The 128,745-nt window shown below is 35.8% G+C and overlaps 5 protein-coding genes across 5 annotated transcripts; 2 read left to right on the forward strand and 3 right to left on the reverse strand.

Moving 5' to 3' along the window:
* The first annotated feature begins 46,371 nt into the window (after positions 1-46,371).
* LOC143538149 (putative disease resistance protein At5g66900) lies at positions 46,372-53,996 on the forward strand. The gene is made up of 5 exons (XM_077031764.1): positions 46,372-47,005; positions 50,542-50,945; positions 51,054-51,415; positions 51,487-51,698; positions 53,161-53,996. Exons 1-5 carry the CDS (start codon positions 46,372-46,374, stop codon positions 53,994-53,996), a joined length of 2,448 nt encoding a protein of 815 aa, XP_076887879.1.
* Positions 53,997-72,705: 18,709 nt separating this feature from the next.
* LOC143538150 (glutamine synthetase cytosolic isozyme 1-1) lies at positions 72,706-77,090 on the reverse strand. The gene is made up of 12 exons (XM_077031765.1): positions 77,002-77,090; positions 76,369-76,408; positions 76,167-76,270; positions 76,007-76,055; positions 74,153-74,259; positions 73,971-74,058; positions 73,765-73,893; positions 73,598-73,672; positions 73,290-73,343; positions 73,193-73,230; positions 72,945-73,104; positions 72,706-72,866 (listed from the first exon to the last, which is right to left on the reverse strand). Exons 1-12 carry the CDS (start codon positions 77,073-77,075, stop codon positions 72,714-72,716), a joined length of 1,071 nt encoding a protein of 356 aa, XP_076887880.1. The 5' UTR covers positions 77,076-77,090; the 3' UTR covers positions 72,706-72,713.
* A 9,157-nt stretch (positions 77,091-86,247) lies between these two features.
* Positions 86,248-93,857, forward strand: LOC143538151 (putative disease resistance protein At5g66900). Its single transcript, XM_077031766.1, has 5 exons — positions 86,248-86,881; positions 90,403-90,806; positions 90,915-91,276; positions 91,348-91,559; positions 93,022-93,857. The coding sequence occupies exons 1-5, from the start codon at positions 86,248-86,250 to the stop codon at positions 93,855-93,857; spliced, it is 2,448 nt and encodes an 815-aa protein (XP_076887881.1).
* A 6,236-nt stretch (positions 93,858-100,093) lies between these two features.
* LOC143538152 (glutamine synthetase cytosolic isozyme 1-1) lies at positions 100,094-104,481 on the reverse strand. The gene is made up of 12 exons (XM_077031767.1): positions 104,393-104,481; positions 103,760-103,799; positions 103,558-103,661; positions 103,397-103,445; positions 101,541-101,647; positions 101,359-101,446; positions 101,153-101,281; positions 100,986-101,060; positions 100,678-100,731; positions 100,581-100,618; positions 100,333-100,492; positions 100,094-100,254 (listed from the first exon to the last, which is right to left on the reverse strand). Exons 1-12 carry the CDS (start codon positions 104,464-104,466, stop codon positions 100,102-100,104), a joined length of 1,071 nt encoding a protein of 356 aa, XP_076887882.1. The 5' UTR covers positions 104,467-104,481; the 3' UTR covers positions 100,094-100,101.
* An 11,677-nt stretch (positions 104,482-116,158) lies between these two features.
* Positions 116,159-120,543, reverse strand: LOC143538154 (glutamine synthetase cytosolic isozyme 1-1). The gene is made up of 12 exons (XM_077031768.1): positions 120,455-120,543; positions 119,822-119,861; positions 119,620-119,723; positions 119,460-119,508; positions 117,606-117,712; positions 117,424-117,511; positions 117,218-117,346; positions 117,051-117,125; positions 116,743-116,796; positions 116,646-116,683; positions 116,398-116,557; positions 116,159-116,319 (listed from the first exon to the last, which is right to left on the reverse strand). Exons 1-12 carry the CDS (start codon positions 120,526-120,528, stop codon positions 116,167-116,169), a joined length of 1,071 nt encoding a protein of 356 aa, XP_076887883.1. The 5' UTR covers positions 120,529-120,543; the 3' UTR covers positions 116,159-116,166.
* Between the last annotated feature and the right edge of the window lie 8,202 nt (positions 120,544-128,745).

Below are 128,745 nucleotides of genomic sequence, written 5' to 3' on the forward strand. Positions count from 1 at the left end.
TTGGGATAGCCTTGAGGGCAGAGGAGTCCCATGGAAATATATAGAGATGATTATGGATATGTATGCCAACACTACAACAAGTGTGTGTGCGCCCTTGGGGGATACCGACTTATTCCCGGTGGAGGTAGGCCTTCATCAGGGCTCAGCACTCAGCCCATTCCTTTTTGCAATAATCTTGGACGAGTTGTCAAAGTCAATTCAAGAGACAGTCCCTTGGTGCATGATGTTCGCAGATGATATTGTCTTAGTGGCTGAGAGAAAACAAGATCTGAACATGAGGCTAGAGGAGTGGCGAGCAGCTCTAGAAAATAAAGGTCTAAGGATTAGTCGCTCAAAGACCAAGTACCTCCATTGTAACTTTGGCGGGAGAAACGACGATGAGTAGATCCAGATCACCATCGAAGACCAAGTGGTTCCTCGGGTAACGAAGTTCAAATATCTAGGATCTTTTGTCCAGAGTGACGGAGAAATAGATAGTGACGTGGCCCACCGTGTCCAAGTTGGATGGAGTAAATGGAGGGCAGCTACAGGAGTTTTGTGCGACAAGAGATTCCCAAACTGGCTAAAGGGTAAATTTTATAGGGTCGCGGTTAGACCGGCAATGTGATATGGAACAGACTGCTAGGCCATCAAGAAGTCACATGCGCGTAAGCTAGAGGTAGCTGAAATGAGAATGCTAAGGTGGATGTGTGGCCACACACAATTAGACCGAATAAGAAATGATGTTGTCTGAGAGAGATTAGGGGTTGCTAACATTTTAGATAAGATAAGAGAAGGGATATTGAGATGGTTTGGGCATGTGAAGAGAAGAGAGAAGACGGCTCCTGTCCAATCTGTAGAAACTATTAGTATAGAGGGGAGGAGGGATAGAGGATGTCCCAAATTAACTTGGACCGAGAGGATTAGGCATGATTTGCTAGATTTGCACCTCTCCGAGGACATGGTTGAGGATAGGAATTCTTGGAGACGTAGGATTAAGGCTAAGGACTTTTAGGAGAAACGTAGAGTTTTGATTATAATTCTATCATAGGAGGTGTTTCTTTACCTTATTTCGAGTGAAAAGAGATATATTACTATAATACCCTTTCCTCAAATTAGTATTTATAGCACATATTTAGTATTCATTACTAATATCACTTTTATTATTGATCTATTTCTATATTTAGTACAACTATTATTACTATAACAGATTTAGTATTCATTACTAATATCACTATTATTACTGTAACACATATCTAGTATTGATCTTTCATTATAATATTATCACTATTATTACTAATATCACTATTACTACTATTATTGGTCTATTCATTACTATTATCACTATTATTTCTATAACACATATTTAGTATTCACTACTAATATCTCTATTCTTATTGATCTCATACATATGGTTTTCAAGCCGAGGGTCTCTCTGGAAGCAACCTCTCTATCTTTTGGGATGGAGGTACGGTTTGCCTACATCCCACCCTCCCCAGACCCTGCTAACAGCTTCGCTATTGGTGAGATTTATACTGGGTATGGTTGTTGTTGTTGTTTTTACATACATACATACTAGCAGAAACCCGCGTGATGCGGCAGCGGCGACAATTTATAATGCGGCACTCATTTTTAGTTAGTTGTCAATCATCTCCTGATATATTAGTTTTTTTTATTTGTAACATCGGTGCATGAGCCTTGCAAATTTCAACTAAAAATTAACAAACACAAATAAGAAATATCAATAATAAACATTTCAGCTATTCGTGCGTTAAACATGTTTCGTGTTAGAAGGCTAGGGAAGTTTAACTAACTAACTAATTACCATACTGATCTAGCAAGTTTACAAACAAACAAAATAACAAATCTCATGAGTTAACTACTTGTGTATTAAGATATGCTAATCATCATTCAAAATACACAAATAGAATGGCCATATCCATCATTCAATATCAATATGGCAGCCACATATTTACAAAATGTAAATTACACTTGACCCGTAATTGAGAACATATGTGTTGGGAATTACCGAGTCGACTTATGGTTATTGCGTGGAGCGACTTGGGATGCAAGAAACTGGTTATCTTGGCGTGCAAGTAATCAGGTTATTTATGGATAATTATTTTATGGAAAATCTATTTTAGGTTTAGATGAAGATAATTATCGTGTTGATTTTATTGTGTCCTAAATATATTCTAACGTGTTTAGGTTAGTCTATATGTACCGTGTTTAGGGTATGGGACAAATAGTATCAAATTTTTGAGTCAGATTTCTTGATCAATAAAGTTTGGGTGTTAGCCATATTGTTTGTGTCGATTTCGTTCTTTGATTACCATATTTGGTATCAGAGCATACGACGGGACCAGGCGGTACAACCGGTGAAGGTCTGATCGTGAGCAAAGGATCAGACATCGTGCAACAAATACCGATTGAAACCTGTGAACCAAAGGATTTCGAATCAAAGCACCAACAACCAGTCGATCAACGATCCTGTGATTTAAGAAAAGGAAAAAAAAGACTTATTGTCCACGAACAAGGGATTCCCAAGAAGATAAGTTATTGATTTAATTGTGTGAATTAAACTCTTCATATATTAAATCTTGAAAAAAAAAAGTCCGCTTCAGGGACTAACAAGAAGCCGTGTCCACTAGGCTGAAATTTGAGAAATCAACACCGGTGACCTACAAACGAGCCCGACGAAGGTCAATGATGGGCGATCAATCGGCCAAAGAAACGAACACGAACCCAAACTTGTTTCAATGTCCGAAACTAACAACAACGGATTACACGGTCTGGGCTATTCATATGCGGGTGCTGATGAATGTGCATGGCGTGTGGCAAACGACCGATCCGGGTAACGGCGAGGTAAAACAAAACAATATTGCGATCGCCTTGATCTTTTAATTAATCCCCGAAGCACAGATTCTACAAGTCGGTAATCTGCGCATGGCGAAAGAGATGTGGGAAGCGCTAAAGACCCGACATCTAGGTGCTGAACGGGTGAAGGAGGCGAAGCTCCAAACCATAACGTCAGAGTTCGACAGGTTGAAGATGAAAGAAACAGGGATAATTGATGAGTATGCAGCCATGTTATCGAGTTACTCGTCAAAAGCCGTTTTATTCATATTGTTGCGAGTTTTTCAAGACGTTTTATTCATACTGTTGCATCACTCGAGAAAGTTTTAGATTTAAAGATAGTTGGGTTTGATGATGTGGTGGGTCGATTAACAAACAATATTAATAAAACGTTTTGAAATACTCGATAGTAATCGAATTCCCATTAGCTACTTCTACGGTAAAAGGCTTAGACAACCTATCCCAAGGCTTATCAATAATGTATGCAAAGTCTAACGAAATAAAGCTCTTATCGGCACCAGTATTGAACAAAGCGGAAGCAGAATAATTATTAATAGAGAACGTACCATTCACCAAATCACTTGAGCTTTAGGCTTGATTCACATTCATCATGAAGGCACGACCATTCGGACCTTGAGGAGTAGGTGCAGCTTGATTGGTTGTAGGGGCTTGGATAGCAGGGACTTGAGCAGTAGCAGTGGGCGGAGCCATAAATTGCGGGACTTGAGGAGCATAGGTATGAGGTGCAAAGCTTTGAGGGATCGGGGGTTGGTATGTTTGCAAATTGATAAGCTTGGCTAGTGTAGAATGGTGCGGGAACCACTTGGGCTTGATGAGCATAATGCGGAGGAGGCATCACATGGGCTTGATTGGCACGGGCTATCAATGGGCAAATATTGCTAAGATGATTAGGATCTCCACAATGGTAGCAAGCACGGGTATTTGGAACACCAGCTTGAGCTTGGGGGTTATTAGCAGCTCGAGGAGCAGACGGTGCGGGTTGTTGAGGAGCAGCACGTGCATTTGGAGGTACACGGCAAGTGTTGGCAAGGTGCCCACAACGGTTACACGAGGTGCAAAGACGGCAAGTGGTGGATGCGGGATGATGACGATTACTGGTTGAGCACAGTGGGTGCGGTCCATTATAAGGCTTTTTGTTGGGTGCATTTTGGTTAGGGTCTTGGTTGTTGGGTTGGTTCACAACATAGTTTTGGTGATGAGTCTTTCGTTTTTGGTTGTTGTTGTTCTTCTGGTAACGGTTGGAGTTGTTGTTTTGGGCCGGCTTAGGATCGGCTTTGGCATCAGTAGAGGATTCGGCTTTATTTATATCAGCAGCAGGCTTGAAGTCGTTTTGGGATAGGGTACCATCAAGAAACGTGGTCATCAGTCAAGGAAGCAGCGAGGGTTATGGCTTCCTCCAATGTGAGAGGGTCTCTACTGACAACCGCGTCACGAAAAATCGTGGGTAGTCCACGGATATACTTGCGAATACCGCGGGCTAACGGGGTTACAAGATGTGGTACCACCGGGCTCAGTTCCTTGAATCGGTTCAAGTAAGTAGAGTTATCACCACCAATTTGCTTTAGCTCATAAAACTCCGCCTCGAGTCGTTGCAGTTCATGCTCGGGACAAAACTCTCTCTTCATAGCTTCCTTAAGCTCCTCCCAAGGCATGGGTAATGCTTCATCAACACCTTGGAGGTCCATGAATGTGGTCCACCAAGTGAGGGCATGTTCCTCGAAAACGCTTGAGGCAAAACGAGTCCGTTTGTCGTCCGGACACTCAAAGTGGATAAAGATGTTTCCATCCTCTCAAACCAGCGGAGGAGTTTGATAGCATTCTCCTCGTCAAGGTAAAGAGGAGGTTTGGCACTCGTGAAATTCTTGTAGTGGTAGTTGTTTGTAAGAGCAGCCGAAGTAGCAGATCCATTCGAGTTGATGTTTTGTAGTTGAGCCACCACCTCGGGCAAAGCAGCGGTGAGCTCTTTCGTGATGCGAGCAGCCAAACAGCGATCATGAGCAGCCGATGGACGATGGTTGCTACGGCGACGAAGTTGAGAAGACATTCTGCGTGGACCAAACATGAAATATGATAAGGATTGGGTAGTTGTGTAAACGAGTCAATGAAAGGAATGAGTAAACATGAATAATACGTGCTAGTGATCTGTCATGACTTGAGGGCAAGTCGCGATATAAAATAATGTGATTAACTTTGAGATAGTTAATTAATTAAAATATTTACGTCAAGTTTAAAGTGTAAAATGTTATTGGGTTGGGCTTTCATGGGCTTCCCATGGCAGCTCAAAACTCAAAATAAATAGCGAATTAAATCAAGTGAGTTGGCCTCCCATGAGCTTTTCATGGCAATTTGAATGGCCCAACTAAATCATAAAACTAAGCTTCGGGAATTGGGCCTCCCATGAGCATTCCATGGTAGTTTAAGTGACCCCAATTACATAACGGGACTTAATTATTGAGAATTGGGTTTCCCATGAGCGTTCCATGTCATTTTATTGGCCCAATTAGATAACGATTAACAAACAATTTGAGTTGGTCGTCCCATGAGCGTTACATGGCATTTTAACTGACCAAACTAATTAACGAATTATCAATTCAATGGAGCGGGTCTGCCCATGAGCGTTACATGGCATTTTAACTGACCCCACTAAATATCGAATAAACGAATAAAAAGAAAGTAGTCGGGATATCTCGTGAACCACCACGGTGATATTTCCAACCAAACAACGAATCAAAACGGGTTGTGAAATGAATAGTTGGAGCGCCCATGGATTGTCATGGATTTTTCACCCAACTAAACATTTAAAAATAATTAAAACGCAATTTTGGAAAGTTTCCGAATTTAGTCATGAATCACCGCGAATTCGGTTTATAAAAGGAATGCAACCGTTTGATCGATCGCGTTTGATTCGCTTAAGGTCCGGTTGTATGACATATTGTCTAGCTTGGCATAGGGGATCGAATACTGTGGTCAGGTTATCCTCCAGGTAAGGAATAACGTCTTACCTTGGGTTCTCGGAACCGTTTTGCCAAGGCCCGACTCACAGTTATCACATCCCTTACAGTTACTACTGAACATGTCATATCTCATGCCCTAAGGAGAGGGAGTAAAAACAAATCTTGGGAATTCTTAAGGAATTTCCCAAAAATGGAAAGTTAATCTACTAAGTTTTTTTTAAAGATTTTTAAGGATTTTTAAAGATTTGGAAAATATTTTTGAAAGTGAGGCATAGCCTCAGATTTGGTGTGTGCAATACTTATTAAAATAAAAGACATATTAAATATTTACTAAAAATAAAAGATTTAATAATAGATAATTACCTAAATTAAAAGATGTAGCTAACTAACTACCTTAAACGAAAAGATATGTTAAATAACTACCTAAAATAGCAGATATGATAAATAATTACCTAAATAAGCTACAAACAATTAAGGAGCAGTTAAATAGTTCTGATAGGCATGTATGGGGTTCCTAACATATGACTAGAACAATTTTTAACCACCTATCTTAAACCTTCGGCTCTGATACTAATCTATAACACCCCAACCTAAGGAGAAAATGCCGGGGTGTGAGCATGATTGCTCATAGCTTGAGGTAACTATCATACAATAATTGTGACAATATCTAATAATAAATTTTATTCCAATTAAAAAAACATCCAAATACAGCAAATAATTCCAAAACAATAATCCATGACAATAAAGGAAAGAATTCAAATAACTTAAATTAATTTTTGTTCTTGGATAAGCCTATGGTATCAACTAGCAATCCATGACTTCCATTCTTCAATTCAAATGATAACCTGCATATACGTAGAAAATACAATAGGTTTTGTCAACAAATATGTTGAGTGAGAAAGTCATTAATTTTGTAATAATATATAATATGAAAAGATAGCAAAACGTAAATAAAGTGGTAAATAAACCAAACCAATGAGCAAATAAAGTGTCAAGTGAACCATTGCCAAGCGAATCGGGCACCGGTTAAAACTAGACGGTCGTATGATCATACTATAATGGGAATATGGTGGACCTCTCCGAATGCGTAAATTAAACAAGTAATCAATTAGCATTTATGTCTAGCAATTCACACACAATATAACGTTTGCTAATGATTGAGATATGTATAATATGAAATACTATAAGTACGTATACGCCCCCAAAACGTTTGAAAATATGTGAAAACAGGGGAATGACAAAACTCACCTTAATAATAAGCGAGTTAGTTAAAATATTAAAGGATTAAATAGAAGTCTTCCAATTAACGCGCCGAACGAGAATATCCAACAGAACCTGAAACTTAGCAGTATGAAAGTATAAGTAAAAACGAACCTAACACCGCTGGAATCAATCCAAACGGATGAGTAGAACTCAAGTTATGTCAATTTTAACGTTTAAACGAGTCAAGTCTGACCAGAATCCGAACTTCGAGTCAGAAGTCGGGTTTTGGTCAGACCCCTTAAAATTTAATTATGGGAAGAAAAGTCTTCTGGACCGAACATTGAATCCGACCAGAAGTATGAGAAAACGAGAAGTCAAAGTTGTTGATTTTTTTACCCTTTATCGGGTTTTAAAGCAATTGACCAGTCACTACACTTGAATCTCAGAAGTTGATTGAAAGTTATCGACTAGAGAATGTTTATGAACAAAAACTCAGTTTACAACTTACCCGGAATGCGAACGAGCGACAAGATACAACGAGTCAAATGTCCTTAGTCTTGCAAAGTCAACCGTTTAATGAACGGTTCTTCAAAAAATCACCAAAAACTGAGAGAATCGAGAGGTGGCAGATGAAAGTGACGGCTGGAGGTTGATTTTTAGGGTTTGTGTAAAGATTTGTGGCAGGGTTTAAGGTTTGTTTATATAGAAAAAGCTATAACAAACTAATTATGGCCTTTTGGCCCGTTTAAGCAAGTAATCATGTATTTTATGAAAGAATCACTGATTTTAGCATAAAGATTGGGTCTTGATGATTAAGAAATGATCTAGGACATATGTTTCAGTTATAAAACATTTCCTTGGTCCTTACTTCTCTCGATTCATGCCCAAAATAACCGATTTTATGCCAAAACGAGTCAAGGAAACAATATTTTGCGAATAAACTGTCCAGCCACCCCAAGGCGCTGCACGACCGGCATAAGAGCCAACGTCACGCGGCGCTCCGGCGTCCTAGAGGTGACAAGTTTCACGGGTTAGCAGAATAGGTCCTTGTGTTTTGATTTTTGATCTATTAGGGAACTTCTCATGTTATAAATGAAGGATAACAAGATGTAAAACATGAAGGACTTTTAGGTGAACATTAGAAAACTATATTACTTATAATTGCATATTATTATTAAAAATTCGGATCCGAAATAAGTTCGTACAATGATGAAATGAAATAAACGGATACGATAAAAACCCAAAATGTTACAGGACAAGTAAAACATCGTTTAAAGATAGTGTGCGAGTGGAGGTGGGAATGGAAGTGTGGCCTGTGTGAGAAATAGAGAGAGTTTTGCCATTCCCGAGCACTATCTCATCTGGCCTGCCATATTTTGAGAGGTGGTGTAAATAAGACCGGTCATGTGTAGTATGATGAGACGCTCCAGTATCAAACATTAACGGTGATGTCGGTAGCTAGTTGCTCGACATCGAAGAGTTCACTGTTGGGTTCTGATGCGACCCCGATCCCGAAGAGTTCACAACAACATTATAATCTTGTAGAAACCGTTGAAGCTTCCGACAATCTTTTGTATCATGACCTGGAATGTTACAAAAGTGACAAAAAAATTTATTTCGGTTAGTTCGATAATTGTTAATTTGTCCACTGTTGTGTTGTTAAGACGAGCCACTGTTATAGTATTGAGATGGGGTGTTCCTTGGCCCAAATGAGTTGGGCCTATGTGAATTTCAGGCTGTAGAGGGAGACCATGAAAATGGCCTGGATCCTTGTCGCTGGGTGCTGTTGACAGTGGCAATTAGGGTTGCTAGTTTGGAGCTAGTAGCGATCTCTCGTGATCTACGAGTTTCTCATAGAAATCAGAGAAAGTGATCGGTGTGTCTCGAATCTTCAAGGTGGCAGAAATTTCTTTGTAATCGTCACCCAGGTGAGTGAGTATGTGAACGATGAGGTCATCGTCATCAATCGGCTTATGAGCCAAGGCTAATTCATTGGCTATAGCTTTCATCTCGTTGAGATATTCTGCAACAGGTTTGGTGCCTTTGCTGTTTGTAGCAAGTTTTGATCGAAGAGAGATGATTCGGGACCGCGAGACACCAGCATAGCTCTTGGTTAGGCGCGTGAAAAGCTGGTTAGAGGTCTCAACAGATGAGATGATTGGTACAATCGTATCCGAGCAACTTCCAAGAAGTGCCCCGAGAAGAATTTTGTCTTGGCGAAACCAGACACGGTAAGCAGGATTCAGGTTTCCTTCAAGTAATTTGGGTGGTGGTTCAGTTCTACCATCAACAAATTGTTCAAGTTCAAGACCCATGAGCATGGATAACACAGTTTTGCGCCATGAGGGAAAGTTGTTTGTAGTTAGTTTGATTGGAAAATGGGTGGGGGCTAAAAGCTCAATAATGGTGGAGGAAGACATAGTGTGTGTGGTTGTAAAGCTCAGAGGAGTTGGAAGGCTCTGATTACCATATGATAATTGTATATTTGATATATTGAATAATTACAAGTGACAAATACAAGATTAATATAGACACTACAATGAAAGGAAATAGGCTAATTCTATGGAGCTAAATTGACAAATTATAATCATTGCAATTGCAGTTATACACATTCTATATATGCATGTGGCTAATAATTAGGAAGCTGAGAATTAGGAATTGATGATACAAAATTCTTATGATTTGGTGACATTCCTTAAACATGTTTGGGTTTAATCGAAAGAGATTTGGGTCAAATATGGCCACGATCGTTTTTAAAACATTAAGTTCATTTTGTTTTAAGCAAACAAGTAATTAGTTTATTGGATTTTAAATGGTTCATGAGTTGAACTTTTTATTCTATATTTTATTAAAATTTGTTGTGCGTCATAGACTCATGATCCAAATTATTTGAGTATTTTCTGCCTAAGTTAGAAATTAATGCATGAATGAGCATCAAGTTTTATAGTATAAACACAAATATTTTATATACGTTTATTTTTTGTAATAGATTTTAATTTTGGAGTATCAATATCTAATAGGCTAAAAATACATATATCACCTCATGAATCTGTTTAGCAAGCATGTATAGGTTATACGATTTTTCAGGCATGCCTAATTTTTCAGAGTCGTGTGCACTTTTCAAGTCTACTTTAGTTTGATTCGCCAACCAATGAACACAACCCATTTAGCATTCATAATTACTAGGTCAATAAAAAAAAGGATTACGATCTTATAATAGCAGCAAGTTAAGAAAAAAAAGTTATATTATTTCCACAAAAGGTAATCCATTTGAATATATTGCCAAAATAGTGGGACATTTTGTAGATTAATTAACGTGCCCCTAGTAAGTAAGAATTTTTTACATTAAGATGATGCTACATATCCAAGAGCTCCAATCAAATTCAAGAGAGACTCAGAAGTTAATTTCTAGATGGTAGATGGACCGTGGGTGCAACCAACTTAAGCCACCAACCCTCATTTTTCCACAAAAGGGTTGAACCACTATAATGATAGTTACAAGCTAATTTAAAACTACATGATCACGTACCTATATATACCATCACACAATCATGGGCCTACTTCATATCATTACACGCATTAAAAGACTAAATGTTTAACTAAAAAATATCATGATTACTTCACAATCACCCCATTTCCCCTTCCAAAATCCCACTTATAAACATGAAGATGAAGAACCACTAGTTTTAACCGTTGGACCAGGACATTGTCGGGATCTAGATCATTGGCATAGTAGAAGGGAGTTTCTCAAGAGCTACCGGTTCTCCAAGGGGCGCCCGAGACTAAAGGAACAGATGACCAAGTGTGCCAGAAAGATCGGTCTAAGGGTTTACAAGTTGACCTTTTCATGGCCAAGTGTGTGCGTTTTAAGATGTTACGTGCCATTTCCATACATGAATGTAAGCCAAGATCGTATCCATGTTGACAATAATGTGTTTCTGTACCATGCATAACATGGACTTGTGCGTCGTAAATCTATCTTTGTAAATCGCTAGGTATTTCACACATAAACTTAAAAAATGTTACATTGTGTTACTATTTCAATGCACTGTCGCTTTAAAAGATATACTGATATAGTTGTAAACTATATTTTCAATTTTTCATTCAATGGCATTTTGGATTTTGATCAAACACGTTCTTAAGACGCAGCTTTGGTTTTTATATTTTTGATATCACAAGAACACTGAAATTGGAGGTTCATAGACTTAACCTTTACTCACCTCACACATAGAAATGATTAGAACCATCAAGTGGACCATTATTTATTCTACTGTTACCTACCTCAAATCTTATTTAGATTTGTGTATACTTACTGTTCGAGTCATGTTTATGAGTTGGTGGTTCGAACTTAATATAAGCTCAAAAATTATATACGAACCCATCAAGACATGAATCTGAAAATTATCCACGCATGGTGAACATGAACATAGTATATGCATACGCACTTGTTGCAAACAGTACTACAAAATAGGCCTTTAGTGACGCGCAAGGCGTGTCATTAAAGGGTATAGATGACATGCCAAGGCGCGTCAAGGAAGGTCATGCCATAAAAGGAAGATGACACCTATTTGTGTTTCGTCTGCTTATGGCACACTTACGACATACAATGTGTGTCAAGGAATCTCGTCACAAATGAAGATGACAAGCATTTGCGTGCTATGGTTTTAGATATTTTTAAAATTATATATATTTCTTTTATACATACCATTTTTCACATTAAATGACAATTGATAATTAATGCCTCATAACAATATATAGTAAAACAATACATTTCATAGCAAACTAACAAACATTACAAAGTTAACAATATTTTCTAAACTAATGCCTAGATAGAAAATTTAAACGGAAAATGAAGTTTGCTACAAAAGTCAATCATTCTTCACGAATTCCTTCAACATATACGGTTACCGCTTGACCAAATCTGGCCCGTAACCATTTACCTCATACTTAGGTTGCAAATCTACAGGTTTGTGTTGAACATTCCACCTTTAAGATTATCTTCAGCTATTACCCTCAACCTACAACATATAAAATAACCCCAGATAATACACTACAATAACGGCATCTTATATGTGTGTGTGTGGTATTACGTGTACGCGGCTGACTCGAAAGGAGTCGGATAGGGCTACAGAAATCAATACAATACAACGGCTCGGGCCTTAAGAACTTAACGGCATTTCTAATTGATTTCTAAAACGGAAAATAATACGAGAAGTAATAAAAGCAGCAGAATATATGACAAAAAGTAACCGATGATAATATTGATAAAAAATAAACAGAACCTGAAACTTGCGACTTGCACCTAATCGGAATAGAAGAAACTGTCCTTATTGGCTTTGTTTGACATTTAATCTTTATTGACATAATTCGTATAGTGGCAGTATAATAACTTCACAAACAAGAGAATATTGCAAAAACAAATCCCAACTTCACTACAATAATGATTGGCGACAGTAGGTTTAATGATGAGCTAATCACATAACTCAAATTGCAATGTATTACATAATTGGTAGTGGTGGCAGCAAGCTCACAAGCACACAAAAATAGCAAAACCAATAATAATAATAATAATAATAATAATAATAATAATAATAATAATAATAATAATAATAGTATAAAGCAGTAAAGAGGAACACGGGATTTACGTGGTTCAGTCACGGTGTGTAGCCTACGTCCACGGGAAACGAGCAGGGCCTCTTCTTTTATTGAGGTGCTAAAAAAAACACATGATACAAAATGGTTTATATAGGGAGTCAACTAGGGTTATTTTCTTTCTCCACAAGTTACAAGAAATAAAATAAGCGGGCCACTAAAGTTGAGTGGGTGTCTGGCCCATTCAACCCTTCAAGTCTTCAACTGCCCAACCCAAGACGGGCTGGGGCTACACCCGTACAGAACCCCAACAATCTCCCACTTGGAGCCTCGGAACGTCTTCACTTGCTCCACCTGTAAACCGAATAGCACCAGTAATCTTTAGTCTTGAATATATGCCATGTCTTCCACTTGTTCGTCGCCAACTCCTCAACACTATTCCTGGAGACCTACTGAAGCTACACAGAGCTTCAGTTTGTCCAAGGTCACAACCTTGGTAAACATATCCGTCGGAATCCTGTCTCCCCTAATGTTGTTCAACCGAATAGTCCCATCACTGACTAAACCCTGAATGAAATGATAACGCATATGAATGTGCTTTGTTTTACCATGATACAAAGGATTCTTGGCTAATTTCATAGCACTTTCATTATCACAATACAACGGATAATCTGTTTGTTCCCTGCCTAACTCCTTTAAGAAAGTCCTCAACCAAACAAGCCCCTTACTCTCTTCAGCAGCTGCCATATACTCAGCTTCTGTGGTTGAGAGTGCCACACTCTTCTGCAGTCTAGATTTCCAATAGATTGCAGTGTCCCCCATAGTAAACGCATATCCCGTAGTACTCTTATATTTCTCTTTGCACCCACCTAAGTCGGCATCTGAAAACCCTTTAAGAATTGCATCTTTACCTTTAAAGCATAAGGCCATCTTTGAAGATCCCTTTAGGTACTTTGATGTTTGGTTTATTTGTATATATTTTTGTTCATTAACTTAGTTGTTTTATGCGTTTAGATTAGGAACTTCGGTACTTCATACATGCTTATTATGTTTCAGGTCACAAGTACTTAATGCGCTTAATTTGGACCTACACGAGCACGGGATGAAGACCCGAGATGTCCAGCACGCGAATCGATGGAAGAAATTATTACTGTTGAGTAAAGCCACCCATCGTGTGTGGAAGAGATTTCATCACGCTACGCGATGCCATTAAAATAATCAGAAAACGTTGACTTTTGGTCCATCACGTAGCGCGATGGACCAGGGGAGGAGACCATCGCGCTACGCGATTGTCCCCACAGTCGTTAAAGTTAGGGTTTGTTTTTATATCTCGTTTTTGATGACCCTAGAGGCTATCATTGAGTTTCCAGGCAGTTTTTAAAGCAGCAAGGAGGAGAACCATTGATTCTTATCATCTCAAGGCCCCATACATGATCCAACCCATCATAATCGAAGCCCGAGAGATGCCGAGACGCGGCTAGATCATTCGAATCATACCCAGGATGTAGAGTATTGTATTTAATAGTTTTTCTCATGTGTTAAGACCGAATGATCTGTAACTATCTTTGATTAATCTATAAGTATTGATGTCTGGTATTATTGTGCACCCAGTCGGTTTAGGTTTATTTCGATCAGAACGATTAGTTTCCGGTTGCTATGATAATTGCTTATAGGATTCTTTTGAATAGTTTGAATATGATGAAGCATACGTTTGCCTTTAGTTGAGTCACACTAGCAGGAACCGTTTGATAACCAGTGCCGTGTGTTAGTGAGCGTGGATGCCTATGGTTTATCTAGTTAGTCAATCTGAGTTGATCATTGATAGTTAATATGTTAAGCGAACATGAGATGGCTGTTTATTTACTTACTTGAACCCTGGGTGTGATTTGTTCTTAGTAATTGCTTGAAAGTTGTTTACTTGTTTGATCAATATTAAAACTCAAATTGTTTGCTAGTGTGATCAGCACTATTAATTGAATTGTTTCATTGCATACTGACCACATACTCCTCGTGGTTCGACACCCTACTTACCCTAGCTTGCTTAGGTGATTAGGAACACTAATTTTAATACTAGCGACAGTCTAGCATCAAAATGGCGCCGTTGCCGGGGAGTTAGTGCGCTTAGTGTTTTTGTGATTAATTGATTTCTTTGGTTAATTTAGTTATTATTTTTGTTTTTAGCTTAGCTTATTTTATTTTTCCCATTTTACGCGGGGTGTGTTATTTGTGTAGGTAACAGGTTTATGCACACCCGCCATTCAGGAAGAGATTCTTCACTGATTTATGAGCCGAAAATCGAACGTATAGCTCGGCAGAACCGAGCTCAGATCAGAAATTCAGAAATGGAAGGTTAGAACCAGAATCAAAACCAAAACCCACCACCCAAAGCTTTCCAACCCAAACAGAATCCACCAAATATCCAAGCCCCAGCAAACAATAACCAGCCACCACCGATAAACACAAATCAACAACCATAAAATTCAGCCCGACAATCCAGAAACCGAAACCCTGACAGACCCGGGCCATCAGCCCCGAACATTACCCCACATCACCGACAGCCGATTATCCGAGATTTTGACCATGTTAGTATTCATACCAAAGATGAAGATGAGGGGGATTGGAATGAGTCAGATCAGGGACATGATGGTAGTAATGAGGATGACTGGAGAGTCAGACAGAACGATGGGTGGAAGTAGATGTTGGTTATGATGATGAGATTAAGGAATTGGTTAATTAGAGGGGTGGCGGTCGTAGACACCAAGGCAAGGGTAGAATGGGAATTGGCAGATTTCGGGAAGAAAGATGACAGGGAATACCAGTTTACAGAGGAGGTTTTGAGAATCCGAGAGCCTGACGAAGGAATTATGGGCCTCCGGTTCAGGGTGTTAACATTCGGTTCAGACCGGCTATTTCAGATGGTGCCTCACTGATTGTCCCAAAGGTTCACGTACAGGGACAACCGACATTCAAATCCCGTCCGTCCTACATTAACATAATTCCTTACTTTCATGGACTGGGATCTGAAGACCCGTGTTCACACTTGTCAGATTATTCATCTATTTGCGGATCTATCGGTGACGGTACATATGATCAGGATGAGGTTCGGTTTCGATTGTTCCAGTTTTCACTAAAAGACAAAGCCAAACACTGGTTCAATTCGCTACCGATGCACAGTATTGAGAACTGGGGTGAGATGCAGCAGGTTTTCCTTAACGAGTATTATTCACAGTCGAAGACCATCGAGGCCCGAATTGAGGTTCGACACTTTTCACAGTTACCAGATGAGTTGTTTCATGAGGCCTTTACTCGTTGTAAGGAAATGATTAGGAAGTGCCCTCACCATCAGATTGAGTTGTGGGAATTGGTTAAGTGTTTCGTTGATGGGTTGACTTATGAAGATAGAAAGCATTTGAAGGCTTCGTGTAATGGGAAGTTGTTGAATCAGCCTGAGGAGGATGATTGGGAATTTTTGGAGTTTATGTGTGAAGATTCCAAGTCAGAGCAGTTGCAGAACGAAGACGGAAACACGGGGTTACCAGATCAGTTAAATCAGCCTCGAGCGAGTCAGAAAGAATTGCAGAGCTGGAAAAAGAACTCGCATGTTATCGAAAAGAGAAAAAGAAAGAGGTTGGTAAGGTCGGGGAGAATTCCCGGTTTGTTCAGATTGTGGCGATTTGGGGCATAAGGTCAAAGATTGCCCCGGTTTAGATGATGATGACGAGTACCCTGATGAGGAGGAAGTCAGTTACGCGTACGGGGATTCCAAGGGCCAAGGATTCAATTCGAACACTTATCACATGGGCCTAAGGAATCAACTAAATTTCAGATACGAAAACGCGTTGAATCAGTCGAACCCGAACTTTCAGGGGTCCAGTCAGAACCGACAACAGAAAAGCTACTATCAGGGTGGTTCGAATAGTCAGAGTAACAGTCGGGGATATAACAGAGATGGTTACCGGGGTAACAGTTCGTCAGGTAATCAGAATCAGGACCAGCAGAAGGGTAGTTCGGGTAATACAGACGAGTCAGTTCATTCAAAACTCGATGCGTTGTTGAAGCTTATATCAGATAATTAGAAAGAAACGCATAAACAGTTCGAGTTGAGGGATAAGTCGTCAGAAGCAATGTCGAAACAGATTGGTCAGCTCGCAGCAGACATGACAAAGTTGTAGAAAAACGCGGGTCAGTTACCGATTGATACCACAGTGAACCCGCAGCACTTCAGTTCAAGTTCGAGTTCGAAGAAGCACTTCAATCAGGTAAGTATTTTAAGAAATGGGAAAAAGTATGATAATAACGTTGGGGTCCACCACCTCGGGTTGATGGGGATGGTGGAAGATATTGATGAGACAGTCGTCAGCGATGACGAACCAGAACCAGTTTTAACTGAAAATAAGAAAAATGAAATTAAAATAATTGAACCGGTTCTGAAGGATGGTAACAACAATTCTAAGGACATGGGGAAGGTTGAAACCGTCCCCTATTCCGATGCCTTGTTGTCGCCATCGAAGGCGAATGTGGCATCCAAACGGGGCCCATAGCAGGAAGAAATGTGGGAAACGTTTAGACATGTTAAAATTAACATTCCTCTTTTAGATGCCATAAAACAAGTTCCTGCCTATGCAAAGTACTTGAAAGATTTTTGCACACAGAAACGAAACTGAAAGATCTCTAAACAGATTGATTTAACAGATAATGTGAGTGCAATTCTTTCTGGTGCTCTTCCACCTAAGTTGCAAGATCCGAGAACGCCCATTATATCCATTTAGGTGGGTGATGTTAAAATGACACGGGCACTCCTAGATCTTGGAGCTAGCATTAGCATCCTCCCGGGAAGTCTGTACGATCAGTATGACTTTGGTCCGCTTCGGGCAGCCGTGACCACGGTTGTTCTCGCGGACCAGACACCGAAACTCCCCCTGGGAATGTTACACGACGTGATCGTCAAGATGGAAGATTTTTACTTTCCAATCGACTTTTTGGTTCTCGATTATGTTTCGGGTGAGAGAACCAAACAGCCCACGGTTATCCTCGGTAGGCCATTTTTGGCCAACGTAAATGCCAAAATCGATTGTTGAACCGGTAAGCTTAGACTTAATGCTTTCACACATGTAAATAATTCTCCGGTTGATGATGAATGCTTTATGGCGGACATTATTGAAGAGTGTATTCCGTTATACGACTCGGTCGTGGACACGGATGGCACAGCGGAGACGTGCTTTATGTTTAACAGGTTACAGGTGGAAACTGATAAGTAGCTAGAAGAGGAGGAGAAAAAACTGGAGGTTGCAGCTTTACGGGGAGATAGACCCCCATGGTCGGTTCAGGTGGAACCGCTTCCCGAGAAAATCGATACCGGGCTGAAACCGTCTTCACAGGAAGCACTGAAAGTTGAGCTGAAGGAGCTACTAAAGCTTCTGAAATACGCGTTTTTGGGTAAGAATGATACATTGCCTGTCATTATAGCTTCTAACTTGTCTTTGGAACAGGAATATGCTTTACTGAAAGTGCTGGTTGCGAATAAGGAGGCGATCGGGTGGACCATCGCGAATCTGAAAGGGATTAGTCCCTCAATTGTTATGCATAAAATTCTGACAGATCCGGATATGAAACCCGCGCATGATGCGCAGAGATGGTTGAACCCGAACATGCGGGAAGTCGTGAAGAAGGAGGTGCTGAAGTGGCTCGATGCTGGTATTATTTTTTCCATTCCAGACAATATGTGGGTGAGCCCGACTCAGACAGTTCCGAAGAAAGCGGGCATCCAAGTCGTCAAGGACGACTTAGGTAATGAGGTTGCCACCCGGCCGGTAACCGGGTGGCGTATTTGCATTGATTATCGAAAACTGAACGCTGCAACATCGAAAGATCACTTTCCGCTTTCGTTTATTGATCAGATTGTTGAAAAGCTACCATGTCAGAAATTTTATTGTTTTTTAGACAGTTATTCGGGTTATAACCAGATAGCTATTCATCCTGAAGATCAGGAAAATACCACGTTTACTTGCCCGTATGGTACTTTCGCGTTTAGGCGAATGGCATTCGGACTATGTAACGCCCCCGCCACCTTCCAAAGGTGTATGATAATTATCTTTTCAGATATGGTGGGGGAGTCTTTGGAAATCTTCATGGATGATTTCTCGATTTTCGGGACATCTTTTGAGTCTTGTTTAAATCAGCTCGAAAGAGTTTTGGAAAGATGTGTTGAAACGAACTTGGTTCTTAGTTGGAAGAAGAGCCATTTTATGGTCCTGGAAGGGATTGTATTGGGCCATGTTGTGTCGAGTCGTGGGATCGAGGTGGACCGAGCTAAGGATCAAGTTATTTCCGCTCTACCTCATCCCACGAATGTCAAGGGCATTAGATCATTTCTGGGGCATGCCGGGTTTTATAGGAGGTTTATTAAGGGTTTTTGTGACATCACCAAAACCTTATGTAATCTATTGTTAAAGGATGCCTTTTTGACTTTAATGACGAATGTGCTAAGGCCTTTGACATTCTGAAACAGAAATTAGTAGAAGCTTTGATTTTGCAATCACCCGATTGGAATTTGGCTTTTGAAATTATGTGTGATGCGAGTAATTACAAGGTCGGGGCTGTTTTGGGTCAACAGGTTGAAAAGAAACCTGTTTCCATATACTATGCGAGCAAAACCCTCTCGGATGCTCAGTTGAATTATACCACAACCGAGAAGGAATTGCTCGCAGTAGTGTATGCTTTAGATAAATTCCGTTATGCTGTCAGGTACCTCATGGATAAGAAGGAAGCGAAACTGTGGTTAATCAGATGGGTTTTGTTGTTGCAGGAATTTGATTTGGAAATCCGGGAGAAAAAGGGAACAGAAAATGTTCGTTGTAGATCACTTGTCCCGGATTGTGATAGAAGACGAAGACCAGGATGGGCCCATTAACGAGTCCTTCCCTGATGAACAGATTCTGACGATTTCCCAAAACCCTTGGTTTGCTCACATTGTCAATTTTAAAGTTGCATGTGATTTACCCGAGCATTGGCCAAGGAGAAAGAAGAAGCACTTGATGTCACAGGCGAAATAGTATATTTGGGATGACCCCGATCTATTCAAGATTGGAGCTGATCAGATGATTAGGCGATGCATACCCTAGAAGGATGTCAGATCGGTGTTGGAACACACGCATTCGTCTGCGTGTGGTGGTCATTTTAGCGGATAGAAAACCGCTATAAAAGTTTTGACTAGTGGCTTTTATTGGCCAACACTGTTTCGGGATGCTTACAAGTTCGCGCCGTGTTGTTTGAAGTGCCAACAAATCGGGAGTATTTCCAAGAGGGATGAGATGCCCTTGAAACCGATCCTAGTTATTGATATTTTTATGTTTGGGGGATCAATTTCATGGGCCCATTCCCGAACTCTTACGGTAATTTATACATCCTAGTGGCCGTCGACTATGTGACTAAATGGGTCGAGGCGATAGCCACTAGGACAAATGATCCCCTTGTAGTTTGTAATTTCGTTCAAAGCAACATATTTTCGAGGTTCGGAATCTCCGAACTATTATTAGTGACGGGGGTTCTCATTTTAAAAAATTTTAAATTTTGAAAGTTGCTTAAACGATACGGGGTGGATCATAAAATTGCAACTCCTTACCATCCACAAACGAGTGGACAAGTTGAGGTTTCAAATCGGCAGATTAAACAAATTTCATAGGAAACCGTTCGGACGGACCAAAAGGATTGGTCAACGAAGTTGACCGATGCCTTATGGGCCTACCGAACCACTTTTAAAACGCCGATTGGGACCACACCATATAGACTTGTGTATGGAAAGGGTTGCCATTTACCGGTTGAGATTGCACAACGTGCTTATTGGGCAACTAAGGAAGTTAATACCAGCTATCATGATGCAGGTAAAGCTAGGAAATTGGCATTGTGCGAGATCGAGGAGTTGCGGGACGAAGCGTACGAGTGTGTATTTGCTTACAAGGCGAAAATGAAGAAGGTTCATGATGCGAAGATTCGGTTGAAAAGCTTTTAGATTGATCAAAAAGTATAGTTATACAACACTATTATGAAGCTTTTCCCGGGTAAGTTGAATAGTAAGTGAACTAGCCCATTTGTGATTGTTGGAGTTGGTAATCATGGGCAGTTTGAGATTGACGATTTTGATGACCACATTCGACAAGTGGTAAATGGCTATAGGTTGAAGCCATATTTGGAGATGGAGGATATACACAAGATGGACAAGGAATCGATGAGTTTCATTGTGACCTCACCGGTTTATGAAGATAATAGAAGCATTCGAGGCATTGTTGAGCTGTACGCAATTCAGCGCTGACCGGTAGGCAACTCGGGGTTTGTAAGTGCGTTCCATTTTATTTTCTTTTTGTTGAGTCGTTGTTTGAATTTTGTCTCGAGTTGTGTGCAGCAAATCCCAAGTGTGGGGAGGTTTTGATGAAGTGCAAGTCATGGAAGTTCGGTAAGCATTTGGTTAATTTCACGTCTATCCAGGTACACATTGCAGATTCCGACTTCGGAAACGTGTTCAGGGTGATGTTGGGATATCGAAAAGTGACCAGTTCAGAAAATGTCCGACCCCAAAATCGGAAAAAACTTTCTGCCCACTAAGGACCAACGCGCTACGTGATGGTCCTTGAAAGCTCACCATCGCGCTACGCGATGGTGGCTTAGGCATCCCAAACGTCTGACGTCATCGCGTATCGCGATGACGCCAGACCAACCACCATCGCGCTACGCGATGGTGGCTAACTCTATTTTCCTCTGATTTGGGTCGCATAGCGCGACACCTTGGTTCATGACCCATCGTGCTACGCGATGGGTCCTGGATAATCCCAAAAAAATATTTTAAATAAATAAATAAATAATAATAATATCTATATAACATCACTGTTTCCCCCATCGCCTTCCCCCCTTCCTTCTTCTTCACTTCATCTCCCTTCCTCTCCCTCTCTCTCTTCATCACCGACGACCACCGCCACTCATTCACCATCTCCAACATCCATTCAACATCATTGTATCCGTTCATCGCTGTCACCATCTATCAACGTCACAACCCACCATCGCCGTTCGCCGCCACACCCCTAACATCATCTCATCACCACCATCATCACCATCCTCCTCCGTCGTCCTCAAATGCCATCTTCTCACCACCATACACCGTCCCTCCGTTCATCACCAACGTCACCATCCGTCATAATCATCGTCTTCTTTACCACCATTGTCTGCTATCACCCGACCACCATCACTACTCATTTTTAGTTTATTCTGACTCCGGGGTGAGTTTAATTTTAATAGATTGTTTCGGGTTTTCGGGATTCAAGTTATGTACGGTGGTTATTTCGGTTTACGAGTAGGCGATTCTTGAACCGTGTTTAAGTTAGACTATTAATTTGTTACGGGTTCGAGTTTGATTTCGTTAGGATTTCTAAGTTGACTGTGGTAGAGTTCGGGTTAGTGTTGGGTTGTATGTTGGTCTGGGTTGCTGGGATTTGGCGAGGGAGGATTTTGTCGGGTTGATTTTAAATATTGGTGTCGAGTCGGGTTTCATAATTATAAAAAAAAACTTTGTTAATATTTTGTTATTTTAATACATTTTAAAATTATAATATTATTTCAATATGGAAATTATAAACACTTAAGTTTAATATTTTAATATATATAATATCATATAATAATATTTTAATATTTTAATTAATAATAATAATATTAATAATATATTCTAATATATTAGTATAATTTAATATTTTAATAATACATAATAAACTATAATAATATTTTAATATTTTAATTAATAATAATAATAATAATGTATTTTAATATGTTAATATAAATTGATATCTTAATAATAATATATATAATATCAATTAATATATAATTTTAATAATATTTTAATATAATATAATAATATAATTTATTAATATTATAATAATATAAATGAATTTCGGAACCCGAACTGCCCAGCCTGTGAATCCTGATGTGCGCTCATGGTGTTGCACGTTTTTCTAGACAGTAGTCAATCTTGTTTGTGTATTTGTGTCAGTTGTGTCCGTTCGAGTCAGTTCGTGTTGTGTCGTGTTTCGGGACTTTTGAGCGTTATTCGAATTTAGGTTATCCGCCCGTAATCTCCATTCGGGCGGAGACACCAGGGTTTTTTTAGATGTAAATAGGATATCCCGAAGTTTTCTCGTTTGTCGTGTCATCTGTTGACATTCTATTCTTATCGTGCAGTATGGTAGAGATTCCTGGAGCTTTAGGCGTCGTCGTGGGGAGCAAGAGGCCGAGGCAGCGACCAGCAGGCGCGGGACGCCGAGGTCTTGTAGCAGTTCTGAGGGGAGTTCCAGATCCCCTGCAGCCCGTGGTGCGTCCACCACGGGTGATTAGGTATGATGGGGACGAGATCCCAATCACTCCTGATACGGTTCAGGAGTTGACCATGGGGGACGGCCTCCAGATCCCTCACGTTATTCTGCGATTCGCTCCTTTTTCGAAGGGGCAGATTTTGTATCGCCATTTCATGGCGATGCAGCTGCTCCGACATAGGACGATCGACTGGACACTGCTTAGTGTAGTGGGCCAGAAGGGGGCCGTCCGGGATATGCTGAGCGATCGGTAGGTCCAGGTCCTCACATGCGACTCGAAGCAGTACGTCGAGGTCACACGTGAGTTATTTTCTACTTTTCGACACGTACCCACCGATTTCTCTGAGCCCCATGTGGTGTCATTTGCCCTTGACCGGCGTACGCTCGAGATGTTCGTACCCCAGTTCGCCATGGCCACCGGCTATTACACCGTGGAGGAGGTGTTGACCCCAAAGTTCCTTACGAGCATCCAGGGTTATACTCTCCTATTGCAGACTGATCGGGAATTCTGGCTGACAGAGGCCCAGATTGGCCAGTTTTGGGCCATGATAGTGGACGGGGCCCACTCGAGCACCGTTGTCGAGTCATCCATCCGGGACCCCGTCCACTGCTACCTTCACCGAGTTGTTGCTTGCTCTCTCATTGGCCGTCATTCGGGCAAAGAGAAGTGCAGCAACACTGATCTTGTATGTTTGTTATCGATGATTGCTGGCCGGGAGGCCAATATCGTGACGCCGCTTCTCGCGTCGTTCTCTCGGAGCTGTGCATGACAGGGCGTGTCAGCCCCGTTTGGCTTTGGGCCCGTATATCACATGCATTGCAGAGCGCCTGGGGGTGTTCGACTACTACCCACGTGATTATTTTACCCCAGAGCCTGCTGCAAGCCCATATGCATTGGAGGACGCCCGGAAGGCTGGGATTTGTGAACTTTACGATCTAGCCGCTCTCGTCTCGGTCCAACTGGAACCTCAGGCACCACCACCTCCGGGGACAGATGCAGCTATTGCACTTCAGATGGGTATTCCTACGCATCAATAGCTCATCTATGCCCCCATATCATGAGAGGCAGCAGCCGCATCCTCTCCGCTAGCCACAGTAGCCACCGCAGCCTGTCACACTGGAGAGCATTCATCAGCAGCAGATTTAGATGCGGACCCATATGGCCCGCCAGGACGAGTATTTCAGTATTCTTTTTACTCATCTCCAAGTACCGATCCCAGCATCCTTACAGATACATCAGCAGGCTGAAGATCAGGCGGAGGCATCAGGTTCGGGTCCGGCAGCTGATCAGCCTGACCCAACAGGAGACGATTAGACGGCAGCAGACACCGGTTACTATTTTGGGTTGTTTTCCCTTTTATTTTGTTTTTATCAGCTGGCCTGTATAATATTATATTATATTTGGGAAAACATGTATGGGTAACCGGTTGGGTAACACTTGTATATATATCTTGTGATGTTTGTCTAATGTGTTTGATTTGTATATTTGTATATATTTATGTTGCTTTTGGAACTTTGTGGGTGTGTTCACTATAAACCCTCATGAGACCTCACTCATCCACCCGGGCTAGGGGGGGGTTAAAGGGCATGTTGCATACGCTAAATGCAACCGTGATTCCTACCAAAGTGAGTTAGGTCTTTTATTAATTTTTAATTTGTTAACAAATTTTTTTATGAAACTAACTAACTTGGCCGGTAATGATTCTTATAATATAACATTAATTCTCAAAAGACCTAAGTCTTATACTTGTGAGTGGTTGCTTATACATGTCTCGAGATTTGTGCAGACGTGGTTAGTCGGTATTGGTCAGTAGTGGAGACATGTGTCACGAGTATGTTGAGAGTTGTGGGCCGAGTTTAGCATTGCATTGTCATTATTATCAGGTGATTTCGGTTTCATAAACTATTTTGTTACTTTTATTTTAGTTTTTAGAAATGTAATTGTATAATTTGCTTAAGCCCATCACATATGTTCACCGAATTTTTAAGTTGTTAAATTGTCAGTTCAACCCATCCCCCAAATGTTCATTAATTGTTTTATTATTTTAACATTGAGGACAATGTCAACCTCAAGTGTGGGGATGGGGAAAAATTGACATTTTTTGCCTGGAAGTATCTCGAACAGTATTCAAAAACCTAAGTTATTAACTGTCACTTATTGCTATTAATGCCAAGTTAGAGGTTTATGGTCATGGTTGGTTTTTCAGCTTCTCGATAGTTTTCCCGACAAATGTTTTTAAAAATGAGGAAGTTGAAAATGAAATCGTTTAGGCGGGAATAACGAGTTAAGGGGATGGGTATACATGTTTCATATCGGCAGCCCTTATTTCCAGACATATTGTGAGATTAGTCCTTATACTTATTACACATATTATATAATATATATAAAACATGTCTTGTCATTATTTGTGGGAAACCTGTATGTTTTACAGAACTAGAACATGCTTGTCACATACTTATCGAGATCTTAATACCATCACCTGTATGGAGATTAGGACTTTAGAAAACCCGTTCCGTACATAATTCCCTACTAAATAAATTCCTTATCCGACATTATCCCTTAGGAGCCCGTTTGGACCATATTCCTTTTTCATTTTCTAAACTGAACATTACACACCATTTCAGTCTTGGCCTTTATTTTATTTTAACCCGTGTGATGAAATCCAGTTCGTTATCGAGTCATATATATATATTGAGTTGTACTTAGTCAGACGAGTTGTAAATTTGTGAAGCTCAATGTTGTAATTATCGGTTATTGATATTGATGTCTATATATATATATATATATGAATCAGCTAAAAGACAAAAAGAAGTTATCAGTTTAGTATTTCGGTTGTAAATAGCAGTTGAGTATGTAAATAGCAGTTGACTGTGTAATTAGTTTGTTTGTATTCGTGAGTCTGTATAATGGTTTGTTTAACTGGGTTTCATCTACCTGAGTCACTAAATATGCCTAATCCGCACCCAAACCTAAGCCTCAGTAAAACCCTTAGTCCGAGTCTTTATGCAACCGGTGGTTAATGGGTGGAGATAAGACTGACCTGCAAGCATATTAAGTTGTAACTCATATTAGGTATTTTGAGGTGTAACCTTCGTTACTTTTCAAACCCGAAAACCCGCTCCATTTCAAATTTTTCGGTTTTGTTTACTTTATATATATATATATATATATATATATCTTATAATATTACTATTTAGTTTTCATCGAATGTGTTTTATTTGACACCCATCAATGCTTATTATTCGTTAAACCGATCCGATTTATCATCTCAATGTATTCTTGATCATCGTCAGTTATTTATGTAATATTCTCGATTATTCTTCGTTCGGTTTCTATTCGTTTTAACCATGTAATGAAATTCCAAGGTTTAAAGTTTTATTAAGTTTAATCAATCTCCAAACTATTTGACAAATATCCAAGTTTTATAGCATAATTCATAGTCCGGGATCTAATGTGTAAATTATGTTAAAACCTTTTCGATCTTATAACGTTTCAACATATAAGGTTTATAATGTAAATATAATTTAATTTATGTTTTAAGATTACTTAAAAGTCCAGGGGTGAAATATGTACATACTTTAAATTATAATAATATAATATATAAATCAAAAACAATCTCACCCAACCCTCCCGTCCCATAAACCGTTTTCCCGGCCACCATCTTCCGGCGACCGTAAAAAGAATCCGGCAAACTTTAATCAACCATTAAGCATGCGTTTTAACTCAATTAAATTTCGTAACAACTTTAGATCAACCCGGCGACTATAAAACATCGGCAAACAACGCGTAATAGTGAGCAATTTGACTCCGTAATCACCGGTAACCGCCGGAATATATGTAAATCGCAATAATGATCAATAAACGCTTTACATTCCAATTCGGACTATAAAAAGGACCCCAATAACCGTCTAAACTTGCCTGCAACATTCTTTTTAATCATAACACTCTCTATACACACGAATTAATCCTTCAAATATCGTCCGGCCAAACCTTGGTTTTCCGTCAATTCCTAACAGCTACAGGTAAATCTTTTTATGGTTTTGAATCATTTTAAGCCACTAATCAAAACCCTAACTTAATTTTAACAAACATTGATTGGATTAATCAATGGGATTTCTAGGGTTTGTAGAACTTGGATGAACCTGTATTGTTATATATATATACTCAGTTTCTGTTTTATAACAACAAGACATCCAGCCTAGTGGTTAGTACTCTTGTTTGTTAGCCACCATACCCGGGTTGAAAACCGGTCTGTGCACTTTTTTTTGCCTTAATATTTTTTAACATTTATTCCTTATGTATAATCAACCTATTTAGCTACTAATAACAATAATAATAATAATAAATTAAATAAAATCATTTTTTTAAATTAAATAAAAATAGATATAATTTATATTTATCACTTTCCAACTAAAAACCAACTTTTCATTCTGTCAAGTTCGTTTAACAATTATATCTTTTTTTATCGTTCGTTAAACTTTATAATTCGTCAGCATATTTGTTTTAAATATACCGTTAACACCAAAATCTTGTAAAACGTTAATTAAGAAGCGTTAATAATCTATTTTGTAACGTTTAGAGTATTAAAACTCATTTCGCTAACACGTCAAATAAATTTCTAAACTTATAATTATTAATTCAAGCGAACCTTATAACCTTCACGTCGTCGTCAATAAAATAATAATATAATTTTCCGTTAAGATGTTAATCAAATAATAATAACCAAAATTTCGTTAAACTTTAATTCGTTAACTATGAATCACATCTTGTTAATCTTTATAATGCACTAACGATATAGTTTTCGGACAAAGCCGTTACTACCGACATTCCATAAAACGTTAACATTCTCATATTATAATTCTTTTTCGTTAACATAATTCAAGATAAATTTTTTTTCACCATTTAAAATTCGTGTCTTGTATTTATCGTAACTTTCATGTTAGCGTAGTAATAATGTTAAAATTATATTAAATCGTTAAACTCCATTAACACTTAAAAATATAAATATGCCACACATTGTGAATAATATATATTAAAATGATGCTTAAATCCCGTTAACCAAATGATTAACTCCTATTATCCCGTTAGTTAGTCGTTAATTATTCGTATTGATTTTATTTATAGTTCAAGAAGTTCAATCGTTTTGGATTATGTAACGTACTTTCGGTTGCTTCGAATTCATTATCATGCTTTTGGTTTTCATTGCAATGTTTATCTTCAGCTTCAAGGTGAGTTTCTCACAACCCCTTTTTAAACGTTTTCGTATTTTGGGGTGGCATATGTATTTATTATCAAACTTCAAGATTTACAATTTTGTTTACAAACTACAATTCATATCATGAACTTGTGTGCTTACTTGCTTATTTGTCATATACGTGGATTTCAAGTGGTTGCCTCAATAAGTATGATCATACGCCCCCCTTTGCACTCAGGTCCATTTGTATCAAGTGGAAACGGGACCTCATATCCGAGTACGTTGGTAGCCCCAACTGGAAAGGACTTCGTTTGTTCTTTACACTCAGGTCCATTGCATCGAGTGTAAAGAACCCTTACGTGCTCATTTCACAAGTTTCATGGAATTGTATGATTTTTACGTATTATATCAAACTGTGGGATTCTCACCAGCTATGTTCCTAGCTGACTTTATTTTATACATATGTTACTGGTGTAAAGATACGAGGATGAAAGTTAGAAGACACATAGCATGCCTAAAGGATATTCAAAGAACAACTTATCATTTGTTTATTTATTTGTTACAACTTGTATTATTTGATAAACTTGTGTTACATGAAGATTTAAATGAAATAATGTTATTATGGTCACCTAATAGTGTCACGTGTGTTTGAGCAATCTGTACGTCACACTCGGGCGTTTCCGCTTTAGCCGGGGTGTTACATGAGGGCAGAGACATATACTAGCACATCTTTTGCTAGTCCAGATATTAAACTGAGAGGAGTGTTGATAGTGTGAGGGGTATTAACATGTATGCCCTAACCGGAAACAAAGTACACTTGTTTGGGCGATTCTATAGTTTTATGGTAGCATAAAGTTTGGTTGTGGGTTGTCAATCTAGAAAGTGTCGGTCTAGGAAACTGGGTATGACCTTAAACCTTGCTAGTATTAATGGTGATAATTGATTGACCTATGATGGCGGTTAATGTCTGCTTTATAGTTTTGCTTGAGGGTAAGCAAAAGATAAGTGTGGGGATGTGATGCTCGGTTTATTTGTATATATTTTAGTTCATTAACTTAGTCGTTTTATGCGTTTAGATTAGGAACTTCGGTACTTCATACATGTTTATTGTGTTTCATGTCACATGTACTTAACGTGCTTAATTTGGACCTGCACAAGCATGGGATGAAGACCCGGGATGTCCAGCACACGAATCAAGGTAAGAAATTATTGTTGCTGAGTAAAGCCACCCATCGCGCTACGCGATGGGTGTGGAAGAGATTGCATCGCGCTCGCGATGCCATTAAAATAATCAGAAAACGTTGACTTTTGGTCCGTCACGTAGCGCGATGGACCAGGGGAGGAGACCATCGCGCTATGCGATGGTCCCCACAGTCATGAAAGTTAGGGTTTGTTTTTATATCTCATTTTTGACGACCCTAGAGGCTATCATTGAGTTTCCAGGCAGTTTTTAGAGAAGCAAGGAGGAGAACCATTGATTCCAATTATCTCAAGGCCCCATACATGATCCAACCCATCATAATAGAAGCCCGAGAGATGCCGACACGTGGCTAGATCCTTCTAATCATACTCGGGATGTAGAGTATTGTATTTAATAGTTTTTCTCATGTGTTAAGAATAAATGATTTGTAACTATCTTTGATTAATCTATAAGTATTGATGTCTGGTATTATTGTTCACTCAGTCTGTTTAGGTTTATTTCGATCAGAACGATTAGTTTACAAGTTGCTATGATAATTGCTTATAGGATTCTTTTGACTAGTTTGAATATGATGAAGCATACGTTTGCCCTTAGTTGAGTCACACTGGCAATGACCGTTTGATAACCAGTGCCGTGTGTTAGCGAGCATGGATGCCTAAGGTTTATCTAGTTTGTCAATCTGAGTTGATCATTGATACTTAATATGTTAAGTGAACATGAGATGGCTTTTTATTTACTTACTTTAACCCTTGGTGTGATTTGTTCTTAGTAATTGCTTGAAAGTTGTTTATTTGTTTGATCAATATTAAAACTCAAATCATTTACTAGTGTGATTAGAACTATTAATTGAACTACTTCATAATGTTAGGAATCAGTTTCACTGCACACTGACCACATACTCCTCGTGGTTTGACACCCTACTTACCCTAGCTTGCTTAGGTGATTAGGAACACTAATTTTAATACTTTTGACTAGATAGCGACAGTCTAGCATCATACCTAAGCAGCCACTTCCCTGCTTCCCAATGTGCTTTCCCTGGATTTGACATGAACCTGCTAATAACCCCTACTGCGTGAGCAATATCAGGTCTCGTGCACACCATTGCATACATAAGACTACCCACTGCAAATGCATAAGGAATCTGTGCCATTTTTTCCTTTTCTCCATTACTACTAGGAGATTGATCCTTAGAAAGTTTAATATGACTACCCATAGGTGTACTTCGAGTAACGGTTTTCTTATCGCCATGTTGAACTTCTCAAAATTTTCCAGATGTATTTCTCCTGAGATAAAGTTAGAGAACTGTCCTTCTTGTTTCTGGTGATACTCATGCCAAGAATTTGCTTGGCTGGACCTAAATCTTTCATTTCAAATTCTTCAAACACCTGTTGCTTCAACTTCTTAATATTTGACGTGTCTGAACCGGCAATCAGCATATCATCTACATACAGCAGCATAATGATATAGGAACTATCGAATTTCTTGAGATAGCAGCAGTAGTCCATCTCATATCTTTTGTATCCATTCATGCCCATAAAATCATCAAGCTTGATATACCACTGTCTGGGCGCCTGCTTCAATCCATAGAGACTCTTCTTTAACTTGCACATCATGTTTTCTTTGCCAGCTGTTTGAAACCCCTCTGGTTGTGCCATGTAGATATCCTCCACAAGGTCACCATGCAGAAAAGCTGTCTTCACATCCAGCTGCTCCATATGTAAGTTTTCTGCAGCCACAATTGTAAGCATCAGTCTGATTGTAGTAATTTTTACCATAGGAGAAATATCTCATTATGATTAACCATTTCACTACCAATCATGCTTTGTATCTCTTTGTATCATCACTTTCATCCTTGATCCTGATTACCCATCGGTTCTGAAGAGCTATCTTTCCAGCTGGAAGTGGTGTAAGAACCCAAGTCTTGTTCTTGCTCAGTGAATCCATCTCTTCTCTCATAGCTCGCTTCCACTAAGACGAGTTTTCAAACTCATTGATTCATAGTAACACCATGGTTCACCGTTCTCCGTCAGTAGAAGGTAATTAACAGAAGAGGAATATCTCTTAGGAGGTCTAATGGTTCTAGAAGACCTCCTAACCTCTAGACGAGGTGTAACTATTTCTTGTTCCAGTGGAGACTGTTCAGTATTAGACTCTGAACTTCCATTCAGATAAATCCTCAAATTAATCTGCATTTTCTTCCTTAATCTCTTCTGATGTTTCTGAACTCTGACTATCAACCTTCTCACTTGTATCTTCAAACTCTACATGTTCTTTATCAACTTCTTGTGTGAATGACTTTCTATCTTTGTAAAGTCGTGCTTCATTAAACATAGGATCACGAGCCCTGCATACTTTTCTGACCTCTAGATCCGAAAGCCTATAGCCCATCTTCATGTCACCATAACCTATAAAAGTACACTTCTTCGCCTTAGGGTTTAGCTTGTCCCTCTCGGTGTCTTTTATCCCAACGTAAGTATCACAACCGAACACTTTAAGATGTTTAAATGTAACCTTTTTTCCACTCCATACTTCCTCTCGAATTCTGAATCCAAGAGGAACTGACGGTCCTCTATTTATAAGATGTGTAGCAGTGTTGACTGCATCTGCCCAGAAGGTCTTTAGAAGCCCTGCATTTAACCTCATTTCCCTAGCTCTCTCATTCAGTGTCTTATTAATTCTTTCGGCTACTCCATTCTGCTGTGGCATACCAGGAACGGTATTAATCATCTTTATACCACTCTCAGCACAGTAATTAACGAATTCCCTGCTGATGTGCTCCCTGCCATTGTCAGACTTTAAACACTTCACTTGCAGATTCGTTTCCATCTCAATGGATGCCTTCCATTTCTTGAAAACCTCAAATACCTCGAACTTGTTTTTGAGAAAATAGACCCATAGCTTCCGTGTAGCATCATCAATGAAAGTGACATGGTAGTTGGAACCTCATAATGATGATACTAGTGTTGGTCGATACACATCAGTATGAACAAGCTCAAGCTACTCTGCTTTAGGTGTCTTTTCTGATCTTACAAAGGTGACCCGTTTCTTCTTGCCAAGCACACACGGTTCACAGAACCCCGTATCAAGTTCCACCTTTTTAAATTAGGGAACTTTCCTTTCTCTGCCAGTATCTTCAAACCTTTCTCACTCATGTGACCAAGTCGTTGATGCCACAAACATGATGGACTCGGTCCACTAGTCACTGAATTTACCTCTCCCGTTGAGATTTCTTCCATGTACAACGTACCCTTTTTCTTCCCACGGGCAATTACCAAGTTACCCTTTATGACCTTCCATTGCCCTCCTCCGAAAGTAACACCATAACCTTGATCGTCAAGCTGCCTAATAGAAATCAACATCTTCCTTAACCTAGGAATTATTCTGACATCTTTCAAAGTCCATGTAATACCTAAAGGAGTCTTCAATTCGATATCCCCCATCCCGGTAATATCTAGAGCCTCATCATTCGCCAAACGAACTTTGCCAAAGTTTCCTGTTCTAACATTCTTCAGGCTCTTTGTGCTTAGCGTAGCATGGAAAGACGCACCGGAGTCCATGATCCAAGACTCAAATGTGTTCTCAACACATCAGATTAGGGCTTCATCATCTGAAACTTCTTTTGTAGCAGCATTTACTTTCGAAGTAGAATTTACTTCCTTTTTCTATTGAGGTGCCAGAGGGTTAGTACACTGACTTCTGAAATGCCCATTCTCCTGGAAATTCTAGCAAGTAATATCTTTTCTTGGTCTAGACTTGCTTCTTTTTCTGGATTTTGATCTACCCCTGTTGCCTCCTCTATTCTTGCTTCGCCCTCTACCTTCAGCACTTAGCAAAGTGTTTGATGATTCTTCACTATTCCTTCTTCTAGAATCTTCATTCAAAATCAAGTCACGAACTTTGTTGAAAGTCAAAGCATCTAATCCAACTGAACTGATGACAGCAGTGATTGTTCCTAACCAACTGTCAGGTAATGAAGATAAAAGTAGGCAAGCTTGCAATTCATCATCAATCTGAACTTCACCGATAGTGAGAATTGAAGGTGTATATATGTTTGGTAATAGAACCTCCCTCTTTCATGCGTGTGTTAAAAAACTCTTGGATTAGGAACACCTTGTTTGCAGACGATGGTTTCTCATACATGTTTGACAACACCTCCATGATTCCACATGTTGTAGTTTCGTCTAAGATGTTGTAAGCCACGTTCATAGACAAGGCAAGCCTAATCGTTGACTTCGCCTTCTTGTCAATAGCTTTCCACTCATCTGAATTTTCTCAGGCGGTTCCTCCAAAGCCACATCCAAATCCTTCTGTATCAGCAAATCCGTGATTTTCATCTTCCACCATCCAAAGTTTTGTCCATCGAACTTCTCGATTTTCTTTTTACCCTCATCAGCCATAATACCGGAGATCAAAGAGTGAGAGCCAACACTGGCTCTGATACCACTTGTTAGATATTACGTGTACACGGCTGACCCGAAAGGAGTCGGATAGGCTTACAGACATCAATACAATATTAACGGTATTTCAAATTGATTTCTAAAACGAACAATAATACGACAAGTAATAAACGCATCGGAATATATGACAAAAAATAACCGATGATAATATTGATCCAAAAATAAACAGAACCTAAAACTTGCGACTTGCAGCTAATCGGAATAGAAGCAACTGTCCTTAATGGCTTTGTTTGACTTTTAATCTTGATCAATATAAGGCTGAGGGGTGTGGAGCGCGACAGGGGGCGCGTGAGCCCTTCCGCTCGCGCCCCGGGGCGCGAGCACCACACCACCGAGGCGCGAGAGGGGCGCGAGCGCGGAAAAAGAGGCAGGCGCAAGAGGGGTAGCGGCTGGGAATACGCGTGAAGGAGTCTTGGGTTGCGTAAATAGAGCCGTTGGGCTCATAATGTTTATTAAAAAAAAATTTTTTTTCTCTATATAAACCAATATCACATACCACACCCAAAACCAATATCACATACCACACCCAAAACCCAAAATCACCCCATCTTCGAAACCTTTTTTTAAAAACATGGCTGGAAATTGGTACCCAAACCTAGATTCATATTACAGTTACGAAGATTTATGGTCGGCACCGGACCAACCGATGTTTTATTCGGGGTCGCAACAATCATCCGGCTTTCAACCATCCAACATACAACCGTCTCCTTACTTTGTTGTTCCGGAGACACAAGAACCAGAAGGTGAAGCTGCGGGACAAAGAAGACGCGTCCACCGGAAAAAACAAGTTGCAACGGACGGGTCGGGTTCGGCTTCGACTGGAAGGACGAAACGGAAAACCACTCCGTGGTCATCGGATGAGAAGGAAGCCCTGTGTCGGGCTTGGATAGTCATTTCTGAGGATCGGCGTTGCGGTAATTGTTTTAACGTTTTTAAAAATGATTTTTAATAAAAAAGTTAAATAAAAAAGTTAAATGACTTACAAATTTATTTATGCATTTTGCAGCGGACTACCAAAAGAGCAAGGTCTTTTGGACAAAGGTTAGGGAGACGTTCTATTTGCTCGTTGGGAGTACAGAGCGGAACGCCGATATGATTTCGGGTCGGTGGACCGAAATCAGAAAATTTGTCGGCTTGTTTACTAATCTGTTCAGCAGGAACGCCGGTCGTATGAGACCAAGTGGCAGTGACGATTTGGCGGTTTATAATTTCACTGTCGAAGAGTGGAAGCAGGAGTGCCTGCGGAGGTATGGGAAGGTGAAGACGTGGGACGATGTAAAGGTGTGGGAGAGGTTGAGAAGGTGTTCTAAGTGGGTTGAGCTGGTGGCGCCGGACCTTGATGCGGAAGTAGGGCCGAAACGGACTAAAACTAGTTCGTCTGGAGCGTATAGCACTTCCGCCGGGTCGGATTGCCGGGTTGGATTCGACCTAAACGTTGCGGGGGAGGAAACGTCTTCACCGCCGAGGAGGCGGCCATTGGGAAGGGACGCCAGGGGGAAAAAACCGGCTGAGGGGGAAGCCGTAAACATCACCGATCTTGTTGAATCCCTCAATACATTCAACAAAACCATGAAGGTGGTCTCTAATGACAAAAAGGAAAAAAAAAAGAATGAGAGATTTGGACTTCCTTACAAGAGACTTCAGTAACCTAAATCCGGTCGACCAAATGCTGATGGAAAAACAAAAGGAACGTATCCGGAAGAGGTTGATCGAAGAAGACCAAGCCGAAGAATAAGAATAATGTTTTTTTTAGTACTTTAATTTTTTTTTAGATATTAATGTGTTTTTTTAATTAATGTGTGTTTTTTTAAATAATTTATGAGTTTTTTTAATAATACGTTTTTTTAATACATTTATAAAAAAATAAAAAAAAACCGCTCGCGCCCCCTCTCGCGCCCCTCCACACCAGGGCCCGGGGCGCGAGCACCACAACCAACACACATCTTATCAAGTTTCTCTCTCTGCCACACGTCACAATATTATTGGCTGGAGCCCCCACTCGCGCCCCCTCTCGCGCCCCCCCCCACACCCCTCAGCCTAATTCGTATGGTGGAAGCATGATAACTTCACAAACAAGAGAATATTGCAAACACAAATCCCAACTCACTATAATAATGATTGGCGGCAGTTGGTTTAATGATGAGCTAATCACAAAAATCAAATTGCTTAATATTAAATAATTGGTAGTGGTGGCAGCAAGCTCACGAACACACAAAAATAGCGAAACCAATAATAATAATAATAATAATAATAATAATAATATAAAGCAGTAAAGAGGAACACAGGGTGTACGTGGTTCGGTCACGGTGTGTAACCTACATCCACGGGCAATGAATAGGGTCTCTTCTTTTATTGAGGTGCCCCAAAAAATACATGATACAATATGGTTTATATAAGGAGCCAACTAGGGTTATTTTCTGTCTCCACAAGTTACAAGAAATAAAATAAACGGGCCACTAAAGTTGAGTGGGTGGCCGGCCCATTCAAACCTTCAAGTCTTCAACTGCCCAACCCAAGACGGGCCGAGGCTACACCCGTATAGAACCCAGCTATATATATATGTATATATATATGTATATATATATATATATATATATAGAGAGAGAGAATGAAAACCCATTTGACTTGTGAAAACCCTATTTAACATCATTTTTTTTCACACAATCTTGATTTTCATAAGCTCCTTTGTTAATCCACCATGTATCAACAACTTCAAACTATTTTTCATTTTCGCTGTTATCATTTAGAGAAAGATCATCTGCTGCAACTATATGAAAAATCAGACAAATCAATTTTTTTTATTTTTGAACAGGTAAGATATTATACAAGAACGTCTTATATATTTTTTTTACTAATTCTTTTAAACCTCCTTCGAAGTTAACTTCATATGCCTTTTCTTTTGAACTTTGTTTTTGATTGAATTTGGCTTCTCAAGACAACACCTATCAAATAGCCAGGTGTTTGATCCATGTTTTACCTTCCCTTTCTTTACCAATTCGTTGATTTCAGAGACAATTTTATCAAATTCCTCTAACTTTTTATTCATTTCTTCATTCCAATTCTGACATAAATATTCATGTTACAATTTATAATTATTTTGTTAATATAAATGTTTTATGTTACAATCTTACCTTTTCCTCGTTAGTAAACGATTCTTTAGACAGATATGCAGACAATCCAAATAACTGCGGTTGGGTAGTATAATAGTCTATTATTTCTTAAGTTGCTATCCCTACAGGCATTTGTAAATACAATGGTGAATTTGCCTCATAAGTATTATATTCTTGAAAAATATTATCATTTTTTTCACCACTATTCAATTCCGATTCAACTCTTTTTTTCTCATCATTTCTATCTTTATCCACTTCATCATCTGCAAGTTTTTCCACACTTTTATCAGTTCCATCTTTACCCACTTCATCACCTACATGTTTTTCCACATTAGCCATTTTAGTTCCATCTTTACCCACTTTACAATCTGCAGGTTTTTCTACACTTTTATCGGTTCCATATTTACCCACTTCATTGTTTGTTGGATCTTTACTCACTTTTTCATTGTTTCTTGCGTCTGCAATCTTATTACCAACTTCAGTGTGCAATATAACATTACCTTTTTCGATTGGTTCAACATTTGAAGCACCGGTTTTCCCTGTTTTAGGAGTATCAAAGATACAAATATTATAGCATGAATATTAATATAAATATATATACATATATATATATATATGTTTAAGTTCAGGAGAGAAATGAGATTACTGTGAGAAATGTGAGAAATTAATATGAACCACTAGTTTTATTTTAGGTTTTAAATGTTTAAAAATAAATGAAAAAAATATAAATGCAACAATAAATGCATTCTCTCTATTCAATTAATACAAGTAATATAATCATAATAAATCACTCTCTAATTATGGATACACATATTCTAGACGTGTATAGGTAATATGTTTTTCGTGTGTAGGTAATATATTTTCTTATTGTTAGAACAAGTGTTTGTTATATGTTTTTGTTTAGGTTGTATATTTTTTATTGACATTTCATGCTAACATATGTAAGATAGTTTTTTGTATTATTCATCACAATGTACCTACGTGTTGATTGATATTGATATATTGAATTGGAATAAATTGGTTTTAGATAAAAAAAAATTAATGTATGAATAAATTGTATTTGTGTAAGATAAAATTTTCGAGTGTAGGTTATACGTTTTCGTGTGTGTGTGTAGTTTATTGACGCTGAATTTTGTGTGTAGGTTATATGTTTTCTAATTATTAGAACAAGTGTAGGTTATATGTTTTTGTGTAGGTTGTGTACTTTTTTGTTGATATTTAATGCAAACATGTGTAAGATAGTTTTTTGTACTATTCATCATAATGTAACTACGTGTTGATGGATATTAATATATTGAGTTGGAAGAAATTGATTTCAGATAGAAAGAAATTTTAATGTATGAATAAATTGTACTTGTGTAGGACAAAAATTCAAGAGAGAAAAAATAAGTTACAAAAATAAATGAATTCTTATTATTTTTCAATTATAATAATTTGATTAGTTGGATTAATTGAATAGATAACTATTATATTTATTAGTTATATTAATTGAAGAGAGAGCATGCATTAATACTTTCCTTATTTATCTTTAAGTATTTCTCACATTTCTCACAGTAATCTCATTTATCTCCTAAACCATCCCCTATATATATATATAATATGTGTTAACACTATAAAGTAATAGCAACATAATTCTTTTTTGTCCTCCTTGGTACCATACAAGCTATCCATGTTAATAAGAGTTGTTTTTATGTAGCTAACTAGTGTTTTACCGGCGCAACGCGCCGGGCAAACTCGGACGGTAGTAAAACTCAAATGTTGTCAATCCCAGGCGTTGAATTTGTAAGTCTACGCGAATTCAGGTGATTTCGGTTACGTGCGTTATGGACGTAGCGTCGGTCGGTAAAACTCGGTATTTGTAAAACCTGGGCACGAGACGGTGAGTCTAAACAAATTTGGTCAGTTTCCGTCATGTTCGTTATGTTAACATAACTAAAAAAAGGGGTATACACAACACACCTAATTGAATTTAGCAAAAAAAAAAAAAAAAGAAGAAGCTAACAAACAATAACAACCATATCCCATTGCAAATATTTGAACTTGGGTGGCAAACCACATTAGACATAAGAACATCCCTACACAACCAACATGCTAGAAGTCAAGTTGTTTTTTAAATGGAAACTATCTATTATATACCAAAATAAAAGTTTATCAAAATAGAAACTTTGTGACACCAAACTTCTCTCTTATACTATATATATAATTACTGGTGTTCTGATGGGGTCCCCGGATGCTCCATGATGTTTCTGATAGTTGTGTGTGTATATAGGACCATTGAATTGTTCTTGTTTACTATTTTCTTTTATACCTTTCCAGTTCTTCTTTGTTTTTTTTTTCAAATTATGAATCATGTAACAGCATCAATTCATTTTTTCTATTTGTGAAAAATCATCAATTGAGTTTATGAACATCTGATTTGATTTACTGTTGTTGATTTTGTTATTATGCCAATGCATGTGTTGAACAAAACAAGAAAATTCATTTTAAACTCTTCATTATTCCCATTATGTGTTTTCATTCTATCCAACACATTTGAATAGTTATTCTTGAATAGTCAAACTGATTTTTGAACATATTTGTAGCAACATTTAACCCCGGTCTTGGTCTGTTCTTTTCTACAACTATGCTTCCACCCACTAGTATTCCGAAAACATCATAAACTACTTGTGGTGTTATCTTAACAATATGGTTCCCCATGTTTAATTCAATAAGCTCATGATCATAGTTCTTAACCAACCAATACCCCAAACGAGTTGGAATGGTGCTAATACTCATTGTTAACAATGATCCGAATCCCATTTCTTCTATCCATTTTATTTCCTTCTCGTTCATGACTTTGATTGCTTCTAAGATATTAGTGGGTGCACACCTCATCCAAAGTTTTGTATCCTTATACTCTTGAAATGGTTTTCTGATACATATTGTAGTAGGGTTTGATTTTTTGTCCCTTTTATTCAGTGTTTCAAAGTCTAAATCAGAATTTTCTAATTCAATTTGGATTTCTTTTTGTTTCTAATTAGCAGGTTGTTTGTTTTCCACTTTTTTCTTTTTAAACTTCAATGTCTTGAGTGGTGTTTCAAAGTCTGAACTTGAGTTTCTTTCTTCACCTTGTTTTCTTTTACGTTTCTTTTCCGCATGTTTAACCTCTTTAACTTTAATTTTATTTTTTTTTTTGTTTATGCTGGTCAATATATTTTTCCTTTTAGAACTCTTTGTTTCATCAGTTGTTTTACTTGTTGTATATTCGGTCCTTTTTTTTTTCTCAACGTCTATACAAACATATTACAACAACTTATAAGCATCAAACTAACATAAAGAATCAGCTTTTGCAAACAAGTCAAAATTACCCATATCCTCTAATATGATAGTCAAAACTAGAAATCTACCTTAACATGATCATGTCAAACAAACAAAAAATAAAAGCAACTTCTGCTAACAATCCTCAACTAATACGTTCTTTTAACAACAAATATACATATATGCTCAATTTCTCTATCCTAATACGTTCTAGTCAAGCAAACAAAAAATAAAAGCAGCTTATGCTAACGATCCTCAACTAATGCATTCTTTTAACAACAAAACTACATATATCTTCTTTTACATTCCAGTCTTCATAAACTCTATCCTAAAATGTACAGGTCAAACAAACAAAAAATAAAAGCAGATTATGCTAAAAATCCTCAACTAATACATTCTATTAACATCAAAACTACATATACGTTTAATTTCTCTATCCTAATAAGTTTTGTTCAAACAAACAAAAAATAAAAGCAGCTTCTGGTAACAATCCTCAAACAAATGCGTTCTGTTAACAACAAAGCTACATCAATTTTTTATTACTTTCCAGTCATCACCAAACATCTACCTTAAAACGTTCAGGTCAAACAAACAAAAACCAATCGGCTTCTACTAGCACTGTCGAGTCAAAATTACACATATCTCCTAATACGTTCAAGTCACAACACACATTTATCCTAATACGTTTAGGTCAACATACACATCTACCTAATACGTCCTGTTAGAAGCATCAAACATAAAAAAACAATCATGGAGTCAGATCAACATATCAAATTTTCTCTAATATGTTTAGTTACAAGCTCCATACACATACTAACAAGTTTATTTAAAAAATTCAATAATTACCTGATTTTTTGTTTTGTTTTGTTTTGTGTTCTGTCGTGGTTCTCTTTAGACCTTCGTTCTATATTAATCTTCATAATCAGCTTGTTTGAAGTAGGTTTTGAGTATGACTTTACATTGAACTCCATTTGTAAGCAATTGTGTTTTTGATTGTCGAATGAATGCAGTTTTTGGATTTTGGGAAGATGACTTAGTGGGGGAAGTTTAATTGAAGAATGGGTTTGGGTGAAGTTTAATTGAAGAATCTTATTTTAAATCGATGACGAAAATATCCTTTTGATAACCGATGTACTAGCAATTCCCGTTTAATTACAAATATACCATCGCATAATGATATGACGTTCTACAACCTCGCGCACCTAATGTACGATAGTCTATTAATGTACGTTAACCACCTCCTATGTGTGTGTGTCTGTGTGTGTACATATAGGGTTAGTTATTGTACGATAATTGCTTATTGTACATTAAGTATGCGAATTACACTCAAGGTATTTACAAATTATGCTCAAATACATAATTACGTACGAAAAAGTTTTTCATTGACAACAAGTGAAAAACTGATCGATTAACGATCCAGATCTGTTTGTTTAGATGAATTAATGATTAATTAACTTAGATGTGAAGCCCATTTAAACTATGTTATTTGATTAAATCCAATTAAAAAAATCATATTATTATTCATTATCCAACAATTTATTATGTTTAGTGTTTCCATCAATTTAGTCGCTATAAATCATTGAAATTTGATTTGATTCTATCATCACACTCAATTAAATTGTAGAAAAGAAACAAAAAAACCCATTTCGTCGTTCTCCAAATCTCTTATTCAATATTGTAATTATATAATATTTTTATGTTACTGTAATATACGAAAATTCGAAAACCTAAAAAAATTAAATATATAATTAATATGTCTGATATTCATGAATGGATAATAAGTATAACTGATCGAATTAAAATTTCGACTAACAAAATGTAATAAAATAATAAAATTATACATGTTGAACTGATATGTTTATTATTATAAAAGTTAACATCTTGTTAAACTGATAAAACGTTAATGACAAGTAATCGAACAGTTAGTGAACTCATCTCTTGTTTAAAAGTTGGAATCAACTAAAATGAATAACCAAACTAGGTGTAAACTTATTGAAGTTGGAGGGTGTTTTATGCCAAATCTTCAAAGTTGATATTTTGGTAACTTTCTCGACGTGAGTTGCCATATTTTCCGGCGAATAATCCTTGAATCAATCGTTGCCTCATTTAAATACACTTAAGCAATACATTCAACGAACAAGAACCCTAAAACGCGTTTCTTTCCATTGTATTCACCCAGCCGCCGCCGCCCTATAGTAACCGAAAATCGCAACGCCGTCACCGTTGAACACCACATCCTGCACCACCACCGCCCTGTTACCGCCCCTCCTCGCCGTCGCCCTCTGTGTTTCCGTAGTAAACCGAGGCTTCAACTATCGCCCCTGTTGCCACCGCCACCCTGTCAATCGCCGGAAACGCGCCGCCACCACCTGACGGACGTATCACCCGCCATCGTCACGCCATTCTCGTACGTGTTGTCCACTCCGACGTGCTTCGGTTCTGCTCGTTGGAAGTCCAAACAAAGTTCATCTCGGTTCAAGGTAACGGTTTTAAGTTCAATATTCGTTGGAACCTTGCTTTGCAACCTATGATTGTTATTTTTTTTAACCAAAAAATTTATATGGGTGGACTATCCAGGTCTGACCCAGATCCGGTCCATGTGTTCTGGTGTTGGACAGCCACATTAGTCTGATTTGAATGAACTTTTGGGGTGTATACATATGAATGAGGCATCACAGCTTACTCTTAAAATAGTTTTAATATGTAACTACTTATATTATGTTAAAGTATATCAAAGTTATGACAATTGGTTTCAATCAACTAAATTTGAAGATTTGATAAAAATTGAGATGTGACGTTTAATATGAATACATAAATTAACAATAATTTGAATTAATATGTGATTATTAACGAGGATTATAAATTTACAAACAGTGAACTTATTTTCAAATCTTGAAAACTAGAGAATATATGTAAATACCATAATATAATTTGTGTTACAATAATATTATAGGTCTCCGTGACGTTTAATTCAAGCTTACGGTTACCGCTTTTTCGCTTGTAAGGTACGGATTCTGTGGTATTTAAATTATAGCATAAATATTGTTAATTTTCATCGATCTCATAGTGTATGGGTTTCGTGGCCTTACACTGGTAGCGTCATATTATGTCCGTGTTTCGTAATATATCGTTTCTTGAGTTGTTAGTCGTATCATAGTTTTTGATCAATTGTTAGATTGTATGTTAAATTGATAACTGAAATGCATGCAATAGAATATATTTTATTGCGATCATTATTGCATGTTTCAAATAGACCATTGTACATTGACTTACTGTTATTGAGACATATTATATTGATATTGGCCATTGTTAGTGTCTTTTATTTGACCTCAATACCCGAGCATTTATCCACCTATGAGGACATAGGGCGTCAATCGAGGCACCTTTGCCATGCTCTATCTGTGGCGGAGCGATTAGTCCATAGCGTCTCTATTTTACTGTGTGATGAGAGCACTTACTGATTACGAAGAGACGTATGGATCGATCCTAGGTAAGTTGTTACTGGAGTGAGATGTTAGATGTGTGTGCCCACATTCCTATCTCACTTAATTATTGGTGCATTAGTCTGTAACTAATGTACATAGTGCACCGTTACCGCTACTGTTATTGTTACTGGCTCACATGGGTATTTCCATAAATAGATTGTTATTGTACTGACTCATAACTGATTGTTCAGCGTATTGTTACTGTTACCGACTTGCATACTTTATTGGTTTCTCTTTTGATCGTTCATCGCTTCGTATTTTTCTTCATCGTTATTGTTATTGCTATTGTTTCCTCCGTTATTGGGCAATTTTTGGCTCAGCCGTGTTTCTTTGCTTTGTGTTTTCTTGTATTTGTTACATGTACTCAAAGGAATCAGATGAATGTGTGATAAGACAGTAAAAGTAAAAGGCTAGAAGTAGGAAATCGAGAAACTTAATAAAATTTCTTTTGAGTAAAACAACTTTATTTGTGTCGTTTTGTCGAGAACTTTTAATTTAATGTTTTTGGACCATTGTGCGATTTTAAAAATTAGGGTTAAGACTTTAATGAAAACGTTTTTAATGTTTATAATAACCGTATCGAGTGACACGTCAGCCCTAACCGAACCGGGGTGTTATAGTTACTTTCTTCATTTGAAATAGGCAATTGTAAATGGAAATCACTTGATGGTAGAAAGTAGTGACCGAATAACCAAAGGGGAGCTGCATCAGTATACTAATAAATTAATAATCACGAAATTGCTAGATCTGAGGGGAAACAAAGAATGAAATTGAATAAATTAGTTTCTCAATTAGATTTAATCAAAATTAACTAGAGGTTCACATCTAAACTAGAGGTGCAATAGCCCTGTATTCATTTTCTTGGATGCCGTTTTTTAATAAAATTACATCATAAAAACAATCTTTTTTTATCTTTAAAACGAGTATAGTATTGATAAAAAAAACAGTTTATTGTGTTTTAGCATGGTAACTTTGAGGTGGAAAAACACATACATGTTTAGCACGATTGTGTTTTACATGTGGTCTGAAATCATTTCAAACCTCCAAAGATGGTTAGATTTGGTATCAACCAATGGTTTCAGATCCGGACCGGACATTGACCCGGACGTCTTATCGGGTCACGGGTCGGACCGACCCGGGAGGTCGGACCGGATATTGACCCGGATGACGTCATATATAATATAAATAAATAATTATATGTAGTATTTAATATGTTGAAAAGTAATAAAAGTTTAGATTTTATGTTAAATATTGTTTTTTATTGAACGGCATATATGTTAAATATGTAACAATTAAATAGTCCATTTAATATAAATAGTAGTCCTTTAATATAAATAGTAGTCCTGAAGTTACCATCAATTTTATGTTCTAACTTCTAAAATCCATACACCATGCTGAACGTCTTGAAGAGTTGTCAACTAATTGGGCAGGCCCTACTCATACACTATTTAGGCTTTATTGAAAAGCCCAACTTCACTAAGTAAAATATGTATTACCCTTTGCTTAGTAACCCTACCCCATCCATGTATTCTTCTTTCTTTACATCAGCTGCACCAGCCCCACCCCAACTTGCAGCCTCCATGTCTATCTATTGCGGCCGCCACCGATTGCCAAACTTGTTTTCCCCATCAAGTTCTTAATTCTTATAAACCTTCTTTTCTTCTGTATACGTGCGTACATCAACACAGAAACTTGGTAGGCCAGTGATTTCGAATAATCTAGTGTTAAATTTTACTTGGATTTTGGTTATTCTTTTGATTAAGTTTAAAAAAATAGAAAAAAAAAGGTTTTACCGGTTCACCCGCTGGGTCATCGGGTCCGGGCCGACCGCCACCCGCAAAGTCCGGCCGGCTTTTTAAAAACTGTCCAAATACCCTGACCCGGCCCGGTATAGGATCCGGGTCCCGGTCAGACCGGTCCGACCGGCCGGGCCGGACCGGGTTTCAAAACACTGGTATCAACAACTCGTTACGACACATTTAGACTCTAATTAACTCAATGAAATCAAATTAAACTCTCTGTTTCACAGCATGTTGAGCCTTGTTGAGTCGGCTCGTCGGAAATCAGATGTGTTGCTGAAGTGGCCGATATCGTATTTGGTTGGCAGGGGACGCTTGGGTCTTAAAATTGTTGTTCAAAGTCGATTGAGTGGTCAAAATCGAAGGTTGTGGAGAGGCGAGAGGTTGATTACCGGTCGTTGTCTAAGAATTTACATTTTTTAATGAACATAAAAAAGCGGTCTATTAGTCTTTGAGATGCAAGCCTAAAACAGTTAAAACAAACTATATGAGATTAATTTTTGTATTTTAAGACTTTTAATTTAAAATGAAATTTCTTGGATCCAAACATGAAAGTTTTAAAAAGGATCTAAGTACTTTCTCGGAAAAGGTCGCGAATTAAAAAAAACAAACAAACAAACGTGCATGACACACAAGGGCTCAAATGAGGACATATCTTACGCTTTATCCGTACGTAAGCTTCTTGAACGTAAGCTCTTACTCTTTTCCATAACTTTTCATCGATCAGAAATTTTTATTCAACCCGGACATACTATAAATACATGTTATACGCAGCAGCTAATATTAATTAACCAGTTTATAATTTCATCTCTTCAATCTCAAAGTTCACTTTTACGTAAAAACTTAATTTTCAGGGTTTCATTAATCATATCAATGGCGCCTATGGTAACCGAGACTGCTTTAGAGCTCGTATTTAACGAGTTACATAAAGCGGTTGTAGAGCAAAGTATGCAAAGTGGCCGAATCAAAACACTACTCGCGTGCCTCCAAAATACCTTAAAAAATATAGAACCAATTTTTTTTGATAGCCGAAGATTGAGCAAAGTGTTGGATCGTCCTGAGAAACAGATCACGATGTTCATCTCTCACCTGGAGAAAGGAAAAGCGCTCGTTTTCAAGTGCTCAACGATCAAATGTTGGAATGTTTACGAAATATTTATTCATTCATATAAGTTGAATCGACTTAACAATGAGCTCTTGAGGTTCTTCTCAATAGAAATCCAGGAGAATATGATGAGCACTAGCATGAGGAGTTTGATTGGGATCTATGATTTATCACACAAAATGAATCAAGTACTTTCAGCTGTTACTACTCATGCACGTGCTAATCCTAGTTTGTGCACTGTTCCACGGCTTCCACAACATATTGTTGGGTTCAATTCGCATCTTGTAGAGTTGAGGCGTAGGCTGCTCAATTATGACACCCAAGTGTTGGTGGTTTCTGGTCCTGGAGGTTGTGGAAAGACTACTTTAGCCAAGATGCTTTGCCATGACTATGAAATAAAAGGTACCAAAATATGTTTGATCCGTTGTTTATTTCTGCGTGGCGCTATATTCAGCTATAACGTACATGTGGGTATTGAATGTAGATAGTCGCAGCGAATCAAATAGTTTAAGGGTACATTTTGAAGTATAGTATGTCGTAAAACAATAATAGGGTTTGCAACAATCTGGTTTGAGGATAACACAAAGAATATATAAAGTAAATTAACTTTATATACAACAATGGATCAACAGATCTTGGCGCAAATGCAATACATTATTTATCTATCTAATATATATATATATATATATAGGGAGAGGATCAAGAGAAACCCACCTTTAGAGAGAAAACTAAAAAACTTTTAAAAAATTATTTTTAATTAAAAATAAAAAAGTATTTTCAAAATTCTGTTTTAGCCATTATTCTTATATTTCACTCGAAAAATATAAAAAAATAAAAAATAATAAAAAAAACCCGCTTTAATACACATACGTATTACTGTGCGATACCGTTGTATTACACATGTGTATTACTATGTATTTTTGAGTTTAATAGTGTTTTATTGCATATATTCAATATTTGTGTATTTTATATGTGTAGTAGTGTGTATTATATGGAAAAAAAATAATAATAAAATAAAAGTCGATTTGGTGCACATGTGCGTTAATGTTGTATTACACATACGCACTAATGTGTATTCGATGTGTGTATTAGTCTTATATTGTATATATACAATAGTGTGTATAAAATATGTGCAATAGTGTTGTATTCTATGCAATACAAACACTTTTGCATATATGCAATGCACACTATACCGACGAGGTTACCGAAAAGTTTTTTTTTTTTTTTTTTGAACCAATAACAACATATAAGAATAATGGGAAAAAGAAACTTCAAAAATTTTTTTTTTAAGTTAAAAATTGTTTTTTAGAAGTTTTTAGGAGTTTTTAAGTTTTCTCTTTAAGAGGATTTTTCACTAGAACCTACCCCTTATATATATATATATATATGCTAAGTATAAAATGAAAACCCACTTGAGTTATGAAAACCCTATGTAACATCTTTTTTTTTACATGTAATATATGTTGTACCATTTAATACAAAATATCGAAAAATCAAAAAAAAAATGTTTTGCTATTTTTTAACATTTTTTACTAATTTTTATATATCTATTCAAGAGAAAGAAAAAGTTATATTTATATTTACATTTTTTATTCACTTTAATTGCGGACCACAAGATTTAAAAATTAATTAAAAACATGTGATTGAGAATGAGTTTTTAGAGTTTTCACAACTCAAGTGGGTTTTCATTTTATACTTAGCCTATATATATATATATATATATAGGATCAGGATCATGTGAGAACTTTTTGGGAATTGAGAACTATGAGAACCATTTTGGACAAAAAAAACCCAAAAATAAAAAAAATCAAAAAACAAAAAAAAAACACAAAAATAAAAACCCAAAAATGAAAGTATACATATGTGTATAGGTATAATACGAATTAAAAAGAGAAAAAAAATTCTGTTTTTTTTAATGAAACCGGAATGAAATATAAGAATTTTGGTTTTTTTACTTTTTTAAAATTTCCTGTTTTGTTTGTTTTATAATTTTTTTAATATTTTTTAGAGGGTTTTTTTAGTGGTCCAAAATGGTTCTCAAAGTTCTCAATTTGCCAATGGTTCTCTTAGGATCCTTACCCTATATATATATATATATATATATATATATATATATATATTAGATAGATAAACAATGGATCAACAGATCTTGGAACAACTTTTTTTTAGAACGGCGACTTTCTTTTTATTTAGGCTACCGCACCCTCTAAATTTGGAGAGCCCCGATGCCCCACTCTGACCAGAGTATGTTGTCTTAACCGGGCCCACGCTGGCTTCAAAGTTTGGCTTGGGCGTTCCCCTGAGAAACCATACTGCCGACTGCCACTTGACATCCGTTGTGCCACCACAAGAGCAGAACTCTCTGGCGTAACACACGGTGGGACGAAAACTCGGTTGGGCTCAGGATTCAAACTGACAACCTTTGCACAAGACCTAGTTCAAATCCTTTATTACCAATATCCACCCAAATATGACACAAGTAGGATTCGAACTGTCGTATCCTTTGGCACCATTTAGGACAGTTATGATTGCAGCCAAATTAATGATATATATATATATACTAGTTTTTAAACCCGTGTATTACACGTGATTTATCAAACGATAAAAAGAAAAAAAGTCTTTTATTTCAATTGTGATTCTCAAAATACTTATCAATTAATTTAATGTAGACTTAAAGGAAAAACAAATGGGTTAACAAAAATTACTAAAATAGCATGGTTTTGGAAATGTCCGGAAATTTAAAAAATGTGCTAAAGTTGCGTAGTTGGTCAAACTTCAGGTATGAAAATGACACTAAGTTATAAAATTCACACTATGTTATAACCCGCTTGATAAAATGATTTTGACCCGTGACCCATGGATAGCTAGAATGAATGAGATGAGAGATTAGAAATTAGGAGAAATGTAGGCTTGACACATAAGCTTCCACATTTTATTTTATTAGAGCATCTCCAGTGCAGTACATCAGTTTTTGTTTCAAACCGCCAACTCAGTATGCCACATCAGATTTTAAACCAACCTAAAAAAACTTTTATTTCTTCTCCAGTGGTTATTACATAGTTTGTATTTCAAACCGCCAACTTATCACCTACTTTTCCCTTTATTTAATCTAAATCAATTTATATCTTTTATAATTAAATATTAATATTTCGTATATATCTTTTAATATTTATATCTTTTATATTAAAACAATTACTAGAAAAAACAACACTTTAAAATTAAACTTAAAACATACAACATTTTTTAAAAAAACACACCTAAAAAACATACTTGAACCTAAATAATAATTAAACTAGGCTATGACGTTTTCTTATCGTCTCACATAAAGGAGAAGAATGCATTATTTCTTCGTCGCTCGAGCTCATTGTTTGTGTAAAGGAATCTTAAACTAGTAAAGAGAAATTGGAGGCAGAGATTATTTGTTTGTGTGATATATGTGAATGAAGGTGTGTATAAAAAGAGCTAGTGATATAAATATTACATGCATATAAATAATAAATAAAAAATATGTGTGTGATTTATGTGAATTTAATCCAACGGATGTTTGCATAACTATTGCATACATATATATATATATGGTTGTAAATATGGTTGTTGAGGTTGTTGGTCACTTGGGCACACATTCAAAGCAATACGCCAGTCCTTGTTTTCAAATCATGTTCTAGCTTACAATTAACTCCAATTTTTTAAATCAATGGTTTGTAATTCAAAGCTCCTTCATGTGGGATTCCAATACACCCATTGGAGATGCCCTTGGTATTGTAAGATAAGATGCCCAATCTTAATAAACGTAATAATAATTCAAATATATATGTTTTAAGTATGATACATATAACAGAAATAATAATGATAAATTTGATTTAGTTTATATCTTCAACATTGAATTACATTCTTTAACGAGATTAAGTTCTTACTATACTCTATTTATATTTTGACAGACATGTTTGGTGAAAATATCGTTTATGTTACGGTCTCTAGACAATCCAGTCTTAAGATCATCATCCAAAAAATATTTGAACATCATGGCGAAAATCATTGTGAGTTTCATACCGATGAAGAAGCCAGGAATCAACTTGATAACCTTATAAAGCGAATGGGATCACAAAAAATGTTATTGGTCCTTGATGATGTGTGGTCGGAACTTGAGTTCGTTATTCAGGATCTTATGTTCCAGACACCTGGATACAAAGTTTTGGTCACATCAAGATTCATGTTTCCAAGGTTTAATTCTACATATGAGTTGGGTTTGTTGAACGATGAAGATGCACGAACTCTTCTTTGCCACTATGCATTTCCAAGTGACGGGATTCCCATTAATGTGACGGATGATCTTGTGAATAAGGTAGAGATTAAAAAATAAAAAAGAGAGCATCTTGAATTCTTATATTTGTATGATATTTATGTATATCATAATATCAATTTGTAACTTTGATTGTGCTTCCGGGTGTAGATTGTTAAATTCTGTAAGGGACTTCCATTGGCCCTTGCGGTAGTAGGTGCTTCGCTATGCGGACAACCTATGCTCAAATGGAAAACAACTCTCAATAAATGGTTAGAAAGTCAATCTATTCTGCAATCAAATAGCAACATTCTTCATAGTCTGAAGTCAAGTGTTGATGCACTGGATGAGTTGCCTATTGTTAAAGAATGTTTCTTGGATTTGGGATCCTTTCCTGAAGATGAGCGGATTTCAGCCATGCTTCTTAAGGATATGTGGGTGGAACTGTACAATCTTGACGACGAGGGAATGTATACATGTGAAACTCTTCTTGAACTCTCACTAAGAAATCTCATTAATCTTGTTTCAATAAGGTAAATGATTTCTTGCATTATATTAGATGTCATTTGTCCCTTGTTAAACCAATATTCATATTATTTTACAGGAAAGATGCTAGTGAACTCAACGGCTATTGTAATGAGCTTTATGTTACACAACATGATTTGCTAAGAGAATTAGCAATCTACCTGAGCACTCAAGAACCTGTTTCAGAAAGAAAACGGTTGTTCATAGAAATTCATAGGAATGAGTTTCCCACATGGTGGATTGCACAAATAGAACAACCTATCAACACTCGTATCTTATCTATTTCAACAGGTTTCATATCTCTCTTAACCTTTCGTCACACCCCACTTTTTCGGTCTAAAGTGACTAATTGATACGAACTTAGCTCCGGAAAAAATGGCATAACTTATGGGTTGTTCCTCTGCTTCCAAGGAGTTTAATGTGAAGTTTCTAATAAACTATTAAAAGAAAAACTTTAGGAACCAAATTTCTCCAATCGCGCCTATTCTACGCTTCTTTCTATTTTCTATAATTTCCTACTAATCACCTATTGTGCATGTTTAATTAAAAACACATGTCATCTTTAGATGGTGAATTGATAAACAAACAATGTGATCAAAACACATTTTTAACATTTTTTGAAATGCAAATAAGTCATGCATATATAAATCATTATAATTTCTATCTTAGCTTTTCATACACATATACTTATTCAACTTTCAATATACTCATGATCATGTACCTTACTGAAGTTCAGCGTCGACCTGCGCATTTAACAACTAACGTTTATTCTTATCACAAGGCCATAGGATGCAAGATACTTTGTTTTAGTGATAGTAGTACGTTATGTTATATAACACCCCTTGAGTTGGTGCTCACATAAATAAAATGTCGCCCAGAATTGATACTTGAATAAGAACAAATAAACAATAAGGTTTTCTTGATTACAAAGTACTTGGGATTAACCCAAAATTGTTTACATGATCAGATTTTATAGCCCCCGGCCGGAATCTCTAATCGACACGATGATTAGGCAGATCATCTCAACCATTTGGTAATACATATATATTACATTACTTGGTAGGCTACCAAGTTTATAATTTGACTCTTAGACCCCTAGACTTAATAATTACATGCATGCATAAAGGGACACTAAACATGAGTACTACTATATAATTACACAAATGACATAGACTACTTGTGATCCATCATGATTATATTCAACATACATGATTTCTTCTAATTAACCATCATTTATCTTACATATCATATAATGATATAAACAAACGGGTTCTAGTGTTTTGATGGCGAAACACACCCACTATGAACATGATTAAAGGATTTCTTGTGATAGAATCCTTGTTCTTCTCCGATTCAACTAAAGCAACTCAAGATCTTACTGTTTTTGTAATAAAAACACTAATCAGCAATTTACCGTCATGAACACTAAAGTAACCACTCTCAACTCTTTTAATGATCCCTGGAAGATATATAACATCTCAGAAAGTTTAGGATGTTTTTTAAATGCCTGAATAGCCAGCACAAGTGTGTTCATAGTATTAAAACATGCATGTTGCCATTAGTGTAAAGTGTGTAAACAATGCTACAAACGTGGCTGGCCTGTTGTTGTACCATGGGACCACACTCATACAGCCCATACGATACATCGGTCATATGATGTCATACGGCTCGTATGCTAGCCTGTATAATTGGGTATTACTCCTTTAATGCTTGAAAAAACAAGTAGAAATTTAATTGTAATATTAATCTGCAGATGAAGCGTTCGGCTCAAATTGGTATGATCTACAAGCACCTAAAGTTGAAGTACTTACATTAAATATAAGGAGTAAAAAATACACACTAGCCGAGTTCATTAGAAGAATGGTCCAATTGACGGTTTTAAGTATTACATGCTACAATGACTATCCTTCTCAGCTACACAATCTTTCGTTGATCAAGTGTCTATCCAACCTAAGAACAATCAGATTCGAACACGTTTTGGTTTCCTCTCTTTATCCAATCTTTGCATTGAGGAATTTAAGGAAACTTTCGTTTGTTATGTGTGAAATCGGCAATGCTTTGATGAGTTCTACAACTGAGGCGCCATACATACAATCAAATATCACCGATCTTGAAATTGATTTGTGTTATGATCTGACAGAACTACCATCAGAACTATGTAATCTTGTTCATCTACAGAAGCTCAGCATCACCAACTGCCAAGAGCTCGATGTTCTTCCGAAAGGGCTAGGGAGTTTGCTAAATCTTGAAATCTTGAGGCTTCATTGCTGCACAAAGCTGAAAGAATTACCAAAATCTATTGCAAGTTTACGCAATCTGAGGTTCATCGATATATCTGATAGTCTGAGTATAGCTTTACTGCCTGAAGAAATTGGTGAACTAGGTGGATTGAGAGTACTTAAAATGGATGGTTGTAGTGGGTTGCAAGAATTGCCGGTGGCTATTAGCAAATTGTCGCAGTTAGAAGAGGTGATATGTGACGAGGAGACGTCGTATCTGTGGATGGAGTATCAAAGCGATCTTTTTAACTTGAAGATAAATGTTGTTGAAGATGACAGGTTTGAAAGTTTTATGAAAATCGTTCAGTAAGCTCTATTGATCCAGCATTTGCCATTAACTCTATGAAGTATATTGAATAAATTGTTTGTATATTCTGTAATTATATGAAATTATATGTTATATATGTACATGTGGTTATTTATGTTAATATTTGAAGTCATTGTATAAATTATGTTCGTCGTTTTAAGAATATGTATGAAGTTTGTAAACTACTTACTAAGGTTTTTTTGTTTAATTAATACTCATCGTATCGGGGACTGTTGCAAATGAGAAGAAATAGCAGGCCATTTGCTTGCAGCAGCTGCAGCAATGTACAAAGGATAAGTTAGTTTTGTTAGCTATTTTGTTTACTACCATAGTTACAAAAGATCGATCACAGTTTTGGTGGTTCCCTGCGTACATAACAATGGTAATTTTACAAAAGAGTGGTGTCATGTGGTTATCACTTTGCTTTCTTGTTGCTCTCTTCTGCATCTGTTGAGTTAGTAATAAGGTATTTGGTTATTTGTAGTTTAAGTAAAGCTGAAACAGGACTGTACCTATCGGTTTGTGATCATGTGGTCTTTTTGGATGCATTGGTTTTGCAGCAGGTGTTACGGGTGACAGTGCGACATCGTCTTTTTAAACACAGCCGCAACAGGTGTTTGGGATTGAGTTTGAAAAATGTTTATTAGCTTATAAGTTTTTTCAAAAAGCCATTTTGAAAAGGTAGGATTTGGGGCTTTTGGAAAAATGCTTTTTAACATTTTCAAAAAACTAAAATAGGAAAGATTTTTGTGATTGCCAAACACATTTTAAACTATTGGCTTTTTGAAAACACCAATAAGCCAATAAACATTTTTCAAACTCAATCCCAGACGTGCCAAATAAGTACGAAGTCTAATGATCCCCATTTTAAAGAAGTCAAAGTTTGAGTTGAAAGTTTCGGTGGTGTTTGGGATTTCTTATGAAAACTCCTTATAACTTTTCAATAAGTTACAAAAGGATAACTTATTAAATTATCACTCTTACACCAAAAGTAAACTCAAACACCTTATTACTTTTTAATAAGTTAATAAGTTATAAGTAGGCTAAAATAACCAATCCCAATATGGACATTATCTTTACTCATCAAGTTACTTACATTAAGTTGAAAATTATTAGACAGAACCATTTAAATCCAAGGAGTAAAGTATTAAAATCGTCTCTAAGGTTTATTTAATTTTATGCGAATTTTGTTCAAAAGGTTTGTTTTTTGCAATTGAACTATTCAGACTTCCCAATCGTTGTCAATATCGTCCAAATTGCTAACTCTGTTAGTTTTTTTACGTTAACTCAGAGGCAAAATTGTATATATATATATATATATATATATATATATATTTAAAAAAATAATAGAATTCACTAACTAATAGATGGTACTCACCATCTTCCACTTCATCTTTTTCATCCTTACCCTGCCCTACCCACGCCTACCACAACCGTTGTAGAAACCCACCCACCATGACAGACCTTCATCTCCGGCAAACAACATCAAAACTGAGCTACAACATCTCCATAAAACTCATATTTTTTTTGACAGAATAGCAAAAGACGTCCTTTATGTTTGATCGTTTTTCAATGAACGTCCTTTAGTAAAAGAAATGACAGAAAACATCCTTTATGTTTAAAAACTGTAGGTTCCTGGACGGATCGTACACGGGATGTCGCTATCTGCGCAGGTGCGGAATCCCTGCGTAGCTAGATACGAGCGTAGAATACGTATAAATCAAACACACGAGCAATAACCGAAACACGTTATATTGATAACACGAACACGTGACACGAGGTCACTATTACAGACTGACTTGTAAACACGTAACTCGCTAACCCTCGAACTCACGAACTCTTGAACTTATGAACACCTACAAACTGTTACAGCGAACAGTTTATATAAGCACGACAACTTCGCCTCAGGCGAAGTTGTCCTTAACTTCGCTTGTTCAACAAGTTCGCCTGAGCAAACTTGTTGACAACTTCGCTTGTTTGACAAGTTCGCCTAAGCGAACTTGTTGACAACTTCGCACATACAAAAACATAAACATAATCATAAACATAATTACATTACAGACTCGATTACAAATGCTAGACTATGAACTACTGACACACATGTACCAACAGACTCCCCCTTGGCAGTAGCTTCATATCTTGATCTTCAAATCTTGAGTCTTGTAATCTTGCATCTCTACGTGTGCGCTCCCTCTCTAACACACACCGACACCACCTCTTGATATTTCCTAGCTTGATCCTTCCAAGCAGGAATGTAGAAGATCTTCTTCTCGTTGAGCATCTTCAGATCAGCCTGCGATAGATTAACAAGATGCATCGGGTCGTAAACCCTAAGCACTTCTTGTTCATCCACATTTTCCATTACCGCCTCCGCTGTCTCACAGTCCACGAACCACCATTTTAGATCTTTGAGCACGTCCTTGGGCATGAGCTTCATCGGTACTTCTTTAAGGCACCGGATCGGTTTATACTTCATTATCATCCAAGGCTTTCCATCAGCTCTCAGACCTCTATCCTTGTCTTCGACAAGTTTCCCCTTTTGTGGTCTCATCAGCTCAAACTTCTTCTCCTTAATACACTCCTTCCACACGATCTTCCCGATGATTCTAGCCATGTTGTCTTCACTTCGGTTTATCAATCCCAATCTGGCTAAATCTTTTACCTCACATTCAGGCAGTGTGTTTAAAGATCTCAACGTTCTCCTGAAGTACTGAATTCCATCGTATCTTTTGATCACGAAGAGCCGCAGCTGCTCATCATATATCCAGCAGATAATACCTTTCTTTGCTTCTGCGTATCCCTTAATATTGTAACTCTTTTTGAACCTTTTAGGGATCGCCGGCTTCTTCGTCTTTATGAACCAGTGAGCACAACCTTCTTTCCAATTCGGTTGTTCCTCCCATTCAGTATCTTCCTCAACAGTCTTATCACCCATCTCTGGCATCTCAACCTCCGGAATCTCGTGTTCCATGGAGTCATCTACAATTTCCCCTTCCTCTATCACATTCTCAACAGTAATTTGCTCACCGATCTTCTCAATCTCATCAACCGGCAGCACATCTTCTTCCAGCATAAAATCATCATCATCCTCATCCAGCTCTTTTAATGCGTCGATTACGTCTTCGACATCATCATCATCATCAACCGCTACCACCTCGTCACCAGCTGCACTTGTAGACTCCCCCTCAGCTGTGGAAGCCCCAAGAGCCTGAGAGGTTCTTGGTAGCTCACCACCTGCACCTTCCGGTGCATTGGGATCATCGTCTTGATCTTCTCTCCGTTTTGTCCTCAACTCATCTCCCCTACAAGTCTTCTCCCCCTGAGATGCCAAGAACTCTTTGAAGGCATCTATTACTTTCCCGTGCGCAACCAGGAGGGATGCTTGCAGGCGATTGGATTCCACTAGGCTTTGTATGGTCTTTGACTGTTCAGCTACAATCCGCTCTAGCGAAGCAATCCTTTCGGAGTCTGAAGTAGACGTTGGAGTCGGCGGGACATCAGCAGCAGAAGTGACCGCAGGTGGTACACTTGGTAACCCTGCAGTAGTAGTAACTGTGGACTCAACAAATCGTGCAACTACCACCGGTGGAGTAAGCGATTGGGGTGGTAGAGACACAACTGCTGGAGCCGACGTCTCGACGGCAGTAACCTGTGCTGTAGAAGGAATAAGAGACATACCAGACAAGGCAGGTGGAGCAAAACGTACCAGCCTTGAAGATTCTCCAGCTCCCGAACCCATACCTGTCCGTTCTCTTCTTGAACGCCTGAGCACTAGTTGAACTGCTTCTTCTTCATCAACTTCCTCATCATCATCGTCAACAGTTCTCGGCCTCTTTCCAGTCGTTCTCTCCCGAGACACCATTAGTCGTCTCGCTTCAGCAAATGTTTCGTCAAGATCGGAGTCAGCTACCGAAGTAACTGCTCTAGTAACCTCCATGACATGAGAACCTGAGACATCCATATCAAATAATCCATGGCCGCTAAAAGCAGCATCAAGATCTACTTCTTCAGTAGTAGGCACAGCAGGAGATGCAGCAGCTGGCACAGCAGCAGAGGCAACAGTAGATACAACAGGAGCAGCCGATACAGCCTGGGGTGCTGCCGCCTGATGTGGTCTTGGGTCTCTGAACTCGTCCCCACCAGCAGGAACATACTCCGGGTTGACAAGATACCCGAACAGTGGAGTATGCCTGGGACGCAGCTCAGGCTTGCTTCGTGCGCTAGAAGTGCGACACTGAGCAAAGATACGCTTCGTCACACATTCAACGTATCTAATTGGGCGTCTCTGAGGTAGCAACGGAGCCACATGATTGAGAATCATTTGTAAGAACCGAGGATACATAATAAATCGCTCGCGCGCCACAGCCCTCCTCTGACGATCAATCTCGTAAAATATCAGCTGACTAAACGAATATCTTCTGTTGTAAGTCAGGGCAGTCATGGCAGACTGCATCGTCGCGCCCATTCCATCAGTTCCTGCCTTCCTCCCAGACATGCACACGATCAAGACGTGCATTAGGAAGCGCCACTGATCTAGCAAAAATCCTTTTCTCCTCTGCGTGTCCCCCAACGGACCTGAATAACCCATCCTGAGATATGCCCCATCACGAAAAGGAGCGACGAACTCCGTTGGGTCATCCCTAGTTTCTTCTCCAAACTGCAAAGCCAACCGTATATATTCTGAAGAGAACTGCACAACGTGACCATTTACGGTTGCTCGCATCACCGGTGGATCAACCCGGCAATCATACTCTACCGACTGCCAAAAGTCTTCAATGTTAGGTAGTGATATAGGCAGGGTATTCGTGATCGCATGGAAGATCCTTGAGCGCAGGAGAAATGTGATTATCTCCCTGTAGTCCTCCACGCCACTTGCGTCTGGATCTAACATGATGTACTGGTTATGCGCTGGAAAGAACTGTCTTTGATCATTACCGTCATCACCACCAGTACCGCCAACAGCAGCCATATCTGCACTAAACAAACCAAGTTAGATAACTGTTAAGCAACTCACAAGTTTGCGTTATACCATGAGCGAAGTTGTGATTAAAACTGTATAGGCGAAATTAAAGGTGAGGCGAAGTTGGGAACAACTTCGCTTCATCTTTAAGTTCGTCTAATGTAACTGTTAAACAAATTGATTTAGGCGAAGTTGAAGATAACTTCGCCCTATCACAACATCGCCTCAGGCGAAGATAAGTGTTAGGCGAAATTAAGCTTCAGGCGAAGTTGTGGAAAACTTCGCCTCAAGCGAAATTAAGCCCCAGGCGAAGTTGTGGATAACTTCGCCTTAACCATAACTTCGCCTAAACCCTAACAGCGACTGTCCAGATTCCAACATCGGAATTCCGGTGTTGTCGGCTAAATCCGACGATCAAGAACATCAATACACATGATATTAAGGATGTGAAGTTGAAAAGGACGTCCATGCACACGTTAACACAAGTTTTTAAGATTTCGGTTTTAAAGGTCCGACGACCCGAGGGCTCGAACCGGGTAAAAACGATCAAGAAACGAACGAGTTTGTGAGAGATATCGACAACACATACCCTCAATGATAATAGAAACTATAATCAAAGATCGAAAACGAAGATAAAAATCAAGTTCGCCGGAGATCTCGCACAAGTTCGCCGGAGAAGTTTGAAAAATAATGATATTTTACTGTTTGAAAAGCCTTATATAGGGTCAGTGTTGGTCAGGCGAAGTTAAGAATAACTTCGCCAAGGCGAAGTTAAGCTCAAGTTCGCCTGATTCAACAACTTCGCCTATATTTTCAGAATCAACCCATTAAGTTTGAACATTTTGCAATTAACATCTGAAACTTCCAAAAAGAGTTAAACAAAAATGATCAAGTCTAAGTAACCAGATATAAAATAATACAACTACAAAAATAGAAAAACTTATAAAAATTTAACGAAATAAGGGATCAAATTTCAGTCTTGGTAGGGACAGCTATGTTTTAGAAAAGATCCTAACAGGAATCATACTAACTACGTGACTGTCACATAGATCCGTGTTTAGCTGTATTATGACATATAGAGACAGGTTGTAAGCAGGTAATATACTTAAGATGGTTTTCATCGTTTCTGTGATACGAGTTATGTTCAATTAATCCTTAAAATTTAAGTGGGCAACAACTCAGAAAAATTGATGCCTCCTATCTATCCTCAAAGCGTATTTGGCTTTCCCCAAGTCACCCCGAATTAACTTCGACCCATAGTGTCTGATTAACTTGTATGTATTCTTCTTCTGCTTCCCGTTCTTCATCTTGCTCTAAGATAGAGAAGTCTTGAATTTATGATCACTAATATGTTACAATAACTCAAATTTTTTTATTTTTTTTATTTTTATTTTTTTTTAACATAGACTTCAAAGTAGAATTTTACTGCAAGTCCCGAATCTGGATCACTGCAGTGTCTTGAAACGCTTTCTTCACGGGAATCAGAACACACATGGGCTCGTGTATGACTGGGTAATCGCTTTTCTGCCTATCATTCGAAAAGATATATATGAAGACACGCAAAACTCTTAAGGAGTTTCCACATAAAATCAAGTAAAATTAGTTTGTATCACATCTACTTTTACGCACCATAAAAAGTTACCATGACATACAATGATTGTCCTAAAGCCTTTTAAGCCTAATAACTTCACCAGCTAAGCACACACAATCAGTATATATATCATTTTCCAAGGTTAGATCAATTTTCTGTTAAACATAGCACATTTACTTCATACGAAGTAATAGACTTGAAAAGTAATTTCATTTCCCATTAAAATATTTTGACTTCAGTCACCCCGATCAAGTCAAAGTCTTCAGGTAAACGGCAATCCTGAAGATCCAATGGATCAACTGGACCGACCACATACAAGTATGTGTCCTTCTAACTATGTATGACCGACTAATTTTCAGCGACAGAAAGAAAACACATCATAACTGCCCCGGTCACTTTCAGTCATCTGGTTAATGGCGACCCTCATTTTCTAAGAAGAAACGAGGACCAAAACATATCCGTGGATATGTCCATCAAACGGAGGTAACCGACTAATTTTAAGCAATAGTGACGTTTTTTTTTTTTTTTTTTTTTAACATAAACAAAAAAATATGGTTACTCGGGATTGATCATCCCGTTCAGCTCAATTAGGTTTTGAAATCTGGATTTATCAAACGCTTTTGTAAATAAATCAGCGAAATTTTCGAGCGTATCAACTTTTTCGATCTTAATCAGTTTCTTCTCAGCACAATCCCGTATGAAATGATGACGAATGTCAATATGTTTGGTTTTACTATGTTTCACGGGATTGTTAATTACTGAGATGGCTGCAGTGTTATCAATTAAAATAGGAGTGAGTAAGAAATTCAGACCATAGTCGCGCAATTGTTGCTGAATCCACAAAACCTGTGAACAGCAGTTGGATGCTGCCATATATTCAGCTTCACATGTTGAGATTGCAACTGACGTCTGTTTCTTGCACTGCCAGGAAACTAATCTTCCACCGAGAAACTGACATCCTCCTGTAGTCGACTTCCGACTCTGATTGCACCCTCCATAATCAGAGTCAGTGTAAGCTACCAGTTCTACGTCTCCTCCCTTCGGGTACCACAACCCCAGCTTCGGCTTGCCCTTGAGATACCGTAGTATCCTCTTTGCACCTTTCAAGTGAGATTCTTTCGGATTTGCCTGAAAACGTGCACAAAGACAAACAGCAAACATTATATCAGGCCTAGAAGCAGTTAAATGCATTAATGAACCTATTATCGCCCGATACAGAGTTGGGTCCACATCTGCGTCACCATCTGATTCAGCGCCCAATTTGTGATTGACGCAGATTGGAGTGTCATATGGAGAACTGTCCTCCATCTTGAATCGCTTGAGCACATCATGAACGTACTTCGTCTGATGAATGAACATCCCGTCCTTCTTCTGATCAACCTGCAATCCTAGAAAGAAAGTTAGTTCACCCATAGCACTCATTTCGAACCTTTTCTTCATGACATCCTCAAAATCTTGACACATAGAGACTCTTGATGCAGCAAATATGATGTCATCCACGTAGACTTGAACTAGTAGGAAGTCGCTTCCTTCTCTCTTCACGAACAGTGTGCTGTCAATTAAACCCCTTTCAAAACCATTCTCGAGCAAGTAGTCCGATAACGTTGAATACCAGGCACGAGGTGCCTGATGTAATCCATATAGCGCCTTGCTCAACTTGTACACGTGATCTGGGAAATCTGGGTCAGGAAAACCCGGAGGTTGCTCAACATACACAACCTCATCCACTTTCCCATTGAGGAACGCACTCTTCACGTCCAACTGAAACACCTTCATCTTTTTAAACGCAGCAAACGCCAAAAACAATCTTATCGCTTCCAACCGTGCGACAGGAGCAAACACCTCATTGTAATCAATACCCTCTTGCTGATTAAAACCTTTAACAACCAGTCTTTCCTTGTTTCTAATGATAATCCCTTTTTCATCCTTCTTGCACTTAAACACCCATTTTGTGCCTATAGCATGCACATTCCTTGGTTTTTCAACCAAAGTCCAGACTTCCATCTTCTCGAATTGAGCCAACTCTTCTTGCATGGCCTCGACCCACGAGCTGTCCTTAAGAGCCATTTGATAATTTTTCGGTTCAATCTGGCTAATAAAGCAGGAGTACAAACATTCGTTCATTATACCCGTTTCTTTTATGCTTGTATAAACACAAGTGTGCTCATTCAAGCTACTTCTGGTTTGTACACTGGAGGACACATCACCTAGAATATTCTCCAAAGGGTGATCTCTGTGTATTCTCGTGGTCGGAACAGAACCGACATGCAAATTATCTTCCAAATTTGAAGAGATCTCATCAATGGTTGTTTCTGGCTGAGAGTGAAAAGGATTAATAAATTCATCTTCAGTCGAGGCAGTAGGGGTACCGATAGTGTTTGATGTGGAAGGTTGAGATTTCTCAATCAGCTGTCGTTGCAATAGATTCTCTTCCTCATCAAGTATCATCTTCGTCACAGCTCTTTCGTCTTCTTCAGAAATTTCCAAATCAGGTACGTTAAACGACTTAAAAAGCTTAACATAGTCGAAAAGCTCAGCAGGTCCATTGCTTGGTTTTGGCGATTGGTAACTAGTAATGTCGGTGTTACAAACCACCTCCACCTTGCAAGTCGACGTATTGAAGACCCGTCTATTGGGAGTCCCAACAACATAACCGACTAGGATTCCCTCATCGGCTACTTCACCAAATTTCGAATTAGTCTTCAGAATCAAACAAGGAGACCCGAATGGTTCAAGACCGCACAAGTTGGGCTTCCTTCCATGCATAAGCTCGTAACATGTTTTTCCAAGTCTCTTAACGGTTAACACCCTATTCAGAACATAGCAGGTTGTAGCAACTGCTTCAGCCCAGAACATCACAGGAAGCTTCGAGTCTGCCAGCATAGTTCTGGCTCCTTCAATTAACGTTCGGTTCTTCCTTTCAGCCACTCCATTCTGTTGCGGAGTATACGGAGCGCTGTATTGATGTTCAATTCCTTTCTGAAGACAGAAGATTTCCATTTCAAAGTTCTTGAACTCTGTCCCATTGTCACTTCTGATGTATTTATCTAATTTACTCATGACGTTCTCAACCTTAGTAATTAGATTCTTCACCATTTGGGCCGTCTCATCTTTAGATTTCAGAAAATATACCCACGAATATCGCGAGTAGTCATCAGTGATCACCAAGCAGTAAGAAGTACCTCCTAGACTTTTTACATTCACGGGACCGAAGAGATCCATATGAAGTAGTTCTAGAGTACCGGCAATTGAATTGATCTTCTTGGTGAGATGGGATTTCTTGTGTTGTTTTCCCTTCTTGCATGCTATGCATTTGTCTTCAAAGTTAAAACTTTTTAAGGGAACGCCCATCACAAGCCCATTCTTGACAATGAAGTTCATCTTCCGAAGATGAATGTGTCCCATTCTCCTGTGCCATAATTCTGATTCTGATTCGCTTGCTTTTGTCATTAAACAAGATTCTCCGGTGGCCATTTCAGTAGACCTCATATCCATCACATATGTATTCGTTTCACGTGGAGCTTTCATAACTATCCATTCGTCTGGTATCTGAAAACCAGGCTTTAATACGATCGCTTCGATCTTTGTGAAATGGACAGTGTAATCTTTATCACAAATCTGCGACACACTCAGCAAATTGTGCTTTAATTCCTCCACAAAATTCACATTCTCAAGTGTCATCCTTCCATTTGACACTGTTCCTCTACCAGTAATCCTTCCTCCGCTTTCACCAGCAAAACTAACTCTCGCTCCCTGAACAGGTTTTAAATCATGCAACAAGTGTTTGTTGCCCGTCATGTGCCGGGAACAGCCGCTATCTACAATCCAAAGACTGTGGGCAGCCCTGTTCAACTGTTCCTGCACAATAAAACAGAGAATTAGAATCTTGGGACCCAAGACCAATTGGTCTTGGATCGATACGTCCCGTACCCTGGCTTTCCAAAGTTAGCATCAGGATGATTCCTGTAAGTCCTGTTAGGAAATCTCCTTGAAGATTGAGTGTGATGCCTTCCAAACTTATGTGAATTGAAAGTGTTATATCTTGTGGTTTGGTTGAAAAACTGAGGTTTGTTTTTATGAAAACTTGAATTAGTTACATTTTGGCATTTTGATAAGTTCTCATTTTTCGCAGTATCAAATTGATGCTTATTCTCAGTTTTATTTGGCCTCACACCTCTGTATCTCGGTGTCAGAGGGCAATCTGCAACAAGGTGTCCTAATTTATTACATCTAAAGCAACACCTACTCTCCATTTTCTTTTCAAATGTTGGTTTGGATGTAGAGGCAGTGTTACCAGCCGTTCGTCTCACATAAGGTGGGACATACGGGTTGAGTGGAGTACACTTTTTAGAAGATTTATTTTTATCTCCACCGGTGGGTAACACTACCTTCTCTTTCGTCTTACCAGATTCGGACAACTTATCCGAATCCGATGAGACTGGACTCGTAACAGAAATATTTACACTAGAAACAGGCGAACTCGTTTCGCCATTACTAACAGTTGGTTCTTTAAATGTAACCTTGATGGGAACTGTCTGAGGAACTTCAAACTCAGCAGATTTCTGTACACTAGGGTTAAAAGTGTAATTATGGTTATACGGTGGTGGAACCTCGTGATAACCAATTCCTCCTCTCTTTGGAGAGGTACCTTGATCACTAACAAGGTGATCAAGAATAGCTGAGGAATTTCGGAACTGCTCGAGTTTTCGGTTCAGTTCCACCACTTTCACCTGGTGGTCAGCAATCTGCTTTTCACGTTCAGCAATAAGTTTAGTTTTTTCTTCTAAAACCTCATAGCTTAGGTCAATTACATCAATTTTTTCAGCAAGTTTAGTTTTTAAGCTTTTGATATCTTTTTCACATGCTTTTATTTTAACTTTAAAACTGTTTTCTCTTGCCTTAGTAAAATGATGATCTTCTTTAAGATTTTTAAATTCAGCATCTAAACGAACATACTGATCAGTTATGGTCGCAAGTTGCTCAGACAAATTCTCACATTTTGTACAAACAGGTTTAGGACTTACCTCGGAGGGTTGACCATCGTTATCTGCCATGAAAGCTTTCTCTTCACTAGTAGCTTTCTCTTCTCCAGTCATCTTCTCACAATCTTCATTTTCTACCTTTGCCATATTCGCCTGCTCACCAGTTTCATTCGCATGCAGGTTCCAGTTGTATTCACCGGCTTCTCTAGACAACATGGCATTGACTTCTCTACTAATCCCAGTAGGCTGTGCTGACCGGCCTTGACCCCGTTCAACTCTCTCGTTTCTGCATTCTTTAGCAAAGTGCCCATACTGTTGACAGTTATAGCACCTCACTTTAGACTTGTCGAATCCGGGCCTACCACCAACAAACTTTCTCCCCGTCTTATTCATGAAACGCTTGACTCGCCTCACTATCATGGCCATTTGCCATTGCAAATCCATCTCCTCCAGATCATCAGCATCGATCTGGTCATAATCCTCATCCAAAACAGCAGGGTCCACAATCTTCCCTTGTATGTAGTTCTCATATGAAGCAATAAAAGAAGCATAGACTGCAAACTGCTCTTCAGCAGATTTGACACTCATTGGCATCTTGGAATAGTTATTGCTTGAGGCACTAGGAGAGAAACTACTGTTGGATGTTTGAGGTTTCGAAGCACTTGAACCTCCAGCAGCAAAGCAAACATCACCGTTCATGTTCACTGAAACGTTTCCTTCATGAGACGAGTCAGAAACTGACTCCCCTTTTGAGTAATAAGCAGCTGATTCAGGCCTCGAACTTGAGCCTGAGTTAACTTTTGCACCATACATACCAGGGTCTTGTATCTGATCTGTTGGTGTTTCTTTTCGAACCATATTAAACTCATAAGTTCTGAGCTTGTTTACTGCCGTTTCCAAATCATAATTAGGAAAGTCTCTGTCTTCCCTCATAAGAACGGTGTACATTTCCCACTTCGGTGGGAGAGCATCGAGAAGCTTTTCAACGATCTCTTCTTCTCGGTAAGCAATCGAATAATTGTTAAGCTCTGTCATTAGATGATAGTATCTGGTGATAATATCATCCAGTGATTCGTTCTTCAAATATTTGAAAACGGAGAACTGGGTCTTTAAAAGTTTGATCTTTGATGCACGGATACCCACGTTCCCCTCGAATCTATTTTCAAGAGCATCCCAAAGCTCTCTCGCAGAAGTGTACTTTCGGAACGTATGGAGAACCTCTTGAGGAAGTGCCATTGTTATAGCAGCATGGGCCTTGCTCTCGGCCTCATACATTTTCTTTTCTTCGTCCTCCATTTTGCTATACTTCTTAACCACATCACGACCTTCGTATTGCATAGTTGGAGGGATATATCCATCCTGGATGCAAACCCACATTTTTGCATCCTGATATTTAATGTATTGGATGAATCTGTCCTTCCATGCCACGAAGTCAGTTCCTTTCATCAACCTCGGGGCCTTAGTGGCTGACCCCGCTTCTACTTCCATCTTGACTAAATCGGAGATGTTAATTGACGACATTTTTGCGAAAACCCGAAAACCCGAAAATTAAAAAAAATCTTCCAAACAGTACAGTAGGCGAAGTTAAGAATAATTTCGTTTGAAAGTTAACTTCGCTGGAAAGTGTAACTTCGCTAGGCCTTAAATTCGCTTGACTGGACGAAGTTAAGAATAACTTCGCTTAGGATGAGCGAACTTAGGAGGTAAGCGAACTTGGGAGGTAAGCGAAGTTGAGGATAACTTCGCTTAGGCGAACTTAGGAGGTAGGCGAAGTTGTGGTTAACTTCGCTTAATCCTTATATCTTCGCCGAAACCCTACTTCCAGTGACGGCAACTTCGCCTGAAGAACGGTAACTTCGCCCGATGTACAAGGAAACTGTTCAGATCTGATTTCGTCAATCTAGCAGTTTCCGATCGATGTTATGGCTTGCAAATGACTGTCAAACACGAGTAAAACACAATCCCAGTAAAAACACGTCCCACGAATAGGTCAAACGAGACGTTTTCTACACCCGCGTGAAATCCCGAACCTCACAATCGAGCCGATGGCTCTGATACCAATAGTAGGTTCCTGGACGGATCGTACACGGTATGTCGCTATCTGCGCAGGTGCGGAATCCCTGCGTAGCTAGATACGAGCGTAGAATACGTATAAATCAAACACACGAGCAATAACCGAAACACGTTATATTGATAACACGAACACGTGACACGAGGTCACTATTACAGACTGACTTGTAAACACGTAACTCGCTAACCCTCGAACTCACGAACTCTTGAACTTATGAACACCTACAAACTGTTACAGCGAACAGTTTATATAAGCACGACAACTTCGCCTCAGGCGAAGTTGTCCTTAACTTCGCTTGTTCAACAAGTTCGCCTGAGCGAACTTGTTGACAACTTCGCTTGTTTGACAAGTTCGCCTAAGCGAACTTGTTGACAACTTCGCACATACAAAAACATAAACATAATCATAAACATAATTACATTACAGACTCGATTACAAATGCTAGACTATGAACTACTGACACACATGTACTAACAAAAACATTATGTCTTTGGCCCTAACCTAGTTAACTTTTCTTGTTAAATCTGGTCACGTGCAAGACACATGAGGGTATTTTGGTCATGTGTAGAAAACATCATTTACGTTAAAAACTCTATCACATTACATCCTTTGCCCTAACCTAGTTAACTTTTCTTGTTAAATCATAGCTTTTGTTTTTACTTTTTAGGCTTGAAGCATGAATCTTGATTGAATGAGTGGCATGGAGTGAAAAATGCAGGCTGTAACCTGACTTGTTACGGTTGTGTGAGTTGAGTCATCAACCTCGCACCGAGTGGAACAGGCGGACCTACGTTAGTCGTACGGGGTCGGCCGACCCTTGTGAAAAAATCCTTTTTAGTATTATATATGTGTTAAAATTTTGATCGACCCCTGTAAAATTTTGACTCCGACCCTGTGAAACTAGTGAGAATGTAAGATGAAAAGAAATGATTGAATTTGGAGTTACCTGAAATTTTCCGGGTGTACGTGGAAGTTGCCGGAGGTGGGTGCAGGTTTATAGAAGAAGATGAAGGTTAATATTTAAAAATGAGTATTAAAATTTAGGAGGTGAAAAAGTAAGTATCTTGTACACTAAATGTCAGAAAGATATATCATCACTACTATTGTTAGTTGTTTACTTTTTCCATATTAAATAATGTAAATTGATAAACACACTTCTCTTTTCCTATGTTGTGTTGATAAACACACTAGCTGTTCTTTTATATTCTTTTACTTTGGCAAACGATATATATATATTTTCAATAGAAGAAGATAATAGTAAATTTTCATTCCTATGAAAAAAAATAATAATGGGCAATGAAAGTTAAGAAAGTGAAGACAAAAAAAGTGAATAGTGAGCTTTTTTACTAGCTTTATTAAGAAATAACAAGGAGAAGAAGACTGTGTTTCTAAGTTAAAGTGCATATAGTCACGACAAGAAGTAATATTTAGTTGTTTATATTATGTTTCATATATTTTTTTAATTATATGATATTTTGTTTAATTATCTTATTTTATATATGTCCCCGTCTGAATTGGCATGGCCGGATCACCAAACCGCACCGAAAAAATTTACATACCAATTTAGCCCGACTCGAATGGCCAAACCGGATTGAATTTTTTTTCAAACTGATTGTCTATTGAGTACCAACCAAAAGGTATTCCGACCCCTGTGAAAAAATTTTCTGGGTCCACCACTGTTACATATATACTGCCACTAACAATATACATTTTCAATATTTATTAAACACTACCCTATTCAATATCACACATAAAAAGACATTTAAAACTAAATACCAAAATATGAAACATATCATGATGGAGCCAAAATAAAAAAATAAATAAATAAAGCCCTGTTACAAATGTTTGCAGCTCAATTGATATAACTAAACCCGATACAAATGTTTGCAGCCCAATATATAAACCCGATACCATAGCTAAATAACCCACTCGCACTAAACACAAAATATGAGCCTGGTTCATCTATATAAATAAACAGGAATACCAAAAATATAACAAACACGATGGACGTACGAAACATCATGATAACATTTCTAGTCTAGCTATGCAGTATAATAATGTGATAACATAAATTGATAAAATAGTAATTTAAACTATTAGACGAGTTTGAATATAACATTAGATATTATTAATAATTAAATGAAGTAAATTATTAATTATTAAGACAATTACGCGTGTTCAAACGATTGAAGAAACAAAAGTAGATGAAAATTCTAAAAAAACAAGTTCCACTCAAAACCATTGAAAACCCCAAGTTATACAATAATTTTATTCATCAAAATATGGTTTTAGATATGTCAAAAAGAATACTCCAAAGAAAATCTTTTAAGCCTTACGATCACTATCCAAAAAGGAATAATCAACATTTATATAATCAACTTTTATTCACAATAACTTTCAAGGAAAACTAATTAATATTTTTATGATCATTACAATCCATATATATATAGAAACAACGATTACTTTAGTCTAATTATATTATGTGTTTGATCATGATTATGTGATGTTGCTTTCGTATCCATATACCCTAACACCATATAATAGAGCTAGTTTGAGACCCGTGTATTACATAGGGAATTAATAAAATTATAATATTTAAACATTAAGCAAAATACAATCAGTAACACAATTATCATATATTGTTAATACAATTACAACTTATATTAAAGTTATAGGAATTACAAAACAAACATTACGCAAGTGTTTTACAAATAAGAAAAAATTTTCTCGTACACTACATTTGTGGTTGGTTTTATTGGTCAGATTACCTTGTTTATCAAGAATCAGAATCTTTAGCACATACCTGCTTGTAACTCTTGACAAGGCGACATCTAGTTGTCCATGTGAGAACACGAGTTCTTTCAAGTACAAACCAACCCTAGATAATGATTGGCCTTTGCTTTTGTTTATGGTCATCGCAAAACATAATGCAAGGAGAAACTGTCGTCTTTGAAATTTATATGCTATTTTATTGTCTGTTGGAGTCAGTGGTAATCTATGGATCAAAACTGTATATCCAATGTTAGTTCTAGAAATAATTTTTGTTTCAACTACACGAGTACCTAAAGATATAATTTGTTGTCGAGTAACGTTACATAAGCCTTCTTTCTGGTTAAGGTTTCTAATGAGCATAATAGGAACACCAACTTTTAGCACAAGCTTGTGGTTTAGTAAGCCTTCTTTCTGGTTTAAATAAAATTTAAAATTTAGAAACTTTATAAATATTTCAGTTATATGTGTGTGTATAAAAACCTGAATTCCGAGATGGCTGCACAAATAAAAATCAAACTCGGTAGGATGGCAGATCTTTGAATCAACAACAGTGCCTATAGCGCAATTCCGATATGAAAAAAAGATAAATTAATTTTGCAACTAAATAAGAGAAAATGTAAATACTAACTTTTGAAAAGTAACATTGTACCGGGCGTTATATTTCCAATCCGGTCGACAGAATTACGATCAATAAATAACTGAAAGAAATTCATAAAATGTTGTGGAAATTTAGTTAATATCATTGCTACATTAGCTTCATGTGCAAACGTGTATAGATCATGCCAGTTAACTATCATAAAAGACAGATATCCAAACTCATAAAACATCATATCCGAAATCATATTATTCTTAAAATTTATCTACTTTTATTTTTGTCAAACTCATATAAACAAATGTCACAGAAACCGCTAGTGTCACCAGATTACATAGAAGATACTTACAAAATGTGAAACGACTACTATACCCTTTAAGGTCTTCAAATACCAAGCGCATGTAACAACATTAGCACATTATTTATATTATTATCATGCTCAAGATAACAAATCATACCATGACAAAAAAAAATTAAATGTTTAATCTTTACCTGTTATGAACAAAGCATGCTTTCTCATGAGTCATTAGAGAAAATCATAACAACCACTTTCAGCCTTCTTTTCTTTTTTGCACTTGTGTTAGTTTGAACAGCAGAGTGATATGCAGGTTTAATACCTCTTTATTTTAAAGCCATAACCTATAAACAAACAACTTATGTGTCAAAATTTGCGAATTTATCATTAAAGAAAAAGACAAAAGTGATAATACCAGATCTTAGCTTCAGAGAAATGAGCGGCTTACAACTATAGCAGTTTTATCAGAAATTAATGGAGAAACCTACCTAACATCAATGGAGTAATAGCAAATGTAAATAACCAAATAGAAAAAAGGAACCTTTATTGACCAGCATTATCCCAAATTTGAGTGTGCTTATAACTACAGGAGTATTGCTTGAAATTAACGGTGGCACCTAGTAGCTTAAATATATAAATAAATATCTATTCAGTTAGAAACTAATAAACATAACAAAATAACAGTTTTACATAATCTAAAACCTTAAAATCCTAATATGCTCCATTGAGTTAGATTTCGCCCCCGTTCACCTAATCTATATCTGACCTAAACTATGCAACAATTTAAAACTAATAAAACTTGCAAATTGATGGATCTAAAACAGGGAAGTGTAAAATTACCTAATAGTAAGGAACAATGGAAAACAGGAGACGGCGGTGGGGATGAACGGTCCTGTAGGTCTGAATCGATAGCAGCGGTGGGGATGAATGGCGGCGAACTAATAGCAGGGTTGGGAACATAGGGTTTGTTATTTGAGAGGGGTGTGTGTTGAATGAAAATAAATGGATTAATAATATATGGATCCGGAAATCATTGTGTGGGCGGGTTAACCCGAAATAAATACCACTTTATTGAATATGGGTTAAAAAAAGCGATAAGGGATAAAAACTTAATAAGTGACAAAATAAAGTAGTGTTTTATTTTATTAGAGCAGGAAGATTTTATTTGTCGGTCAAATATTTGATACCAGAAACACTTTTTGGCCCAACCCACAACCCTCCCATTCTTTGCCATCTTTATACGAATAAAATCATATAAATCAATCCTTCAACCTTATTATTAGAATACGCATGTCAACAATACACCCATGACCAAGGGAAAAATCCAGTAGTAGTTCACATAACACATGAAGTTGAAGTAGAAATTAATAAAAGGATTGTCCCCTAATATCATCAAGTAAATCAGTTCTCAAATCTTCCTCCAAAACAGGCTTCATAACTTTCATCATCCAAACTCATTATTTGTTCCACAGAATGGTGGTCTCAGCAATCATGGAGGTCACCACATACGGATCCATGTTAGACGAAGGCCTTCGGTCCTCAAAATACCCTTTGCCTTCTTTCTCCGTGTCACGCCCCACACGAATAGACGCGCCACGATTCGCAACACCCTACACAAACAATTAAAATACAATATCAAACAAACTATTGAAATTATATAATATAACTGTTTATGTGACATGGTGTACCCATATAAAGGTGTTGATGTCAGCGGTTTCATGACGCCCCGTAAGCCGACGCTCATTCCCGTCACCGTATGCTGCAATATGTTCTTTGTGCCTCAAACCCATCTTCTCAATAGCTTTCTTGATCACCTCATACCCGCCTTCTTCCCTCATGGACTTTGTGCTAAAAGATTATTGTTAATTGGTTACGAATTTATTATTAGAATAAACAGAGAAAACATGCTTTAAGTAAATCTAAAATACTGATTTACCTATAGTTTGTGTGCGCACCAGCACCGTTCCAGTCACCCTGTTCAAGATTTTACATCATTAGCATGGTTTAAATTAAAAAATTGAAACAAAACTGACCGGAATCGGCTTGGGGTCAAATGAAACCACCACTCCAGCAATCTCGGTTATCCTCTGAACAAAACAAAACCTCGATGTCAAGATTCTTAATCGAACTATGTATATCCTAACAAGGGTGATAGTTATGTGGCTACCAAATAACTAACTATAATAAATACCCTTAACTATCATTCAACTAACCTAATTAACAAATAAATAAACTTAGGATTTAATTAATAATACAATAAACTTAGGATAACAAAGGCTTGATTATTATTCCAACAAGGTAAGCATTAATAAAACGAAAACAAATAGTAGATTCACAATACCTCAAGAATGTAACGAGCCACCCAAAGTTCATCACCAGCAGAGATACCTACAGCCGGTCCAACTTGAAATTCCCACTATATAACAATCAAGTAGCTTTTTGTAATTTATAAGGTTGCGAATAGAAAATAAACAGTCGGGTCCGGGTCAAACATTTTAAAAGAATTACCTGTCCGGGCATAACTTCACCATTGATTCCACTAATGTTGATGCCAGCATAAAGACATGCCTTATAATGAGCGTCAACAATATCGCGACCAAAAGCTTTATCAGCACCAATACCACAATAATATGGCCCCTAAAATGAAATAATATTTATAGTTAAAACTTGATCATGCTATTTGCATTTATGAACAAGATGATTGATTTGATTACCTGTGGACCAGGGAAACCACCTTGAGGCCAACCAAGAGGCCAGTTGATATCTTTCTGCAACAAGGTGTATTCTTGCTCAATTCCATACCTATTATTAATAAGGAAAACATTGAATATTGAGTTCAATTACATTCTTTTAAAGTAAATTATTAAAAAAAAAAAAAGACACTTTTGGAAAGTACCATGGAACCTCCTTTTCGACGTCCGGGTGGCTGAAGATCTTAGCTGCAGCATACCTTTTGTTAGTCGGGATTGGCTCACCGGCTGGAGTGTAAGCATCACACATCACCTATAATAATAATACGTCAATTTTATTAATCTGGTACAGAGCTGCAATCACAAGGCACTTATAGTTTTGGACAGAACAGTTCAAACCCAAACCAAATTCACCACTTTTTAAAACCATCTGACCATCCGTTATGGCGCGTACCCACTTTGGTCGAAACTAAGGGTGTTCAAAAACCTTTAAGCTGTTACGAAAGCATTCTTCATGCTTGGGATTGAATTTGAAAATAGCTTATTGTCTTATTGGCTTTTTTAAAAAGCCATTTTGAAATATCAGGATTTGAGTTTTAGAAAACAGATTTTTGACCCTTCAAAAATCTAAAATAAAAAGGATTTTTGTAATGGTCAAAACACCTTTTAACTTATTAGCTTTTTGAAAAAACCAATAAGTCAATAAGGTGTTTCAAACTCAATCCCAAACATGCTTTATTATCACGGTTTAGTGTTTGTAACCAGCTTGAATAATAAAAACATAATTTTTTAATATATATAACTTTAAAATAATAATGTAACTTTTCCATGTATAGAAACTAAATAATTATAATAGGATGAATTAATGTTATCCTTCTCTTTTTCTTAATTAGTATATATTCATAACTTTTCATTTTAACTTCTTTTAAAATACAAATACAAATTATTCTTACTAGTCTATGTATTTTAGGAAATTATTTATATCTTATGAATCAGTAAGATATGTTATTATGTATATTATTAAATTTAACTTTTTGTTTTATTTTTTAATCATTCGTCTATCAGACGCGCTCTATCCTAGTGTGGTACTAATTAACCTATTTCATGCTTATTAAACTTTTTCTTATTTATAGTAAAACTTTTAATAATCAAAAAGTAAAGGTTTCCTTTTTAAGAGTTTCCATTTTTACAATTCTCCCTTTATTATCCTAGTGTGGTACTAATTTACCTTATTTCATGCTTATTAAACTTTTTTCTTATTTATAGTAAAACTTTTAATAATCAAAAACTAAAAGGTATACTTTTTAAGAGTTTCCATTTTTACAATTCCCCTTTATGAATAATAAAATCAAAAATACTTTGTTGATGAGAATCAAACTCACAACCTTATTTTTAAATGTGTGTGGCTTACCAACTCAACTAGAATGAATTGATGTTATCCTTCTCTCTATCTTAATTGGTATATATTCAGTTATTCACAACTTTCCATTTTAACTTCTTTTAAAATACAAATACAAATTGTTCTTACTAATCTATGTATTTTAGAAAATTATTTGTCTTATGAATCCGTAAGATATGTTATTATGTATATTATTAAATTTAACTTTTTTGTTTTATTTTTTAATTACCCGTCTATCAGACGGGCTCTATCCAAGTGTGGTACTAATTTACCATATTTCATGCTTATTAAACTTTTTCTTATTTATAGTAAAACTTTGAATAATCAAAAAGTAAAAGGTTTACTTTTTAAACCTAACATTTCCGTAAACTTTTGAAGCTAAAATGTTAGAACTCATGTTTAAAAAAGGAAAAGAAAAAAAAATCGTGGGCCCGGCCAACCCAACTATTCCGGCCGGGACGGTTTAGTTTTCCCAAAACTGTATCTACCGGCTTGGTTCAGAAATGCAATCCAAACCGTCCAATTTCCAGCCGCTAAGAACCCTAGTCGAACCCACCCCATTTTGACCCAACCCGGTAACGACCCGTTACCCCACCCGATCTGCCCGTTTTGCGTTGGTATAAAATATACAAATAATATATAGAAATTCTTGAAAATTTACCAATATGTTGTTGCCCCTTCTGAAGGGATCCTTGAAAATGGCTTGAGGGCTGTTTTATTCGTCAATCAAATCCACAATATTAGTCCAAAAAACAAAATTAAATATATTCTAACTTTTGGTGATTATTTAAATTTAAAGTTAAAATAAAAAGTGTACGCACTATAAAATAACTTCACTATCTTCCCCAGGTGCTTGCCCTGTGCTGGACCCATCAAAGTTCCACTTTGGTAGCTTCTTCGGATCATCCACCGGACCCGAAAGTGTCTAAAAAACACAAATAAATTGAGTTTAAATAAATGAATAAAGCTTAAATAAATCATTGGTTATAAATTATAATAACCATGAATGACAGATTTAATTACTCTTGCTTTGCTTCTAACATCCATGCCTGATCCACCAATCCTGTTTACACCAAAAGTCGCTAGTTATAATAAGATGTTAAATAACACAAGAAATTATTTTTTTTAACATAAAAAATTAATTGGGATTAAACATAAATTCTTTAGATTATATTTAATCCCTTAATATTATGATCTCAAAGATTATAAGACTAATTTAGTAAGCATAGTCTTGGATTCTTTGACTGGTTCCGTACACAAAAGTATTAATTTAACACTTTTCATTTTTTATTACAGGACCAAGAACAGAGGAGCTCAAGAACCAATGATTATTATTATTAATAGTTTTATAATTTTCAACTAGGGATCAGCAAATGTTGTTGTACCCCTCGTATCAGTATTTTCGGTACCAATTCGCTTTTTGCATTTTTCGGGATCAATACTCTCAACATCACCGGTACTAATCTGTCTTGATGTACCTTCAAATATCGTACTATAATAACTTTCGGTACCCATGCTGGTACCGGTAATAAGCTCATCCCGGTTTTCAGCACCCCAAATTACTTGGAAAACAAAACTATTAAGACAACTATGAAGCATGGTATGGTGATGAATTAATTAAAATTAAAATACATACAGTAGAGAAGAATAGAATACCATATGTACTCTGCAATGATTTTAGAGGTGGAATCAGTGAGGTTAAGGTTGACAAGATCAGAAAGCAAGGCCATGAAGACCAACCGAATGCAAGTAAGTTCGTTCGTTCTTGGGAGTTGGGTGGAGATAAAGAGGATTGATGATACTAAACTGATAATCAATATGGAGTTGCGAATTACAAGGAGGTTGGTCGTGCGTTTTTATAACCGGAGTTGGCTTTTTTTCTTTTCTTTTTTATTTAATGCTTTAAGAGCAAAGATATTGATAAAAACATTCCTCTTTAATGCTTATAATAATAGTTATCAATAGTTCTGACGGCATAGTGATAGGAAGGTTTGGGTTCTTTACTGGAAACTCAAGTTTGAAAATATTTTTAAAGAGCCACATGCCATGCAAGCTGTCACGTAAGCAACTTTTGACAACTAGGTTTGCCTTGTAAGCATCAAACTAACGGAGTTAACATTTCGTTAGTCGTGGACCATTGGAAACAAATACACCTTTAGTTGGGACCGCTACCAACCAAGTGCTAAGTTGGGACTGATATTTGCCAAATACAACTCATTCAATCCGAATGATCCCACCTCGTAAGTTTAATACCCGCAACTAGATCCTACGTTTTTGTTATTCGCCGATTAGAATCAACAAATTTTCAAAATCAAACAACAACAACCCGAAATTGTTCATGAAATATAAATAGCATCGTAAAAAAAGGAGAAGAAAAAAACAATGTTCACAATTATTCGCCAAACCACAAAGTGGACTCTGTAAGAAGAAACCATGTTCGAATCACATGATCGGTGATAATCAGTCATCTACATCTGGAAACGCATTGCTTAACATTTCTCAAAAGAATGGGACAAGGAATATAGTACCAACAAGAAGTTAACACCAAAATGGGGAGACATGAGGCAAAGGTAACGAAGTTTAACGTGATTTACAAACTTCTCAACAACTAAAGAAGTGGTTCCAATGCAACATCCAAGTTTTGTAATATTAAATAAATTAAAAGGAGTCTGATCGATGTTTTAATGAAAGTTAAAGATAATTAATGAGGGGCTAAATGTCATTATGAAAAGCTAAATACGAAACCCTAGTATATAAATAGCAGCCAACACCGCATAATAATTTCATCATCTTCACCAAACTTGGTGGTAAAATCACTCAACATGTTTGTTGACAAAACTCCATTTTCTACGCATATGCAGGTTGTTTGAAGTTGAAGTATGGATACTTAGAAAGACCATAGGGTTATATTGAAGACAAACTCAAATTTAATTGATTGTATATTTATTTATTTGAATGGTTTTGTTGTATTTGATTATTGTGTGTATTATTTGAATAAAATAATTAATTAGATATTGTCATTTATAATTATAATAGTATCTTCGAGCTATGAGCAATTGGATCACGCCCCGACATTTTCGCCTTAGGTTGGGGTGTGACACGTACCAAGTATATCACATAGTCAAGCCCTAACAACCCTATAAACCGGCTTAATGAGCAGAGACATGATGCTAAGCGTGTCGTGATATGCCTACCAAGTGACCACATTTGTATGGATCCAGACAAACATATATCTTGCCTAAACTTTAGGGATCAATAATCCCATCTAAACTGTTTGGCTTTGTTTAAATGACTCGATTAAATACTTTAAAAGAGTTGGGTGTGTTCACCTTTTTGAGTTCGGTCATTCTATAACTAATCTCTACCTCTCAATGATTATTTCAAACCTATAGTTCAAAATAATAGTTTAATCAATTATCTAGATTGTTGTACAATCTAGCTTCAGACACTCTATGTTTGGCTTTATAGTTTTAAACCTTGATAAAATATTTTTAATGTTTTAAATATTAATTTAGACTTTTAGTCGATAAAATCATTCCTTTTGATATTGACGTTTTTTTCATTAGAAGAAATGTTCAATCTTTTAAATTTTATGTTTCTATCTTTAGAAGAAATATTGTCAATTCAAAATCGTTTTATGTAAAACCTTTAGCTTTAAAACTTCAAGGTTAGACTATACATCTTACTAGGGTCAAACCTAGATGATGAATTTACTTAATCATCACCCCCACCTTAACGCGAATACTTTGGGTTATCAAATTTGGAAATGATCGGGCAACACTTTTACTACACGTCAGGTGTCAGGGAATGATATGTCAGGACCCAGAACAACGTCGCGACTCCAACTCGATGGCACAAACTTCGAGGGATCGGAATAACAACTTTGAATTGTTATGGCATGCTTTACGAAGCACGTGGCACGTTTATCTAAACACTTAGTGTAGTTCCAAGGTAATAGGAATGATATGGGATGTGTGAATTCTTCAATTATGCAACCATGTCTCGCCATTTATAGCTAACTTCCTAGTCCGCTAACGAACCGTCGGGGGTCCACAGCGGTCCATCCTGCCGCCATTTGATGCATCACCCGACACGCTTCAAACCCTTTAAGAAATAGATAACTTGACAGTCGCGATGAACCATTAGCGGCGCAGCCGACAGTTTGCCAACAAGAGACTCAATGCTACGTGTCACTCTCAGTTGATCCGACTTCGACATTACGCGAAGGACCGTTGGGGATTTCACGGTGGTCCGCTAGGAGTCAACTTGCACAATTTTCAAGTTTAGTCCCTGCATATTTATAGTTAAATTATTTTTTTCAAAGTTTTGAGAATGTTACACACAATATAAGTGGAGACATTTCTCGTGCCCCATTGTAATCGGGAACACTTCTATTACAATGTAAATGGAATACATTTCTAGTGTCGCAATGTAATTAGAGACATTTCTAGTGTCGCATTGTAAATTGGATAACATGTTTAAAGTCATGCTCTGATGGTTTGCTCCAAATCTCCTAACCAGGTTCCTGGGTTGAAACCCGGTCACCTGTTGCATCTTTGCTAATTTTGATAACCTAGCTAGCTTTGGCTTACAAAAAAAAAAGGTGAAAGATTTAATACAATAAGGGTTTATCAGCATCACGTCGTGACTTCTTACACCATCGATTTTAATAATGCGCGGTGACAAAATTGTAAATTTCTTCAATTCCATTTCCATCCTATTAACTATCTGCGTGAATCAGTTCGATTTAGTTTGTATTTTACGTTGATCTTTAACCTAAACTTTTGGATCGGAAGATGTTAAATCATGCCAATTTTGAACTGAACACAAATAGAAGATTCATGGCGTTAAATTGCCGAACTATGATCCAGAATTGATCAATAAAATCAATATAAATCTTGTACTAATCATCAATTGACCCTGATATCACATTCAATTTTGATTTGAACATGAAATGAGAGTAAAATAGCACAAGTGATTTGAATGTTAATTTTGTTCTGAACTTAATTTAATTTTGTTTTGAGAGTAATTTTAATCCGTTTAGGTCAGAAATGCAAAATAAGGTAACGGTTCGGCTAAAAACCTTAACAAAACTAGCGGTAACCGGGAGACAACCCAGCCTTTTATATTACTGCTTTATTTCATTTTTCTTTACACATATTAGTTTTTATTTGTGTTTTAACAAAAATAGTGAATCCTAAATGTGAGAGTTTTCATGACGTTTCAGTTGAGCCGGTTGGAGCACACAATTATTTTACATAAAAATTTCACAAATCTATAGACAATTAGACATTCGTATTTCATATTCATAAGCAAACATACGGCGGATATTAAAGATTCTAAAGTGTCAAAAACTTTATTAACTACCTTTCCCCATCCTCCACCGCAAACAATTATGGAAATAAACTTTATTAAATAGTGAACAATAATTCATGTTTCTTACGAGGCTTTGTGCTAAACCAATAAGGCATCTAATAAAGCTGTATAAATGAAAACAATTTACATTAGTTTCATAAAAAAAAATTGTAACATACAGAAGCATTTATTAATTTAGTATAGGGCTATAATCGAGCTGAGCCAATGTGAGCTCAGGCTCGATCTCGAACTTAAATGAGCCTGCTCAACTTCTGTTTGTTAACTTTATCAAGCTGAAAAATCAAACTTAAACATGGCTCGCTTAAAGCTCGAGTTAAGCTCGTTAATTTTTTTATTAATTTTTAAAATTTTATTTATTTATGTTTTTTTTACAGGTATTGGTATATAAAAGACGAGTATAACTTTTAACAACATTTTATATAAAATTTATAACTAAAGAATTTATACAATTTAGAGGTGAGACACTAAAAAACTTCAATTTTAAAAAAGAAGGTCTTGGGTTCAAGTCTCACTTATGACAAAATATAGAAGGTTTCAAGTTAGGCAAGTGAGTTTTCTCATATGTGTTGGGTTTCATCCTGAGGGTGGTCTTTGGTACTCGGAGAATGGAGATGAGCTGGTGATTCATTGGCTCGTCAGTGATCCAAATTAGCCGTTAAAAAAGAACTAGAGTATTTTCAACATTTTATGTTTTATTGTTATTTTTTTATATATAATGTTCTAAAGATCGAGTTGTATAATATATGTATTATTATTATTACTGTTTTCTTATCTAGTAGGCTATTATCATTATATATTAAAATTTAGGGTTTAATCTAAACAAGACAACGGGCTAGCTAACGAGTTTGAATCAAGACCGAGCCACGAGCCGAGCCAGCTCGTGTAAATTCAAGTTTTTTTCAAGTCACAAGCCACGAAATTTTTGAACAACCATATTTTCATATTTTAGTGTCAGTACTCAATAAAAATTGAAGTGGAAGTAGTATTATATATGGCATACATTCAAACAATCAAATAATATTTTCTAACTATTCTTTTCAGTAGATTTGATGCACAAATAGAAAAAAGAAAAAAAGATAAGCATGTGTATTCGATTATGAAAGGGAGAAGCAAGAGTTGAGAAAAAAATGGAAAAAGATTCGTGTACGGAAAAGGACGTCGGTATTGGAGGCGGTGACGTGTTGGTGTATCCACCGATTGAAAGAAGTCGATAATTTCTTCCATCTTTAATTTCCAATTATAATATAAGACGGCACCACAACCAAGGTTTATGATAAGATTCTTTTCTTCTCTTCAGAAAGCATGTGATCATTTTACCAATTTATATATAGAACCCGGTTCAAAATATATGATTGTGAGGTTTTTTAAGTCACTCTATGTAATTCATATTACATTTATACGAAATTACGAGAAGAAATCCATAAAATAGACAACGAACAATCGGATAAAAATGGTATTTTTGAAATCATTTTGGTACCCATAACCAGACACGTTCCGTGCTCTTCTAATAATCCACCAATTGTTCTGTTAAACTTTAGGACTTTTGTTTGAAGGGATTACCATTTTCAACCATTGACCAATCGAATTCCAAACTAACACGGCCTGTTGACATTCTTCGAACACATGGTTTAAAACCTCCATCGACTTTGAACAAAACAGATACAACATGAAAGGAACATCTAAGCCTTTTGAGCTTAGATTATGGGGCTGTTTGTTAGCTTCTTAATGGCCATTAAGAGGCTACCTCTTAATGGTTAAGAGGTAGGCTTAAGTCTGAATGATTAAAAGGTATAGAGGCTACCTCTTAACCATTAAGAGGCTATGAACCATTAAAAGGTAGCCTCTTAATAGCCATTAAGAGACTTGGAAGCCTATCCCGAAGCAAACGCCAACTCAAATATTCACCTTCACAAGGACAAATTTATATTATCTCATCAAGCAATGAGCTTCAAATAATTCCCTCCAATCGAGGTATGATCGAATACCTTTAACCATAAAAGCATCTCCACATTCCCAATCCCACATGTCCACAGAGTCTAATGAAACTGACGAAAGACAGTATATAAAGGCGTTGTATTGTTTGATCTCCACTCCCCCTGTCCAATTTCATCTCTAAAACGAATTGATCAATCTTTCATTTAACAAATAATCTTTTTTATCCTCCAAATTACAGAGTTTAGAAAATCAACCACACAAACACTATTGTCTCTGATCCAAATATCAATCTAGAACAAAAATATTGTTACATTTCCGTACCTTATTTCTAACTAGCTTATTTCTAACTAGGATTGTAACACTCGTCAACTTCCGGTTTAATGATTTAGCGCGTGTAAAGTATGTATAACTCTCGGGACTTAACCGACGTTTCTCGGAAGCCTTTACGTCATCCCAGTACGTTAAAGAACTTAACTTTTCCTTCCATTTTGCCTTACACTTCAATTTGGAGGGACTTGGATGTAACTATTTTTATTATATCATAAAACAAATTAACCTAACCCTAAAACCCTTTCTAGCGGCCGATCGGAAGAGAGACCCCCCCTGCTCGAAATTCTTCTGTCCAGCCAGCTTTGATCCGTAAAAACTTCAATTCCAGGTCGGTTTTATGATTCCCCATGTCTCTTACACGTTAATTGACCTTTGAATTACGCGTATTGATCGAAAAACGACTTGTTGTAGGCTAACCGGGTGGCTGTCCAATTGAGCTTTTCCGGGACTGATTTGAGTGAAGTTTTTGCATCAAAATCCTCCTAGGTATGTGTAGTACATCATACGTGAAAATCATATACATTGAAGGTGTTTAGGTCGGTCGATTGATTTTGATACGAAAACTAGGGTTTACCGGGTATAGAATTGGCAATTGTTGAGTTTGATGCGTTAATCGATTGAATGACCAACCGAATCAGTTTCCGTGGCCCTAGGGGAGTTTAAGAGCTGTGGGAAAATTATTTTTTTTGATACTCGGGGCTGATTTGGTTGGTGATTGGTCAATCGAGTCGGCGGTGCACGAATTATCGTTTAAACGTTAAATTGAGAGTTGTAAAAAGGAACCGTCAACCCTATCAACTCATGTGACATAATTATGATGTATGAAAAGGTTAAGATGGGAATTTGGTCCATTTGGGGCTGATTTGTTTGACAATTGGTTTTAAGATTTATTACGCGCGTATTCGACTCGATTTGATTACCGGCGGGTGAGTTGTGCAGCATGGTTAGCCCCAACCATGATCGAAGGGTGGGATTGATCGAATGTGTGATAAGACAGTAAAAGTAAAAGGCTAGAAGTAGGAAATCGAGGAACTTAATAAAATTTCTTTTGAGTAAAACAACTTTATTTGTGTCGTTTTGTCGAGAACTTTTAATTTAATGTTTTTGGACCATTGTGCGATTTTAAAAATTAGGGTTAAGACTTTAATGAAAACGTTTTTAATGTTTATAATAACCGTATCGAGTGACACGTCAGCCCTAACCGAACCGGGGTGTTATAGTTACTTTCTTCATTTGAAATAGGCAATTGTAAATGGAAATCACTCGATGGTAGAAAGTAGTGACCGAATAACCAAAGGGGAGCTGCATCAGTATACTAATAAATTAATAATCACGAAATTGCTAGATCTGAGGAGGGGAAACAAAGAATGAAATTGAATAAATTAGTTTCTCAATTAGATTTAATCAAAATTAACTAGAGGTTCACATCTAAACTAGAGGTGCAATAGCCCTGTATTCATTTTCTTGGATGCTGTTTTTTAATAAAATTACATCATAAAAACAATCTTTTTTTATCTTTAAAACGAGTATAGTATTGATAAAAAAAAACAGTTTATTGTGTTTTAGCATGGTAACTTTGAGGTGGAAAAACACATACATGTTTAGCACGATTGTGTTTTACATGTGGTCTGAAATCATTTCAAAACCTCCAAAGATGGTTAGATTTGGTATCAACCAATGTTTTCAGATCCGGACCAGACATCGATCCGGACGTCTTATCGGGTCACGGGTCGGAACGACCCGGGAGGTCGGACCGGATATTGACCCGGATGACGTCATATATAATATAAATAAATAAATATTTATATGTAGTATTTAATATGTTGAAAAGTAATAAAAGTTTAGATTTTATGTTAAATATTGTTTTTTATTGAACGGCATATATGTTAAATATGTAACAATTAAATAGTCCTTTAATATAAATAGTAGTCCTGAAGTTACCAACAATTTTATGTTCTAACTTCTAAAATCCATACACCATGCTGAACGTCTTGAAGAGTTGTCAACTAATTGGGCAGGCCCTACTCATACACTATTTAGGCTTAATTGAAAAGCCCAACTTCACTAAGTAAAATATGTATTACCCTTTGCTTAGTAACCCTACCCCATCCATGTATTCTTCTTTCTTTACATCAGCTGCACCAGCCCCACCCCAACTTGCAGCCTCCATGTCTATCTATTGCCGGCCGCCACCGACTGCCAAACTTGTTTTCCCCATCAAGTTCTTAATTCTTATAAACCTTCTTTTCTTCTGTATACGTGCGTACATCAACACAGAAACTTGGTAGGCCAGTGATTTCGAATAATCTAGTGTTAAATTTTACTCGGATTTTGGTTATTCTTTTGATTAAGTTTAAAAAAATAGAAAAAAAAAGGTTTTACCGGTTCACCCGCTGGGTCATCGGGTCCGGGCCGACCGCCACCCGCAAAGTCCGGCCGGCTTTTTAAAAACTGTCCAATTACCCTGACCCGGCCCGGTATAGGATCCGGGTCCCGGTCAGACCGGTCCGACCGGCCGGGCCGGACCGGGTTTCAAAACACTGGTATCAACAACTCGTTACGACACATTTAGACTCTAATTAACTCAATGAAATCAAATTAAACTCTCTGTTTCACAGCATGTTGAGCCTTGTTGAGTCGGCTCGTCGGAAATCAGATGTGTTGCTGAAGTGGCCGATATCGTATTTGGTTGGCAGGGGACGCTTGGGTCTTAAAATTGTTGTTCAAAGTCGATTGAGTGGTCAAAATCGAAGGTTGTGGAGAGGCGAGAGGTTGATTACCGGTCGTTGTCTAAGAATTTACATTTTTTAATGAACATAAAAAAGCGGTCTATTAGTCTTTGAGATGCAAGCCTAAAACAGTTAAAACAAACTATATGAGATTAATTTTTGTATTTTAAGACTTTTAATTTAAAATGAAATTTCTTGGATCCAAACATGAAAGTTTTAAAAAGGATCTAAGTACTTTCTCGGAAAAGGTCGCGAATTAAAAAAAACAAACAAACAAACGTGCATGACACACAAGGGCTCAAATGAGGACATATCTTACGCTTTATCCGTACGTAAGCTTCTTGAACGTAAGCTCTTACTCTTTTCCATAACTTTTCATCGATCAGAAATTTTTATTCAACCCGGACATACTATAAATACATGTTATACGCAGCAGCTAATATTAATTAACCAGTTTATAATTTCATCTCTTCAATCTCAAAGTTCACTTTTACGTAAAAACTTAATTTTCAGGGTTTCATTAATCATATCAATGGCGCCTATGGTAACCGAGACTGCTTTAGAGCTCGTATTTAACGAGTTACATAAAGCGGTTGTAGAGCAAAGTATGCAAAGTGGCCGAATCAAAACACTACTCGCGTGCCTCCAAAATACCTTAAAAAATATAGAACCAATTTTTTTTGATAGCCGAAGATTGAGCAAAGTGTTGGATCGTCCTGAGAAACAGATCACGATGTTCATCTCTCACCTGGAGAAAGGAAAAGCGCTCGTTTTCAAGTGCTCAACGATCAAATGTTGGAATGTTTACGAAATATTTATTCATTCATATAAGTTGAATCGACTTAACAATGAGCTCTTGAGGTTCTTCTCAATAGAAATCCAGGAGAATATGATGAGCACTAGCATGAGGAGTTTGATTGGGATCTATGATTTATCACACAAAATGAATCAAGTACTTTCAGCTGTTACTACTCATGCACGTGCTAATCCTAGTTTGTGCACTGTTCCACGGCTTCCACAACATATTGTTGGGTTCAATTCGCATCTTGTAGAGTTGAGGCGTAGGCTGCTCAATTATGACACCCAAGTGTTGGTGGTTTCTGGTCCTGGAGGTTGTGGAAAGACTACTTTAGCCAAGATGCTTTGCCATGACTATGAAATAAAAGGTACCAAAATATGTTTGATCCGTTGTTTATTTCTGCGTGGCGCTATATTCAGCTATAACGTACATGTGGGTATTGAATGTAGATAGTCGCAGCGAATCAAATAGTTTAAGGGTACATTTTGAAGTATAGTATGTCGTAAAACAATAATAGGGTTTGCAACAATCTGGTTTGAGGATAACACAAAGAATATATAAAGTAAATTAACTTTATATACAACAATGGATCAACAGATCTTGGCGCAAATGCAATACATTGTTTATCTATCTAATATATATATATATATATATAGGGAGAGGATCAAGAGAAACCCACCTTTAGAGAGAAAACTAAAAAACTTTTAAAAAAATATTTTTAATTAAAAATAAAAAAGTATTTTCAAAATTCTGTTTTAGCCATTATTCTTATATTTCACTCGAAAAATATAAAAAAATAAAAAATAATAAAAAAAACCCGCTTTAATACACATACGTATTACTGTGCGATACCGTTGTATTACACATGTGTATTACTATGTATTTTTGAGTTTAATAGTGTTTTATTGCATATATTCAATATTTGTGTATTTTATATGTGTAGTAGTGTGTATTATATGGAAAAAAAATAATAATAAAATAAAAGTCGATTTGGTGCACATGTGCGTTAATGTTGTATTACACATACGCACTAATGTGTATTCGATGTGTGTATTAGTCTTATATTGTATATATACAATAGTGTGTATCAAATATGTGCAATAGTGTTGTATTCTATGCAATACAAACACTTTTGCATATATGCAATGCACACTATACCGACGAGGTTACCGAAAAGTTTTTTTTTTTTTTTTTGAACCAATAACAACATATAAGAATAATGGGAAAAAGAAACTTCAAAAATTTTTTTTTTAAGTTAAAAATTGTTTTTTAGAAGTTTTTAGGAGTTTTTAAGTTTTCTCTTTAAGAGGATTTTTCACTAGAACCTACCCCTTATATATATATATATATGCTAAGTATAAAATGAAAACCCACTTGAGTTATGAAAACCCTATGTAACATCTTTTTTTTTACATGTAATATATGTTGTACCATTTAATACAAAATATCGAAAAATCAAAAAAAAAATGTTTTGCTATTTTTTAACATTTTTTACTAATTTTTATATATCTATTCAAGAGAAAGAAAAAGTTATATTTATATTTACATTTTTTATTCACTTTAATTGCGGACCACAAGATTTAAAAATTAATTAAAAACATGTGATTGAGAATGAGTTTTTAGAGTTTTCACAACTCAAGTGGGTTTTCATTTTATACTTAGCCTATATATATATATATATATATATATGATCAGGATCATGTGAGAACTTTTTGGGAATTGAGAACTATGAGAACCATTTTGGACAAAAAAAACCCAAAAATAAAAAAAATCAAAAAACAAAAAAAAAACACAAAAATAAAAACCCAAAAATGAAAGTATACATATGTGTATAGGTATAATACGAATTAAAAAGAGAAAAAAAATTCTGTTTTTTTTAATGAAACCGGAATGAAATATAAGAATTTTGGTTTTTTTACTTTTTTAAAATTTTCTGTTTTGTTTGTTTTATAATTTTTTTAATATTTTTTAGAGGGTTTTTTTAGTGGTCCAAAATGGTTCTCAAAGTTCTCAATTTGCCAATGGTTCTCTTAGAATCCTTACCCTATATATATATATATATATATATATTAGATAGATAAACAATGGATCAACAGATCTTGGAACAACTTTTTTTTAGAACGGCGACTTTCTTTTTATTTAGGCTACCGCACCCTCTAAATTTGGAGAGCCCCGATGCCCCACTCTGACCAGAGTATGTTGTCTTAACCGGGCCCACGCTGGCTTCAAAGTTTGGCTTGGGCGTTCCCCTGAGAAACCATACTGCCGACTGCCACTTGACATCCGTTGTGCCACCACAAGAGCAGAACTCTCTGGCGTAACACACGGTGGGACGAAAACCCGGTTGGGCTCAGGATTCAAACTGACAACCTTTGCACAAGACCTAGTTCAAATCCTTTATTACCAATATCCACCCAAATATGACACAAGTAGGATTCGAACTGTCGTATCCTTTGGCACCATTTAGGACAGTTATGATTGCAGCCAAATTAATGATATATATATATATACTAGTTTTTGAACCCGTGTATTACACGTGATTTATCAAACGATAAAAAGAAAAAAAGTCTTTTATTTCAATTGTGATTCTCAAAATACTTATCAATTAATTTAATGTAGACTTAAAGGAAAAACAAATGGGTTAACAAAAATTACTAAAATAGCATGGTTTTGGAAACGTCCGGAAATTTAAAAAATGTGCTAAAGTTGCGTAGTTGGTCAAACTTCAGGTATGAAAATGACACTAAGTTATAAAATTCACACTATGTTATAACCCGCTTGATAAAATGATTTTGACCCGTGACCCATGGATAGCTAGAATGAATGAGATGAGAGATTAGAAATTAGGAGAAATGTAGGCTTGACACATAAGCTTCCACATTTTATTTTATTAGAGCATCTCCAGTGCAGTACATCAGTTTTTGTTTCAAACCGCCAACTCAGCATGCCACATCAGATTTTAAACCAACCTAAAAAAACTTTTATTTCTTCTCCAGTGGTTATTACATAGTTTGTATTTCAAACCGCCAACTTATCACCTACTTTTCCCTTTATTTAATCTAAATCAATTTATATCTTTTATAATTAAATATTAATATTTCGTATATATCTTTTAATATTTATATCTTTTATATTAAAACAATTACTAGAAAAAACAACACTTTAAAATTAAACTTAAAACATACAACATTTTTTAAAAAAACACACCTAAAAAACATACTTGAACCTAAATAATAATTAAACTAGGCTATGACGTTTTCTTATCGTCTCACATAAAGGAGAAGAATGCATTATTTCTTCGTCGCTCGAGCTCATTGTTTGTGTAAAGGAATCTTAAACTAGTAAAGAGAAATTGGAGGCAAAGATTATTTGTTTGTGTGATATATGTGAATGAAGGTGTGTATAAAAAGAGCTAGTGATATAAATATTACATGCATATAAATAATAAATAAAAAATATGTGTGTGATTTATGTGAATTTAATCCAACGGATGTTTGCATAACTATTGCATACATATATATATATATGGTTGTAAATATGGTTGTTGAGGTTGTTGGTCACTTGGGCCCACATTCAAAGCAATACACCAGTCCTTGTTTTCAAATCATGTTCTAGCTTACAATTAACTCCAATTTTTTAAATCAATGGTTTGTAATTCAAAGCTCCTTCATGTGGGATTCCAATACATCCATTGGAGATGCCCTTGGTATTGTAAGATAAGATGCCCAATCTTAATAAACGTAATAATAATTCAAATATATATGTTTTAAGTATGATACATATAACAGAAATAATAATGATAAATTTGATTTAGTTTATATCTTCAACATTGAATTACATTCTTTAACGAGATTAAGTTCTTACTATACTCTATTTATATTTTGACAGACATGTTTGGTGAAAATATCGTTTATGTTACGGTCTCTAGACAATCCAGTCTTAAGATCATCATCCAAAAAATATTTGAACATCATGGCGAAAATCATTGTGAGTTTCATACCGATGAAGAAGCCAGGAATCAACTTGATAACCTTATAAAGCGAATGGGATCACAAAAAATGTTATTGGTCCTTGATGATGTGTGGTCGGAACTTGAGTTCGTTATTCAGGATCTTATGTTCCAGACACCTGGATACAAAGTTTTGGTCACATCAAGATTCATGTTTCCAAGGTTTAATTCTACATATGAGTTGGGTTTGTTGAACGATGAAGATGCACGAACTCTTCTTTGCCACTATGCATTTCCAAGTGACGGGATTCCCATTAATGTGACGGATGATCTTGTGAATAAGGTAGAGATTAAAAAATAAAAAAGAGAGCATCTTGAATTCTTATATTTGTATGATATTTATGTATATCATAATATCAATTTGTAACTTTGATTGTGCTTCCGGGTGTAGATTGTTAAATTCTGTAAGGGACTTCCATTGGCCCTTGCGGTAGTAGGTGCTTCGCTATGCGGACAACCTATGCTCAAATGGAAAACAACTCTCAATAAATGGTTAGAAAGTCAATCTATTCTGCAATCAAACAGCAACATTCTTCATAGTCTGAAGTCAAGTGTTGATGCACTGGATGAGTTGCCTATTGTTAAAGAATGTTTCTTGGATTTGGGATCCTTTCCTGAAGATGAGCGGATTTCAGCCATGGTTCTTAAGGATATGTGGGTGGAACTGTACAATCTTGACGACGAGGGAATGTATACATGTGAAACTCTTCTTGAACTCTCACTAAGAAATCTCATTAATCTTGTTTCAATAAGGTAAATGATTTCTTGCATTATATTAGATGTCATTTGTCCCTTGTTAAACCAATATTCATATTATTTTACAGGAAAGATGCTAGTGAACTCAACGGCTATTGTAATGAGCTTTATGTTACACAACATGATTTGCTAAGAGAATTAGCAATCTACCTGAGCACTCAAGAACCTGTTTCAGAAAGAAAACGGTTGTTCATAGAAATTCATAGGAATGAGTTTCCCACATGGTGGATTGCACAAATAGAACAACCTATCAACACTCGTATCTTATCTATTTCAACAGGTTTCATATCTCTCTTAACCTTTCGTCACACCCCACTTTTTCGGTCTAAAGTGACTAATTGATACGAACTTAGCTCCGGAAAAAATGGCATAACTTATGGGTTGTTCCTCTGCTTCCAAGGAGTTTAATGTGAAGTTTCTAATAAACTATTAAAAGAAAAACTTTAGGAACCAAATTTCTCCAATCGCGCCTATTCTACGCTTCTTTCTATTTTCTATAATTTCCTACTAATCACCTATTGTGCATGTTTAATTAAAAACACATGTCATCTTTAGATGGTGAATTGATAAACAAACAATGTGATCAAAACACATTTTTAACATTTTTTGAAATGCAAATAAGTCATGCATATATAAATCATTATAATTTCTATCTTAGCTTTTCATACACATATACTTATTCAACTTTCAATATACTCATGATCATGTACCTTACTGAAGTTCAGCGTCGACCTGCGCATTTAACAACTAACGTTTATTCTTATCACAAGGCCATAGGATGCAAGATACTTTGTTTTAGTGATAGTAGTACGTTATGTTATATAACACCCCTTGAGTTGGTGCTCACATAAATAAAATGTCGCCCAGAATTGATACTTGAATATGAACAAATAAACAATAAGGTTTTCTTGATTACAAAGTACTTGGGATTAACCCAAAATTGTTTACATGATCAGATTTTATAACCCCCGGCCGGAATCTCTAATCGACACGATGATTAGGCAGATCATCTCAACCATTTGGTAATACATATATATTACATTACTTGGTAGGCTACCAAGTTTATAATTTGACTCTTAGACCCCTAGACTTAATAATTACATGCATGCATAAAGGGACACTAAACATGAGTACTACTATATAATTACACAAATGACATAGACTACTTGTGATCCATCATGATTATATTCAACATACATGATTTCTTCTAATTAACCATCATTTATCTTACATATCATATAATGATATAAACAAACGGGTTCTAGTGTTTTGATGGCGAAACACACCCACTATGAACATGATTAAAGGATTTCTTGTGATAGAATCCTTGTTCTTCTCCGATTCAACTCAAGCAACTCAAGATCTTACTGTTTTTGTAATAAAAACACTAATCAGCAATTTACCGTCATGAACACTAAAGTAACCACTCTCAACTCTTTTAATGATCCCTGGAAGATATATAACATCTCAGAAAGTTTAGGATGTTTTTTAAATGCCTGAATAGCCAGCACAAGTGTGTTCATAGTATTAAAACATGCATGTTGCCATTAGTGTAAAGTGTGTAAACAATGCTACAAACGTGGCTGGCCTGTTGTTGTACCATGGGACCACACTCATACAGCCCATACGATACATCGGTCATATGATGTCATACGGCTCGTATGCTAGCCTGTATAATTGGGTATTACTCCTTTAATGCTTGAAAAAACAAGTAGAAATTTAATTGTAATATTAATCTGCAGATGAAGCGTTCGGCTCAAATTGGTATGATCTACAAGCACCTAAAGTTGAAGTACTTACATTAAATATAAGGAGTAAAAAATACACACTAGCCGAGTTCATTAGAAGAATGGTCCAATTGACGGTTTTAAGTATTACATGCTACAATGACTATCCTTCTCAGCTACACAATCTTTCGTTGATCAAGTGTCTATCCAACCTAAGAACAATCAGATTCGAACACGTTTTGGTTTCCTCTCTTTATCCAATCTTTGCATTGAGGAATTTAAGGAAACTTTCGTTTGTTATGTGTGAAATCGGCAATGCTTTGATGAGTTCTACAACTGAGGCGCCATACATACAATCAAATATCACCGATCTTGAAATTGATTTGTGTTATGATCTGACAGAACTACCATCAGAACTATGTAATCTTGTTCATCTACAGAAGCTCAGCATCACCAACTGCCAAGAGCTCGATGTTCTTCCGAAAGGGCTAGGGAGTTTGCTAAATCTTGAAATCTTGAGGCTTCATTGCTGCACAAAGCTGAAAGAATTACCAAAATCTATTGCAAGTTTACGCAATCTGAGGTTCATCGATATATCTGATTGTCTGAGTATAGCTTTACTGCCTGAAGAAATTGGTGAACTAGGTGGATTGAGAGTACTTAAAATGGATGGTTGTAGTGGGTTGCAAGAATTGCCGGTGGCTATTAGCAAATTGTCGCAGTTAGAAGAGGTGATATGTGACGAGGAGACGTCGTATCTGTGGATGGAGTATCAAAGCGATCTTTTTAACTTGAAGATAAATGTTGTTGAAGATGACAGGTTTGAAAGTTTTATGAAAATCGTTCAGTAAGCTCTATTGATCCAGCATTTGCCATTAACTCTATGAAGTATATTGAATAAATTGTTTGTATATTCTGTAATTATATGAAATTATATGTTATATATGTACATGTGGTTATTTATGTTAATATTTGAAGTCATTGTATAAATTATGTTCGTCGTTTTAAGAATATGTATGAAGTTTGTAAACTACTTACTAAGGTTTTTTTGTTTAATTAATACTCATCGTATCGGGGACTGTTGCAAATGAGAAGAAATAGCAGGCCATTTGCTTGCAGCAGCTGCAGCAATGTACAAAGGATAAGTTAGTTTTGTTAGCTATTTTGTTTACTACCATAGTTACAAAAGATCGATCACAGTTTTGGTGGTTCCCTGCGTACATAACAATGGTAATTTTACAAAAGAGTGGTGTCATGTGGTTATCACTTTGCTTTCTTGTTGCTCTCTTCTGCATCTGTTGAGTTAGTAATAAGGTATTTGGTTATTTGTAGTTTAAGTAAAGCTGAAACAGGACTGTACCTATCGGTTTGTGATCATGTGGTCTTTTTGGATGCATTGGTTTTGCAGCAGGTGTTACGGGTGACAGTGCGACATCGTCTTTTTAAACACAGCCGCAACAGGTGTATGGGATTGAGTTTGAAAAATGTTTATTAGCTTATAAGCTTTTTCAAAAAGCCATTTTGAAAAGGTAGGATTTGGGGCTTTTGGAAAAATGCTTTTTAACCTTTTCAAAAAACTAAAATAGGAAAGATTTTTGTGATTGCCAAACACATTTTAAACTATTGGCTTTTTGAAAACACCAATAAGCCAATAAACATTTTTCAAACTCAATCCCAGACGTGCCAAATAAGTACGAAGTCTAATGATCCCCATTTTAAAGAAGTCAAAGTTTGAGTTGAAAGTTTCGGTGGTGTTTGGGATTTCTTATGAAAACTCCTTATAACTTTTCAATAAGTTACAAAAGTATAACTTATTAAATTATCACTCTTACACCAAAAGTAAACTCAAACACCTTATTACTTTTTAATAAGTTAATAAGTTATAAGTAGGCTAAAATAACCAATCCCAATATGGACATTATCTTTACTCATCAAGTTACTTACATTAAGTTGAAAATTATTAGACAGAACCATTTAAATCCAAGGAGTAAAGTATTAAAATCGTCTCTAAGGTTTATTTAATTTTGCGAATTTTGTTCAAAAGGTTTGTTTTTTGCAATTGAACTATTCAGACTTCCCAATCGTTGTCAATATCGTCCAAATTGCTAACTCTGTTAGTTTTTTTACGTTAACTCAGAGGCAAAATTGTATATATATATATATATATTTAAAAAAATAATAGAATTCACTAACTAATAGATGGTACTCACCATCTTCCACTTCATCTTTTTCATCCTTACCCTGCCCCACCCACGCCTACCACAACCGTTGTAGAAACCCACCCACCATGACAGACCTTTATCTCCGGCAAACAACATCAAAACTGAGCTACAACATCTCCATAAAACTCATATTTTTTTTGACAGAATAGCAAAAGACGTCCTTTATGTTTGATCGTTTTTCAATGAACGTCCTTTAGTAAAAGAAATGACAGAAAACGTCCTTTATGTTTAAAAACATTATGTCTTTGGCCCTAACCTAGTTAACTTTTCTTGTTAAATCTGGTCATGTGCAAGACACATGAGGGTATTTTGGTCATGTGTAGAAAACATCATTTACGTTAAAAACTCTATCACGTTACGTCCTTTGCCCTAACCTAGTTAACTTTTCTTGTTAAATCATAGCTTTTGTTTTTACTTTTTAGGCTTGAAGCATGAATCTTGATTGAATGAGTGGCATGGAGTGAAAAATGCAGGCTGTAACCTGACTTGTTACGGTTGTGTGAGTTGAGTCATCAACCTCGCATCGAGTGGAACAGGCGGACCTACGTTAGTCGTACGGGGTCGGCCGACCCTTGTGAAAAAATCCTTTTTAGTATTATATATGTGTTAAAATTTTGATCGACCCCTGTAAAATTTTGACTCCGACCCTATGAAACTAGTGAGAATGTAAGATGAAAAGAAATGATTGAATTTGGAGTTACCTGAAATTTTCCGGGTGTACGTGGAAGTTGCCGGAGGTGGGTGCAGGTTTATAGAAGAAGATGAAGGTTAATATTTAAAAATGAGTATTAAAATTTAGGAGGTGAAAAAGTAAGTATCTTGTACACTAAATGTCAGAAAGATATATCATCACTACTATTGTTAGTTGTTTACTTTTTCCATATTAAATAATGTAAATTGATAAACACACTTCTCTTTTCCTATGTTGTGTTGATAAACACACTAGCTGTTCTTTTATATTCTTTTACTTTGGCAAACGATATATATATATTTTCTTTAGAAGAAGATAATAGTAAATTTCCATTCCTATGAAAAAAAATAATAATGGGCAATGAAAGTTAAGAAAGTGAAGACAAAAAAAGTGAATAGTGAGCTTTTTTACTAGCTTTATTAAGAAATAACAAGGAGAAGAAGACTGTGTTTCTAAGTTAAAGTGCATATAGTCAAGACAAGAAGTAATATTTAGTTGTTTATATTATGTTTCATATATTTTTTTAATTATATGATATTTTGTTTAATTATCTTATTTTATATATGTCCCCGTCTGAATTGGCATGGCCGGATCACCAAACCGCACCGAAAAAATTTACATACCAATTTAGCCCGACTCGAATGGCCAAACCGGATTGAATTTTTTTTCAAACTGATTGTCTATTGAGTACCAACCAAAAGGTATTCCGACCCCTGTGAAAAAATTTTCTGGGTCCACCACTGTTACATATATACTGCCACTAACAATATACATTTTCAATATTTATTAAACACTACCCTATTCAATATCACACATAAAAAGACATTTAAAACTAAATACCAAAATATGAAACATATCATGATGGAGCCAAAATAAAAAAATAAATAAATAAAGCCCTGTTACAAATGTTTGCAGCTCAATTGATATAACTAAACCCGATACAAATGTTTGCAGCCCAATATATAAACCCGATACCATAGCTAAATAACCCACTCGCACTAAACACAAAATATGAGCCTGGTTCATCTATATAAATAAACAGGAATACCAAAAATATAACAAACACGATGGACGTACGAAACATCATGATAACATTTCTAGTCTAGCTATGCAGTATAATAATGTGATAACATAAATTGATAAAATAGTAATTTAAACTATTAGACGAGTTTGAATATAACATTAGATATTATTAATAATTAAATGAAGTAAATTATTAATTATTAAGACAATTACGCGTGTTCAAACGATTGAAGAAACAAAAGTAGATGAAAATTCTAAAAAAACAAGTTCCACTCAAAACCATTGAAAACCCCAAGTTATACAATAATTTTATTCATCAAAATATGGTTTTAGATATGTCAAAAAGAATACTCCAAAGAAAATCTTTTAAGCCTTACGATCACTATCCAAAAAGGAATAATCAACATTTATATAATCAACTTTTATTCACAATAACTTTCAAGGAAAACTAATTAATATTTTTATGATCATTACAATCCATATATATATAGAAACAACGATTACTTTAGTCTAATTATATTCTGTGTTTGATCATGATTATGTGATGTTACTTTCGTATCCATATACCCTAACACCATATAATAGAGCTAGTTTGAGACCCGTGTATTACATAGGGAATTAATAAAATTATAATATTTAAACATTAAGCAAAATACAATCAGTAACACAATTATCATATATTGTTAATACAATTACAACTTATATTAAAGTTATAGGAATTACAAAACAAACATTACGCAAGTGTTTTACAAATAAGAAAAAATTTTCTTGTACACTACATTTGTGGTTGGTTTTATTGGTCAGATTACCTTGTTTATCAAGAATCGAAAAATCTTTAGCACATACCTGCTTGTAACTCTTGACAAGGCGACATCTAGTTGTCCATGTGAGAACACGAGTTCTTTCAAGTACAAACCAACCCTAGATAATGATTGGCCTTTGCTTTTGTTTATGGTCATCGCAAAACATAATGCAAGGAGAAACTGTCGTCTTTGAAATTTATATGCTATTTTATTGTCTGTTGAAGTCAGTGGTAATCTATGGATCAAAACTGTATATCCAATGTTAGTTCTAGAAATAATTTTTGTTTCAACTACACGAGTACCTAAAGATATAATTTGTTGTCGAGTAACGTTACATAAGCCTTCTTTCTGGTTAAGGTTTCTAATGAGCATAATAGGAACACCAACTTTTAGCACAAGCTTGTGGTTTAGTAAGCCTTCTTTCTGGTTTAAATAAAATTTAAAATTTAGAAACTTTATAAATATTTCAGTTATATGTGTGTGTATAAAAACCTGAATTCCGAGATGGCTGCACAAATAAAAATCAAACTCGGTAGGATGGCAGATCTTTGAATCAACAACAGTGCCTATAGCGCAATTCCGATATGAAAAAAAGATAAATTAATTTTGCAACTAAATAAGAGAAAATGTAAATACTAACTTTTGAAAAGTAACATTGTACCGGGCGTTATATTTCCAATCCGGTCGACAGAATTACGATCAATAAATAACTGAAAGAAATTCATAAAATGTTGTGGAAATTTAGTTAATATCATTGCTACATTAGCTTCATGTGCAAACGTGTATAGATCATGCCAGTTAACTATCATAAAAGACAGATATCCAAACTCATAAAACATCATATCCGAAATCATATTATTCTTAAAATTTATCTACTTTTATTTTTGTCAAACTCATATAAACAAATGTCACAGAAACCGCTAGTGTCACCAGATTACATAGAAGATACTTACAAAATGTGAAACGACTACTATACCCTTTAAGGTCTTCAAATACCAAGCGCATGTAACAACATTAGCACATTATTTATATTATTATCATGCTCAAGATAACAAATCATACCATGACAAAAAAAAATTAAATGTTTAATCTTTACCTGTTATGAACAAAGCATGCTTTCTCATGAGTCATTAGAGAAAATCATAACAACCACTTTCAGCCTTCTTTTCTTTTTTGCACTTGTGTTAGTTTGAACAGCAGAGTGATATGCAGGTTTAATACCTCTTTATTTTAAAGCCATAACCTATAAACAAACAACTTATGTGTCAAAATTTGCGAATTTATCATTAAAGAAAAAGACAAAAGTGATAATACCAGATCTTAGCTTCAGAGAAATGAGCGGCTTACAACTATAGCAGTTTTATCAGAAATTAATGGAGAAACCTACCTAACATCAATGGAGTAATAGCAAATGTAAATAACCAAATAGAAAAAAGGAACCTTTATTGACCAGCATTATCCCAAATTTGAGTGTGCTTATAACTACAGGAGTATTGCTTGAAATTAACGGTGGCACCTAGTAGCTTAAATATATAAATAAATATCTATTCAGTTAGAAACTAATAAACATAACAAAATAACAGTTTTACATAATCTAAAACCTTAAAATCCTAATATGCTCCATTGAGTTAGATTTCGCCCCCGTTCACCTAATCTATATCTGACCTAAACTATGCAACAATTTAAAACTAATAAAACTTGCAAATTGATGGATCTAAAACAGGGAAGTGTAAAATTACCTAATAGTAAGGAACAATGGAAAACAGGAGACGGCGGTGGGGATGAACGGTCCTGTAGGTCTGAATCGATAGCAGCGGTGGGGATGAATGGCGGCGAACTAATAGCAGGGTTGGGAACATAGGGTTTGTTATTTGAGAGGGGTGTGTGTTGAATGAAAATAAATGGATTAATAATATATGGATCCGGAAATCATTGTGTGGGCGGGTTAACCCGAAATAAATACCACTTTATTGAATATGGGTTAAAAAAAGCGATAAGGGATAAAAACTTAATAAGTGACAAAATAAAGTAGTGTTTTATTTTATTAGAGCAGGAAGATTTTATTTGTCGGTCAAATATTTGATACCAGAAACACTTTTTGGCCCAACCCACAACCCTCCCATTCTTTGCCATCTTTATACGAATAAAATCATATAAATCAATCCTTCAACCTTATTATTAGAATACGCATGTCAACAATACACCCATGACCAAGGGAAAAATCCAGTAGTAGTTCACATAACACATGAAGTTGAAGTAGAAATTAATAAAAGGATTGTCCCCTAATATCATCAAGTAAATCAGTTCTCAAATCTTCCTCCAAAACAGGCTTCATAACTTTCATCATCCAAACTCATTATTTGTTCCACAGAATGGTGGTCTCAGCAATCATGGAGGTCACCACATACGGATCCATGTTAGACGAAGGCCTTCGGTCCTCAAAATACCCTTTGCCTTCTTTCTCCGTGTCACGCCCCACACGAATAGACGCGCCACGATTCGCAACACCCTACACAAACAATTAAAATACAATATCAAACAAACTATTGAAATTATATAATATAACTGTTTATGTGACATGGTGTACCCATATAAAGGTGTTGATGTCAGCGGTTTCATGACGCCCCGTAAGCCGACGCTCATTCCCGTCACCGTATGCTGCAATATGTTCTTTGTGCCTCAAACCCATCTTCTCAATAGCTTTCTTGATCACCTCATACCCGCCTTCTTCCCTCATGGACTTTGTGCTAAAAGATTATTGTTAATTGGTTACGAATTTATTATTAGAATAAACAGAGAAAACATGCTTTAAGTAAATCTAAAATACTGATTTACCTATAGTTTGTGTGCGCACCAGCACCGTTCCAGTCACCCTGTTCAAGATTTTACATCATTAGCATGGTTTAAATTAAAAAATTGAAACAAAACTGACCGGAATCGGCTTGGGGTCAAATGAAACCACCACTCCAGCAATCTCGGTTATCCTCTGAACAAAACAAAACCTCGATGTCAAGATTCTTAATCGAACTATGTATATCCTAACAAGGGTGATAGTTATGTGGCTACCAAATAACTAACTATAATAAATACCCTTAACTATCATTCAACTAACCTAATTAACAAATAAATAAACTTAGGATTTAATTAATAATACAATAAACTTAGGATAACAAAGGCTTGATTATTATTCCAACAAGGTAAGCATTAATAAAACGAAAACAAATAGTAGATTCACAATACCTCAAGAATGTAACGAGCCACCCAAAGTTCATCACCAGCAGAGATACCTACAGCCGGTCCAACTTGAAATTCCCACTATATAACAATCAAGTAGCTTTTTGTAATTTATAAGGTTGCGAATAGAAAATAAACAGTCGGGTCCGGGTCAAACATTTTAAAAGAATTACCTGTCCGGGCATAACTTCACCATTGATTCCACTAATGTTGATGCCAGCATAAAGACATGCCTTATAATGAGCGTCAACAATATCGCGACCAAAAGCTTTATCAGCACCAATACCACAATAATATGGCCCCTAAAATGAAATAATATTTATAGTTAAAACTTGATCATGCTATTTGCATTTATGAACAAGATGATTGATTTGATTACCTGTGGACCAGGGAAACCACCTTGAGGCCAACCAAGAGGCCAGTTGATATCTTTCTGCAACAAGGTGTATTCTTGCTCAATTCCATACCTATTATTAATAAGGAAAACATTGAATATTGAGTTCAATTACATTCTTTTAAAGTAAATTATTAAAAAAAAAAAAAGACACTTTTGGAAAGTACCATGGAACCTCCTTTTCGACGTCCGGGTGGCTGAAGATCTTAGCTGCAGCATACCTTTTGTTAGTCGGGATTGGCTCACCGGCTGGAGTGTAAGCATCACACATCACCTATAATAATAATACGTCAATTTTATTAATCTGGTACAGAGCTGCAATCACAAGGCACTTATAGTTTTGGACAGAACAGTTCAAACCCAAACCAAATTCACCACTTTTTAAAACCATCTGACCATCCGTTATGGCGCGTACCCACTTTGGTCGAAACTAAGGGTGTTCAAAAACCTTTAAGCTGTTACGAAAGCATTCTTCATGCTTGGGATTGAATTTGAAAATAGCTTATTGTCTTATTGGCTTTTTTAAAAAGCCATTTTGAAATATCAGGATTTGAGTTTTAGAAAACAGATTTTTGACCCTTCAAAAATCTAAAATAAAAAGGATTTTTGTAATGGTCAAAACACCTTTTAACTTATTAGCTTTTTGAAAAAACCAATAAGTCAATAAGGTGTTTCAAACTCAATCCGAAACATGCTTTATTATCACGGTTTAGTGTTTGTAACCAGCTTGAATAATAAAAACATAATTTTTTTTATATATATAACTTTAAAATAATAATGTAACTTTTCCATGTATAGAAACTAAATAATTATAATAGGATGAATTGATGTTATTCTTCTCTTTTTCTTAATTAGTATATATTCATAACTTTTCATTTTAACTTCTTTTAAAATACAAATACAAATTATTCTTACTAGTCTATGTATTTTAGGAAATTATTTATATCTTATGAATCAGTAAGATATGTTATTACGTATATTATTAAATTTAACTTTTTTGTTTTATTTTTTAATCATTCGTCTATCAGACGCGCTCTATCCTAGTGTGGTACTAATTAACCTATTTCATGCTTATTAAACTTTTTCTTATTTATAGTAAAACTTTTAATAATCAAAAAGTAAAGGTTTACTTTTTAAGAGTTTCCATTTTTACAATTTCTCCCTTTATTATCCTAGTGTGGTACTAATTTACCTTATTTCATGCTTATTAAACTTTTTTCTTATTTATAGTAAAACTTTTAATAATCAAAAACTAAAAGGTATACTTTTTAAGAGTTTCCATTTTTACAATTCCCCTTTATGAATAATAAAATCAAAAATACTTTGTTGATGGGAATCAAACTCACAAACTTATTTTTAAATGTGAGTGGCTTACCAACTAAACTAGGATGAATTGATGTTATCCTTCTCTCTATCTTAATTGGTATATATTCAGTTATTCACAACTTTCCATTTTAACTTCTTTTAAAATACAAATACAAATTGTTCTTACTAATCTATATATTTTAGAAAATTATTTGTCTTATGAATCCGTAAGATATGTTATTATGTATATTATTAAATTTAACTTTTTTGTTTTATTTTTTAATCACCCGTCTATCAGACGGGCTCTATCCAAGTGTGGTACTAATTTACCATATTTCATGCTTATTAAACTTTTTCTTATTTATAGTAAAACTTTGAATAATCAAAAAGTAAAAGGTTACTTTTTAAACCTAACATTTCCGTAAACTTTTGAAGCTAAAATGTTAGAACTCATGTTTAAAAAAGGAAAAGAAAAAAAAATCGTGGGCCCGGCCAACCCAATTATTCCGGCCGGGACGGTTTAGTTTTCCCAAAACTGTATCTACCGGCTTGGTTCAGAAATGCAATCCAAACCGTCCAATTTCCAGCCGCTAAGAACCCTAGTCGAACCCACCCCATTTTGACCCAACCCGGTAACGACCCGTTACCCCACCCGATCTGCCCGTTTTGCGTTGGTATAAAATATACAAATAATATATAGAAATTCTTGAAAATTTACCAATATGTTGTTGCCCCTTCTGAAGGGATCCTTGAAAATGGCTTGAGGGCTGTTTTATTCGTCAATCAAATCCACAATATTAGTCCAAAAAACAAAATTAAATTAAATTCTAACTTTTGGTGATTATTTAAATTTAAAGTTAAAATAAAAAGTGTACGCACTATAAAATAACTTCACTATCTTCCCCAGGTGCTTGCCCTGTGCTGGACCCATCAAAGTTCCACTTTGGTAGCTTCTTCGGATCATCCACCGGACCCGAAAGTGTCTAAAAAACACAAATAAATTGAGTTTAAATAAATGAATAAAGCTTAAATAAATCATTGGTTATAAATTATAATAACCATGAATGACAGATTTAATTACTCTTGCTTTGCTTCTAACATCCATGCCTGATCCACCAATCCTGTTTACACCAAAAGTCGCTAGTTATAATAAGATGTTAAATAACACAAGAAATTATTTTTTTTAACATAAAAAATTAATTGGGATTAAACATAAATTCTTTAGATTATATTTAATCCCTTAATATTATGATCTCAAAGATTATAAGACTAATTTAGTAAGCATAGTCTTGGATTCTTTGACTGGTTCCGTACACAAAAGTATTAATTTAACACTTTTCATTTTTTATTACAGGACCAAGAACAGAGGAGCTCAAGAACCAATGATTATTATTATTAATAGTTTTATAATTTTCAACTAGGGATCAGCAAATGTTGTTGTACCCCTCGTATCAGTATTTTCGGTACCAATTCGCTTTTTGCATTTTTCGGGATCAATACTCTCAACATCACCGGTACTAATCTGTCTTGATGTACCTTCAAATATCGTACTATAATAACTTTCGGTACCCATGCTGGTACCGGTAATAAGCTCATCCCGGTTTTCAGCACCCCAAATTACTTGGAAAACAAAACTATTAAGACAACTATGAAGCATGGTATGGTGATGAATTAATTAAAATTAAAATACATACAGTAGAGAAGAATAGAATACCATATGTACTCTGCAATGATTTTAGAGGTGGAATCAGTGAGGTTAAGGTTGACAAGATCAGAAAGCAAGGCCATGAAGACCAACCGAATGCAAGTAAGTTCGTTCGTTCTTGGGAGTTGGGTGGAGATAAAGAGGATTGATGATACTAAACTGATAATCAATATGGAGTTGCGAATTACAAGGAGGTTGGTCGTGCGTTTTTATAACCGGAGTTGGCTTTTTTTCTTTTCTTTTTTATTTAATGCTTTAAGAGCAAAGATATTGATAAAAACATTCCTCTTTAATGCTTATAATAATAGTTATCAATAGTTCTGACGGCATAGTGATAGGAAGGTTTGGGTTCTTTACTGGAAACTCAAGTTTGAAAATATTTTTAAAGAGCCACATGCCATGCAAGCTGTCACGTAAGCAACTTTTGACAACTAGGTTTGCCTTGTAAGCATCAAACTAACGGAGTTAACATTTCGTTAGTCGTGGACCATTGGAAACAAATACACCTTTAGTTGGGACCGCTACCAACCAAGTGCTAAGTTGGGACTGATATTTGCCAAATACAACTCATTCAATCCGAATGATCCCACCTCGTAAGTTTAATACCCGCAACTAGATCCTACGTTTTTGTTATTCGCCGATTAGAATCAACAAATTTTCAAAATCAAACAACAACAACCCGAAATTGTTCATGAAATATAAATAGCATCGTAAAAAAAGGAGAAGAAAAAAACAATGTTCACAATTATTCGCCAAACCACAAAGTGGACTCTGTAAGAAGAAACCATGTTCGAATCACATGATCGGTGATAATCAGTCATCTACATCTGGAAACGCATTGCTTAACATTTCTCAAAAGAATGGGACAAGGAATATAGTACCAACAAGAAGTTAACACCAAAATGGGGAGACATGAGGCAAAGGTAACGAAGTTTAACGTGATTTACAAACTTCTCAACAACTAAAGAAGTGGTTCCAATGCAACATCCAAGTTTTGTAATATTAAATAAATTAAAAGGAGTCTGATCGATGTTTTAATGAAAGTTAAAGATAATTAATGAGGGGCTAAATGTCATTATGAAAAGCTAAATACGAAACCCTAGTATATAAATAGCAGCCAACACCGCATAATAATTTCATCATCTTCACCAAACTTGGTGGTAAAATCACTCAACATGTTTGTTGACAAAACTCCATTTTCTACGCATATGCAGGTTGCTTGAAGTTGAAGTATGGATACTTAGAAAGACCATAGGGTTATATTGAAGACAAACTCAAATTTAATTGATTGTATATTTATTTATTTGAATGGTTTTGTTGTATTTGATTATTGTGTGTATTATTTGAATAAAATAATTAATTAGATATTGTCATTTATAATTATAATAGTATCTTCGAGCTATGAGCAATTGGATCACGCCCCGACATTTTCGCCTTAGGTTGGGGTGTGACACGTACCAAGTATATCACATAGTCAAGCCCTAACAACCCTATAAACCGGCTTAATGAGCAGAGACATGATGCTAAGCGTGTCGTGATATGCCTACCAAGTGACCACATTTGTATGGATCCAGACAAACATATATCTTGCCTAAACTTTAGGGATCAATAATCCCATCTAAACTGTTTGGCTTTGTTTAAATGACTCGATTAAATACTTTAAAAGAGTTGGGTGTGTTCACCTTTTTGAGTTCGGTCATTCTATAACTAATCTCTACCTCTCAATGATTATTTCAAACCTATAGTTCAAAATAATAGTTTAATCAATTATCTAGATTGTTGTACAATCTAGCTTCAGACACTCTATGTTTGGCTTTATAGTTTTAAACCTTGATAAAATATTTTTAATGTTTTAAATATTAATTTAGACTTTTAGTCGATAAAATCATTCCTTTTGATATTGACGTTTTTTTCATTAGAAGAAATGTTCAATCTTTTAAATTTTATGTTTCTATCTTTAGAAGAAATATTGTCAATTCAAAATCGTTTTATGTAAAACCTTTAGCTTTAAAACTTCAAGGTTAGACTATACATCTTACTAGGGTCAAACCTAGATGATGAATTTACTTAATCATCACCCCCACCTTAACGCGAATACTTTGGGTTATCAAATTTGGAAATGATCGGGCAACACTTTTACTACACGTCAGGTGTCAGGGAATGATATGTCAGGACCCAGAACAACGTCGCGACTCCAACTCGATGGCACAAACTTCGAGGGATCGGAATAACAACTTTGAATTGTTATGGCATGCTTTACGAAGCACGTGGCACGTTTATCTAAACACTTAGTGTAGTTCCAAGGTAATAGGAATGATATGGGATGTGTGAATTCTTCAATTATGCAACCATGTCTCGCCATTTATAGCTAACTTCCTAGTCCGCTAACGAACCGTCGGGGGTCCACAGCGGTCCATCCTGCCGCCATTTGATGCATCACCCGACACGCTTCAAACCCTTTAAGAAATAGATAACTTGACAGTCGCGATGAACCATTAGCGGCGCAGCCGACAGTTTGCCAACAAGAGACTCAATGCTACGTGTCACTCTCAGTTGATCCGACTTCGACATTACGCGAAGGACCGTTGGGGATTTCACGGTGGTCCGCTAGGAGTCAACTTGCACAATTTTCAAGTTTAGTCCCTGCATATTTATAGTTTAATTATTTTTTTCAAAGTTTTGAGAATGTTACACACAATATAAGTGGAGACATTTCTCGTGCCCCATTGTAATCGGGAACACTTCTATTACAATGTAAATGGAATACATTTCTAGTGTCGCAATGTAATTAGAGACATTTCTAGTGTCGCATTGTAAATTGGATAACATGTTTAAAGTCATGCTCTGATGGTTTGCTCCAAATCTCCTAACCAGGTTCCTGGGTTGAAACCCGGTCACCTGTTGCATCTTTGCTAATTTTGATAACCTAGCTAGCTTTGGCTTACAAAAAAAAAGGTGAAAGATTTAATACAATAAGGGTTTATCAGCATCACGTCGTGACTTCTTACACCATCGATTTTAATAATGCGCGGTGACAAAATTGTAAATTTCTTCAATTCCATTTCCATCCTATTAACTATCTGCGTGAATCAGTTCGATTTAGTTTGCATTTTACGTTGATCTTTAACCTAAACTTTTGGATCGGAAGATGTTAAATCATGCCAATTTTGAACTGAACACAAATAGAAGATTCATGGCGTTAAATTGCCGAACTATGATCCAGAATTGATCAATAAAATCAATATAAATCTTGTACTAATCATCAATTGACCCTGATATCACATTCAATTTTGATTTGAACATGAAATGAGAGTAAAATAGCACAAGTGATTTGAATGTTAATTTTGTTCTGAACTTAATTTAATTTTGTTTTGAGAGTAATTTTAATCCGTTTAGGTCAGAAATGCAAAATAAGGTAACGGTTCGGCTAAAAACCTTAACAAAACTAGCGGTAACCGGGAGACAACCCAGCCTTTTATATTACTGCTTTATTTCATTTTTCTTTACACATATTAGTTTTTATTTGTGTTTTAACAAAAATAGTGAATCCTAAATGTGAGAGTTTTCATGACGTTTCAGTTGAGCCGGTTGGAGCACACAATTATTTTACATAAAAATTTCACAAATCTATAGACAATTAGACATTCGTATTTCATATTCATAAGCAAACATACGGCGGATATTAAAGATTCTAAAGTGTCAAAAACTTTATTAACTACCTTTCCCCATCCTCCACCGCAAACAATTATGGAAATAAACTTTATTAAATAGTGAACAATAATTCATGTTTCTTACGAGGCTTTGTGCTAAACCAATAAGGCATCTAATAAAGCTGTATAAATGAAAACAATTTACATTAGTTTCATAAAAAAAAATTGTAACATACAGAAGCATTTATTAATTTAGTATAGGGCTATAATCGAGCTGAGCCAATGTGAGCTCAGGCTCGATCTCGAACTTAAATGAGCCTGCTCAACTTCTGTTTGTTAACTTTATCAAGCTGAAAAATCAAACTTAAACATGGCTCGCTTAAAGCTCGAGTTAAGCTCGTTAATTTTTTTATTAATTTTTAAAATTTTATTTATTTATGTTTTTTTACAGGTATTGGTATATAAAAGACGAGTATAACTTTTAACAACATTTTATATAAAATTTATAACTAAAGAATTTATACAATTTTGAGGTGAGACACTAAAAAACTTCAATTTTAAAAAAGAAGGTCTTGGGTTCAAGTCTCACTTATGACAAAATATAGAAGGTTTCAAGTTAGGCAAGTGAGTTTTCTCATATGTGTTGGGTTTCATCCTGAGGGTGGTCTTTGGTACTCGGAGAATGGAGATGAGCTGGTGATTCATTGGCTCGTCAGTGATCCAAATTAGCCGTTAAAAAAGAACTAGAGTATTTTCAACATTTTATGTTTTATTGTTATTTTTTTATATATAATGTTCTAAAGATCGAGTTGTATAATATATGTATTATTATTATTACTGTTTTCTTATCTAGTAGGCTATTATCATTATATATTAAAATTTAGGGTTTAATCTAAACAAGACAACGGGCTAGCTAACGAGTTTGAATCAAGACCGAGCCACGAGCCGAGCCAGCTCGTGTAAATTCAAGTTTTTTTCAAGTCACAAGCCACGAAATTTTTGAACAACCATATTTTCATATTTTAGTGTCAGTACTCAATAAAAATTGAAGTGGAAGTAGTATTATATATGGCAAATTGGTATGATCTACAAGCACCTAAAGTTGAAGTACTTACATTAAATATAAGGAGTAAAAAATACACACTAGCCGAGTTCATTAGAAGAATGGTCCAATTGACGGTTTTAAGTATTACATGCTACAATGACTATCCTTCTCAGCTACACAATCTTTCGTTGATCAAGTGTCTATCCAACCTAAGAACAATCAGATTCGAACACGTTTTGGTTTCCTCTCTTTATCCAATCTTTGCATTGAGGAATTTAAGGAAACTTTCGTTTGTTATGTGTGAAATCGGCAATGCTTTGATGAGTTCTACAACTGAGGCGCCATACATACAATCAAATATCACCGATCTTGAAATTGATTTGTGTTATGATCTGACAGAACTACCATCAGAACTATGTAATCTTGTTCATCTACAGAAGCTCAGCATCACCAACTGCCAAGAGCTCGATGTTCTTCCGAAAGGGCTAGGGAGTTTGCTAAATCTTGAAATCTTGAGGCTTCATTGCTGCACAAAGCTGAAAGAATTACCAAAATCTATTGCAAGTTTACGCAATCTGAGGTTCATCGATATATCTGATTGTCTGAGTATAGCTTTACTGCCTGAAGAAATTGGTGAACTAGGTGGATTGAGAGTACTTAAAATGGATGGTTGTAGTGGGTTGCAAGAATTGCCGGTGGCTATTAGCAAATTGTCGCAGTTAGAAGAGGTGATATGTGACGAGGAGACGTCGTATCTGTGGATGGAGTATCAAAGCGATCTTTTTAACTTGAAGATAAATGTTGTTGAAGATGACAGGTTTGAAAGTTTTATGAAAATCGTTCAGTAAGCTCTATTGATCCAGCATTTGCCATTAACTCTATGAAGTATATTGAATAAATTGTTTGTATATTCTGTAATTATATGAAATTATATGTTATATATGTACATGTGGTTATTTATGTTAATATTTGAAGTCATTGTATAAATTATGTTCGTCGTTTTAAGAATATGTATGAAGTTTGTAAACTACTTACTAAGGTTTTTTTGTTTAATTAATACTCATCGTATCGGGGACTGTTGCAAATGAGAAGAAATAGCAGGCCATTTGCTTGCAGCAGCTGCAGCAATGTACAAAGGATAAGTTAGTTTTGTTAGCTATTTTGTTTACTACCATAGTTACAAAAGATCGATCACAGTTTTGGTGGTTCCCTGCGTACATAACAATGGTAATTTTACAAAAGAGTGGTGTCATGTGGTTATCACTTTGCTTTCTTGTTGCTCTCTTCTGCATCTGTTGAGTTAGTAATAAGGTATTTGGTTATTTGTAGTTTAAGTAAAGCTGAAACAGGACTGTACCTATCGGTTTGTGATCATGTGGTCTTTTTGGATGCATTGGTTTTGCAGCAGGTGTTACGGGTGACAGTGCGACATCGTCTTTTTAAACACAGCCGCAACAGGTGTTTGGGATTGAGTTTGAAAAATGTTTATTAGCTTATAAGCTTTTTCAAAAAGCCATTTTGAAAAGGTAGGATTTGGGGCTTTTGGAAAAATGCTTTTTAACCTTTTCAAAAAACTAAAATAGGAAAGATTTTTGTGATTGCCAAACACATTTTAAACTATTGGCTTTTTGAAAACACCAATAAGCCAATAAACATTTTTCAAACTCAATCCCAGACGTGCCAAATAAGTACGAAGTCTAATGATCCCCATTTTAAAGAAGTCAAAGTTTGAGTTGAAAGTTTCGGTGGTGTTTGGGATTTCTTATGAAAACTCCTTATAACTTTTCAATAAGTTACAAAAGTATAACTTATTAAATTATCACTCTTACACCAAAAGTAAACTCAAACACCTTATTACTTTTTAATAAGTTAATAAGTTATAAGTAGGCTAAAATAACCAATCCCAATATGGACATTATCTTTACTCATCAAGTTACTTACATTAAGTTGAAAATTATTAGACAGAACCATTTAAATCCAAGGAGTAAAGTATTAAAATCGTCTCTAAGGTTTATTTAATTTTGCGAATTTTGTTCAAAAGGTTTGTTTTTTGCAATTGAACTATTCAGACTTCCCAATCGTTGTCAATATCGTCCAAATTGCTAACTCTGTTAGTTTTTTTACGTTAACTCAGAGGCAAAATTGTATATATATATATATATTTAAAAAAATAATAGAATTCACTAACTAATAGATGGTACTCACCATCTTCCACTTCATCTTTTTCATCCTTACCCTGCCCCACCCACGCCTACCACAACCGTTGTAGAAACCCACCCACCATGACAGACCTTTATCTCCGGCAAACAACATCAAAACTGAGCTACAACATCTCCATAAAACTCATATTTTTTTTGACAGAATAGCAAAAGATGTCCTTTATGTTTGATCGTTTTTCAATGAACGTCCTTTAGTAAAAGAAATGACAGAAAACGTCCTTTATGTTTAAAAACATTATGTCTTTGGCCCTAACCTAGTTAACTTTTCTTGTTAAATCTGGTCACGTGCAAGACACATGAGGGTATTTTGGTCATGTGTAGAAAACATCATTTACGTTAAAAACTCTATCACATTACGTCCTTTGCCCTAACCTAGTTAACTTTTCTTGTTAAATCATAGCTTTTGTTTTTACTTTTTAGGCTTGAAGCATGAATCTTGATTGAATGAGTGGCATGGAGTGAAAAATGCAGGCTGTAACCTGACTTGTTACGGTTGTGTGAGTTGAGTCATCAACCTCGCACCGAGTGGAACAGGCGGACCTACGTTAGTCGTACGGGGTCGGCCGACCCTTGTGAAAAAATCCTTTTTAGTATTATATATGTGTTAAAATTTTGATCGACCCCTGTAAAATTTTGACTCCGACCCTATGAAACTAGTGAGAATGTAAGATGAAAAGAAATGATTGAATTTGGAGTTACCTGAAATTTTCCGGGTGTACGTGGAAGTTGCCGGAGGTGGGTGCAGGTTTATAGAAGAAGATGAAGGTTAATATTTAAAAATGAGTATTAAAATTTAGGAGGTGAAAAAGTAAGTATCTTGTACACTAAATGTCAGAAAGATATATCATCACTACTATTGTTAGTTGTTTACTTTTTCCATATTAAATAATGTAAATTGATAAACACACTTCTCTTTTCCTATGTTGTGTTGATAAACACACTAGCTGTTCTTTTATATTCTTTTACTTTGGCAAACGATATATATATATTTTCTTTAGAAGAAGATAATAGTAAATTTCCATTCCTATGAAAAAAAATAATAATGGGCAATGAAAGTTAAGAAAGTGAAGACAAAAAAAGTGAATAGTGAGCTTTTTTACTAGCTTTATTAAGAAATAACAAGGAGAAGAAGACTGTGTTTCTAAGTTAAAGTGCATATAGTCACGACAAGAAGTAATATTTAGTTGTTTATATTATGTTTCATATATTTTTTTAATTATATGATATTTTGTTTAATTATCTTATTTTATATATGTCCCCGTCTGAATTGGCATGGCCGGATCACCAAACCGCACCGAAAAAATTTACATACCAATTTAGCCCGACTCGAATGGCCAAACCGGATTGAATTTTTTTTCAAACTGATTGTCTATTGAGTACCAACCAAAAGGTATTCCGACCCCTGTGAAAAAATTTTCTGGGTCCACCACTGTTACATATATACTGCCACTAACAATATACATTTTCAATATTTATTAAACACTACCCTATTCAATATCACACATAAAAAGACATTTAAAACTAAATACCAAAATATGAAACATATCATGATGGAGCCAAAATAAAAAAATAAATAAATAAAGCCCTGTTACAAATGTTTGCAGCTCAATTGATATAACTAAACCCGATACAAATGTTTGCAGCCCAATATATAAACCCGATACCATAGCTAAATAACCCACTCGCACTAAACACAAAATATGAGCCTGGTTCATCTATATAAATAAACAGGAATACCAAAAATATAACAAACACGATGGACGTACGAAACATCATGATAACATTTCTAGTCTAGCTATGCAGTATAATAATGTGATAACATAAATTGATAAAATAGTAATTTAAACTATTAGACGAGTTTGAATATAACATTAGATATTATTAATAATTAAATGAAGTAAATTATTAATTATTAAGACAATTACGCGTGTTCAAACGATTGAAGAAACAAAAGTAGATGAAAATTCTAAAAAAACAAGTTCCACTCAAAACCATTGAAAACCCCAAGTTATACAATAATTTTATTCATCAAAATATGGTTTTAGATATGTCAAAAAGAATACTCCAAAGAAAATCTTTTAAGCCTTACGATCACTATCCAAAAAGGAATAATCAACATTTATATAATCAACTTTTATTCACAATAACTTTCAAGGAAAACTAATTAATATTTTTATGATCATTACAATCCATATATATATAGAAACAACGATTACTTTAGTCTAATTATATTATGTGTTTGATCATGATTATGTGATGTTGCTTTCGTATCCATATACCCTAACACCATATAATAGAGCTAGTTTGAGACCCGTGTATTACATAGGGAATTAATAAAATTATAATATTTAAACATTAAGCAAAATACAATCAGTAACACAATTATCATATATTGTTAATACAATTACAACTTATATTAAAGTTATAGGAATTACAAAACAAACATTACGCAAGTGTTTTACAAATAAGAAAAAATTTTCTCGTACACTACATTTGTGGTTGGTTTTATTGGTCAGATTACCTTGTTTATCAAGAATCAGAATCTTTAGCACATACCTGCTTGTAACTCTTGACAAGGCGACATCTAGTTGTCCATGTGAGAACACGAGTTCTTTCAAGTACAAACCAACCCTAGATAATGATTGGCCTTTGCTTTTGTTTATGGTCATCGCAAAACATAATGCAAGGAGAAACTGTCGTCTTTGAAATTTATATGCTATTTTATTGTCTGTTGGAGTCAGTGGTAATCTATGGATCAAAACTGTATATCCAATGTTAGTTCTAGAAATAATTTTTGTTTCAACTACACGAGTACCTAAAGATATAATTTGTTGTCGAGTAACGTTACATAAGCCTTCTTTCTGGTTAAGGTTTCTAATGAGCATAATAGGAACACCAACTTTTAGCACAAGCTTGTGGTTTAGTAAGCCTTCTTTCTGGTTTAAATAAAATTTAAAATTTAGAAACTTTATAAATATTTCAGTTATATGTGTGTGTATAAAAACCTGAATTCCGAGATGGCTGCACAAATAAAAATCAAACTCGGTAGGATGGCAGATCTTTGAATCAACAACAGTGCCTATAGCGCAATTCCGATATGAAAAAAAGATAAATTAATTTTGCAACTAAATAAGAGAAAATGTAAATACTAACTTTTGAAAAGTAACATTGTACCGGGCGTTATATTTCCAATCCGGTCGACAGAATTACGATCAATAAATAACTGAAAGAAATTCATAAAATGTTGTGGAAATTTAGTTAATATCATTGCTACATTAGCTTCATGTGCAAACGTGTATAGATCATGCCAGTTAACTATCATAAAAGACAGATATCCAAACTCATAAAACATCATATCCGAAATCATATTATTCTTAAAATTTATCTACTTTTATTTTTGTCAAACTCATATAAACAAATGTCACAGAAACCGCTAGTGTCACCAGATTACATAGAAGATACTTACAAAATGTGAAACGACTACTATACCCTTTAAGGTCTTCAAATACCAAGCGCATGTAACAACATTAGCACATTATTTATATTATTATCATGCTCAAGATAACAAATCATACCATGACAAAAAAAAATTAAATGTTTAATCTTTACCTGTTATGAACAAAGCATGCTTTCTCATGAGTCATTAGAGAAAATCATAACAACCACTTTCAGCCTTCTTTTCTTTTTTGCACTTGTGTTAGTTTGAACAGCAGAGTGATATGCAGGTTTAATACCTCTTTATTTTAAAGCCATAACCTATAAACAAACAACTTATGTGTCAAAATTTGCGAATTTATCATTAAAGAAAAAGACAAAAGTGATAATACCAGATCTTAGCTTCAGAGAAATGAGCGGCTTACAACTATAGCAGTTTTATCAGAAATTAATGGAGAAACCTACCTAACATCAATGGAGTAATAGCAAATGTAAATAACCAAATAGAAAAAAGGAACCTTTATTGACCAGCATTATCCCAAATTTGAGTGTGCTTATAACTACAGGAGTATTGCTTGAAATTAACGGTGGCACCTAGTAGCTTAAATATATAAATAAATATCTATTCAGTTAGAAACTAATAAACATAACAAAATAACAGTTTTACATAATCTAAAACCTTAAAATCCTAATATGCTCCATTGAGTTAGATTTCGCCCCCGTTCACCTAATCTATATCTGACCTAAACTATGCAACAATTTAAAACTAATAAAACTTGCAAATTGATGGATCTAAAACAGGGAAGTGTAAAATTACCTAATAGTAAGGAACAATGGAAAACAGGAGACGGCGGTGGGGATGAACGGTCCTGTAGGTCTGAATCGATAGCAGCGGTGGGGATGAATGGCGGCGAACTAATAGCAGGGTTGGGAACATAGGGTTTGTTATTTGAGAGGGGTGTGTGTTGAATGAAAATAAATGGATTAATAATATATGGATCCGGAAATCATTGTGTGGGCGGGTTAACCCGAAATAAATACCACTTTATTGAATATGGGTTAAAAAAAGCGATAAGGGATAAAAACTTAATAAGTGACAAAATAAAGTAGTGTTTTATTTTATTAGAGCAGGAAGATTTTATTTGTCGGTCAAATATTTGATACCAGAAACACTTTTTGGCCCAACCCACAACCCTCCCATTCTTTGCCATCTTTATACGAATAAAATCATATAAATCAATCCTTCAACCTTATTATTAGAATACGCATGTCAACAATACACCCATGACCAAGGGAAAAATCCAGTAGTAGTTCACATAACACATGAAGTTGAAGTAGAAATTAATAAAAGGATTGTCCCCTAATATCATCAAGTAAATCAGTTCTCAAATCTTCCTCCAAAACAGGCTTCATAACTTTCATCATCCAAACTCATTATTTGTTCCACAGAATGGTGGTCTCAGCAATCATGGAGGTCACCACATACGGATCCATGTTAGACGAAGGCCTTCGGTCCTCAAAATACCCTTTGCCTTCTTTCTCCGTGTCACGCCCCACACGAATAGACGCGCCACGATTCGCAACACCCTACACAAACAATTAAAATACAATATCAAACAAACTATTGAAATTATATAATATAACTGTTTATGTGACATGGTGTACCCATATAAAGGTGTTGATGTCAGCGGTTTCATGACGCCCCGTAAGCCGACGCTCATTCCCGTCACCGTATGCTGCAATATGTTCTTTGTGCCTCAAACCCATCTTCTCAATAGCTTTCTTGATCACCTCATACCCGCCTTCTTCCCTCATGGACTTTGTGCTAAAAGATTATTGTTAATTGGTTACGAATTTATTATTAGAATAAACAGAGAAAACATGCTTTAAGTAAATCTAAAATACTGATTTACCTATAGTTTGTGTGCGCACCAGCACCGTTCCAGTCACCCTGTTCAAGATTTTACATCATTAGCATGGTTTAAATTAAAAAATTGAAACAAAACTGACCGGAATCGGCTTGGGGTCAAATGAAACCACCACTCCAGCAATCTCGGTTATCCTCTGAACAAAACAAAACCTCGATGTCAAGATTCTTAATCGAACTATGTATATCCTAACAAGGGTGATAGTTATGTGGCTACCAAATAACTAACTATAATAAATACCCTTAACTATCATTCAACTAACCTAATTAACAAATAAATAAACTTAGGATTTAATTAATAATACAATAAACTTAGGATAACAAAGGCTTGATTATTATTCCAACAAGGTAAGCATTAATAAAACGAAAACAAATAGTAGATTCACAATACCTCAAGAATGTAACGAGCCACCCAAAGTTCATCACCAGCAGAGATACCTACAGCCGGTCCAACTTGAAATTCCCACTATATAACAATCAAGTAGCTTTTTGTAATTTATAAGGTTGCGAATAGAAAATAAACAGTCGGGTCCGGGTCAAACATTTTAAAAGAATTACCTGTCCGGGCATAACTTCACCATTGATTCCACTAATGTTGATGCCAGCATAAAGACATGCCTTATAATGAGCGTCAACAATATCGCGACCAAAAGCTTTATCAGCACCAATACCACAATAATATGGCCCCTAAAATGAAATAATATTTATAGTTAAAACTTGATCATGCTATTTGCATTTATGAACAAGATGATTGATTTGATTACCTGTGGACCAGGGAAACCACCTTGAGGCCAACCAAGAGGCCAGTTGATATCTTTCTGCAACAAGGTGTATTCTTGCTCAATTCCATACCTATTATTAATAAGGAAAACATTGAATATTGAGTTCAATTACATTCTTTTAAAGTAAATTATTAAAAAAAAAAAAAGACACTTTTGGAAAGTACCATGGAACCTCCTTTTCGACGTCCGGGTGGCTGAAGATCTTAGCTGCAGCATACCTTTTGTTAGTCGGGATTGGCTCACCGGCTGGAGTGTAAGCATCACACATCACCTATAATAATAATACGTCAATTTTATTAATCTGGTACAGAGCTGCAATCACAAGGCACTTATAGTTTTGGACAGAACAGTTCAAACCCAAACCAAATTCACCACTTTTTAAAACCATCTGACCATCCGTTATGGCGCGTACCCACTTTGGTCGAAACTAAGGGTGTTCAAAAACCTTTAAGCTGTTACGAAAGCATTCTTCATGCTTGGGATTGAATTTGAAAATAGCTTATTGTCTTATTGGCTTTTTTAAAAAGCCATTTTGAAATATCAGGATTTGAGTTTTAGAAAACAGATTTTTGACCCTTCAAAAATCTAAAATAAAAAGGATTTTTGTAATGGTCAAAACACCTTTTAACTTATTAGCTTTTTGAAAAAACCAATAAGTCAATAAGGTGTTTCAAACTCAATCCCAAACATGCTTTATTATCACGGTTTAGTGTTTGTAACCAGCTTGAATAATAAAAACATAATTTTTTAATATATATAACTTTAAAATAATAATGTAACTTTTCCATGTATAGAAACTAAATAATTATAATAGGATGAATTAATGTTATCCTTCTCTTTTTCTTAATTAGTATATATTCATAACTTTTCATTTTAACTTCTTTTAAAATACAAATACAAATTATTCTTACTAGTCTATGTATTTTAGGAAATTATTTATATCTTATGAATCAGTAAGATATGTTATTATGTATATTATTAAATTTAACTTTTTGTTTTATTTTTTAATCATTCGTCTATCAGACGCGCTCTATCCTAGTGTGGTACTAATTAACCTATTTCATGCTTATTAAACTTTTTCTTATTTATAGTAAAACTTTTAATAATCAAAAAGTAAAGGTTTCCTTTTTAAGAGTTTCCATTTTTACAATTCTCCCTTTATTATCCTAGTGTGGTACTAATTTACCTTATTTCATGCTTATTAAACTTTTTTCTTATTTATAGTAAAACTTTTAATAATCAAAAACTAAAAGGTATACTTTTTAAGAGTTTCCATTTTTACAATTCCCCTTTATGAATAATAAAATCAAAAATACTTTGTTGATGAGAATCAAACTCACAACCTTATTTTTAAATGTGTGTGGCTTACCAACTCAACTAGAATGAATTGATGTTATCCTTCTCTCTATCTTAATTGGTATATATTCAGTTATTCACAACTTTCCATTTTAACTTCTTTTAAAATACAAATACAAATTGTTCTTACTAATCTATGTATTTTAGAAAATTATTTGTCTTATGAATCCGTAAGATATGTTATTATGTATATTATTAAATTTAACTTTTTTGTTTTATTTTTTAATTACCCGTCTATCAGACGGGCTCTATCCAAGTGTGGTACTAATTTACCATATTTCATGCTTATTAAACTTTTTCTTATTTATAGTAAAACTTTGAATAATCAAAAAGTAAAAGGTTTACTTTTTAAACCTAACATTTCCGTAAACTTTTGAAGCTAAAATGTTAGAACTCATGTTTAAAAAAGGAAAAGAAAAAAAAATCGTGGGCCCGGCCAACCCAACTATTCCGGCCGGGACGGTTTAGTTTTCCCAAAACTGTATCTACCGGCTTGGTTCAGAAATGCAATCCAAACCGTCCAATTTCCAGCCGCTAAGAACCCTAGTCGAACCCACCCCATTTTGACCCAACCCGGTAACGACCCGTTACCCCACCCGATCTGCCCGTTTTGCGTTGGTATAAAATATACAAATAATATATAGAAATTCTTGAAAATTTACCAATATGTTGTTGCCCCTTCTGAAGGGATCCTTGAAAATGGCTTGAGGGCTGTTTTATTCGTCAATCAAATCCACAATATTAGTCCAAAAAACAAAATTAAATATATTCTAACTTTTGGTGATTATTTAAATTTAAAGTTAAAATAAAAAGTGTACGCACTATAAAATAACTTCACTATCTTCCCCAGGTGCTTGCCCTGTGCTGGACCCATCAAAGTTCCACTTTGGTAGCTTCTTCGGATCATCCACCGGACCCGAAAGTGTCTAAAAAACACAAATAAATTGAGTTTAAATAAATGAATAAAGCTTAAATAAATCATTGGTTATAAATTATAATAACCATGAATGACAGATTTAATTACTCTTGCTTTGCTTCTAACATCCATGCCTGATCCACCAATCCTGTTTACACCAAAAGTCGCTAGTTATAATAAGATGTTAAATAACACAAGAAATTATTTTTTTTAACATAAAAAATTAATTGGGATTAAACATAAATTCTTTAGATTATATTTAATCCCTTAATATTATGATCTCAAAGATTATAAGACTAATTTAGTAAGCATAGTCTTGGATTCTTTGACTGGTTCCGTACACAAAAGTATTAATTTAACACTTTTCATTTTTTATTACAGGACCAAGAACAGAGGAGCTCAAGAACCAATGATTATTATTATTAATAGTTTTATAATTTTCAACTAGGGATCAGCAAATGTTGTTGTACCCCTCGTATCAGTATTTTCGGTACCAATTCGCTTTTTGCATTTTTCGGGATCAATACTCTCAACATCACCGGTACTAATCTGTCTTGATGTACCTTCAAATATCGTACTATAATAACTTTCGGTACCCATGCTGGTACCGGTAATAAGCTCATCCCGGTTTTCAGCACCCCAAATTACTTGGAAAACAAAACTATTAAGACAACTATGAAGCATGGTATGGTGATGAATTAATTAAAATTAAAATACATACAGTAGAGAAGAATAGAATACCATATGTACTCTGCAATGATTTTAGAGGTGGAATCAGTGAGGTTAAGGTTGACAAGATCAGAAAGCAAGGCCATGAAGACCAACCGAATGCAAGTAAGTTCGTTCGTTCTTGGGAGTTGGGTGGAGATAAAGAGGATTGATGATACTAAACTGATAATCAATATGGAGTTGCGAATTACAAGGAGGTTGGTCGTGCGTTTTTATAACCGGAGTTGGCTTTTTTTCTTTTCTTTTTTATTTAATGCTTTAAGAGCAAAGATATTGATAAAAACATTCCTCTTTAATGCTTATAATAATAGTTATCAATAGTTCTGACGGCATAGTGATAGGAAGGTTTGGGTTCTTTACTGGAAACTCAAGTTTGAAAATATTTTTAAAGAGCCACATGCCATGCAAGCTGTCACGTAAGCAACTTTTGACAACTAGGTTTGCCTTGTAAGCATCAAACTAACGGAGTTAACATTTCGTTAGTCGTGGACCATTGGAAACAAATACACCTTTAGTTGGGACCGCTACCAACCAAGTGCTAAGTTGGGACTGATATTTGCCAAATACAACTCATTCAATCCGAATGATCCCACCTCGTAAGTTTAATACCCGCAACTAGATCCTACGTTTTTGTTATTCGCCGATTAGAATCAACAAATTTTCAAAATCAAACAACAACAACCCGAAATTGTTCATGAAATATAAATAGCATCGTAAAAAAAGGAGAAGAAAAAAACAATGTTCACAATTATTCGCCAAACCACAAAGTGGACTCTGTAAGAAGAAACCATGTTCGAATCACATGATCGGTGATAATCAGTCATCTACATCTGGAAACGCATTGCTTAACATTTCTCAAAAGAATGGGACAAGGAATATAGTACCAACAAGAAGTTAACACCAAAATGGGGAGACATGAGGCAAAGGTAACGAAGTTTAACGTGATTTACAAACTTCTCAACAACTAAAGAAGTGGTTCCAATGCAACATCCAAGTTTTGTAATATTAAATAAATTAAAAGGAGTCTGATCGATGTTTTAATGAAAGTTAAAGATAATTAATGAGGGGCTAAATGTCATTATGAAAAGCTAAATACGAAACCCTAGTATATAAATAGCAGCCAACACCGCATAATAATTTCATCATCTTCACCAAACTTGGTGGTAAAATCACTCAACATGTTTGTTGACAAAACTCCATTTTCTACGCATATGCAGGTTGCTTGAAGTTGAAGTATGGATACTTAGAAAGACCATAGGGTTATATTGAAGACAAACTCAAATTTAATTGATTGTATATTTATTTATTTGAATGGTTTTGTTGTATTTGATTATTGTGTGTATTATTTGAATAAAATAATTAATTAGATATTGTCATTTATAATTATAATAGTATCTTCGAGCTATGAGCAATTGGATCACGCCCCGACATTTTCGCCTTAGGTTGGGGTGTGACACGTACCAAGTATATCACATAGTCAAGCCCTAACAACCCTATAAACCGGCTTAATGAGCAGAGACATGATGCTAAGCGTGTCGTGATATGCCTACCAAGTGACCACATTTGTATGGATCCAGACAAACATATATCTTGCCTAAACTTTAGGGATCAATAATCCCATCTAAACTGTTTGGCTTTGTTTAAATGACTCGATTAAATACTTTAAAAGAGTTGGGTGTGTTCACCTTTTTGAGTTCGGTCATTCTATAACTAATCTCTACCTCTCAATGATTATTTCAAACCTATAGTTCAAAATAATAGTTTAATCAATTATCTAGATTGTTGTACAATCTAGCTTCAGACACTCTATGTTTGGCTTTATAGTTTTAAACCTTGATAAAATATTTTTAATGTTTTAAATATTAATTTAGACTTTTAGTCGATAAAATCATTCCTTTTGATATTGACGTTTTTTTCATTAGAAGAAATGTTCAATCTTTTAAATTTTATGTTTCTATCTTTAGAAGAAATATTGTCAATTCAAAATCGTTTTATGTAAAACCTTTAGCTTTAAAACTTCAAGGTTAGACTATACATCTTACTAGGGTCAAACCTAGATGATGAATTTACTTAATCATCACCCCCACCTTAACGCGAATACTTTGGGTTATCAAATTTGGAAATGATCGGGCAACACTTTTACTACACGTCAGGTGTCAGGGAATGATATGTCAGGACCCAGAACAACGTCGCGACTCCAACTCGATGGCACAAACTTCGAGGGATCGGAATAACAACTTTGAATTGTTATGGCATGCTTTACGAAGCACGTGGCACGTTTATCTAAACACTTAGTGTAGTTCCAAGGTAATAGGAATGATATGGGATGTGTGAATTCTTCAATTATGCAACCATGTCTCGCCATTTATAGCTAACTTCCTAGTCCGCTAACGAACCGTCGGGGGTCCACAGCGGTCCATCCTGCCGCCATTTGATGCATCACCCGACACGCTTCAAACCCTTTAAGAAATAGATAACTTGACAGTCGCGATGAACCATTAGCGGCGCAGCCGACAGTTTGCCAACAAGAGACTCAATGCTACGTGTCACTCTCAGTTGATCCGACTTCGACATTACGCGAAGGACCGTTGGGGATTTCACGGTGGTCCGCTAGGAGTCAACTTGCACAATTTTCAAGTTTAGTCCCTGCATATTTATAGTTAAATTATTTTTTTCAAAGTTTTGAGAATGTTACACACAATATAAGTGGAGACATTTCTCGTGCCCCATTGTAATCGGGAACACTTCTATTACAATGTAAATGGAATACATTTCTAGTGTCGCAATGTAATTAGAGACATTTCTAGTGTCGCATTGTAAATTGGATAACATGTTTAAAGTCATGCTCTGATGGTTTGCTCCAAATCTCCTAACCAGGTTCCTGGGTTGAAACCCGGTCACCTGTTGCATCTTTGCTAATTTTGATAACCTAGCTAGCTTTGGCTTACAAAAAAAAAAGGTGAAAGATTTAATACAATAAGGGTTTATCAGCATCACGTCGTGACTTCTTACACCATCGATTTTAATAATGCGCGGTGACAAAATTGTAAATTTCTTCAATTCCATTTCCATCCTATTAACTATCTGCGTGAATCAGTTCGATTTAGTTTGTATTTTACGTTGATCTTTAACCTAAACTTTTGGATCGGAAGATGTTAAATCATGCCAATTTTGAACTGAACACAAATAGAAGATTCATGGCGTTAAATTGCCGAACTATGATCCAGAATTGATCAATAAAATCAATATAAATCTTGTACTAATCATCAATTGACCCTGATATCACATTCAATTTTGATTTGAACATGAAATGAGAGTAAAATAGCACAAGTGATTTGAATGTTAATTTTGTTCTGAACTTAATTTAATTTTGTTTTGAGAGTAATTTTAATCCGTTTAGGTCAGAAATGCAAAATAAGGTAACGGTTCGGCTAAAAACCTTAACAAAACTAGCGGTAACCGGGAGACAACCCAGCCTTTTATATTACTGCTTTATTTCATTTTTCTTTACACATATTAGTTTTTATTTGTGTTTTAACAAAAATAGTGAATCCTAAATGTGAGAGTTTTCATGACGTTTCAGTTGAGCCGGTTGGAGCACACAATTATTTTACATAAAAATTTCACAAATCTATAGACAATTAGACATTCGTATTTCATATTCATAAGCAAACATACGGCGGATATTAAAGATTCTAAAGTGTCAAAAACTTTATTAACTACCTTTCCCCATCCTCCACCGCAAACAATTATGGAAATAAACTTTATTAAATAGTGAACAATAATTCATGTTTCTTACGAGGCTTTGTGCTAAACCAATAAGGCATCTAATAAAGCTGTATAAATGAAAACAATTTACATTAGTTTCATAAAAAAAAATTGTAACATACAGAAGCATTTATTAATTTAGTATAGGGCTATAATCGAGCTGAGCCAATGTGAGCTCAGGCTCGATCTCGAACTTAAATGAGCCTGCTCAACTTCTGTTTGTTAACTTTATCAAGCTGAAAAATCAAACTTAAACATGGCTCGCTTAAAGCTCGAGTTAAGCTCGTTAATTTTTTTATTAATTTTTAAAATTTTATTTATTTATGTTTTTTTTACAGGTATTGGTATATAAAAGACGAGTATAACTTTTAACAACATTTTATATAAAATTTATAACTAAAGAATTTATACAATTTAGAGGTGAGACACTAAAAAACTTCAATTTTAAAAAAGAAGGTCTTGGGTTCAAGTCTCACTTATGACAAAATATAGAAGGTTTCAAGTTAGGCAAGTGAGTTTTCTCATATGTGTTGGGTTTCATCCTGAGGGTGGTCTTTGGTACTCGGAGAATGGAGATGAGCTGGTGATTCATTGGCTCGTCAGTGATCCAAATTAGCCGTTAAAAAAGAACTAGAGTATTTTCAACATTTTATGTTTTATTGTTATTTTTTTTATATATAATGTTCTAAAGATCGAGTTGTATAATATATGTATTATTATTATTACTGTTTTCTTATCTAGTAGGCTATTATCATTATATATTAAAATTTAGGGTTTAATCTAAACAAGACAACGGGCTAGCTAACGAGTTTGAATCAAGACCGAGCCACGAGCCGAGCCAGCTCGTGTAAATTCAAGTTTTTTTCAAGTCACAAGCCACGAAATTTTTGAACAACCATATTTTCATATTTTAGTGTCAGTACTCAATAAAAATTGAAGTGGAAGTAGTATTATATATGGCATACATTCAAACAATCAAATAATATTTTCTAACTATTCTTTTCAGTAGATTTGATGCACAAATAGAAAAAAGAAAAAAAGATAAGCATGTGTATTCGATTATGAAAGGGAGAAGCAAGAGTTGAGAAAAAAATGGAAAAAGATTCGTGTACGGAAAAGGACGTCGGTATTGGAGGCGGTGACGTGTTGGTGTATCCACCGATTGAAAGAAGTCGATAATTTCTTCCATCTTTAATTTCCAATTATAATATAAGACGGCACCACAACCAAGGTTTATGATAAGATTCTTTTCTTCTCTTCAGAAAGCATGTGATCATTTTACCAATTTATATATAGAACCCGGTTCAAAATATATGATTGTGAGGTTTTTTAAGTCACTCTATGTAATTCATATTACATTTATACGAAATTACGAGAAGAAATCCATAAAATAGACAACGAACAATCGGATAAAATGGTATTTTTGAAATCATTTTGGTACCCATAACCAGACACGTTCCGTGCTCTTCTAATAATCCACCAATTGTTCTGTTAAACTTTAGGACTTTTGTTTGAAGGGATTACCATTTTCAACCATTGACCAATCGAATTCCAAACTAACACGGCCTGTTGACATTCTTCGAACACATGGTTTAAAACCTCCATCGACTTTGAACAAAACAGATACAACATGAAAGGAACATCTAAGCCTTTTGAGCTTAGATTATGGGGCTGTTTGTTAGCTTCTTAATGGCCATTAAGAGGCTACCTCTTAATGGTTAAGAGGTAGGCTTAAGTCTGAATGATTAAAAGGTATAGAGGCTACCTCTTAACCATTAAGAGGCTATGAACCATTAAAAGGTAGCCTCTTAATAGCCATTAAGAGACTTGGAAGCCTATCCCGAAGCAAACGCCAACTCAAATATTCACCTTCACAAGGACAAATTTATATTATCTCATCAAGCAATGAGCTTCAAATAATTCCCTCCAATCGAGGTATGATCGAATACCTTTAACCATAAAAGCATCTCCACATTCCCAATCCCACATGTCCACAGAGTCTAATGAAACTGACGAAAGACAGTATATAAAGGCGTTGTATTGTTTGATCTCCACTCCCCCTGTCCAATTTCATCTCTAAAACGAATTGATCAATCTTTCATTTAACAAATAATCTTTTTTATCCTCCAAATTACAGAGTTTAGAAAATCAACCACACAAACACTATTGTCTCTGATCCAAATATCAATCTAGAACAAAAATATTGTTACATTTCCGTACCTTATTTCTAACTAGCTTATTTCTAACTAGGATTGTAACACTCGTCAACTTCCGGTTTAATGATTTAGCGCGTGTAAAGTATGTATAACTCTCGGGACTTAACCGACGTTTCTCGGAAGCCTTTACGTCATCCCAGTACGTTAAAGAACTTAACTTTTCCTTCCATTTTGCCTTACACTTCAATTTGGAGGGACTTGGATGTAACTATTTTTATTATATCATAAAACAAATTAACCTAACCCTAAAACCCTTTCTAGCGGCCGATCGGAAGAGAGACCCCCCCTGCTCGAAATTCTTCTGTCCAGCCAGCTTTGATCCGTAAAAACTTCAATTCCAGGTCGGTTTTATGATTCCCCATGTCTCTTACACGTTAATTGACCTTTGAATTACGCGTATTGATCGAAAAACGACTTGTTGTAGGCTAACCGGGTGGCTGTCCAATTGAGCTTTTCCGGGACTGATTTGAGTGAAGTTTTTGCATCAAAATCCTCCTAGGTATGTGTAGTACATCATACGTGAAAATCATATACATTGAAGGTGTTTAGGTCGGTCGATTGATTTTGATACGAAAACTAGGGTTTACCGGGTATAGAATTGGCAATTGTTGAGTTTGATGCGTTAATCGATTGAATGACCAACCGAATCAGTTTCCGTGGCCCTAGGGGAGTTTAAGAGCTGTGGGAAAATTATTTTTTTGATACTCGGGGCTGATTTGGTTGGTGATTGGTCAATCGAGTCGGCGGTGCACGAATTATCGTTTAAACGTTAAATTGAGAGTTGTAAAAAGGAACCGTCAACCCTATCAACTCATGTGACATAATTATGATGTATGAAAAGGTTAAGATGGGAATTTGGTCCATTTGGGGCTGATTTGTTTGACAATTGGTTTTAAGATTTATTACGCGCGTATTCGACTCGATTTGATTACCGGCGGGTGAGTTGTGCAGCATGGTTAGCCCCAACCATGATCGAAGGGTGGGATTGATCGAATGTGTGATAAGACAGTAAAAGTAAAAGGCTAGAAGTAGGAAATCGAGGAACTTAATAAAATTTCTTTTGAGTAAAACAACTTTATTTGTGTCGTTTTGTCGAGAACTTTTAATTTAATGTTTTTGGACCATTGTGCGATTTTAAAAATTAGGGTTAAGACTTTAATGAAAACGTTTTTAATGTTTATAATAACCGTATCGAGTGACACGTCAGCCCTAACCGAACCGGGGTGTTATAGTTACTTTCTTCATTTGAAATAGGCAATTGTAAATGGAAATCACTCGATGGTAGAAAGTAGTGACCGAATAACCAAAGGGGAGCTGCATCAGTATACTAATAAATTAATAATCACGAAATTGCTAGATCTGAGGAGGGGAAACAAAGAATGAAATTGAATAAATTAGTTTCTCAATTAGATTTAATCAAAATTAACTAGAGGTTCACATCTAAACTAGAGGTGCAATAGCCCTGTATTCATTTTCTTGGATGCTGTTTTTTAATAAAATTACATCATAAAAACAATCTTTTTTTATCTTTAAAACGAGTATAGTATTGATAAAAAAAAACAGTTTATTGTGTTTTAGCATGGTAACTTTGAGGTGGAAAAACACATACATGTTTAGCACGATTGTGTTTTACATGTGGTCTGAATCATTTCAAAACCTCCAAAGATGGTTAGATTTGGTATCAACCAATGTTTTCAGATCCGGACCAGACATCGATCCGGACGTCTTATCGGGTCACGGGTCGGAACGACCCGGGAGGTCGGACCGGATATTGACCCGGATGACGTCATATATAATATAAATAAATAAATATTTATATGTAGTATTTAATATGTTGAAAAGTAATAAAAGTTTAGATTTTATGTTAAATATTGTTTTTTATTGAACGGCATATATGTTAAATATGTAACAATTAAATAGTCCTTTAATATAAATAGTAGTCCTGAAGTTACCAACAATTTTATGTTCTAACTTCTAAAATCCATACACCATGCTGAACGTCTTGAAGAGTTGTCAACTAATTGGGCAGGCCCTACTCATACACTATTTAGGCTTAATTGAAAAGCCCAACTTCACTAAGTAAAATATGTATTACCCTTTGCTTAGTAACCCTACCCCATCCATGTATTCTTCTTTCTTTACATCAGCTGCACCAGCCCCACCCCAACTTGCAGCCTCCATGTCTATCTATTGCCGGCCGCCACCGACTGCCAAACTTGTTTTCCCCATCAAGTTCTTAATTCTTATAAACCTTCTTTTCTTCTGTATACGTGCGTACATCAACACAGAAACTTGGTAGGCCAGTGATTTCGAATAATC

This window comes from Bidens hawaiensis, unplaced genomic scaffold (assembly GCF_021521415.1).
Source record: "Bidens hawaiensis isolate Kalapana, Puna unplaced genomic scaffold, B.hawaiensis_p1.1 tig00011475_1, whole genome shotgun sequence".
Lineage (NCBI taxonomy): Eukaryota > Viridiplantae > Streptophyta > Magnoliopsida > Asterales > Asteraceae > Bidens > Bidens hawaiensis.

Bases quoted from the DNA above. Each gene is read 5' to 3' on its own strand.
- LOC143538149 (XM_077031764.1), top strand. From the start codon at position 46,372: ATGGCGCCTATGGTAACCGAGACTGCTTTAGAGCTCGTATTTAACGAG. The intron at 47,006-50,541 runs GTACCAAAATAT...ATATTTTGACAG, and splicing joins CCATGACTATGAAATAAAAG to ACATGTTTGGTGAAAATATC. The intron at 50,946-51,053 runs GTAGAGATTAAA...TTCCGGGTGTAG, and splicing joins CGGATGATCTTGTGAATAAG to ATTGTTAAATTCTGTAAGGG.
- LOC143538150 (XM_077031765.1), bottom strand. From the start codon at position 77,075: ATGGCCTTGCTTTCTGATCTTGTCAACCTTAACCTCACTGATTCCACC. The intron at 76,409-77,001 runs GTATTCTATTCT...TGGTGTAAACAG, and splicing joins ATCATTGCAGAGTACATATG to GATTGGTGGATCAGGCATGG. The intron at 72,867-72,944 runs GTACACCATGTC...TTGTTTGTGTAG, and splicing joins ACATCAACACCTTTATATGG to GGTGTTGCGAATCGTGGCGC.
- LOC143538151 (XM_077031766.1), top strand. From the start codon at position 86,248: ATGGCGCCTATGGTAACCGAGACTGCTTTAGAGCTCGTATTTAACGAG. The intron at 86,882-90,402 runs GTACCAAAATAT...ATATTTTGACAG, and splicing joins CCATGACTATGAAATAAAAG to ACATGTTTGGTGAAAATATC. The intron at 91,560-93,021 runs GTTTCATATCTC...ATTAATCTGCAG, and splicing joins TATCTTATCTATTTCAACAG to ATGAAGCGTTCGGCTCAAAT.
- LOC143538152 (XM_077031767.1), bottom strand. From the start codon at position 104,466: ATGGCCTTGCTTTCTGATCTTGTCAACCTTAACCTCACTGATTCCACC. The intron at 103,446-103,557 runs GTGCGTACACTT...CGAATAAAACAG, and splicing joins GATAGTGAAGTTATTTTATA to CCCTCAAGCCATTTTCAAGG. The intron at 100,732-100,985 runs GTATTGTGAATC...TGTTTTGTTCAG, and splicing joins TGGCTCGTTACATTCTTGAG to AGGATAACCGAGATTGCTGG.
- LOC143538154 (XM_077031768.1), bottom strand. From the start codon at position 120,528: ATGGCCTTGCTTTCTGATCTTGTCAACCTTAACCTCACTGATTCCACC. The intron at 119,724-119,821 runs GTAATTAAATCT...TGTGTTTTTTAG, and splicing joins ATGTTAGAAGCAAAGCAAGA to ACACTTTCGGGTCCGGTGGA. The intron at 117,347-117,423 runs GTAATCAAATCA...ATTTCATTTTAG, and splicing joins GTGGTTTCCCTGGTCCACAG to GGGCCATATTATTGTGGTAT.